Below are 107,272 nucleotides of genomic sequence, written 5' to 3'. Positions count from 1 at the left end.
AACAATGTCCCCTTTCACTGTCTGTTGAAACGCAAAACACACTGAGGTTTCTGAGGAGGCGACAGCTTTCGGTTTAACTTTTCCATCCATTTTCCATCCACGCAGTACTCGGGTTCCCCTGAAGCTAAATGCCGTTATGCACCTTGCTGTTACAAAGCCACAAGGCTGTTAACATCTGCTTACTTGGTTTTGTGCTAAAGAAAAACTAGAGTTTGACTGCTTAGATAAGGCTTTTGAGGACTGAGCCTTTACCAACTATAGCCTACTGCAAGACTTTATTATAATTTTTTCAATAAATATACCATAGATGTAGGCTACTGAAGATGAATTTATGATATTTGCTATTTTTATCATACAAAATGTATAAAGGATGAGTTATGTGGAGATCATTTCTAGATGTGTTTTCTGTTTGTTTCAAACTCGGCTCATTCACTTTAAAATGTGATGACGCCTCGTTTTGAGTCAAAGTGCGACTAGCCCTGAACATAACTTTTTTGTGCAGGATATGAACTGAAAAGTCAGGTTTTTTTAACCACAAAAAATCCCTTACATACAGCACATGAATGTCATAAGATGATATTTGCATAGCTAAAAGATTCTGATATATTTTCATGTCCTCTCTTCTGTTTGAACTAGCAGCACCCTCTGCAGGGCTTAATGGCTGCAGATGTCAAGAAAAAGACAACAATAACATTAATTCCTAATCTCTTATTTTTATTTTAGTACTTTTATCTAAAATACATGTTCTGCCCAGATAACCCATGCTTGTATGACCAACAGAATATTTTTGATGCAATCTTATTTCATTAGTGGTCTGAGAGCTGAAAGAATAAGCTGAAACTATGAATTTAGAGAACCTTGATACTATAAACAAGAAATTACAGACCCAGTCTATGACCATTTGGATATTTGGAAAGTGTTTGAAAAACTTTAAACTTTCTATCAGAATGTGAATGTAGCCGTGGATGGACATGGAAGGAACATTTCAAACTAAATTCAAGAGTCGGTCTATAGTGCAACAAATGTAATAATTTGTTTACAGGATATTTTTACAGGCTATTTTACAGGAACTGGTTAAAAATGTTTGAATTGATGCTTTTTAATTTGACTGATCTAGTGGGATAACCAAAATACATTTCATTTACGGTTTTGTTTTTAACAGTATTTTAAGTTAAATTTCTATAAATGGCTATGTGTCGCTGTAAAATGCATATGTGAAATATTCATAAAAACTAACTATCATATTAGTTTTTAATATATATATATATATATATATATATATATGTTTGTTTTATATTATTGTATGGTAAAGCTTGCAGCTTTTTGTTTACGTAAGAAAAAATAATTCAGTACATTTTTCATGGTTCAGTTGAACTGCTTGCAATATTTTTAGGGTTGAGTTGCATGTATAATAAATGAGTATGACAATATGTAACATTAACTCTGTGGTTCACCGTCGAACCACACTTGATGTGGCATACGTTGGCTCATCAATTTTAATAGCTTACATAAAACCGAGAAAGAAAGAAAAAACTGTGTGAATGTGTCATAGTTAGGAAGCTTAAGTGACGTAAACCTCATGCAGAGCATGACATTTCACATAGAGACCTCTTCAGTCAACTGCACTGAAACGGCAGCAGCTCTGCTGGGTGTATCCTTTGCACACCTTGTGCATAAGACGTCTGTTCTTGCATAAAAGACATTAAATTCAGAAGTCAGTATCACTTAAATATCATGTTGATATTTTCAGTTCAACCCTCATTCTCGTTTGCAGAGAGATCTTTTGAAGGTAACACACACACACACACAGTATTAAAATGATTCTTACACAGTGATAAACATATATACACTATATGCACATTTGCGACTCACTATTATATTATATTTAATATATTAATTATCAGTCATTTGTTTCTTAACAAATTCACAGTTTTCCACTTCACAGATCTTTAATAGATGGACCGGAGTCATGTGGATTATTCGTTGTGGATTATTGTGATGTTTTTTAGCTATTAAATGCCGTTTTGATGGCACCTATTCACTGCAGAGGACCAATTGGCAAGCAAGTGATGTAATGCTATATTCCTCAAAAACCTCTAATGAAGAAACAAACTCATCTACATCTCTGATGACCTGAAGGTGAATGCATTTTCAGCTAATTACAATTTTTGGGTGATCTGTTCCTTTGACATATATGACTCCGATAAAATGGTCCAATCAATCTGATTCGAAATGGAAGATATCTGCATACAGTGACATTATTTCACTTCTTTCAATACAAAAGTGCACTTTTTTCTCATCTTGTCCTCTCCTCTCCACTTGCAAGATTTTGTAGATCTCAGGCTCTTCCCTCTGAAAATCAAAAAAATTAAAATCACAAAAGTTCAGATGTGTATGCAACCTACAATTATGTTCGTGATTTGTAAAAGATGGATGGATTTAACACTGTCAGTACAGTGACGTGACATATGAGGAGTTGATATTTGTGGGCGCATGTTGGTCTTTAAATGAAAGGTCACAGCTGACTGCAAATATGAGCACACAAAACACAAAGAGATTTTTAAGCATTCTTCGACTTTCAGTAACTAGAGATGTTCGCAGCAATAGACTTAAATTAATAGACTTAAATTTAATTATTACTATTCTTTTAATTACAGGTCAAGCAAAAGAAAATAATATTATATCATTCCACTGACATCATAGAGCAAATGACAATGGAGCAAATCAGCAGCGGTAGTTTATGGAATCCATAAAAGGTCATGCATTAGTGTTTTCCCCCAGTATTCTGTATTGACAATGTCGTTTTTCCAAGACTTAATTTTAGCAAATTCTAATTAATGTTGTTTTCTAGCATTTTTATTGACTCTGAACATGTGGCCATTAGCTATTGGTAACATCAGAGGAAAAGGAGGAAGAGCATATATGTTTATTTACTATAGTAAAATGGGTTGTGAATGCTATTTCGCATTCATTTTAAGTCACTTTACAAATTACAATAAAAACAAAAAACAAAACAAAAACTGTTTCCGACAGGAAAATGCACAGGCTGTCACAGATGTTGTCAACAAGAGGTAAGAGATCCTTTCTTATTCTGTGGTTCTTCCTTTTAAACTACGCACTTTAGATTACCTCGATAACGCTGGTGACCGCAATGTTTTTATTACCCATAGCAGAGAATGTAGGTGGAGAGAATCAGACAGTATTTAGATACTTCTGTGCGATGCCTCTCAAAACCGGTGAAAATGTTTGTTTGCTTAGGTTTCCTAGATTCTTTAAAAAGTCAGTATTACTGTTGATGTGGTGGGCTAGTGGTTGGTGTGTGTGGTACTGAGAAACTGAAGAGTTTGATTCCAGCCCATGACATGTATAGATTCTACTCTTCTTCTCTTTATCCATCTCTTCTCATCTCTGTCACTGTCTGTGAATTTAAAAAGTGCCAGAAGTCTTCAAGCAAATAGTTGTTGCTGTGTATACTTACACATTTATGATGGACCACAGTTGTCCCATCTATCAAAGAGGCACATAAACGTTCCCAACATAATCATCTTTTAATGCATGTCTGATGGGTCCTGGTCCAACTGACCCCTGATACCACTGAAGACACTTCATCTGCCACTTACTGCTTAAACTGTAATGAGTACTTGTGTTTTTAGCTGACATTAGAAGAGAGAAGTTGTCGTTTTACCAGACTGGTACATTCCGGTTCCCTATTGGGGCCTCATGTGGTAACATGCCACATGAACAATCATTCATGATACAAACTGAAAATGTGTATGACTGTTTTTCTTCTGTGGAACACAGAACATTTTCTGGAAAATGTGTCAAGGTTTGGTTGTCCATATAAAAATGTTCCCCCAAAGAACCTTTCAGTGAACAGACCTTAAGATAAAATAAAGTATAGGTAACAAAATGCTTACCGGAAGTCTTGTCATTATGACACAATTTTAAATCGCACCGTTTGTAAAGTTTGTCAAAATGTGATTTTACCTGACATGATAGTGATTTCTATGACATGATAGTAATGTATAACTAAGAATCAAAAAACAAAACCTGTGAAAATAATTAGTGAGTCCTCTGTTACCATCTAGTAATAATATTATTAGAGGCAACTATTGTCCAAACTCCATCAATTTTGCATTTTGCATGCTGTTCTAGAATCATGGCACATGCTTTTGATGTGATTTATAGGGAATTGGGTACATTAGGTAAATACCGTATTATTAAATAGGCCTGTTACAAACTGTTCAAATGCAAAAGTCCAAGAGAATTGTACTGCACCTGTTTTATTGAGGTTGAGCAAAAAACCTATGACTAGTTTGCAAAAGTAGTTTTTTTTTTAAATATATAATCTCAAGTATTTAAATAACAATTTGATTGACAGCAGTGGTCCAAGAGTCAAAGTTTATCAGAACGAGGATATCAATATAAAGATCCAGTGTATGTGTGAATATATGAACAGTGTGAATATAAAAAATCAAAATAAATATTGGCATTTATCATAGCAATTGTGTTTTTGAATCCTTTTTAACTGTTATAGTGCCACCTAAGGTCAGATCTCCTTGAAACTTTGCATACTTTAGAATCATTGCATGTGCTCACCGAGTTTTGTGAAGTTTTGAGTTTTAATTTAGGATTTGTAGGCTTTTGGTATATTCGGCCACAACCATATTTATAAATGACCCTCTTATGGCTGTCCAAATCAACTTTTTTTGGACAGATCACTAATATTTGTCCGTGATGTGGATATTTTGAAGGGGTAAGTGAAAGAGAACTGCACAATCTGGTGGAGAAATCAAAACAAATGAACACAACTGCACACAGAAGAAATACTGTGATACAAATGTAATTTTTATATTTATAAAAGCACACAACAAAGAGAGTGCAGTTTTTCCCTGACAACCATGATTGAAAATGTGAAATTGATTTTATACAAGAGTTCAAAGGAGTAGTAATTATTAAGCGACTTACATTTTAGTACAATATTGTCAGTGTTGACACTTTCTGGTCCATTTGCGTAACGAAAATAGTTCCAAAGATCACAGCAGAACAGATGCACATCTCTGAGCAACACACAGCGGTGGATTCTTACTGAATGATTCGAGTTTTTGAATTACTAATTTGAGTCAATGATTCAGTGCTTCATTCTTGAATTAATCAGCCATCTGAACGAATCGTTTGAATGACTCACTCATTAGGACTGTTGCCACCTACTGGCGGTGTAATTTCATATTTAAAAGTAGCTAATTGAATATTTTCCCCAACATTTCATATTTGTATTTATAAAATATAAATAAATAACTGATTTTAAACACCAAGCTCATAACATTATTTATGCTGTTGTAATTTTGCAGTCTAAATGCATTCATTCTAGATTTCAGCTTCATTAAACTGTCTGTGTAACTGGATCTAAATGTCACTTCAGCTGCTTCTGTTTCTTCTGCGGGGGAAAGATTGGTTTTGTTAATACTGATTTCATTTAATTGGTAACAGGCCTATTGTCTCTTATTATATTAAATGAAATGTATAGCGAATCAGCTGAAAGGGGGGATATGAATAATTACTCATAACTAGTTATACTTAATTATAAATATTTAGAAGATCTGCTGGAAGTATTTACTTGACATCGCAGTGTCAACTAATTTCCTGGTTAAGGAAGATAACTTTGTTACTGTACAATATTACTCAGAGCATGTAGCAAAAATCTGCATGATTAGGGACTTCAGTTATGAGCAAACAATGAACAACCTCAAGTGTGATACAAATAAGACTTTATTCACTATCTAAACACTTAAACTAAAATACACATACACCAGTGGTACCTGAAAGTCAAAATCAAGTAAAAGTACAGATATCTTACCAGAAAATGACTTTGGTAGAAGTTGAAGTTACCATTTAGAATGTTACTTGAGTAAAAGTCTTAAAGTATGTGATATTTATTGTAATTAAGTATGAAAAGTATTTTTTTAATCTTAAACGTGCTTAAGTATTGAAAGTAAAAGTAAATGCAAAATGGAAAAGCAGCATATATATACTCACACATACAATATATATATATATAAATGTTCGTATACACAGCTTAAGTAGCAAGATTGTGTTCAGTTCCATTTCTTCCATTTTGAATTTTTGGGTTATGAAAGCACTTCGCTGGTACTTTGTGTCTTTCATTTCAACATAAGAAAACATTTCTGGAATCTGCATCTGAAATAGTATTTAGATTTTCAGTTTACGTATCTCATAGGGGACATGGATTCATATAAACTGCAGATACATATGCATAAAAAGGCCTAATGTTTTGTTTTTAACATTGGTTGAATACTGACATTTGAAATAGTTAAAAACATGAAAAAAGTTCAATTAAAACCGCCAGTAGGTGACAGCAAGTGAATGTTATTGATGTCAGTAATGGAGTAAGGTGATGGGGTGCTTGATGTGTGTTAAACACTAGAAAGGGGAGCACAATTCAAAAAGTTTCGGAACCACTTATCTACATTATATGAACTTTTGTGCAATGGAAAGTTTCCATGAATGTTAAAGGTTCTCCATGCAACCAGATACCCATAAAGAGCCTTTATCCACACACACACACACACACACACACACACACATGATTCAGTTGCAGGTAACAGAAAAGTTTAAGCTCTCACTGAGCACAGGGAAAAAAACAACGGGAACACAAAAGAGAGGAAGTCCAAATCAAAGTCCACATGACCAGGAAAGAGCCTTTCAGCAGGGACAAATCCGAGCGTCATATGTGACGCAGTGAATGGCGTGATTTTGTCAAGTAAGACATGTTCCCGGATCAACATTACAGTCCAAAAATACAGACTTAACCCAATCCCTACCCCTGAAACTAACCCATAATTTAGTCCTAAAATCAGTGGGAAATGATAGCTGATTAACAAGGGTGTAGAAGCACCTAATTCTGATTGTAAAACTGACATTTCCTGAAAAGTTCTTTCTTAATTCTGACTGGTTGATTGGAATGATGTTGTACTTAGTGAAATCACGCTCACCATGACATGAGAGCGTTGAGCGTGAAGAGAGGATCTAGGGTGATGTATCCGAATCTCCACAGAAATAGAAATAGCCAGGGTAGATAGCAAGACAAATATTGTCTGGAAAGGATGAGATGGAGCAGTTCAAAACAAAATAGCACTTGGAGTCTAAAAAGACACAACACAGCAAGACGAGGCAAACATGACAAGATGGCCACGAGCAAAGTGTTGCACAACATACAACTACGGTCTGACAAAAGACTGAGCACGAGAGGATCTAAAATAGAGGAGAGCTAATGAGGAATGAATGAATGGCAAAAAAATGGCACACTGACAGCGGAGCACATGGCGAGCTGTCAAAACAAAACCCATGTGCTCTGAGACAAGGCACACAGACACTGAGACAAAGACAACAAAACACGGCAGATCAGACCGAATTCATGACACAAGTGTGTACAGTGTAAGATGGACAAAAACAAGTTCAACTTCAAAACATATTCTCTTCTGTTTCAAAGAGGAAAGAAACTGCAAGTTGGGAAATACCGTAACATGAGGGTGAGTAACTGTTGACAGAATTCTCATTTCTGGATTAACTGTCACCTAAGGGGCATTTATTTCTTCCTCCCCCATAAACTGCATCAAGGTACACATTTTACTTCCCTCCTTCCCAAAAAAAATTCACAAAGCGTAGTCTTCCCAAAGCAATTCTTTAGAATATTTCCAGTGAAATTATGGTAAGAACCTAAACACAAGCACAGAGCAGTGTTTGCATGCTTTCACTTTGGGCATATGCCTCTGAGAGTGTGAGGAAACCAGTGAAGTCACAGTAGTCACATAAGAAGCTAGATATGCTCAATCACAGTGATAGAGTGGACACTTCTAAGCTGTGGTTTACACTGATCTGTGTTTGTGTTTGATGGATTTCGAGTCTGGCTATAAACTGTGACTGGACCACTGAGTATGACATGCTGTCCTTTGGGTAAGACCATATGCATTTTTATTGTCTGTTTGTGATTATTGAATGTAGAATGCTGAATTTTTGTGCTGTACATATTCTTTATCTATAATTTGAGTTACAGCTTCATTAGCACACATTTATACTCAAGTTTCTATTAAACACTGTTATACCTGAGTCGTCATTGATGGAACCCTCTGGAAAAAGTCCATTCTTTATTAGAATGTGATTAATTGTATTTTACAGGTGAGTATCCCAAAGTACCATGTCCAGAGAATAACACTGAAAGAGTGTGAGAAATGTTCAACAGCTGTTTCGGCTAAGGACAAACATTTCTGCAAAGATAATCACTTATATTTTGATGACAAATGTGTTAATTGTAAGACCAGGGAAAGATATCCATCTCCAGAGAACACTTGGCCTACAATGATGCTTAGGACAGCACTTGTAAATCCATTACAAAGTAAAGCTCTGTGATTGCTATAGATTTCATTGGAGTTTTGAAAAAGATAATTAATTGAGAATGTTTATTAGGTGATAACTGATTTTCTACAATTAGGTGTGTTGGTGGTGAAATCTTCCCTGGAAACCAGACCCACAATGCAAGATGTGTCTCTTCTGGTTGGCACATTTTACTACTGTCATATACAACACTGTCATTATGGGGTTCATATGCTTGTTGACCACGAATTTCCATTCATATCCCATGTTTGTAACTAAAGAATTTAACCCTATCATTTAAATATACCCTAACAACAATAATCATGTTTATTATACTATCTGTTCCTTATACTATCTGTATAATGTTTTTAATTTAATGGATAAAAAAATAAAAAAGATATTTCCGACCCCAGTCTTTTAAATGGTAATGTTTGTATATTGAATTTTGAAATCTGAATTTTTACCATGGCAGTGAAAACATGTATATGGGATATATACTCAGTGTAATGATAAAATCTCCATATTCATCTGGAAGAAGGAGGGGGAAACCAGCGCACAATCAAAACGAAACTTTAATAATCACAAAATAAACAAAACAGCGCATCAGCCCCTCACGGACGACTGATGCGCGCAAATAAAAAGCAAACCATAAAATAAGACCCAGGCCTGGTCCTCTCTCGTCCTTCACGGTCGTCGCTCCAGTTTTATATCCTTCCATCTCCTACTTGGGACTCGAGACCGGCGGTGGGGCGCAGGTGTTGCTGATTCTCCTTGTTCCCACATCCCTCGGCCCCGCCACACTCAGTATAACCTTTAAATGTATTGAAAAATATTTGATGATTTAGAGGAGCAATCCTAAATTAGACATGCTTTGTGTGTTATCTAACAAACAAAGCCCATGCTTTTCTTTTAGATTTTCTGTTTAAGAAATGCTGCAAATGGTTTCCTGTTTGTTAGTTTTTTTCACAGCAATTTCAGTTCAACCAGTAGAGAGAGAGAGAGAGATAGAGAGAGAGAGAGAGAAGACAAGAGTCAGACTACTCATTCTTTCATACTGGCCTGTTTAGCAGTCACAGCGTTGACCTGCATGGTTCTTATCATGCATACTGCTTTGCAAATTTTCAAATAAAAGATCCTCACAAAAAGTGACATTTTCACGTTTGTCCAATTTTTTAGTTATCTAAGTCTTTTATAGCAAAATCTTTTTTTTCTTTTGTGAATTAAATTCCTCTGTCTGATATAATTTCATCTTTCCACAGTAAGCAAACCATGCACACAGGATGGTAGCCCTCAGATACATGCGGTTGCATGCAGTTATACAAGGACTAGGAAGACCCTTGCAAGCATGATGTGCACAGCTTTCCTTGAAGTTTCTCTGTAATGTGAAGAACACTGCACAAAGGTGTAATCTCAGTTTCAAAACTGATTCATATAAGGAAGAATAAGCAGAAGGTGATGTATATGTTTGCCATGAAATTTGCACTCTGAAGCTGATTTATGCAAGAAGAGCAAAAGGAGCAAACTTCCTATTAACTTTATATGTTACCTTGTAAGTGTAAAAACTGTTAAAAGACTGGGTAACACTTTAGAATAAGGTTCCATTAGTTAATGTTAGTTAATGTATTAATTAACATGAACAAACAATGAATAATACATTTATTACTGTATTTATTCATCTTCGTTAATGTTAGTTAATGAAAATACAGTTATTCATTGTTAGTTCATGCTTATTCACAGTGCATTAACTAATGTTAACAAGCACAACTTTTGATTTAAATAATGCATTAGTAAATGTTGGAATTAACATGAACTAAGACTTATAAATGCTGTAGAAGGATTGTTCTTGCTTAGTTCATGTTAACGAAAGTAGTTAACTAACATTAACTAATGGAACCTTATTCTAAAGTGTTACCAAAGACTGACTTTTTTTCTACAAGAGCACAGTTTGCATTATGAAATTACGTAACGGGTGTAATTAAACATTATAAATGTAAGAATATAGATTAACCTGAGGACATGGTAATGAATATAGAAGAAATAAGTATTAGACCAAAGATTAACAGACATATCGACCAGCCTTATTAATATGTTATGCTTCATTTATTTATTTTTTGTTTAAAAAAAAATGTATTATGTTCTTCTGATGTCTCTTTTGTCACATGCAAACACTTTCTATAGTCCACTTTTTATAGTCTACAGGTTATTCTACATATAAAATCCATCATCTGAATTATTTTGCTAAACAAAACTATTTGTCTTGTTGCATGTTAGGTTTCGACAATGCTTTTTTAAGTGTGAAATATTTTAAATATTATCACTGGAATTTTGTGTACATCTTATTTGCAATTATTAATATTCTACTATGGTCATCATTTTATTATTGTTTATTGGACCGTTACACGTGCTGAATATATTTTAGGTTCTACATAACTTGTATAATGGGAACAACAAACTGGGACTGGGGCATCAAAATAAACACAGTTAATAAAAATTAATAATACTTTAATACTTTTAATAATACTTTTGCTAATAATTTTATTAGCATGAATTAACTAGTATAGTTATATCAGATATATAACTTAATAAAATATATTTCTAATTATTTCCAATTAAATAATTATTTTACATTTAATTTAATTCTTCTTCTTCTTTTTTCATTTTCAACATTAGCATTTTCAACATTTTCAACATGACTTTTGGCCGGTACTGCCAAGTAGGTACAGGCCTGCGCAAGAGTGGTGCAGCTGTAACGCATCTGAACAAAAACTGCGTTCGCAAACGTTTCACAGTCATATGACAGCGGCCAGTTCCTCCCAAACACTACGTTACGATTCTAGTGGTGAAAGACATTGCAAACAACCAAAACCAAACACAGACCTGTTTAATCAATCATCAAAATGTTGGCACTCATTAACCGCCTCTTGGACTGGTTTAAGTCTCTATTCTGGAAGGAAGAAATGGAGTTAACCCTCGTCGGGCTGCAGTATTCGGGGAAAACGACGTTTGTTAACGTAATCGCGGTGAGTGCTTGCGGTTAGCATGAGCTAGTTCAACAAATCCAAGGGACGGAATGTCAGTACAGTACACCAGGCACGTAACACGCTTGTTAACAGATGATAGATAATGAAGCTAAATTTACTTAATTTCACCGTTTATGACTGGGCAAGACCTACTCAGGGGCCGTAATTCTACGGTTTTGGGAAAGCTACCTTACCCGGCTAACATTAGCTGTTAGATGAGCACCAGTAATTTGATTGCGTAGTGGGTGGTTTGTTTTGACTTCAGTCAGTTGACAGTTGACTAAATACATATGGCAAAATGAGCTCCCCATATCACTGACTCAAAAAAGTATTGTTATGACGTCAACTCAGTTTAATAATTTGTTTTGCTTATCTGAGTTCTAGAGAGAAATTAAAATCCAACTGCTTGTGGCAACTAAAACCTACTGGATGTATGATTGTGTTATTTATGCATAAAGAGTGTTTTTGATTGTGAAAGAGCTGAGAAGTAAAGAATAATTCACGCAGGAATGATTAGCGTGACATATTCAAAAATCATATTCAGAAATCAACATCACTTTTGAGAAACATGATGATGTAAAGACTCCAGATGTGTCTTCAAGGTAAACATGAACAAAAATGCACCTTTAAAGAAGAATGAGATTAGTCAGTGGTTGTACAGGATTTCAAGTTCATATATCCTGTTGTTCTTGTTGTTCCTTTGATGAGCTTGTTTTTGCTGTTGGGAAACTGGATGTGTGATCTTGGAAGCACTTGAGTCATCTTGCTTTTTATCTTCTCCACAACATCGGCATTCATCAATGCAGGTATCGTCGATCAAAAGTGAGTTCTTTGCATATATACAGGCAAGGCAGTGACATGCTGCTTGACACATGCTCTGCTTAAGCCTAGATGTCACTAATAAGTTCCTAATAGTATGTACTGTTCATCTGTGTTGCATTGAGGTATGTTGGTGCAACTAGAGCCATGTGTCTGACTGGACCACATTTGGGGACAAAAAAAGTATATAACCTATACTCCCAAGAAAGTAGGACTTGTTCTGCAAGATCATTCCTTACCCTGATCCTATCTAAATGAAGAAAACAACAACAACAACAAAAAAAACACATAAGTGATTTTTGTACATAGAAAACTCAGTTCAACTGGTCAGGTAGTTTAGTTTAATTATTTATAATAGTATTGTGCAATAATGAAAAAAAAACTTCATAAATGGTGAATAAGTCATTTGATCTGTCTTTAATCATTTTTCTATTAATGTGGACATAGAATCAGTTCTTATCTCAAGTATAGTTGCAGAATTGCAATACCTTGTTTTTTGGTGCATTTTAAAGGTGTTTTTTGTTTGGGTGCCGGTCTGATTTTGGTTTTAGTGCATGGTATGGTGTGCAAGTTATTCAACCTATTTTTTAGGTCTTAATGATAGTATTTTGCATAGATATTGTACCTTGGATGATCAAGACTCCTTCTATTATTACATGTTTCCTTGAATCAATGTTGAAAACGGTTCTGCCGCCTAATTTTTTTTTTTTTTTTTTTTTTTGTGGAAATGGTGATCTTTTTTTCAGCACTCTTTGCATATAAAGTTCAAATGAACATTTGTTTAAAAAAAAATTGCAATGTGAAAGTAATGTATATATGCAGCATACAGTCATCATTTCAAAGTTTGTCATGGTTTGTCAATCACATAAAACATCTGTCTTCATTTTGGAATGCAGTGTGTGTGTGTGTGTGTGTGTGTGTGTGTGTGTGTGTGTGTGTGTGAATTTAGACAATGTTGGAGTTTCTGGCATTAGTCACAAGACTTGGATGCAGTTTAATGCGGTTCTTCCTGTTCAAGTGTCATCCCCATCATGTGATTTGGTGCATGAGTACACAATAAGATAATGTGCTGGTCACAGTGTTTCAGTTACATTTCTTCTTTGTCTGCATTAGTAGAAGTCTAGAATACTGTAAGGTTGAAATGGTGTTCAGTGTGCGCATATGCCTCATATGATGTTTTATGATGTTTTTTTTGTAGTTCTGTTTTCTGTATTCACTTCCCTCAAAATTGTTGGAAAACATGTGTGGACTTTTTTGAAAAATTTCAGAATGTTTCTCTCCCAAAAAGGTCTAATTGACCTTTTGAGGAAGAGTTATTTTAAGCTCAAGGTCTTTTGCATCTCTGGCATGATTGTGAATCACTAGTATGAAAGGGAAGTCCTAAAACCTGAAGTCCGTTCATAAGCAGTGGCATACATATCATGTGACTACATAAGTCAGACTCATCACCTAAACGTCATGAATTTTTGCATTTTGCATCATGTTATATGAATATTCATTGGATGGGAACATTTCCCTTGAATGTTTGATATTGTTCGGTTCATCTGAAGAGGATTTTGATGTGGATTAAATGTGTCCTTTTATTATTCCTTGGACAAAATGCTGCATGTTTCTTTGTGAAATTTAAATATAATACTAATAATAATATACTACTATAGCACATATTATTGCTCTTTTGTTGGTTTTGATTGCTTCTATTGTCGTCATTTGTAAGTCGCTTAAGTCGATAACTGCGTCTGCTAAATAATAATATTGTAATATAATGTAAATAACAAAACTAAATTGACATTTTAAAACAAGCCACAAATCAAATAAACTGAACATTGTATAAGTGCCACTCAGTGGACATTTCACACCAAATATGTCACGAAATGTAGATGGCGCTATGAATTTCGTGTCTTCCAAAAAAAGTTCCCACAGGTACATTTTTTGTCATGAGACTGGGCTCGTTAAAGACACATTTCAGATTATTGGATTTAATGAAATATTAAACCGCATTTTCTGATCAAATGTTGAAGTGATGTTACTAGACGTGGTGATGTCCCTCTTCAAGGCAGACCACCTCCATTCTGAATCACTGAAGGAGGTTTAAATGTTTTTTAATTTTTATTTATAGCATTAAATATGAATTCCTGATTATTTAGAAGTATAATTGTTGTTATTTTTAATAGTAAGACATTAAGGTAAAGAATAAACTGTACAGATTTACAAAAATATATTTATTTGCTTATTTTGTGTTTTCTGACCAGACATACTGCAGGTGAATTAGTTTGATGCATCATTGAATTAATTACAGCTTACAGCTTCCAGGAGAATAGTTTTTGCTGTCTTGACTCCAACATCTCTTTATAGACTCTTGCTGTGTAATCATTTCAGCACCACGGGTGGAAATTTCATCATTCTGAGGTGATCATGTGTGAACTGATATCTCATTAATTGTTCAATTGGAGCTGCAAGTGCAATAATGTTTTCAACGCAAGAGATGCGGGAGCTTCTGTCCTGCTCTTTTAGCACCTGGTGCTCAAACAAACTCTGTCAGAATATCTTGTTGAAGAATCTTTGATTTTTACCCAGTTCTGTCTGGATCTCTCGGAGTAATAATGGCTGATAGTATGAAGGAACTAGGTGTCTTTCTCCTTGTTTTCAGATAGCCTGAGTTATTGTGCTGACTCAGTATCTCTTTGTTAGAGCCATGTAGCCAGAGATTTTGACACCACAATCCTTAGCAATTTTTTGTGCAGTGTACTGCAGGGCAACATGCATATTCTCTTCAGTGATTTTCCACTTAGTAAACATGCTGTTAAGACCTTTGAATTCACTGAGAAGAAGGATTCAGTATTTTTTTATTTGCTTGATTGGTTGACAGAATTCCTGATATAAAAATGAAGAACAGTTTTCATGTGCATTCATTTACATTGTATGAAAAATATTGTATTTTTTTTAATAAGGAGACATTTTATTTAATTTCATACTGCTTTACACTTATTCACATGGGGCGTCAGCGTCAACACCTCTCGTTTACTTTGAATGGAGTGACGTCAAGCATTTCCAAAATGAATTGTGGATCCGTCGCTTGTGGCAAAATTTGACAATTTTTCAAGCACCAACACAGGCATCAGCCAATCAGATCACCTTATGCAAATACCTTGGTGCAGATGCTAGCCAATCGCGTTCATACAACACCAGAAAACTAATGTGATTGGCTGTTGTTACTATGATCGTCGCGTTAGCACCAAGCTTCAGAAACACCCTCCGACAAGCATCAACGCCGATGCCCTGTGAGAATGTACCGTAGATTTTTAACTGTTTTAGATTGTGATTGATGGTTGCCAATTTGCCTCTGCTTGAGAAACTCAAGGTGCACATCATTTGCTTTTCGCCTGTGTGGAGGGTGCAAAACAACAACAAAACAAAACCCATAAAGCTTGTTTTGTGCACCTGCCAAAAAAATCATAAAAATTTACTTAACATACTATTTGATAGCTTGTGGGAGAAATCTTATATCTCACTGTTTGTTAGTTTTTTAGCATTGTATCAGTAAGCATCATGATATATCTGTCTTTGCAAATTATGAGAGAGGTGGTCTTGTGGTTGAGAATATTCAAGGCTCATTAGTGGTTATTAATGACATGATTTATAATAAAAAGAAAGAATTGCTAAATGGATGGACGGATTTCTTTTTGAGATTGAATAAGAGGAATGTAAGAAATTCTGTTGCAAATGCAAAATGACATGTTCTCAAACAGTTAATGTTTTGTTCAAAGATGGTGTCGATTGCAAATTTTTGTGTAAGATACTGGCACAAAACCTTTTCTGGGCCTGGTTTTCGATATTAGTACAGTAGTTGGCAATATATCACGCAGAGGTTTCTTTAGGCTTGAGGTATTTGTGTTTACATTTTCATTATGAATCATAGATCGAATAAATGTTTCTGAAGGGAGGCCCTTAACTACCGAAGAGTCCAGGCATACGCTTACAGCAACAGGAAAATAAATTGGGCGTCAAAACCAACAAAACAACAACTGTAATTTAGGTGAAATAATGAAAGCAATTGACCACAAATCCAACCTCCATGAGTTAATATCTGCTTTGTCTCTTCTCCCCCTCAGTCAGGCCAGTTCAGTGAAGACATGATTCCAACGGTCGGGTTCAACATGAGGAAGGTCACAAAAGGCAACGTCACCATCAAGGTTTGGTCCTAATTATTAATCTTGGCTTATTGGGATTCAAGAGAAATATAAGGTGCAATATTAATTGTAAATAATACATTCTAAAGCTAACATGGGTCTAATTATTGTGCAGATATGGGATATAGGAGGTCAGCCGAGGTTCAGGAGCATGTGGGAGCGATACTGTCGTGGAGTGAATGCAATAGTGTAAGTATCTATCCATCCGTCTTCAATGAGGGAAAGAGGCAAGCATGCTCAATTATTAAGTAATAAAATGTGCATCCTTTCATTTCTCCATTTTCTCTCGAAGGTACATGGTGGATGCAGCAGACCGGGAGAAGGTTGAAGCTTCCAGAAACGAGCTGCACAATCTTTTAGACAAGTCACAGTTACAAGGAATCCCTGTAAGGACATTGTCTTTGTTTTTACAGTGCATCATTGCTCAAACATCTTCACTGCATCAGTTCTTATAATTGTCTTTATTTTTTAGGTGTTGGTGCTTGGGAATAAGAGAGATCTACCTAATGCGTTGGATGAGAAACAGCTAATTGAAAAAATGTAAGGAGCTGGGTGTGATACAATACACGTGTCATGCAGTAGATGTTTCCCAGTTGACTTTTTGAATTAAAGTAATAAAAATCGAACATATTTACTTAAATAGATTTATGCACACTATTTACATTAGAATGTTGAATGAAAAAACGTGGGTGGGGAAATAAATTGTTAACCAATACAGTTTTTTATACTAATCAGTAACTGGTCCATTTTCATGCATATTCTTGAATTTAAAGGTAAGGTTGGACATTCATTACTAAAGATGCACATTAAGTGCTACTGGAGTGAAGACTGCTTTTACAGTCTCTGATCACATTCTGCCAAATCATATGATACTTATAAGATTACCTTGCCATAATAGAAAACTGAATATAATTGCATTACTGTCTCTGGTCATCTCAGTTTATTTATGTTTATCTTCATTTTAAAGAAATGCTCTGATTGTAAAAATCAGTTTCAGTTCTCTATCGAGTATAATAATCGCATACATTTTATTCACACAATGTCACAACGTGTTTTCTGTGAATTGTGTGAGAATGAGATGAGTCACAATGTCTAGACTGGATTTTAACCACCGTTCTGGATGAAAAGAAAAGGTTGTGTGATTTGGAGGTCTCATGTTGTTGCAAGAATTACTGCCATCTATTGGCTAAGAGTTGTATGTGCTTCATTATTTCCTGTGTGCTCTTGTTGCAGCACTCTGTTGACATTTTATCCTTAAATAACTAGTTGACTTGAAATGAAACCATGCCATATAAATTGTTTTATTTATCCTGTCTCCCGTGCTATTTCTTTAGGAACTTGTCTGCTATTCAAGACCGGGAGATCTGCTGCTACTCTATTTCCTGCAAAGAGAAAGATAACATTGGTAAGTAATGAGGATGAGTTGTTTTGCCTGCTGTATTATGTTGCTAATCTTTACTTTAATGACACTGTTATGTCCCCTGAACCTCACAGACATTACACTTCAATGGCTAATCCAGCACTCAAAGTCAAGAAGAAGCTGAAAGTGTCTTCAGAGGGCCCAAGTTTATCCGCTGCCATGTTACTCTCACACCACATCCTGCTCACTTTGTGAAACTGTACAGTTCTCCGTACTGCCCCCCTCACACTACCCTGCTTGTCTGTTCCCATAATTCTTTACAAGCTCCTTTTCCCAACTGCATTAGTTATGTCAAAGATACATCAGCAGAAGAGTTCCTCCACCTCTTACAGCCTGCTGTCAGATGAACATTATGGATTCATGGTTTTGCAAATCCCAGTAGCTCCAGTGGTCTCCACTTGGGGTTTCCTAAACAAATCTATTTAAAGCAAAAAAAATATATAATAATAGTAATCAAACTTTAATATTGTGTTCTGCCTTTTTCCTCCAGTCTGTCAGGTTATGCTCCTGAGAGCATGTAATATCATTTGGACTGTTGCTTTTATCCACCCCCACCCCCAAACTGTCTATTGAGCAATCTGTAATATTTAAATATGAGGAGCAGTCCAGTAAATAAACAGTTCAAATGATGATTCAGAAAGATTTTTACAGAAGTGAGTGTAATTATATTTGAGAGGATGAATGTTTTGCTGGTAAAGGTTTTCATTTAGCTCGATGAAGTCTTTGTACCCTGTTGATGAGCTGAGAGAGAGTAGATAGGTGAAGTTAAAGTGCCTTGTGCAGTGTATCTGTCCCTCAAGATAAACAGTATACTGGGTGTGCATGCCTGGAACTTGATTGGATAAAGAGAGCTTACTTTGAACTGCAAGAAATGGAGGCATGCTTTTTAAGGTAGATTATTGTGCTGTTGTCATTATCAATTAAATATTTGTGAAAAGAGGCAAATTGTTGCAAACCCCACTATTATCAATGCACTTTTGTAAATATAATGAACCAATAAACAGATTGTCAACATTTAGGAGGAAACCTTCATTGTTGTGGTTGATTTTTGTCATGGTGAATCAAGTATGAAAAAGCTATACATACATATGCTATCTCAAGTTTTCACATTCCAAGTTTGAAAGGTACATCTTTTTTTCTTTTTTCAAACAGATGCTGCTAATTAAATCTAAAAACTAAAAAATCTAAAAATGTAAAAACCAACTTAAATATTTCTTAGTTTTGGTTTAAAAATTTAATTTGTTAAAAAAAAACAGTTAAACACTACTAAAAACAGTTAATGTGGTATTTGTAACTTAAGGTTTTTATGTACTTTATAGTACATATATATATATATATATATATATATATATATATATATATATATATGTGTGTGTGTGTGTACATACACTTTATAATATTGCTGCTACTACTTAAAATTAAATAAATTAATTAGACCAGTATATGAAGTATTTCACTATTTTAATATCAAATTCATAAAATACTGATTAAATTATCAAATAAGGGTTTTTACCATTACCATTTATTATTATTATTATTATTAATATTATTTTTAGGTAATTGTAGCATTAGTAGTGGAGGTGGTAGCGGTTTAAATGTAGAAGTAGTTACAACTAAAAAGATAAGACTACATTTTCACATCAGACGTGATTTTCTCTCTGCCACGACATTTCCGCTGCTTACTTGTGTGACTTGCGTCTTCATGAACCATTTGCTCTCTCCGTCATGACGTTAACGGCGACTGGCCAATCGGCGTTGAGGATCGGGGAGGGGCTGGTTTGTTGACAGGAAGTGCGTGAGAACTGAAAGCAGGAGGGGAACTGTTGACTTTTGCACTTCGATAAGTCGCGAAGTCGAAGTGAATTATGACTTTTAAGGCCGACAGCAGGCAAAGATGCAATGGAAGTCAATAGTCGTGGGTCTTCTCGTTTTGAGGGTGCTGCTGAATTTCGCGGTGTGGTTAGTTTTTGGACTGGGACCCAGCTGGGGTTTTGACTTCCCCATCAAATTCACGTTCAACTTGCGTAAGATTGAACTTCTCAAGGATGGCGACGGAGCCACCGTCAAAACTAACGCCTGGTCACAGCACATGTACGATAACAGAAAGCCCCAAACAGATACCTGCTCCAAGATTAGTGGGAATTCACCGAAGGAGTCCTACCTCAGCTTCTTTCAGGAGGGCAGAGACGAATATGACAGAAAGTACGGCTCCTTTCCTGACGCGCTGAAAGTCAAGATGAGGGGAATGGCGCGAGACATGTTTTATTTCGGATATGATAACTACATGGAATTTGCCTTCCCAGAGGATGAACTGAACCCTATAGCTTGTGAAGGTCGAGGGCCTGACGTGCTCAACCCGTAAGTTACGAACTAATCCATAGCACCCTTCAAAACAGCCACCTTGGTGCTGCGTAATGTTATTATCCTTGCTCTTAGGTCTTTTGACTGCTATAAGCTTTTGTATATACTCGGGAAGAACTAACTGAGATCTGAATGTGAAGGGGGGAAAATCGTTTAATATAGATGTGTTCATCTACACACTAACTCTCTATTTCCTTCTTCATACTTAACATTACCCTGTTCTGATAAAGAAGAGCCCTGAATGGGAGTGACATTCCTAATTCACAAAAATGTGGATCATCAAGCTTTTTTCTTTTAGTCTTTTTATAACTGAAGTGTAGCAATTGCATTATATATATATATATATTGTGAAACACTTTTAGAGTTCTTTTATCAGAAATAAATGTACATTTCTAAGATTGTACACATCATGCAGTTAATGTCACATGTATTTAAGCAGAATAAGTAACAAGTTGAAACTTTCCAAATCAGAATTGTCTGATTTCATGCAAATCGTTTTAGTTATGTGTAAATGTTATATCCAGCACCTCATATTTTCTGGATTTATTATAACCCAATGTATTTGAATAATGAACCTAAGATACATTTTCTTGTGTGTTTCTCCTAGATCAAATATCAACATCAACGATGTCCTTGGAAACTACTCTTTGACACTCATTGATGCTCTTGATACGCTGTTGGTAAGTCAGCCTATTGTACAGATGGCTTGACTTTAACTTCATATAAGAAATTGTTAGATAATTTTAATAATGGGATACACTTTTTAGTTTTAAAGTAATGATTTGTACTTTTCTACTGTCAGCAAAAGGATGCTTTAGTTTTTGTAATTTTGTCTAAGCTGCAACACAATTCAGCTGATCAGCTTAATAGCATAATCCTCTAAAAATAATAATAATAATAATAAAAAACTAAGGTGTTCAGTTTATAGTCCTAAATTTGCAGAACAGAATTGCCATTTTCAAGCCACATACTGTATTTCCTCCTTTTGGTTTTAAAATTGCTGGTTTATGATTTATGAGTAAAGGTCTGTGGTTTATTTTACTGGAAGAGACTTTCACATTTTGTTCTAAAACATAAATTACATGGTCATGTTTCGAAATTGTTGCTAAAAATCTTTCTGCTCAGGTTTCATGAATAAAGCCCATTCTGTGTCCTTCACTACAAGACAAGGGAGAAAAGGAGTAGCTATTTTCATAAGTGTGTCCCAGTAAACAACCTTGAATTTATCTGAGCTTACGATTAACTAAAAAAAAACTAAAGATATGGCCTCACCTGAACAAACTATGCATCTTGTTCCAGGACTGTTAATTACAAATAATCTCAGGAATTTTTCACTTCTGTGTCACCTCAGCAGAACTCAGTTGTCCCACATGTATATTAATGCACTATATACTTTTGCTGTCCATCTCTGCAGGTTCTTGGAAATGTGACCGAGTTCCATCGAGCTGTTAAGCTTGTGATTGACACTGTCTCTTTTGACAAGGACTCCACTGTTCAAGTCTTTGAAGCCAACATTAGGTGCAGTAATTCCCTTTAATGGATCTTTTTAAGTGAGTCTGTTTAGTGGTTTGTATCATGAGAGTGAACAAATGGTGACATAATTGTCATTATTGAGTTAAACTTTTAATAAGACGTTGTTAGATATGGTTAATAATTGAATAAGCTTTTTTGTTTTAAAGTGATTTTTTTGGAGCTTTCCTGTAGAAGAAACAACCCTTCATAATGCAACGCAATGATTATGCTGATCTGCTTCTATTGCTATACTATTGCTACTAATTTACTATTATTAAATGTTTTCAATAGAGGATCTGTGTTGTTAACTTGTTTTCCCTTTTCAGAATTCTTGGCAGTTTGATCTCGGCCCATATTCTCCTGACTGATCCACGGCACCCATTTGGGGACATAACGCTGAAAGACTATGATAATGAGCTGCTGCACCTGGCACATGACCTAGCGGTTCGACTACTACCTGCCTTTGAGAACACTAGCACAGGCATCCCCTATCCCAGGGTCAGGCCAACTTACATAGTACTATTTAAGAGAGATGGTGCCTCGTTTTTGCTGCATTTGATATTGATGTCCTACCATTTTTTCTGCAGGTTAATTTAAAGAAAGGCGTCCCTCCTGACAGCATTAATGAGACCTGTACAGCAGGGGCGGGCTCTCTGCTCGTGGAGTTTGGCATTCTGAGCCGTCTGATTGGCGACTCTACATTTGAGTGGGTTGCCCGGCGGGCTGTTAAAGCTCTTTGGAACTTGAGAAGCAATGAAACTGGGCTGTTAGGTAAGAGGTTGCATTTTTGGCCTTTTTTAGTCATATCTTAAAGGGATAGTTCTTTTATTTGTGATCACATTGCTTTTGTCTGACCAGTGATGATTCTCTTGTCCATCTTCCAGGGAATGTGGTGAACATTCAGACTGGTCAGTGGGTGGGGAGGCAGAGCGGTCTCGGTGCAGGCATGGACTCGTTTTATGAGTACCTCCTCAAGGCCTATATCTTGTTTGGAGAGAAAGAAGACTACAGGATGTTCTCTGCTGCTTACGAGAGCATTCAGAGCCACCTGAGAAGAGGGTGAATATAACGTGTGCATGTGTGACCACAGCTGCTTGTGGCTGCAGTTCGAGCTTCAAAAGGAGTTTGCATTTGGGTTTCTAACTACCTACTGATAAAGTGTGTCATTTGGGATCTGTGGTTAAGTGTGACATGGTTTACAGTCAATGAATGTACTGCTTGCAAATTAATTTATTATAATCGTAATTGGATGTGTAGTTATGAATGCTTTTTTCTGATTGTTTTAAGTCTGGATTGATATTTAAGGTTGTTATTAATTATCTGTAACTGCATGTATATGCAGAAGTTAGTTGACACTTTAATCTCACACCTCAGGGTGTGCATTCATGAATTCCTTTTAAACTGTTATAATGTTTTGTTGGCAAAACTTGGGTCTAAGTGTACACTTTTTTTTTTTTTCACTATTTACAGAAGAGAGGCATGTAATGAAGGAGAGGGCGACCCACCACTTTATGTGAATGTAAACATGTTTAATGGACAGATCATGAACACATGGATTGACTCTCTGCAGGCATTCTTCCCTGGACTGCAGGTATGACTTGTGTAATAATACAATTTGGGTTTTGTTTTCTAAATTAGAACATTTTAAAGCAACCTGACAAGGCTCTGTTTCTGTTCTGCTTATGTAGAACAGAGTATTTGAATAAAAAGTAAACATGATGAACTTGTTGTAGTGTGATTCATTTATACAAGTATACACAGTATACAGAGCTTTTTTTAACCTTGTGCATCCTGACATACTCTAGTACAAGCCTGGACTTTGGTTTGTTGAACTAAAACGAGACCTGCTGATAGCTCTTTTTCCATTCAGTTCATTTGGGCTCTAACCAGACACACACATCTCTGTTTGTTCAGGTTTTGAATGGAGATGTTGAAAATGCCATTTGCCTTCATGCCTTCTACTATGCAATTTGGAAACGTTTTGGCGCTCTTCCGGAAAGATACAACTGGCAGCTTCAGACCCCAGATGTTCTCTTCTACCCTTTAAGACCAGAACTAGTAGAATCCACATACCTACTCTATCAGGTACAACCTGTATTTTATTATTATTTTTTTATTATAACCAAATTTTTTAACTTTACAGTTACCATATAATTAACCATAAACTTGACTTTCTGCAGGCAACCAAGAATCCTTTTTATCTTCATGTTGGGATGGACATTCTTGAAAGCCTTGAACAAAATACCAAAGTCAGGTATATGGTTTAAAATGCTAGGAAGTGGTTTGATTGGGATGCTAGCATGTTCTCAGGACATTTTGTTTTGTTTATATGCTTCTCAGGTGTGGTTATGCCACTCTCCATCATGTGGTGGATAAGTCCAAAGAAGATCGCATGGAAAGTTTCTTCCTCAGCGAAACCTGCAAATACCTTTATCTGGTTCGTTGTGTCTGCTGTTCTTGCTTCTTGCATCTAGTCTTTTTTTAACCATACTTTTATTTGAAAAACTGCAAACATTTTTAGCCAAGTTTATCAGTCAAACATTTTCAAGTTTCATGCAGCTGACATGCCCATCACTGATTGCGATTGTACAACCTTTAACAGCTCTTTGATGAAGACAACCCACTGCACAAGTCTGAGAGTAAGTACATCTTCACTACAGAAGGCCACATAGTGCCAATAGATCAGCGCTTCAGGGAGAAAAGTTGGGCAGACCAATTCCCATGTGAAGAGCCTAACAAAGAGCCCCCAGCCAACATAAGCAACGTAAGAAATTGATTTAATACACCGTATCGGTCCTTCCACTTATGAATACAAATAGTGGTGTTGATCTTAATAAACAAAACCAGTTTCACTGTCTTTTACTAAAATTTGTTTAGGGTTAAGGTTTGTTTTTTTTCATGTCAGCTTGTCCCGTCAATTATATGCTCTTTCAAAACATCCCTTTTAATGGTATTTGCTTAAATGCTGCTTTCTCATGCTATAGTCAGAAAACAATAGTGCATGGACATGAATGATAATGATTCACTTACAACAGTAATTCACAACTGCTCTGATAGTGAAATTATTTATATATCACAATTAATTGATTTGACACTCTTTAATATAAATTTATTTATTTTAGTTTTTTAAAAATAATTATCAGCTATTCCCAGCTTTTTTGTTTCTTGATAATTTAAACATACAACCGCTAAAACATAATTTACAATAAACTTACAGGGTTTAAAGTAGTATTTTGTCAGGGACATGACAATATATCTTGAAAGTGGTCATAGAAATAAGAATGACTTATTTTCATTTGTCTAATAGTGTGAAAGGATTCCTGAAGAGCGACGTTACGGCCTTCCACTAAAGAGCATATACATGAGGCAAATAGACCACATGGTGGGGCTGTCCTGACATCAGTACTGTCCCTGGACATCTCAACATACATAAACCCCCTGGAGGGGTTCAGTAACTCTCCAATCAGAGAACTTTTCAGTCTCTTTTGCAAATGAAGTGGCAAGATATTCGGTCAACAAATCAACCAGTACCAGTTTTTTATTTTCATGAAAGTTGTCTTCTGTGGTCATATATTGTCTAAATTTGGACCAGGTGTCAGGGTTTGGCTACATTAAGATCCAGCCAGCAAAGTTCCACAACATAACAGAAACACATTCAGGACGGTTTGGCTCTTCAGAATCCTAAATTTATTGCAAAACTGCTTTTGATTCTTTGGGCTGATCGATTTCTGTATTGTGCAATCACAGTGTTTTCACACACTGTTACATGTCTTCTTCAGTGCCATTTGTAATGAAACTTGATCTAGTATTATAAAGGGCTCTAATGGGTTGAGATGTTTCAGATTTTCTTCTCAAGGAACAAACTCAAATATTTTTTTTTTTAATACACCTTTCAGGAACACACTCAACAGGCTTCATTTAATACAAATCAAACTGCATTCTGAAAATAATAATAATAATAACTTTGCAATATGATGCATTCTTTTTTTACATACTTTGTGCCTTGGTTTGCAAGGTGTAGCCATTCTGTTTTTCTACTGTCAGTCTATTGTGGTAATACCGGAAAGGTTTTGTTACGTAGCATACATGTTTGAGGTGTGAAATCTCCACTCACAGGTTATTTTGACAAAGCAAACCTTATAATATGGTACACTTTACACCGTAGGTCAAAGAAGTGCTGTAGATTCTCTCTCAATAAGGTCTAGACATCTAGTAATTAGTCTCCACTCCTGTATTTTGTATGTAAACAAACATGCATATTAACAGTGAAATACATTTGAAAATGTGACATTTCTTGGACCAAATATTACATTTAACAAATAAGCGTGCCTTTAACAAATCTCATTTTTATTTTTCTTCAGTCCTCAGGATCAATAGTATGCCATAATGCAGTCACTCAGAGGTGATATGCATGTGCTGTGTAAGTAATGTTGTTAACTCTTTTAATGCTTGCATGTTGGTGCAAATGTTCTTCGAACAAATGTCAGAAATAAGGGATTCTGAGAATAATCAGTATGCTTATAAGAGAAAAATTAATTTCTTTGATATTACAGATTTTGATTTCCTTGGGGCACACACAGAGGATACGCTCAGTAAATAGGGGTTGATATTTATTCAGATTTGTTTTTATCAGATGCAAGTATTCTAATTAAAGTTGATTAGATTAATGCTGATCTACTTTGATGATTTCATTGTGATTTAACCTTTAGTCCAACGAGACAAAGGTGGATGTCTACACTGTGTATTTGATCAAATCAAAATTAAAACCATGACTTTTGTCACGGGAGGAGCACAAGACAGACACAGTGGGCGTGGCGTCAGGCCTCGGAGAGGCTTTTATTAACAGAAATCATAAAACAAAGGGAATAAAAGTGGCCAAAGGGGGAAAGTGTCCAAAATAACAGGGGATCTGGTGTCCTCGTCGTGCTGCAGGGCTTGTGTAGGTTGGGCAGTGTTCATTGAGGAAGGGTCCAGGCAAGGGGCGGAGTCCGGCGGCCGCACGCGCTCCCCCTCCTAGGTCCGGGGCGCGAGGGGCGGCGGCTTCTCCTAGCGGCCGCGTCTCTCTCGTTGGCCGCGGCGCTGGTAGGGGATGGACGGCCCGGCATCCTGGCCCGTCGGCCGTGTATACGGGTGCGGCTCCCATCCGGATCGCGGGTCCGGCAGCTCACGTCTTGGTGGCGCGGGAGTCCCTCAACGCACCCTTCCTGGACCCACGAGGACACCAGTGTGCATGCACGGGGAAGAGACCGGTCTCCTGAGGAGAGGCGCGTTGGGCTTTTAAACAGCGGCGGTAATGAGGCTCCACTTCCTTCAGGTGTGCCCCATCACACGCCGCCAGCCCTGACTCGTCCAGCGCCCCTCCTCTCACACACCCACTCCAGTCGGGAGCCTGGTGAAGGGCGGCGATTTAGGACGGGGTGCCGGTGACAATCAGGGAGGAGGCAGCTGACTCGTCACATTCCCCCTCCCAAGCGACATCCCCGTCCCCAGGGCGCCACCCACACGGGAGTGCTACCATCCTCAACCAGGCTCCAAACGGTCGGAGTGGGCGGGGCTTCCTCTCCGGGCGGTCCTCCCTCTCGCAGCGCACCAGAACAGGGACAGAGAAACCGGGTTTTAGTGACAGCCTCAACCAACCACAGGGTAAAATGACAATGGAACAGTCACTTACCCCTTGTGTGGCTGGGAGGCTGTCCCCAGTTTTCCTCCGTCCCAGTCTGGGTTCTCACGAACGTTTGCAAGCGAGAGGGGGTGACGTCACCAGACGTTTCCCAACTGCGCTGTCTAGGCTCCGCCTGCCCGCATTCTCCACCAGTGTCACGGGAGGAGCACAAGACAGACACAGTGGGCGTGGCGTCAGGCCTCGGAGAGGCTTTTATTAACAGAAATCATAAAACAAAGGGAATAAAAGTGGCCAAAGGGGGAAAGTGTCCAAAATAACAGGGGATCTGGTGTCCTCGTCGTGCTGCAGGGCTTGTGTAGGTTGGGCAGTGTTCATTGAGGAAGGGTCCAGGCAAGGGGCGGAGTCCGGCGGCCGCACGCGCTCCCCCTCCTAGGTCCGGGGCGCGAGGGGCGGCGGCTTCTCCTAGCGGCCGCGTCTCTCTCGTTGGCCGCGGCGCTGGTAGGGGATGGACGGCCCGGCATCCTGGCCCGTCGGCCGTGTATACGGGTGCGGCTCCCATCCGGATCGCGGGTCCGGCAGCTCACGTCTTGGTGGCGCGGGAGTCCCTCAACGCACCCTTCCTGGACCCACGAGGACACCAGTGTGCATGCACGGGGAAGAGACCGGTCTCCTGAGGAGAGGCGCGTTGGGCTTTTAAACAGCGGCGGTAATGAGGCTCCACTTCCTTCAGGTGTGCCCCATCACACGCCGCCAGCCCTGACTCGTCCAGCGCCCCTCCTCTCACACACCCACTCCAGTCGGGAGCCTGGTGAAGGGCGGCGATTTAGGACGGGGTGCCGGTGACAATCAGGGAGGAGGCAGCTGACTCGTCACACTTTGCAAAACTGTTTAGCAATCTACCTTGATGGAGCACAAAACACAATATTTTTCACATCAGTGAGTGGTACACTCAGGTCTTGATATTCTTAAGGAAATCTTCTGGGTTAATGAGTTTGACCTGTACAAGTACTGTAGCATCTCTGGCTTACAACCAGTAATCACAGAAAATAATGTCAAAGTTATTTTCTGTGATCAATAAGCTGAAGCTAAAACTCTAAAAATTAATAAACCTAGATATACTGGTGTTAAGAAGGCTTTAATTTCGTATGTGTGTGTGTTATAATATACAAATTATACAAATATTCATAAAATGATTCATATTTTTATTCTCATATATTATGTAAGTAGGCTATATACACACTCAACCATCCCAATGTGGTTATGATACTAAAGCCTGTTTTTCTCTGGATTTAAGCAGTTCAGGACACTTAAAGGACAAACACGTCAGGTTCAATCTTTTCTACAGAAGCTTTATTCATTCAGTTTACATTTGTTTATGGTTTATATGTCATTTTAATCAATTTTGCTGTTGTATTCTTTGTCTCTCTGCTAGCTGCTCCTTAGCTAAACAACTTAGTAAATGCTATCTTTTCATCAAAGTCATCCATCTTACATAGAGATTCTGATGGGACATAACGTGATATAACTCCTCCGTGAAATATATAGAACTTTGTATCCCAGTCAAGTCGCAACTTTTCTCAATCAGCTTAAAAGCCTGAACTTTACGCAGTGTCTGCTATAAGGCGTAACTGAAATACTTCATAATGTACTCTTGCAAAACATTATGCTGAAGTGCATATGCAGGTGTTTCAGAAGGACGGTTATTTGGTTTATAGCTGTGTGAAGTGTAGTTGTAAATCTACAGGACAGATCACTGTAAAAAAAAAAAAAACTAATAGAACCGAATACACCTCATATAGGTCTTGGTATATATGACTTGCTGCTATGAATTTGTATTAGGCTCTGATATTTAATTACATGCAGTGTGTTTAATCAAGTGTAGATCCCAACAACTATATACATTCATCTACATGATTTAATCAATTCAGATCCCTTGTATTTGTAGGGAGGAAAACGGGCTACATGGGGCAAAGGGTCAGTTTTGGGTTTTGTCGATTCAGCATCTCAATAAACGAAGAAAGGCTTTTTAGTTATGCACATATAGAAATTGTAGCGAAATGTAATATGCTACAACAACATAATGCAATACTATTCCTTATATTACTACTTCATATTTTTGATATTATATTATAATCACCTCATCCCACACATTGCTTGCTTAGAAGAGACCGCAGTCTTTGAGATTTTCTTTGATGATAATGTCTGTTACGGCATCAAACACAAACTTGACGTTTTCTGTGTCTGTGGCACAGGTCATGTGGGAGTAGATTTCTTTGATGTCTCGTCGCAAGTTCAGATCTAAGAACTGCACCTTGATGTAGTTACCAGCATCCTCAAAGGTGTTGGGACCTGAGAGAAACATGGCAGCGTCATCTTTAGCATGGTTTTGCATATCAAGATGTTCCATGATAAATCCATGCTGAAAATGTGTTAATCCTCTTTAAAATAAACTCTTTAGTTTAAAGTAAAAGTCAGTTGTAAGAATCTGTATGTTAAAGAATTATTTTTTATTTTTATTTGCAGACAAAATGCTGCCTTACCATCGTAATCAGGGAAGCACATGCTCAGATGAGCTTTCTTGATCTTCTCCAAGAAGACATCCTTCTTGTTGAGGAAGAGTACAATGGATGTGGTGGCGAAGTAACGGTGATTACAGATACTGTTGAACAAGTGGAGACTCTCATGCATTCGGTTCTTTGGTTGGAAGGACATGGAAAAACAGGGTTTATTACTTAAATGCCTCATAGTAACAGTTCATGTGAAACTTCCAGTGATGCACCACAAATGACAACCTACCACTTCATCATCCTCCACCAGCACCATGTCGTATGCGCTCAGAGCAGCGATGAAGATGATACAGGTCACACCTTCGAAGCAGTGGATCCACTTCTTCCTCTCTGAGCGCTGACCGCCCACATCAAACATCCTGCAGACCAAAAAGGTCAGTCAGTTTTTTGGCATTGGTGTTATTCAAGTCTTCATGATACCTTTAAATTCTTAAACTTGCTTGGATTTTTGAGATGAATGATCATGGTTTACTTTATGCCTTAGCTAGGATTGAGGAGGCTCTTTGTATTTTAGCTGTACCTGAAGTTGAGGTCCTTGAAGGAGAACTGCGTCTCGATGATACCGGTGGTCTTCACTCTTGATCGCAGGACGTCCTGCTCAGTAGGGACATAGCCAGGTTTGACCAGCCTCTCCAGGTCATTCAGATAGCTTGGAGATAGATTAAGAATCAGTACAGTATCTCCGCATACTTAATGTTTCAAAGATGATTTGATTACTGTTTTGATCATATACATTAAAACCTTGTTAATTGTTATTTAATGCTTTAAAAGACTACTTCTGATGCCATACTATCCGGCAGAGTCGTTGAGCTGGTATTCGGAGGCTCTGTCAAAGCACGCCTGGATGCCTGTGTCCTTCCACAGCCTCAGAATGATGTCAGACAGCTCCTTTGGCATGGTGCCTTCCTCAATGGTGTCAGCCAAGTGCATCAGCTTCCTTGCATCGTCCTGAAACAAATTTATTTATTTACTTATGTTGTACATATTAGTCAGCTTGTATGGATTTGGGCTGGTGTAACTAAAGGTGTTTAAGCACTAGCTACTATACAGACTTTTGGGATGGTGTGAGTGAATGTAAATACTGTCAGATTCTTCATCATGATTTAATAGTCTCTTTTAGATGTGTAACTTTCATGACCTTTCCTAAAAGTATATTTTTACGGTTTTGTTTTGTAGTATACAAGATAATACTAATTCAGTCTTGTGCATACATTTAAAAGAAATATCATCTGTAATTCATTTCTGGAATTACAATTTTAATTAATACTTTCAAACCTATCCCTGCCCCTACCAAACAATGAATGCTTTTGACAAAATACACAGTAGTTAAACACCTACAATTAAAGTGGGATTCTATATTTTTGGACAAAGCAGGTGGCATAATCGATATCATCATTGTGCCGTGGTATCACTACAGTTCTTTTCCATCATTTAATCTGTTTATTTATGCAAATGACTAATGGATGCTTGAATGTTTGAGTAGCGCACCTGTGCAGCGGCATCTCCATAGGAAATGTTGAGTGTGGTCATGGCCCTCACAATGGCCAGCATCGACTGCATGGTGTTGCTGTAGATGATGACAATGAACTCCAAGCACTCTTCGAGGGAGTAACCATCTTTGTGAATAATTCTGTCATGAAAAAAAAAAAAAAAACCTTTTAATGGACCAAGCTATTCTTTTGAAAAAGAACTAAATATGAATGAACATTAGCCTATTTATTTTATTATCATACTTTTTTTTTTTTTACTTAGCACTTACTTCATCTGTTTGACAATTGTGCTTTTCCCTGACTCACCAGCACCTGGAGAAGATAGTAATCGATTTAGTATAGCAATTCATTTTTATGACATATGTATTTACCGCTGTTCAAAATGTCGTTGGTAAGATGTTTAAATGTTTTTCAATAAAGTATATTCAAAATGCTCACCGAGGCTGCATTTATTTGACCAAATATACAGTAGCACAGTAATATTGTGAAATTAGTACAATTTACAGTAAATGTATTTATTTTGGCATACAAATGTGAATGAATGAATACTTCCTTGTCCTCTATTGTGGTTATCTTTGGAGGATTACATTAAGAGGCTTATTATTTTTGTACTAAGCCTTGTCAAAGCTTGATGTCCCATGACCCTGACCTACATCACCTCACAGACAAAGACAAACACAGTTGTGACAGACAGAGATTAGGGGCGTCACGATATACCGGTATTGACGATAACCGTGATACGCATAGAAACAATTATTGATATCATGTTAATTTAGTGTTAGACGATAACCGCAATATTTAAAATGAACAGTTCTCTTATGATGACACCACATGTACTGTAAATACTCCAGCGTCAGTACCTGGTTTAGCGCCCAGGTGGCAGTATTGTGCCTTAACGCTGACTACTGTCACTCAAGACGCAGTGCTCGCAGCTACTCCGAGGAGAGCCGTGTTTGTCAGAGTAAGTTGCCATTATTTTACTAGTCAGTCCTATTCGCCCTGGATAAGTATTATCTAGTATTTCGTGTGGTGCATTCGCTGGGGATAAGAGAAGCTTGTGATTTTACTCAAATTTACTGAATTGTCTCCCGGATACCCGGCTTTGAGAGTCCCGTTCTGTGGTCCGTTTAGATGGATTTAAAGAAAAAAAAAACTAATAATTTTGTGCATTGTGTAATTTACATTTCACCAGGTTTAAATAATATCTAAAGCTTTATTCTTGAATTTTTTATATTATTTTTTTTGTAACAAAACAGTGAAACCTTTTTCAGCTTTCTTTTTCTGCAAATTGTATAGTAGGGGTTTAGCGAAATGACAGCACCCAAAACACTCCAGTGCAGCTCCAGTCTTCGCAAAGATGGATAAAAAGTCGCACAGGAAACAGAAACTTAAGAAAGAAAGAAAGAAAGAAAGAAAGAAAGAAAAACGACCAAATGCTGGCCACATCACAGAGATGCCGATTCGGGGACTAATATTATCACAGGTCACAGGACATCGGTTTTCGGCGAAATATGGTAGGTCATTAGCGGGGGAAATTTTACTTTATAAATTACAGTCATGGCCGATTCACAAGGGATTAAGATCACAGACAACCTTCGCAATTATTACAAAAGACTGAGGTCACCAGGTTTTAGCCCACTAAACCCTTGCTAATAAGGGCTATAGAATGGGAAACGTTATATTAACCTGTTAACAGCTGTTTTCTGTGTTCATATATTGAAGTAAAAAGTGATTATTTTAATAAGTAGGGGCGAAAGTACCATTTTTCAGAAAAACATCATTTCAAAAGATAATGTTGTAGACAGAGATATATTTTTGCTGTTGTCAGGAACTCATAAGTGTGGTCTAACAATACCAGGTGGTATTTTGTAGAAAGGCTTCAGTATAATTTCACTTTAAACATAAGTTGCACATTGTTACTTTCGTCCCAACCGATGGGACGATTTATGTTCACAGGTGGGTTAAAAGTAACACAACAATATAAGATAGATTTTTTTCTGTTACTCTTATTTTTATTTTTGCAAAAAAAAAAAAAAAAAAGATTAAATAACATTTTTATATTTATATTTTTATTTTAAATTTAAGTTTCATCAAATCTCAAAACCTGACTGTACAAACTTGATTTTTTTAGTGTATTTTTATAAAAAAAAATTTCAACCGAATGAACAATATAATAATTAAATTACATTAGCACAATATAAATTCTAAACATAATGTAACATTAGGCCTATTCGTGTTTCCATCCAGTTGTTTTTATGCATAAATTCAAAATGTGCATTAAAACATCTGGAAACACTCCAAATTCATAGGTGGAGGTGTAAAAGCTAAGGTATGGCTAAAACCTAATTATAACTAAGGTAAATGCGAGGTAGGAGCTGCCCAGATGTTCCTCTATGACCTGAAACGCTCTCTCATGAACATCTGGATAAAACCAGACCTCTATTTGTCTTTCTGACCCTCACTCATATTCTTTTGGAATAACATTTTAATAAATGATGCAAGACACAGAAATTCACAGAATAGCATGTACTGGAACAAAATAAATACTTCTTGTCACTGTTGTCACTAACAATTGTTACTTTTGTCATGACAGAAACTCCTGATTTACTTTTATACTAAAAAAACTTTGATAATGCAAACTTTAGGATGTGTTAAAGCACAAAATAACCTGTAGATTGATCATTACTGTGACACACGAAACAAGAAAAACAACACAACTAATTAAAAAAAAAATTACAGCTTCAATAATTTACTTTTTGTACTCGAAAACAGTTTAACTGTGGGAAATGATGAGGAAATCACGTGATATTTCTCAGCTCCGTCAAGGATTGAATGCTGAATATACCGTCATAGCAGGGAATGCAAATGCAGTAGGCTCTGAGAAAATGGCTTTGTTACTTTCGTCCCACGTTACTTTCAACCCCGCTCTCCCCTACCGCGTTTTCTTTACTCGTCTTATTTTTGCATTTGTAACCAATACGGCCTATGCGTAGTAACACTGTATTTCTTTGTTCAAATCTATGAACAGTTACACGATTAACACTGGTCTTGAAAAACTGAGCGACCACATTGCTACATTAACCCATAAGAACCCATGGTGACGTGGGTGTCACAAACACTGGTGATTATCTGGAAAAGTCTTTTTAAAGCATTATCCCTTACTTTCAACCCAGGAAGTCCCTAAGTGACATTCAAGGAACATCCAGGTTCAGTCATGTGACAATCTGTGCATTTTTGTTGCCATGGTAACATTTCCAAAATGGTGGCCTGCCTGGTGTGCACATGTTGCAGTGTCGGCAATTTTTAAAAACGCTTGTTTTTGTTACTAAAGGTATGTTTCAACCCATGCAACAATTCTAATGTTTTAATAACATATCCTAGATTACACTTGACCTGATTTTAAAACATGTCTTGTACAAATTGATATAAAACAAGTTATGAAAATGTTGTGGTGACATATGTGTCACATCGGGCTGTTAACCTTAAAACAGTAGGTGGAATTTTGATGTGACGTATGTGTCACATTAAGAAAAATGGTAATGAGCTGCTCAAATAATTTAGCTGATTCAATCATTTTAGTGTTATATATATTCTGCTGCTCAATTAAAAGCATATTTTAACATATGTAAACAAAATAAATGTTAAATTAATAACATTGTTAATGAAATGTATTTTAGTTTTTTTTTTTTGCATACCTTTAACTAAAACAGTTATGCAGCATATGGTATAAAACAGTATGACATATGTTGGTATCATATGTTGGTACTATTTTAAGTTTATTTTATCTTTTTTGTAGTGAGAATAACATGAATAGATTCAGGGAACATCTTGATCTTCAGAATGTACAAAAAAGATAAAATAACCTTAAAATAGTACCAACATATGATACCAACATGTGCTGCATAACTGTTTTAGTTAAAGGTATGCAAAAAAAATTCTAAAATACATTTCATTAACAATGTTATTAATTTTACATTTATTTTGTTTACATATGTTAAAATATGCTTTTATGTTATTGCACTACATGCATGTTCAACATACCTCCAGTGTGAGGTAGTTATTTATTTTTATTCAGTTTGCACATTTTCGAGTTGTGAAAAAATAATCTAAAAATGTATTTCTGGTTAAACCGTATACCTGAAAATATACATTTTGCAATGTTATTGCACTACATGCATGTTCAACATGTTGACCTCCAGTGTGAGGTAGTTATTTATTGTTATTCAGTTTGCACATTTTTCGAGTTGTGAAAAAATATTCTAAAACTTTATTTCTGGTGAAACCGTATACCTGAAAAGGTAGAATTTTGATAAGTTACAAAAAAGTTGTTGTAAAATTGAATGGTTACAGTTACGTGGTTTTGAAATATGTGTCAAAGCAAATAAAGTGAAAAAACTGTATTACTTCTGAAAAAGTTTTTTTTTTTCATTTATCTTCCCAGAAAAGTTAAAATTTTGAAAATGTTGTGGAAAGAAAATAAATAGAAAAAAAATTATTTAGCAAGAAAACTGACAAAATGTTATTTTTTTTCAAATGAGAAATAAAAGCCCAATGTGACACATATGTAACATTAAAAATGTATCATAAACGCCCAATGTCACATATATGTAACATTACAGATTTTTGACAAGGAGTGGTTGTATTTAAAAAAAACAACTGCAGAAACATGTTTTAAGTGGTCCATTTAGTCTGTTTTATATGCCCCATAATTTTCCTATAATGGGAAATTGGTCCGGGTTCTTATGGGTTAAACTGTAAATAGTTTAAGTTGGTCGCAGTGCCATGCACTTAATGCCTCATCTGCGGTCATTCTTCAGTAAGGTTCTTTAGTTAACATTAGTTAATTACATTAGTTAATATATAAATAACAAATAACAATGAAAAATATTTTCACATAATTTAGTATAATATCTTAGTTCATGTTAATTTCAGCATTTACTAATGCATATTAGGCTATTAAAATCACAAGTTGTGTTTGTAAACATTAATGCACTATGAACTAACATGAACTATGAACGACTCTATTTTTATTAACATTATCAAAGATAAGAATAAATCATGTAATAAATGCATTGTACATTGTTCTTTCATGTTAGTTAGCCTAATACATTAATGTTAATTTTTTTTATTGTAAAGTGTTTTAGGGATATGCCGGTATGAATTTTTCCTGTTGCGATTAATTTCTTATGCTTTTATCACGGTATGTAGTACTATCACGGTATTTAAATTTAGATTGAAAAAGGTCATAATGCAGTATAACAGGTTAAATATTTTTTTCTTATAACAAAAATAACTGAACATTTAAATACAATAAAGCAATACTGAAAAATATATAAAGTTCAAAGTTTTAGAACAATAAAGATCCATAGGTATCACTTTACAATAAGACCTCATTAGTTAACCTTTAACATTCACAATGAGCAATAGCTACATTTGCTACAGAAGTTATTAATCTTTGTTTTTTTAGTTAGTTCATGTTAGCTCATTTAATAATACAGCTGCAACTTTTGATTTTAATTAAATATTGGAATACCTATGATTAATGAATGTTCAGAAGAATTTTTCATTGGCTAATGAATTAACTAATGTTAACTAATGAAGCCCTAATGTAAAGTGTGAATGAACAATAAAGAATCAAAATCCTTTGAAACAATGTCTAGGGCATGTTGTAGCATGTAAGCCTATTTAATCTAAATATTTAAGTATTTGGTGCTGTGATGAATATTGAATACAAAAATCTGAGTGGCTATTTAATTATTTAAATATGTTTTAGAAAGTACCGCAGCTGCTTTATTTATGAGGTTTCCAGGGTAAGGGCTGCATTTTAACCCCCTTTAACGCTATCTGCTGTCTGAGTGAACGTGTTTTCATTCAGCGCGTCTCTTACGTGTTCCCAGATGTGCTTCTCATGCGCTTGTTTACATCAGAGCACACTCGCGTCTTTCAAGCAGCATACAGGTGTTGTGCATTTTGACCAGTTGATGGGAATAGTATGCTTAAAAAGCATTCCAAATTCTGAATAATTTTTAATATATAATTATTCACGGTATTTAGAAGTGCCCATAACAATACCGTGCATATTCATTACCGTGTTATCTCCATTACCGAATACCGGGATATGTTAGTTACCATTAATATTTGTTCATCATACTGTTGAACTTGACAGTATTTTCTGTTATTTCATAGGAGCTTCAAAGAAGACGGAGAAAGCCAGAGTCTTTTGCCCTGCATTTATCAGTATCCTTATGTTCGTTGTATGAAAAAGAAACACTCACTAAACAAATTAAAAAAATTATTTGACTGATAACCCCCCCACCTCCCGCACCACCACCAATATTTCTATAGGTATATATTGTGATATATTGATATCATGAATTTTTATGACCACAATAACCTTAAAATTAAAAATCTAATATCATGACAGCCTTAATAGAGATACAACTTTTGTTGAATATAAATGTATACTTTAAAATATTAGATATAAATAGATATTGAGAAATATCACACTATGAGTCTCCAGTTTGACTCCACTTTGGTTTGAATATCAGTAAGGCATCAATTTTCATCTTGCATGTGAGCCTTAAATAATTAATGTTCCTTTCAAATAACAAAAAAAAAACAAATTGATAAAACAAAATGTGAAGTCATTGCCTGTTTATTATGGGGTTTAAATGGAAAGGCTTTGCAACACATCTGCAATATAATCTAGCAAATGAGCTATTCTTCATGTTTTGGCTTGAACGGTCATCTGAGTCCACTTGTGTTTTTTGTTACCTAGCAACAGAAGTTTGACGGTCCTGGCATCTTTGTCAGCGTCCTCTTTCAGTTTCTTCTCTAGCTCCCTGGAGTGTTTCTCCTCGGCGCTCGCCCCGGCCCCCATACTGACTCTTGATTAGGGAACAGAAGTCCTTCGGGATGACCACTCGCTTGCCCAGAGGCCTCCAGGTGCTGGCAACTATACAGCTCACTCCTCGACTGGATCTTGGTGACCCGATGAATTGTTTGGAGTCTTAGAAGGATTTTGGAGATGTCTCAGACCACCTGGGTTGGTTGGGCCAATGAAGAACAAGGACAGAAGGCATTGAAAGAGAGGTCATCTAACCTCAGATTTAATGAGAAGATGCTGTGCTCAGCAAAGGGTGATAATCTGGCCAGGATCTTCAGAAGCACATGAGTAAGGCAATGGAGAATGTGTGAGTGGAATAATGTGATGTTGTAAATGTTACGATTGTTTGCCATCATCTGCTGATGACTATGTTATGATATTTAATGTAAAAAAAAAGTGACATACAGCCAAGTATGGGGACCCATACTCCAAATGCATGCTCTGTATTTAACCCATACAAAGTGCACACACACAGCAGTGAACACACACCCTTGCTCAAGGGCACCTCAGTCGTGGTAGTGCCAGCCTGAGACTCAAACCCACAACTTTAGAATTAGGAGTCAAACTCTCTAACCACTAGGCCACGACTAAATGGGTCTCATAAATGGTTTTGTTGACTTTGAACTTGATGCATTTTCCTATATCCATGTGTCTATAAAATTACATCTCTATGGCCTACATTTTTGGCTGTTCAATAGAACTTGGACTGAATGTGAAGGTGTTTTTGATGCTGGATTTTGAAATCTCCTTGAGTAATTCTAATCTCACTTTTCCACTGTAGTCATCAGGATCAGTTGACATTTTCCAGCGGACGCGGTGTGCAGTGCAGCGTTTAATGAGCTTTAGTCTTATACCTGACATAGCTCATTGACCCCAATCTGAAGATTGATACGTTTTAATCCACAGGCATCACAGATGAGAGAGACACTTTCTTCATTGTACTTCATCAGTAGCAGTTCATTGCAGTATTTTGAGAGTTTGTTGCAAGTTGTTTAATACATGTTTAATGATTACATGATCATGTTTATCTTGCTAAACATTTAGTAAAAAGAATATACTCAAAAAGTAGTATTACATTTCTTTGGCCACAGTCTATCACAACGTTTTTCTAAATAAATGTTAACATCCATAAAACCTTTCCACTGCAAAAAAGTGTGTACAGTAGATTAAAATATATATTTTCATGTAGCTGGGCTGAGAATTAATAAGCTATTCTATTATTAGAAAACGGTGCCACATCTGCAACATTTTTGTCCTCAAGACTTCTTTAACAGCTACCTCAAGACAAGGTATTATTAACAAGACAATACAGTAATGTTTGATAGATTTATCTCCATTTAGTTTGTAATGCAAAAATAATCTTTACATAAAACAGATTTCCAAGTGTTTTTTGTTTTTTTTTCAAATGTTACATTCAGTTCTTTTTTTCTTGGCACGTGTTACACTAACATTAATTCGAAAAACTATCATACGTCATAACACCATACCACATTATTTCTGTTACTTTTGTGAATTATGTTTTGAAAGAATTTATTTAATGAATGCCAGAGATGCATTCATAAAAATGCAGCACATCTTATAATCAGTATTAAAGAAGAGACAAATTACACTAGTTCTTCTGAATGACCTTAATGCAAATTTACCAAACAATGTACTGTTTCCTCAGTTAATTAAATAGGCAAATCAACATGGTGTGCTTTTGGTGTAAACATGCTATTTTCTTATTCAGCAAAACTTCTTTGCTGTGTGTATTTCAATCTTTACTTCAAGTCAGCAAAACAAATGAAGTATAGTGATATTTCTGCAGTAAGGCCAACCTGTATTTGTTATAAAATATATAACTTTAATTAGTCAACAACAATGATGAAAAAAAAAACCATTACTATAATATTAACTGTTGTTCATAACATCAAATTCTGGATCTTTTTCACATTAGAATATCCTAAAAAAAAAAAAGACAAAACAAGGGGACGAACCACAGTGATAAATAATGTTTTACAAATGAAAATATATATATATTTTTTACAACAACCATTTCACACAGCCTGTTTGCTATGCGTGCTGAAAAAACAACAGAGGCAAAACAGACACATCAGGTAATTGTGCTTGAGTTCAACAAAGTCCTCTGTCTTTAAAAAACAGTCTCTCTCTCACTCTCGATTCATTATTTCAAAGACAATACAGCAACACAGCATTATCCAGAATTTGACTACATATCTGTACAGTACAAATACCATTCATGCAAACGCAAACAAGCCCCCAAAAGTTTGGTTCCAAATGATTTAATGCTTTCGAATAATCACCTATTAAATGTTTAGAGGTGCTTGCTCGGACACTTATTACTGAAAATGTCTGGAGAGGTACATATACTTAAAGACAACACTTTAAACAATTCTGCTATGCAAAGAGAAGGACAGGTTTTGAACCCACCGCTTTTCGACATTCTTTGTGTGCAATATATATTTATATAAATGAAAAGAACAGAAAAGTGATGTACGTACTGTACAGGAGGCTGTAATCAATAACAAACCGAACGTATAACACACAGAAACGACTTTATATTTTACACACATTAGCATAGCAACATATGGAAGATCAAGAAGAGCAAAAGAAGAGTTTCTGATGATTTTAAAGTGTTTTTCAAAGTCTTTTGGGAGGTCACAGAATACTCAGGTGCACCAAATATATGGAGAAATTCTTTATCCGTACATTTGCAGAATGAGATGTGCTCGGCTGAAACAGTCCGATAAATGTACATCGGCTTTATTCCCATGTTTCCTCCAGTATAAAAACATCAAGTGCAGTCAAACTGTCCATCAAGAGTTTTAAATGTCCAACTATCCCGTGTTAAGTTTTATGATAACAGTCACGTGTGTTATGTATGTGAATACCGTTGTAATAAATATATTGGAAGAAAAAGTAACAATGATAAAATATTTGCACAGATCTGTACACAAAAACATTTTTTGTTATTTGCTATTTCCATACAAAGATATCCACAGAATCTATCTATGTACAGCCTACAATAAATACTATGAATTTTCAGAAACAGATTGTTTGTTTTCTCCTCGGTCATAATGGTATATGTTTGTGTGTAATGGTAGTCAAAGACCTTGAGGTCAACCTTGAGTCTCATTCATTTGGAGTGAGTGGGTTTTTCCATCTCATGTCTCAGCCATGCTGCCCTGCTCCTGGTGGTGTCTCCTGTTTCGTGGCTTCTGGAGGTCCTTCTGTACTTCCTTGATATCCTTCTTCTTGTGTGCGTGAGCTGCGGGGTCGTCCCCCATCTGCCAGTAGTCCTGGCAGTACTGGTTGATGAGGCCCATCTCTGGTTGGCTGAGGATGGTCAGCAGGTCTTTATACTGCTCTGCACTGGGCGTCCAGGCGCTGGACTGGAGAGGCGTTGTGGCGGGAGCGGTGGATTCGGTCTGAATGGTGTTGATGGTGCGGGTGGGAAGGACCACCAACTGAAGCTTGACCAGCGTGTGCTTGAAGTTCTTCTCAGTGGAGGTGCACTGGTAATCCCCTCCATCAGAAAGCTGGAGAGCGCGCAGGAGGAGACCCTGCTCCGTATGAACGACGCGCTCGTCAGAACGGATCTGAAATGCATAGGTTGTTGGGAACAAAAATTACGATTTTAGGTTTAAATGTAGATTAATGTGAAACGGGATATTTTTTTATGTACCGTGTTTTCCGGACTACAAGTCACACTTTTTTTCATAGTATGGCTGGTCCTGCGACTTATAGTCAGGTGCGACTTATTTATCAAAATTAATTTGACATGAACCAAGAGAAATGAACTAAGAGACCTGAACCAAGAGAAAACATTACCATCTCCAGCCGCGAGAGGGCGCTCTATACTGCTCAGTGCTCCTGTAGTCTACACTGAAGACATAGAGCGCCCTCTCGCGGCTGGAGACGGTAATGTTTTCTCTTGTTTTTAAATAAATGCGACTTATAGTCAAGTGCGACTTATATGCGAAAAATATGGGTGTGTCATAATTTTTTTTTTGTCATTGTTTCATTCACACATGCATCATGTCATAACAAAATTCTATGCTCATCAATACTGCATACTGCATCAGACAGTAATATTGTGAAATATTATTAAATTTAAAATACCTGTTTTCTATTTTAATATATTTTAAAATGTAATTTATTTCTGTGAATGCAAAGCTGAATTTTCAGCATATTAGAATGATTTCTGAAGGATCATGTGACACTGAAGACGTAATGGCAGCTGAAAATTCAGCTTTACCTTCACTTTAAAACATATTAAAATCTAAAGCAGTTATTTTAAATTGTAATAATATTTTACAATTTTACTGACTTTGACTTCTACTGATTTCTGACTTCTACTGATTTTTAAATGCACCCTCTCTGAACATAAGAGATGTTAATATTTTTTTTATATTTGATCAATAGTGTACAGGATTATATAAAGCAAATAATATCACTGGCAAAAAAAAAATTCATTATTAAAATGACACAAAATACAGAAAATGTTGATTTAAAATTACATCACTTATGGTATAACATTGTCACACGCACCTCTCTCCTCCTATCGCTGTTCTCCTTCTGGAAATGCCACTTGATTGACACATGAGGAGATCTGGCCTGGCACTCCAGGAAGGCTGTGCTTCCCTCTACTCCATACTGCACTGTCTCCAGCGTGTTCTTATTGGCTGGCAGGAATTAAAACAAAATACCATCTAAAACAATAACCAAAATCAAAAGGAGTTCTTTTACTTCTCCCAAAGTATGTTTTAATAAACTAAAAGAACCATAAGTGTATTTTTTAGATTCTCACCATTGGAATTATAGCCCCTGCATTGTCTTATAGGGTTGCCATACTTCACATCTTGCCTCCGACTCCGCCTACAAGATTCAGACAACCAATTTCAAAGGAGGAAATGAATTCAAACAAATCTTGTAAGTTATATTAAATTCTATTTTAAGGATAATGATGTGATAATAAAGATTACACTCATGCAGTGCTCACCTTTTTTGATTTGCTGAGTAGCGAGAGCAGGACTTTCCATCCCAGGCACAGTAAGGATCTCTGGCCAAGCAGCAGTCAGCACATGCCTCTCCGTACACATCACACCTGTGCAGCGCCAGATGAGTAACACCCACCACTGAACTCACATACAGCTGTTGCTACACAGGAAGATGGGGGGGGGAAAGAACAGTTAGAAGAGTATCATTCAAAACACATCATAGAGAACATGTGAAGAATATGTTCCATATTTGTAAGTTGCTTTGCATAAAACCATCTGCTAAATAACAATTTAAATAATCAGTTTTAAAACTATATTTAATATTATTACTATTAATATTTCAAAATGTATTTTAAAAAATGTTGTGCTTACCCGTTTTGGAGAAATTTTCATAGTAGTGATTGGAGTTGGAACCTGTAATAATAATTATAGTTATATTTTATAATAAAAAAAAAAAATAGTATTTAACAATAAAGAGTATGTTGACACAAAGTGTAATGTAAATATAAATAAAAAAAGGATCTTACTCTGAAGACCTCGACCTCCTCCAGCACCAGCTCTTCAGTCTGAAGATCATCTCTGGGCAGTATGATCACTTTCTGAATAGTTCCTTTATCTGTAATTGACCAGAATATAGGAGTCAGAGATATTTATAAAATAGAATATTCTTTTTGAGTGAATAAAGAATAAAGTTTCCTTTCTTTTTCTGAAAAGTTTTAGAAAAAGGCTTTTAGACCACTCAGTATGAATGAATGAGGCATATTTATACAGCACTTTTATTGTGTCTTTCTGTATGCAGTATGTATACTTTCTCTAAACAGTGTGTATACTGTTTATGTATCAAATAAATATATAACTTAAAACGTGTATCAAGTTCACCTGTTCCCAAGAAAAGAACTTCATAGTTGCCATCAACTGCAGCCACTTGGTCCACTGTGATGGTGGTGAACTCATAATCCACATTGGTACGGACCACTAGAGGGCGCTTGTGGACTGGATAAACAGCATTGAACATGGTCGGATGGTTGCGCATGAAGTTGATAACCTCATCAGGGTAGTCTTTAGTAGATTTCATGTTAGGGGTGAACGTCCCTCCTGGACACTGAAATCACAGGGATAACATTTGTATTCCAGCATTTAAGACTGTCCAACATTAACTATCTTGTTCATATGATGTACAAACCCGATTCCAAAAAAGTTGGGACACCGTGCAAATTATGAGTAAAAAAATCAAATAATTTACAAATCTCATAAACTTAAATTTTATTCACAGTAAAATATAGATAACATATCAAATGTTGAAAGTGAGACTTTTTTTAAATATCATGCCAAGTATTGGCTCATTTTGGATTACATTAGAGCTACATATTCCAAAAAAGTAAAAAAAGTAAAAAAAAAAAAATAAAGGTCGGAAAAGTTAAATGTACATATAAGGAACAACTGGAGGACCAATATGCAACTTACTAGGTCAATTGGCAACATGATTGGGTATAAAAAGAGCCTCTCAGAGTGGCAGTGTCTCTCAGAAGTCAAGATGGGCAGAGGATCCCCAATTCCCCCAATGATGTGGTGAAAAATAATGGAGCAATATCACAAAGGAGTTTCTCAGAGAAAAATTGCAAAGAGTTTGAAGTTATCAAACCACAGTGCATACTATCATCCAAAGATTTAGAGAATCTGGAACTGTCTCCGTGCGTAAGGGTCAAGGCCGGAAAACATACTGGATGCCAGTGATCTTCGGGCCCTTAGACGGCACTGCATCACATACAAGAATGCTGCTGTAATGGAAATCACAACATGGGAATACTTCTAGAAAACATTGTCTGTGAACACAATCCACCATGCCATTTGCCGTTGCCGCCTAAAACTCTATAGGTAAAAAAAGAAGCCATATCTAAACATGATCCAGAAGCGCAGGCGTTTTCTCTGGGCCAAGGCTAATTTAAAATGGACTGTGGCAAATTGGAAAACTGTTCTGTGGTCAGACGAATCTAAATTTGAAGTTCTTTTTGGAAAACTGGGATGCCATGTCATCCGGACTAAAGAGGATAAGGAAAACCCAAGTTGTCATCGGTGCTCAGTTCAGAAGCCTGCATCTCTGATGGTATGGGGTTGCATGAGTGCATGTGGCATGGGTAGATTACACATCTGGAAAGGCACCATCAGTGTTGAAAGGTATATCAAAGTTCTAGAACAACATATGCTCCCATCCAGAGGTTGTCTCTTTCAGGGAAGACCTTGCATTTTCCAACATGACAATGCGAGACCACATACTGCATCAATTACAACGTCATGGCTGTGCAGGAGGAGGATCCGGGTACTGAAATGACCAGCCTGCAGTCCAGATCTTTCACCCATAGAAAACATTTGGCGCATCATAAAGAGGAAGATGTGACAAAGATGACCTAAGACAGTTGAGCAACTAGAAGCCTGTATTAGGCAAGAATGGGAAAATATACATTTTCCTAAACTTGAGCAACTTGTCTCCTCAGTCCCCAGATGTTTGCAGACTTTTATAAAAAGAAGAGGGGATGCCACACAGTGGTACACTTGGCCCTGTCCCAACTTTTTTGAGATGTGTTGATGCCATGAAATTTAAAATCAACTTATTTTTCCCTTAAAATGATACATTTTCTGCGTTTAAACAATTGATATGTCATCTATATTATGTTGTATTCTGAATAAAATATTGAAATTTGAAACTTCCACATCATCGCATCTGTTGAAACCATCACTCATTTTCTCAAAACCTTAAACACAAATCCGAACCATTTCAACTGTACTCTAGATCAAACAAAGCTTTTGAATCATACACACATTAGTTAATAATACACACACTACAGATCATTCATTAGACACTAAATAATAAAATGGAGAACACAAGTGTCCAGTGCATGTAATTACAAAACAAAACCTTTTCTTGTATTTAGTAAATATTTTGCAATAAAACACACACATGCACACACACACACACACACACACACGCACACACACACACACACACACACACAAGAAATCACACCCAAGTTTGGTGAACATATATACTGTATCTGCTCAAATTAGGTTAAACTCTTTGCCCTGTCTCTGTCATGCCATGCACACAAACATGGTCTATCACAGTAGCCCTGATTTCATCAGAAATGACTGTTCTTGTACTTGCCCTTCCTCATCCTCATCTTCCTCCACCTCGTATATGCCCTCTTCTGTGACTCTATTGGTGGATGCACCAATATTTTTTGTACATTCACATATTTTGAAAAAAGTGTGAACCGTTTTGAATTAGTGTGTGTAAATGACGACAATCATGTTGCAGTTGTGCTAAGCTTTTATTTTATTGTGCTTAGGGTTTTGCATCACAAGTTTATCGCAGTGCAAATTGTGTTTTAGTGAGTGAGAATGTGTTAAGAGTTTTGCAAAAAGAGTGCATGAGATCTCCAAACAGTGTCTAAACTGCCTGAACTTGTTTAAGGTTTTGCAGAAAGAGTGATTTATTGGACAAATTGGTTGAGGCTATTGAGAATTTGGTTCCGAGAATGGGGTTTAGTGGGGTTTACTCACTGTTCCTGGTCGGGGATAAGGAAGTTTACCCTGGTAGGCAACCCACTGGTAGTTTGGCCCTTCCTTATGAGCGAAAGGACCATTGAAGACCATGCGGACATCAGCCATTGAATACACACATACTGCTGAACCTTTAAACACAGACCTAGAGATGCAGAAAGAGAAGAATTCATGCACTGAAGCACAAAGAGAGATGGTAGACACAGTATTAAAGCAAATCACTCTGGCCTTGTCACACAGATGTTGCAACATTGATGTAAAATGTAAAATATATCTATCTAATTTATATTACTATCTTTATACACATTTCCTGAAATAAAATATGGTTGTCTTTATGTAAATCTGCTGACCACTATAACCAATTGGCTTAATTTTGTATGTAATATAATATGTAATATGTAAAATAAATTCACCCAGAAACAAAGTGGGATCCAAATGTCAGAACACATTGAAAATATGCAACTCAAAATCTAATTTAAACTTGGAAATAAACAAGGTTTCAGAAATATTTAAAACAAAAAAGTTATGTCCTAAAATGAATTAAACAACATTCTGCACTATTACTAGGTAACTAATCAAATGAAGATAACAGATATAATATGATTAGAGAATACAGTTTTACAAACAACATGAATACAAATACAGAGAGAGAGAAGGAGAGAGAGAGAAGAGACAGAGGGACAGCTAGAGTTGTGAAATCACTTGCAGTTGATGGAGAGTTTTCACTATTATCACCAAGGATGGTGCTTTTGGGTTTAAAGAGCTCAGACAGAGCCCAAGGGCTTCACCGATTTTATCTGAAATCTACAGCGAGACTGTGAATTGCTCTAACACACTAACAGCCGTGTGTATTTACACTGGATGATTAGCATGTGAACCTGATCTAAAAAGTTGACAGATCCCTCTGAGGTCAGTTGTGTAATATTTTAGCATGTACAAATATCCTCTCCTAACCACATCTAATAGCTGTGGTATTATATAGGTAAGTCCTAAAGCGAATATCACATATCAGATTCACAGAAAGGCTCCTTCCTTTGTGCTGTTGGAGGACTTGTACTACTGTCTGTGAAGCCTGCCAAACACTTGTTATTCAGTATGTTAGAAACAGTCTTCAGCGGTGGGGAAATGGGGGTGTTGCCCTGTGGGCGACTGGAGTGTGAATGTGAAAGCAAATATATTCAAGCTCCCTTGCCAATCTGATAAGTGGTTTGATTTGTAAGAGGCGTCAAGGAGAAGTGAGGACTGGATCTCTTACTAGGGGAGAGACCGTCATGAACTTACGCACCCAGACACTGAGAAGACGCCGTAGATGACGGGATTCTTGGTGTCTTGGGTTTTCTGGATGTACACGTCCCCTGAAAGGAAGATTAAATTACTTTAGTTCCTGGATTTGAAGATAAATGAACTAATTCACATACTTAAGTGTGTACATTGATGGTGAGAATAAAGCACATACGTCTAAATAGTAAGACAATGAGTATGTAATGAGACATTATAACATTATATGATTGTGTCCTGATACCAAATCATTTCATATTTAACACTGTCAAGGCAGCTAGGTTTTGCATTCTGCTTACTACTTTTGCACTGAAAAAGTAAAAAAGAGAACAGTCACAAACTCCTCCCTTGTTACACAAGGGGTTTTGGGAAACATTAGCACACTTTGAAAGTTCACTGGAAATCGTATGCCATGCAGACACCTCTCTGGCATGCTGTTTTCTACGGAGCTCATGAAGGGACATGGTGGAAAAAAAAAAAATAGAGGGTAGGCAAAATTATATCACATTACATTTTCCCCCAAGAAACTGTGTTTTTCAAAAAACTTTTTGTGATGGATATAATATAAAGTGAGAAGCAAAACCATATTAAAAGCTTTAGCAACAAATTCTAACTTTCTTGGTTAGATGCATTACTTTTGTGAGATACTGCAAATGCAAACGAATGCAATGTTTTTTAAGGAAACTCTTGTGTGAGAGATTTTTGAGAACAAGCGCAAAAGCATTGGAATATACTTTTTCCTCCCACCTCCCATTTATCTAGCACCAGAGGGGGCTCCATAGTTTTCTATGTACTATGGGACACAATAATTCCAATTCCAAAAGCTCTGTTTATTTAAGCAGCCTTGTACAGCAACAATGGCTAAACCAAAGTTTGGGAATGAATTTATTTTTATTTATTTTTTTTTTAAGAATGGAAGGCAGGTGGATTATTTGAGAAAACCTGTTTGAAAACGTTCAAAACATTTTCTCCATTTCAGCTCAGTTTAGCACCACTGGTGACACCAACATTTCAGCAGCTTCATATCAGCAAGGTGCACAAAAAGCCAAAAGTCTGCGAGTGTATGTGGGAAATCAAATCTATCTCAGTTCAGGTAAATCATACAAAACCCATCACACTGAGAGGACAATCTTTCTTTCTCACTATTCCTCTCTGTTTTTGTCTCAGCCTCCAAAATCCTCCAGTTTAACCACAAAGTACAAGTGATAGTCTGCTAGCTAAAATGAAAAAATATAATATAAAGTATAAGGGGCAAAGCAGGACCGGTAATTATTATTTTTTTTTTTGCAATTGTGTGTTAGGGGGATGAGAGACAGAGGAACATAGAAGAAGGTTAAAAAATGGGCAGAAGGAAAGAAAACAAAAGGAGACCCAGATAGTTCAGGGGAATAAGGAGGGCAAGTGGTAAAATCATAGACAGATGTCCCATCAAAAACAGAAAACAGATGATCTCGGGCGGATAGTCACGGCTAAACAGACTAAGTAGTCTAGTGCTGAGGGAAAATCCCACAGTGCAGTGAATGAATCTCACTCTTACCAAGCCACAAAAAACAATCCATAAAACCTCACTGCCCACCTGAGTAAAAGGGAAAACATCTAGTCAAAAACTCCACTGACAAGTTCATTTCTCAAACACAGTGGCAGAGGGAGGGTGAATGACCAACCAAGTGAGAAAGAGAGGGCAGAGAGATGAGAGAAGGGAGTCCTGAGGGTACCTTATGCGCTATGTTACAAGAGCTGTGATATGAAGCAAACACAGAACGACCGCTTACTCAATTTATGCACATTGCAAAAGCAATAAAATTGCAGCATTCATGCGCTTGCGTTTATTTGCCTCTGAAGAGTGGCAGAGGCTGTTACAGCTGGTTTGTCAGCCAATCCTTTTCAGTTCTGTCAATCAAACTCTCCCACACCGGGAAAGAGTCCATTTTGTGTAAGCCTGTTAAGATGCAGCTTACTGTACATGCATGAGTTACCTCACACATGTGCACCTAAATGCACAATCATGTATGGAGCAAAATGTAAAACCACAAAAAGAGATATTTTTATTTTCGGGCAGTTGTAGTACAACTTTGTCATTTTCGGCTCTACTGGAACTTCAATTTCATGCTCAGAACTGCTTGCCTCTATAGATTCCTCATAGGCCCTTGTGGCACTTTACGCTACAGCACAAATGCTACACACTGCACATACAGGAAAGAGAGGAAATTGCTTTTTCCAAGTTATACCCTCTGGAGAGACATATCCATTGAACCATCAGACATGAGCAGTTTCCACAAATGAGCTATATCAGAAGAGGCCTCTTATTTCAGCGAGTTTATTGTGAAAATGATCAGAAAATAATCCTAAAAATACATCTCACTGTATATATGGAGTCAATTAAATGGTAAAGCTGTTTTATGTCATGTTTTGTAATCTCCACAGAATCATAGAATATAAAATGCCCCCGAGATATCTGAATTAGATGGAAGTGACATTTCAATACCAAGATATATGCAAAGTACTATAGTAGTACCATCTGATCACCCATGGCAGCACCAACATACAGTACATTTTTATTTTAAAACTTTTTTTATGTAATCTGACAAAAAAAGTATTTTGGACATTTTTTTTTTCAATTATAGTACCATGATATATTTTAAAGTACCATGCTTTTATCTGATGATGCTAACACTTTATGGTACTGCCACAGTACTAAGGATAAGTGTCATGGTATTTTCAGCTGAGGTAAAAGAGATACTTACGGAGCTCATCGAAATGTGTCTCAATTCCATCAGAGCCAGTCACAGAGCAGATGAGTCGAGCCTTCAGGAAGGTACTCCACTTATTCACCAGACAGCAGTGTCCTCCGTCATCATTCTGTAGATGAAGTGAGGTCATGTTAGCCATGAAGATTCACTGTTAGACACCACACACATTCTAGCAGAAGTTTGATTTGATGGACTCTCTCTATATGTGAAATTAAGGCATTGCTTTACATCAGGATCTGTACTGCTCTCGGGCTATTTCTGTGGGTTTGCATTAACTGGCTGTGACTGGGTTGTAAACATTGGCTTTGAGCACTGCTCAGCCCCATCTGCTGTGGACAGCAGCCAACTTCAATAATGAGACGCAGCGATGCCCAGTGACCAGCCGCCAGCAGCTACCCACACATTACAAACATGCTGCTTTGATTCACATTAGAACAGCAAAAAATAACCAAGGAACAAGCGGTTGCTCATGTAGGAGGCATTGGACAATGATGGATCCCGAGGAACTGTCAATCAACAGTTCAGTCCTAAATGGACATCATTTATTTAGAATCAAGTTCAGCATTGGAACACCAAATATGTGCATATTCCATTATATATAATTTTGTATATAATGGAAAAAGAAAGTAATGTGGGTTTAAAACAACATGAAGTTGAATAAGCGAACTATGCCTTTTAACATGTTTTACTGGAATACAAGACAAAGCTTAAGAAAATGTCTCACCAAACAAATCCTTCCGATCCTAGACTGAGCCATGGGAGTCTGACCCATCTCAGAGGCCTTCTCACGGAAGAAGAAATACAGCTTGTCGTCATTCTTTTCTGCACTATCAGGGATGAGCTGAGCGTGGACGAACGTTGGATCTAAAAGAAAAAGAAAAGAGAGAGGAAGGGAAACGACAAAAGAGATGAATTATAGTTGGAGCAGAAAGCAAAGAGATAATAAAAAGGAGAGAAAAGGGATAATATTAAATAACACTAGTGTCTGATGACCTCTCTCACGGTTAATATATCTTCTCATTCACTACACTGAACGGTCCACATGTAAGACATCTGTATGAAATTTGTGATGGTTATCACATGGTTATCACAATGAATACTGTTAGATAAAGTGGGCAGAAAAAAATATTGTTGTTAATTGAAATAGTTGAACAGTAATTGGGATATTAGGGATATTTTTTTCCAAAGGTCTGTGAAATATGAGGTTAGTTTGCAGGAGGTAGGATGAAGGGTCAGTGTTAAATATTCATATTTGGGACTTTCCCCAGTAAACAAAGAACTTTGTCTTGATGGTACGCCATGGTTCAGAAATGTTGTGCGTACCGTGGAGCCAGCGGGAGTTATACTGGTCGGTCCTCATGGCCGTGTGTTTTCCCAATGTGCGAAAGATGGCCGAGTCTGTTCCCATAAAATCGATGTAGACGCCGGCGTACAACTGGCCATCTGCCAAAACAGAGCGAGCATAAAGGAGATAAGGAGAGATAGATAGATTAACTTGAGAAAAATGAGTATGAAACAAAAGAAATCATGTTGTTTATTTTCTAAAAGTATTGAAAAGTAGTATGATGGCAATGAGTGGTACGTACTTATCAAAGCTGAGACACTGTTTAGTTTGGGGTCAAAGGGGCATTTCCCCTTCCCAGAATCTACTTTACCAGGCTCCAGGCGGAAAATGTATTCCTGGAACAGGGAGAGCATGAAGGATTCAATAATGACAGTGCAACAGATCACATTAGATGAGCAGTATTGATTCTCAGCTTACTTGGACACTTTAAGTTTCCTGTGTTTAAGAGGTATAATCAGGAAGTGAAATGCGCATAGGTTCACTGGGATAAAACTAGCTGAGGTTGTAATATAATTGAAATATCTTAAGGTAACCAATTGTTTGTGCTTTTTAAATGCTGGAGTCTAACAAATTGTCTAATGCCAACACCAATATCTTGCCATTTGACAAAAGAAAGCTTGTGTAAAACTGCAGAGAAAAAAAGAAATGAATGCCAAAATCCAAGGTTTCCAAGGTTCTTGGTAGTTGCCAAAGAAAATTAACAGTTTCTCACAATCAACTTCTTAACATATGAATCTAAAATTGTCTATATGGTTTTGTTGGGTTAGTGACAACTATTGCATTCTGGTATTTAGAAAAACTAAATCTTTTTAAGCTAATAGTCCACTTCACTTCATGCAGTCTGCATTCCATCTACAGTCAAACAGACGCAAAACAGTATTATTAAAAAGCTTGGTGACTGCTGGATTTGCACCAAATATGCACAACAACATCTAACATGAATTAACATGTTAAGTAAAATCTAAGTGGAGATGTAGAAGGATATCTAAAGAGTCTACAACATGTTGCGAAAAAATTATCAGCAATTCAGCAAATTCATGTCTCAACAATGACTTGCTTTGGATAAAATACAAAAAGTTTATGGAACATTTCTACTTTCTAAGCTTTACACGCACACCACAAATGTAATATAATCCACCGATTCTGCTGACTATCCACATTCAAAGATGATGGAGTTTGGGTGTGGGAGTAATTTTTGCATGTTCTGCTAGATTTCTGCGCCAAAGGCAAGCTCTGGACAAGTGTAGGCAAACTAGAGAAAGACAAGCTCTCAAGACAACAGTTCCTCTGCTGTTTCTCTCAAAGCCTTTAGTGGCTGAGGAAACCAGCGGTTGAAAATTTCCTTTCCTTAAAATTCTAAGTAAAAAACATCTTGTAAGTGCATCTTAAGAAAAAAAAGCGGCCACAATTAAGTACAAAAAGGACCTCATCCCACTGAAGAGTTAATTTCCCACCTTGGGTTCGTGTGGTTCTGGTGAGGTACTAGGATCTGCAGCCCGACTGGTTCGGCCTCCCGCACGAGGCATCTGATCTTGGAGCATGCCCTATAAAACAAGGTGTGTGCCTCAATAAAGACCTATTTCTAGAACTCAAGACAATGTTCAAGTATGTGTCCAAACAAGATGTTGAGATGATAAAAAGATGGCTGCAGTTTGGTATATCCATAGTGGACAAAGAAGAGTTGATATTAAGTTGTCTAAAACATGCACATACTGAAAAGCCTTGTTAGCACATGAAATTCCCATTACATATAAAAACAAAAACAAAAAAAACACATATGCATATTGCAGAACCCCACAAAAGAAAAAATGCAGTAGGATCCAAAAGCCTGAGACCAGTGGAAACGTCCATTTTATAATAATAATTTCATACATTTTAGTTTTTTATTAACTGCTAATTATTTAATCAATATGTGAGTGGGAAAAAATAGGTTCACATGATCAATGTCACAAATTTGCTTATATTTGAAAATGTACCTAAAAATAGCTCAGAATTTTAAATTTTTTCATTCATTTTTTTTTCTTTATTTCCAGTTTAAAACTGAAAGTATAAAAATAAAAATAAAAACTTTGGAGATTTCCAATGTGATCTCAGACTTTTTTGAATGATGTTCTTATGGACAGTGGTTAATGATGGGACATGGGAAAGAAGGTAGGTGAAATTAAGACCATGTTTAAATGCAATTACCTTCCTAAACACTAGGAAGAGTTTTTGAAGTAACAGCAGGTGGTAAAGATTATCCTGTTTGTTCCAAAGTGGAGAAACATTCCTCTCTAATGACATAATACCTTTTGACTACGGTAGTCAACCGTTTGAACCCTTGACCTGCAATTGGTAGCAGATCACCTGCGAATGACAGTTTACCTGTGCCCTTTGACATCTGTCCACATAGGTACAGATGGGGTTGTAAGCTCCCGTTCCACACACATACAGGTGAGTCCTGTTCCATGGCTCGATTAGACGGATGAAATTACCACACTCGCCCTGTTGACACAGAACAGAATGATATCAGCGATGTTTGCATGGTGAAATTATACTTTCAGATGGATACTGACTACTGACATGCTAACGTTAAAATAACTAGGATTAACAAAGATTGTGGTAATTAGTAGTGATCCACCGATATTAAAATTCTGAGAAAAAATGGCCCCTATAAAAATAAAAACAGAGAATATAAAAAAAAATAATATAAATAATGACATACTACAATTCAAAATATTGGTGCTGGTAACTTAAAAAATATATTTTTGAAAGGGTTCTCTTATTTTTAATTTAAAACAGTAATATTGTACATTTAAATAACTGTTAAATATTTGAATATATTTTAAAATGTGATGAATAGAAAGATCAAAAGAACAGCATTTGTTAAATAAACCTTTTGTATCTTTGTCAATTTGGATCGATTTAATGCATTCTTTCTGAATTCAAGTATTAATTTCCTTTAAAAAAATCTTACTGGCGCCAAACTCTGATAAAAAAAAAAAAAAAAGTACAGCAGAAAAGAATATCCACATTTTGTCTCGGCAGATTCTTACATTGATGTCTTTTCCTGAGAGAACACACTCAGTCCTCCTCTGAGGAGCCACAGGCCAGTGAATCTGAGGAAAAAGACAGTGATAAAACAAATGTCAGTCATCATAATCTACTGACCAGATTCAAGCTTACCACTGCCAAGCCTTGCTTGTAGTTTGGTTTGTTGCAATCTGTATTGTGTAACTGAGAAATCTTACTATGAGGGGGTCTTTGTTGATATCGTTCAGGTCTAGTGACAGGATGTAGTCCTTGCTGCCCACGTACATGCGATCATGGTCCTCATCCATACGAAGGATCCTGTAGTCCGTCGAGTTGAGCAGAAAAGCGAAGTGATGGGCAGTTTCAGTAGACTTCAGCTCTAAAAAAGGACAGGTAAAAAGAGTCCATTTATTTATCTAGCAGATGCTTCTTTTTAAAGCGACACACAAACAAGGTAAAAAATATGGTTATGGAAACGCTGTAGTCAGCGTCAGTTCAGACTTGAACCCACAGTGCTCAGTTTAGGAGGCCAGAGCTTCTGTGGACTGTTGGTCACATTGTTTTATTGACCATTTGTTTTACTCACAGTAGTTTCTGCAATGTATATGGACACAAGGACTTGTCAGTGCAATAAGGATTATGAACATTAAAGATAATGAAACAAAATAACAGAAGCAAATTGAACCTCAAATGCTAGATTCTCCAAATCTGCAAAAGTCCTCTACAAGGACTCACATGCAACTAATCCAAACAACACAAGTGTTGCCAAGTCACAGTAGTTGTTCAATAAAACGGCATCTGTACTTCTGCATGAATATGACCAGTCTGGAGTTCTTCCCTGAAGTTTAATGTCCTGGCTACATTCCTACTGTATGTCCTTTGTTATTATTATTGTTACAGTCCGTTTTTACATTATAGGATATGGTTCATGGAGTTCACAATACAGTCCCTTTGGATGACCACAGAGGACTGTGTCAGATGTTGAAGGAAACCTCTGAAGAATGTAATGACACAATGTTACTGTAACACAACATATTTGCTTCCATCTCTGATAAGGTCTACTTGAGAATCAACTGCAGGATTGCAGATGTTTGAGAAAGAAATAATTCACCGCAGGTAGTTGGCAAAGCATATTCAACAAAGATCGGCCAAGCAAAACTGCAATTCCAAATCTACTGTAACAATTCCCCATTCTATTGTGAAACAGATCTATGCTAAAACTCTGAAGCACATGCTTGCACTTAGCAGCCCAGGGTCAAATTTGCAACTTCATAATGAAAAGAGACACCAGACCACGTAACCACATTTTAGAAAGACATAATTTCTGATTGCTCAAGGCCCAATGGATGGAAAAGTGCCATCAAAGTCTTTTAAAAAAAAAAATAACGAAATAGTTTGTAATACAACCACAAGAACATGATGTCTACATAGATGTAACAAAAAACTTTTAAAATAGGATAAATGCAGCCTCTGTTTACTTTTTTGACTTGGTTATTTTTTGTGGTTTGTATAGCAATAATGATAATTTGTGAAGATTTGCTTTGGAAAGAATCACAAAGTTGAACAATTATATATAATTGTATATATAATGTATAATATATATATATTAGGGGTGTAACGATACGCGTATTCGTATTGAACCGTTCGGTACGACGCTTTCGGTTCGGTACGCGGTACGCATTATGTATACCGAACGGTTCGTTGGAGTAATTAATTATATTTGAAAAAAAAAAAAAAAAGAGAGAGATAGAAATATAATGATATGCGTTCAACAAGGTAGCCCAATAACCCAAACAACGTAACAGGCAACGCCCCTGACACTCCCGAAGAAGAAAAAAACACCATCTTATATGTTTATGTTAGGCTACTCAGCAGGCGCTCGCTCACTCAGTACGCGCTGAAGGCTCGTTGCAAAATAGCCAATGCATTTAACAGACTAGAAATTAGAAGATCCTCCAATAACCAACAGGTCTGGTGTTTGGGTGCACTTTGGATTCCCTTTAAGCTATAATGGTGATGGCAAGAGAGCGCTCGGGCAGAAGCGCTCGGGCTCGTTCATGAGGCGTCTGTCTTTGCTAAGCAACAATGACGTGCTCTCTCCATGAGACGCGGAAATTTCAGCGAAGGATAAATGGATTTCCTGCTCTAAAAATCGCTTGCAGCAGCTCTGCTACTAAATTTATTTCAAAATTGCAATCCATATACAACTATGATCAGCTGTTCCTTCATCTTGGCTGAGCTCTCAACCTTGTTACGGGAAAGGATGAAGCTGATTGGTTGGTTCTTGTCACATGACCCGCGGTGCGCTTGCGGCATTCTGAAAAGTTGAGATGTTTTTACATTTTGCTGTATCTAAAACGTATCGAACCGAACCGAACCGAACCGTGACATCAGTGTATCGTATCGAACCGAACCGTGAATTTTGTGAACCGTTACACCCCTAATATATATATATATATATATATATATATATATATATATATATATATATATATATATATATATATATATATATATAAAATAAAACATAATATATTATTTTCTCACCAGACTCCCTAACTCTCCTTTTGACAAAAATGACATAAAAAAAACCTTATTCATGACAGGAAAGGCATTTTAAGCATGTAAAAAAAAAAAAAAAAAAAACTTTTATAACAAGATGCAACAGTCAAGCTCGGCAGACTGTTTCACTGGGAAGTTTGGTAATCTAATGGAATGTGCAAGCCATAGAGAAGCAACCGTCTCTGCAAAGTACCAGTATATGAACATTCTATCAGAAGACACAATCTAAACCACTCTCACACAAAGAGATATAGCATGGGGCCGCAGACAACATAAAATCTCATTTACCTGTGTGGGCACTCCTGGCACATAGCTAGAATTCCTTATCTCTATCATTTCAGGTTTCTAATTAAGTGCAGGTCCACCATGTTCCAACAAGTTGTCAACCATGTCTGGCGTGTCTTTGCAAGCACTAATAATGACCTCTAGTAACAATCTCTATAAAGAAAATAGCAGGGTTTTTTATATCAATTTATGTACTGGCACAATATAACACGTTGTCTTTAACATTTTAGATCTGAAAGTGGGGTATGTGATCACATTGTGTTGCAAACTAAATTTGAAATGGCTTGTTACTGGCAAAGACACTTGAAGGACATCTGCAGCAACTAGTTTCGAGAACTACTTTAGTATCTACCGTCTGCAGTGACAACCTAATTTCATCTTGCACAAAAATACAAACATTTCATTTTATCTTTGGAAATTGAACTTTATCTTCAACTGTGCAGCCTAAAGGATCACTTAAAGATTAGGTCTTATCTCATAGCTTTAAAGGGATGTCACTTGACAGATCGCATGGATTAGAGTGACCAGTTGATGGATGGTGGACCAAATATGATGGAGGGAGAGACCTTACCTGTGTGTGACTTTAACTGAATGAAAACTTTCCTCTCACGTTGAGCATGTGAGGCATTGACTTTAACAGCCCTCATCCCTGACAGAGGATTATTCCATCATCCTTATCTTCTGGGAAGACAGGACGGGGTAATTAAAGCAAACGATTTAATCAAATCACACAGATAAAATGTCTTTTTTTCTCTCTCATCTGTCCATCAAAGTCTTATGAGAAATAAGGGCAAACGTACAACCTGCCGAGTGTGCGGTACATCAAAAACCATGAGGGACACATTTAATCTGCAACACCATATGTATATATACTTGGCCCCAAGTAGTATTTGAACAGTTAAGCCACACTTTAAATACTGTACATGTATTTCATATGGCATATGTATATGGCAAGTAACTTCATTTTTCGTTTTTAAGTGGGCCTGTAAATAAATGTAAAGGTTTAGTAAAGTGGCTTACAAAGCATTTAAAGAGCTGTGAACTATATGTGAGGAATCCACACAACCACATCAAGTACCACTGATTTAAAAATATATATATATATATAATACTACTTTTACAATAAGCTCTTAATGTAAATCATTTCACTATGTTTAAACTTTCACAGTTGGAATGACTTTGCACACGAAAGTAAAAATGCACTGCCTGATTTTTATAAGAAAATATGTAATATGGACATTTAAGTCACATATCAAACCAAGAATCCAGTTAATAATAAAGGTGTCCCAGCAGAATAACCACTGATGTTCATTGTATAAATGTTCCACAAAATATGACAAATACTGTTGAGTATCAAAGGACTTTTTTGTCTGTATTCATTTTGAACATTACATTTATTGTTTCATATTTTGATTTTTTTATTGAATAGTGTTTATTGAATAAAATAAAATACAATTAATGCAAAGTGATAAAAACGTTTGAGTCTTCAGTAATCAAATTCTGTTTGGGGCCACTGTATATTCAGAACCAGGCCTGTCACTGGCAGACTGTTTAGTATCATGGACCCACAGGGAAATGCTCCTCATGTGAGGAGAACCTATGAAGCAAATGAGACATAAGTCAAAGAAAGAGTGAATTGTGGAGAACAGTGATGAACATAGGAGGAAAAAGAGAAACAAAATAGCACAGATGAAGCAAGAGAGGAAGAGATGGGAGTGTGTGAATCTCCACGGTTGGGAGTCTCCCCTCAGGGATCGGCGGGAGCCACTGTTTGCTGTGGGCCACAATTTCAGTGAGAGTGAGGGTCGTAGATCACGCTCACAAACACAAGCACACACTAAACGAAAAAATAAAAAAATTGAGCACCACGTGTTACCCTGACCCATGTGATCCTACAGTGAATTGTTTCTGCAAACTTTTCATTTCTCCCTTTTCACAAACAGCAGCCCAACAGCAGAAACATGGTAATAATAATTAACAGGCCACAACTTCATTTAATGTGCTTGAAGAATCAGGCTTAGCCTTGGCGAAAAATTAAACAAACTGTAGCACTCCTTTTTAGGTGTTAAACATTAAGTGTGGGAAACGATGTGTGAAAAATTATATGTTAGATTGTCAGCTACCCTGGTAATTTAGCTAAATTTGTAGACAGTTCGTTAGCAGCTAAGCTGTTTTCATAATAGTGTAGCTTTTAGTAACTTTCACAGTAATTCCAATTTGCTCAAGCAGCAATAAAGCACACAAAAATGCTACAATGCTGATGTTTTTTTTTAGTCTTGCTATTAAGTAGCATTAATTCAATTTATTTGTATTTTATTTTATTTCCCTGTTATCTCAATTTCTAAAAACACATTTTAATAGCTTTGGTTAACAATAGCACCGGTTTAAGATATGAGTAGCTTGGCAATACATTAGCTTCCACCACACTGTTGCTATTAATGTTTGCGATAAACTTGGCATGCTGTGAAATTAATCTATTCATGACAAACTTTTCTGAGTTTTCATGACCAAAAAAACTTTTCCCCAAGCATGCATCCAACATAGTCTTGTCTGATAACGCTGATTTGCTTCCCCTCTACACTCAAACATGCAAACGTGTTAGAAGTCCTTGAGGTGTTTATCTCACTCTCTTCTGATATCACTGGGATGGTTCTTCTTAAATGAGGTTGTCAACAAACAGTCCGAGATAAATGCAGCCCCACTTCCTGTTCCATGTTATCATATTGGTAAATCTGATGGTTGCAGCAGATCTTTCAATAAGCATTCCAATGAGCAACGCACTCAGAGAGATCTGCTTGTTTCCTTTCCTCCTTTAATCTTTTCCCTTTTAAAGGCATTTCAACACTAAATCGGTCCTGCCTCCTGTGTTTCACACCATCATAGTGACACTTCAAAAAATAACAAAAACATCAAAGCAATTAAAAGAACACATCTTGAATTTGAAGTTGGCAAATTGTTTTCTACTTGTTTGAAGCATAAATCAAAACAATTGTGAGGTTTGTTCTTAAAGCAAGAAAAAAAATATTTAATCAAAAATTTAATTCAAGATCATATCTCTGAGTCAAGATATATTGTCTTGCATAATCTTGCATTTTATTTCATTTTAAAGATGGATTTTGCTGGGGGAAAAAACTGATTAAGAAAATTATTTTTTGCAGGGCATTAAACACTTCATCAGCCTGTTCTTTCATTTTGCTTCTAGCTTTCCTCTCTCTGATTCTTTTTTCAGTGAGTTTATTTCTACATACCAGGAAAAAGATGATAGATAATTCTGATCCTTCCCACTCAATCGCTCTCACTTTGACATGCTTATCTCTACATCGTAACATCTTCTGCTACTGTTTCTGGGTCAGGTGAGAGTGTTAAATAAAGAAGATCATAAATGCAGGTGCAGAACATAATTCTTCTTCACTTACTTGTGTTTTTTTTCTTTTATAGTATTTAGCTTAAGGACGCTAAAAGCCTTTTATTCACAATGCATGAAACAGCACATACTGCTCCTACAGAGCTATTCATACAGGGATTGCGGTAACACTTTAGATTAAGGTTCCATTAGTTAATGTTAGTTAACTACTTTCGTTAACATGAACTAAGCAAGAACAATCCTTCTACAGCATGTATAAGTCTTAGTTCATGTTAATTTCAACATTTACTAATGCATTATTTAAATCAAAAGTTGTGCTTGTTAACATTAGTTAATGCATTGTGAATTACCATGAACTAACAATGAATAACTGTATTTTCATTAACTAACATTAACGAAGATGAATAAATACAGTAATAAACGTATTATTCATTGTTTGTTCATGTTAATTAATACATTAACTAACATTAACTAATGGAACCTTATTCTAAAGTGTTACCGGGATTGCAAATTTGCTATTGTTATGAACAGGTCTTATAAGACATTTTTGTAGAAAGCATGATACATTTTATTTATAAAAAAAAAAATGGTATATGCAGAAATATTTTGCATGGACAAATTTTAAATATGTCTCAAAAATGTCTATTGTTACAACATCGCTCTCTGGAGGGAATGACCAATTCAGAAAACATTATTTTTCACACAGCTGTATAGAAGACCTTACTTTTTTCTCATGACCTGTTTTCGAATTAGCAACACTTGAGTTGAATTAACATGTAAAAGACTTTGACATTAAATCTTGAATCCTTATTTCAACGCTCTCATTTGTGTATGTCTTTTACAAGAGATGCATGAAACCCAAAGAAAGGCGATTCTGATCTGGACAAGTAAAACACTTTTTAATGAATCAAAAATTCATAGAGGCTTTGTTGATTATACCAGGGTGTATCTCAGGAATCTTGAGAAGAATTTTCAATAAAACTAAGTAAGAAAGAAAACACTTTTTGTTTGTTCAGTATCCTTTCATTTTAAATTAACCTTCTGGAGTATTTTCACAACTTTATTGAGCTCTAGTTTCGTGTCAGTCTCTCTGACACCACAAAACCACTCAACACACTGTGTCTATGCTGGTTAGCTAGATCAGGGTCAAGTGATCACAAAGGTTATCATACACACTAGCACTAACTAAAACTCCAGTCGAGGTCATTAAAAGTGGGGTCAGTGGGTTGCCTACTGGATACTCTGCACACATCCACTTGACCTCTGTTGCTTGGAAACAAGAGAGAGGTCATACCGGTATGAATAGTCATAGTGACCCATAACCAAGCGAAAGACCTTAATGGCATGTGACAGGCGAGAAACAAGCATCTGAAAGCGGCAGCCGCTGCTCGTCTGCTGATTAGGAGGAGTGTGTGAGAGCTTTGATTTAGCTGTTGTGTTCCACTCATTCATTGAGTGCCTTTCACCTCTGTCTTTGGCTTGATTGTGAATACTGTAAAAGCATGGTTTTAAAGGGATAGTTCATGCTAGGGTGTGCGAAATGGGGAAAATATCTAATTGAGATTTTTTTGAAAGATATTGCGATTTGATTTGCGATTTTAAAATTTGCAAAGTAATGCTTCAGCTTAATATTGTCAATAATGGGCAGCACAGTATGAGTATCATTACCCTGCTGAAAAAAAAATTACTTTCCATGAGACCATTACAAAATTCCTTTTTGTTTTTATTCCAATAGGAATTACTGTTGTTCTATCCAATACAATATATTATTGCACTCCCTGCTCAAAAGTTTTGGTGTGGTAAGATTTTCATTGCTTTTAAAAAAAAGTATCATCAAGCCTGCATTTAATGATCAAAAACACATTAAAACTATAATACTGTGAAATATTACTATAATTTAAAAAAGGTATTAGATTTCAATATATTAAATATAATACATTTAATATAATACATTTGGTGCTCAAAAATCATTAGTTATTATTATTTAGCTTGAAAACAGATGCGATGCCTGATATTTTTGTTAACTATACAAGTTATACAACTATAACTTTTTTAAAGAATCTTTGATGAATTGAAAGATCAGCATTTATTTGAAACTGAAACATTTTGTAAAATGATAAATGCCTTTTTTTATCAATTTAATGCACCCTTTCTGAATAGAAGTATTAATTTCTTTCAAGAAAAAACAAAATCTTCCTTACCCCAAACTTTGAACGGTAGTGTAGGTTTGTGTTAATGGGGGGTGGGATTTTTATTATAACACCCTCAATAACTGTCTATGCAGTCCATCATAATGTTAGTTCTCAAAACTAATTTCTAATATAATGACACTGATGCTCCGGTGCAGGCTCCCATGCTTTATTCAAAAGCAGAGTTTCTCAAAGACACAACATGATATGCATCAAAATGTCACCATACAGTGCCAAAACAACAAAGCTGCATCAGTGTCTCTCATCTTCTCACTGTTTCTCAAACTCTTGCATGCACAAACACATACACGTGTGCAAACTGAAACACATCAACATATGTAGCTGTCTCATGGGAGAGAGACCACAAGAATTGGAATGTGTTTCCCAACCCCCATAGGAGATGTCAATCAAAATGCATATTAACCACTTAAGGCACTCAAATGCCTGTGAGAAAAAGCCTGCATGAATTGACTATTTGATAAGGAGTGATGCCAGCAGCAAGCTATCTTAAAGATAATAAATTAGATGTTATGGCAGAAATATTTAAATTTGCATGTGGAAAGGAAGAAAATATAAAGGTTTACACACAGAAAAATTTTATTGTGTTTCTGTATTTTCTAGACGTACATGTTTGTATGACTCTAAAATTGAACTGCATCTAAACATTTCATTTATTTTCTATTTCCTTGAGTTATTAAAGACCACACATTGATTAAACATGTTGATGCCAACTTCATAGAAATGGTTCCTAAAATGAACTGCATTGCATTTACATTCAAACATGTAAGCATCATTTTTTTTAAACTTATTTATATAAAAACTGATTTGTTATTGCAAAACTCTTAAATTGTTTTTGTGGCAGTGATTATATTTCTTTTTCCTCATTTGTAAATCATGTTGGTTAAAAGCTAAAATAAAAATGTAAAGTCAAAGTTGTTTACATTTAAAGTACTACATAAATGCATTTAAAATACTATATATTTAAACTGTGGTTAAAATCCCATTTGTTCACATACAGTATGTCTTAGGGAAGCTATATGTCAAATGAAAATAGTAGGGTTAGAGCCCAGAGAATACCTCATATTTATGATGGGCAAAGTGGCCTTTGGAAGAGTGAGCATTTAAAACTTAATAACAATTCAAATGGCCATCCCCTCTAGACACTGACATGAGCATATGGAGAAAAACAAACTCACAACAGCTCAATTTCAATAAAAAAAAATAATAATAATAATTGCAGAGTCACTGAAAACCATTCTGATTAAAAGGGCAGTCTCTAGATTTTATCTTCTGCATAAATACATAATACCCCATGCTTTGATAAGCTGACTGATAGCTTGACAAGCCAATTACTGCCCCTTTGCGGTTCCTGGTGACAGACAAGATAACCCCGCCCACTAAAGGCAAGCATGAGCTTTAGAGCTCAAGCCCCTTTCTCATTTGACAGACAAGTGGGCAGTCCTTTCAAGCGCCCCATGACCTCTGAGCCCTGACAACAAAGATCATGTGATTTTCACAGAGAGATGGCATTGAACTTTCATTAGTTATGCTCTTCCTTTGTTACATTAAGCTCACTGTGTCCAACACCAGTTCTTCTAGAGGCACTTCAGCTGACAATATCCAGCAGAAACAGATGGAGCAGATAAAAGAAACAGAACAGTGAGTGTCTCAAAATGGCAAAATTCCTATTATTAGCATGAGGGAGATTAACATGAAAAGAGTGCAAAATCCCAGCAAGTGAATAGAAAAAGTTAACAAGCTTCAATGAAAAAAAAGAAAAAAAAGAAAAACATTTTATTTTCTCTTTCATTTGCTGGTTTGACATCAGCAATAGATAGTCCCTGAGGTTAGATGTGCCCCCATAAATATGGATCACCTTACATGTTTTAATAAGACCAATTATTTAAATCCATGTTACAGGCAATTAAATCCAAACCAGCCATGAAATTATCTAATGGGATTGTCTCTTGTTCGGTTAACTAATTGAATTCACGAGCCAAATGAAACAAGCTAGTGATAAATGGCCTGTGAAGGAAAACAAGAAAAAAAAAGAAAAAAAAAAAGAAATGATAAGGATTAATAAGGTATGCTTTCATTGGCAAAGTCAGCATGATCAGTCTTCAGGAGTTATGATGTGGGAAATTGCAGAGCAGAGTCTCAACATGAGGCCTTAATTGGGACATTTTGATAAGGAAGTTCAAATACACTGTTTGCTTTTTCCGGTGTTTAAACTGTTGATTTCTGGTTTAATCAATTGTTTGAACGTAAAGATGCCAAATATCATTACTAGCACTTGAAATGCATGTTAGTCCATATATTGTCCAGCACACAAATGTTTTTTTTTGGGGGGGGGGTTATTTTGGAGGGGGAAATCTGTAGAAATTGGTTTAAATGTGGTCAAATGTCTTAATACTACTACAATACACAACAAGTGTATCTAATATCTTTAATAAACAAACATGATAGGAGTAGGGAATTTGTATAACTAATAATGGATGTTCAAAATCTGAAGAAATCTACAGTGTTTCCACGTCTGTGCAGATTTTGTGTCGCCTTAAACAATGTTTCGACTAAATAGTAACAAACAAACAAAAGTAAATATACAGGTGCATCTCAATAAATTAGTGAACCCAACAAAAAACTCTCAACAAACTAGAATACTGTACTTCATAAGACCAGTGGCCTTCTGGAAAGTATGTTAATTTACTGTACATGTACTCAATACTTGGTAGGGGCTCCTTTTGCTTTAATTACTGCCTCAATTCTGCGTGGCATGGAAGTGATCAGTTTGTGGCACTGCTGAGGTGGTATAGAAGCCCAGGTTTCTTTGACAGTGGCCTTAGCTCATCTGATTTTCTGGTCTCTTGTTTCTCATTTTCCTCTTGACAAGATTCTCTCTGGGGTTCAGGTCTGGTGAGTTTGCTGGCCAGTCAAGCACAACAACACCATGGTCATTTAACCAACTTTTGATGCTTTTGGCAGTGTGGGCAGGTGCCAAATCCTGCTGGAAAATTAAATCAGCATCTTCAAAAGCTGATCAGCAGAAGGAAGCACGAAGTGCTCCAAAATGTCTCGGTAAACGGGTGCAGTGACTTTGGTTTTCAAAAACACAATGGACCAACATCAGCAGATGACACTGCACCCCAAATCATCACAGACTGTGGAAACTTAACAGTGGACTTCAAACAACTTGGGCTATGAGCTTCTCCACCCTTCCTCCAGACTCTAGGAACTTGGTTTCGAAATGAAATACAAGAGGACTTTGGATCACTGGGCAACAATCCAGTTCTTCTTCTCCTTAGCCCAGGTAAGACGCCTCTGACTTTGTCTGTGGTTCATCAAATTCATTGACACATCTGTGTGTGGTGGCTCTTGATGCCTTGACCACAGCCTCAGTCCATTCCACTCAACTTTCTGTTAACATGCTTGGATACAGCACTCTGTGAACAGCCAGCTTCTTTGTCAATGAATGTTTGTGGCTTACCCTCCTTGTGAAGGGTGTCAGTGATTGTCTTCTGGACAACTGTCGGATCAGCGGTCTTTTCCATGATTATGTAGCCTAGTGAACCAAACTGAGAGAACATTTTGAAAGCTCAGGAAAACATTGCAGGTGTTTTGAGCAGGTGAGATTTATTGAGATTTAATTAATTTATTGGTGGGTTTTTGTTAAATGTGAGCCAAAATCATTACAATTAAAAGAACCTAAGACTTAAACTACTTCAGTCTGTGTGCACTGAATTTATATAATACACAAGTTTCACAAATTGTTCACAATTTCACAATTTTGAATTATTGAAATAAGCGAACTTTTCCATGACATTCTAATTTATTGAGATGCACCTGTTTTGAATGCATGTGTGCAATATATGAAAACGGTTATTATTAAATCATCCTCTTGTCATTCTAAACTTGTATGACTTTATTCTGTATAACACAAAATAAGTTATTTACAATGAAGATCAATGGGGTCTAATGATGCTTTGAAACCCATTGACTTTCATTGAATGGACACCAACAGCTGAAAAATTCTTCAAAATTCCAAAAAGTAGGTACTACATTTGAATTTGAACTTACTAAAGTAGTACTTAGTAAAGTGTCCATTGAATGCACACTTCAGAATCTGGGTGGAAGTAATATGTCATCCAGGTATTTTTCGCCTACTGCTTTTCAAATACTATGAATTTAGACCTACTACACTTTCGGCATACTGTATACCAGTGCTTCCCAAACCTGTCCTGTAGAACCCCCTGCCCTGAACATTTTGTATTTCTCCCTTATCAGACACACCCAATTTAGTTTCCTTGCAGTTTCTACTAATGAGCTGATGAGAGGAATCAAGTGTGTTAGATAAGGGAGACATACATAAAGTTCAAGTTTGGGAAGCACTGCTGTACACTATATAGTATGGAAGTACTCGATTTAAGATGAAGCGTTTATTTATGGGCGAACTACCCCATTAAAGCACAGACAACAATGGCATTTGTTGTTAATTGTTTTCATAATCAATTTTATTAAATACAGTAGATGGTGCAGCCCTAGGTTTCACTTTTTCATAAAGTTTGTACTAATAATAATCAGTAAAGATCATTGGTTGGTTGATAATTGAGAGAAACAGCTTCAGTAATTATATACTTCATGCAAACAGAGTGTATGACCAGATACATTTAAGTTATAATTTTATACATTTTATACGCTCTTGGGTAGCCACCCAACACACAAACACACATTTATGTCAAAGTGGCAGCTTAGAAAGCAGTAAATATCTTCTCATATGATTCTCTCTGTAACAAAATCACTAGGCAGTACAGACATCACGATTAAAAATTGCAGAAACAGATGTTAGCTGACTCTAAACAGACACCTAACACATTCTTCCTCGCATCTCTCCAGCATGTATCTCTACTATCAGATTACGTTCTTTTTCCCAATACATCTTATCTACATTTCCATCTTGTTATTGAATCAATGTGTTCTCTGCTTACAGGAGACTCACAAATAGACTATGATTTGTGGGACATTTAACGTTGGGCCATATGCACAGAATCTTTCTCACTCTCCTATTTCACATCTGTTTGTGTCTCTTTTCCAGCAAAAGGTATAGTTTAGCATATCTATTTTGCCTCCAATGGGACCATTTTGACAGACTCGTGATTCAAGCTTTAAATCTCAACTGTAAAAAAAAAAAAAATCATCTGGCCCCTGTGCTATTTTTCGAACTGTCGAGGGATGAGAATACTTAATCTTGTGGTTTTAACCTATATGTGTCTGTAAGAGTGAAGATTTTGACTTTATAGCTTTACCGTTTCTATAACACGGGGCTCTAAAAGTCTTCAGAGGTAAAAATATGATCCAATATCCTGTCCCAAGTACTGAACTGAATCAGACCGCAATTAATGAAATCTCTTTTCAGGCCCCATTCCAAAAGACTCGCTACTTCTTCTGGCAGATATATTTGACATGCTTCTCAAAACTATGTAATTCTCTCTAACATTTAAGTGGTGTTAAACTAATCCAATATTTTTTTTTTTTTAAATCAGGGGTCTCAAACTAAATGAGTCAGGTTTGTACAGTATGACCCCTTAAGTATTAATAGTTTATCATTAAAAACAGCCTGCAAATCAATTATCAGTGTCTGCATTGACCTTTAATGTTATTTTAGAGTTTTATCAAAAGATTGTTAAACAGTAGCATGATGTATATATTTTTTTCCATATACATAAAGTTTAATGCACTTATTCATCAAGTTGTACACTGTACTGTATATCTGCAAAATAACTGTATTTAGATTGAATAATTGTAAAACAATGTTATTTGCTGCTGGCCCTTGAGTTTTTAAAATTAGTTTTTTAAATAGTTAATTGACAAGGATCAGAATAGAATTATTTGGCTGTTCACTTTTCACATTTTTTGTTGTTTTAAACTCTAATATCTCCTTCTCAGTCTTTTATTCTCTTCTGTTTAAAAAAAAAAATAACCCACTTGTCAGCATCAATTTATATACAATTGTGATAAAGGCCTAAGTCTTTGATTGATAGAGAGTCTGTAGTAGTCCCATTTTATGTAAGAAGCAGAGGGACCATCTTTTTTTCATTAAATGTGAATTTCCTAAGTAATCGTAGCCAGCAATATTTCACTATAGCAATGTCAGCATGTCAGTAAAAGTTTCATCTGGATTTTTTTTTAAGCGTACCCCCATGTGTTTGGACAGAAACTGACCTCATTCCAAGACCTCACTGGTGACTGATTGGTGAGGTTTGTGTAAAGTTCAAAGCGACACAAATTGTGGGGGAAAATATAATTATATGAAATCATTAAGATTTTAATTGTGTCATGATAGCATTTTTTACAAAAGTTGACTGTGGTTGCGGTGCTGCGTGATAATGCTTAAATGGTTAATCACATAAATTATTTTGATCAAAAAAAAAAAAAAAGAAAGAAAGAAAGAAAGACAGCAAGAAAGAAAATGGCCAGGTTGGGAAGCTTAAGTAAACCACTGAACATAAAATGTATTGATTTAAAGTGCTCCTATTATGCCATTTTAAGGTTCCTAATATTGTTTCGAGAATCTCCTACATACAATAAGTTTACAATACTATAGGTTTACATGCATACAAGGTCTTTTGTAAGAGAATAGAAAACAAATGTACTTTCACAGCGTAGGACACAGCGTCTTCTCGACATGGACAAGCTACAGTATTTGAGGGTAGGTAAAATTGTTTGTGGCCAGGCAGCCAATAGTGTTTTTACGGTTCCGATACCAGTGAAAATCCACAGTTCTCTGTACAAATTTTGGTACCTAAGCAAAACATAAAAATATATTCGAAATGGCATAATAGGGGAACTTTAATAGGAAAGCTATGATTAGAGGGTTTAAACTCTTGACATCTGGCAACCACAATCATGAATGCTTGAGGAAGCTTGTAACCAATGCAGGATAATGGAAAATTAAAATGTTGAATACAATTCTATTTATAGAGTGTTAATAGAAAAATACTAAATGCATTAAACATATTTAATATGATTTATATTTTTATTAAAACACACTTTTATTTATAAAGTTACATAAATATATAATATGTAAAAAAAAAAAAAAAAAAAGCATAAACGTGGTCTTCAAGTAATTATCAATAAGTGAAAACTGTTTCAGATTTTTATATTTAAGCAAACACCCAGGAATAAAATAAAAAGGGAAAAAATTCAAACAATAAAATTGTTTGTTTTGTAAGGCAAATACTAAGAGAGATATAGGAGTCATAAAAATAGGAATGAGACAGCAGGGGACAAGAAGAATAGAAGAGACACAGAAAAAAAGCAGCCAAGTCTACATAAACCCATGCAGCCTTAGGGGTGTCTACATTCACAGCCCTTTACTTCAAAGTACAAAAATAGAGACACGTCTGAGGGGGAACGGAAATCGGCATCATCTCACTGACCTCCTGAACAAACTTTGCCTTTAATGAGCATGAGATCACTTCATCACACTACAACATGAGCAGACAGCTCGCTGCCACCACAGACAACAACAACGATTCCAGTCTCATCTCACACACTCACAAACATGTACACAATCTACACACCATGTAAAAGTCACTTGAGACTCCAGCTCAGAACCACAAGCCCATCTTTCCCACTTGTTTAACTCTCCAGCCCACATGCACCATTCCTCTGAAATGATGAGGAACATCTGGAGGAACAACTTACCTGAGAGATACACAGAAACACACTGATGCATACTCTCACTGAATTAAGAGAGAGAGAGAGAGAGAGATTCCTTTTTGTAACATTATTAATGACTTTACTGTCAGTTTTAATCAATTTAATGCACTCTAACTGAAAAATTCTAATTTCCTTAAATTCTTTTGTAATCTTACCTCAAAAATGTTAATTGTAGTACATCATGTTTTCCACAAAAACATCACTGAAAATAAAAATTTGTTTCACGTAATATTTCAATGTTTTTGTTTTACTGTATTTTTTATCAAATAAATGGAACCTTGCTAAGCATTAGAAACTTATTTCAAAACAGTTAAAAAAAACGTATTAAACTATCTATCCAACCAACCATCTATATAAACTGAAGTTCATCAAAATATTATTTATAAATGTATTTCTATTTTAAGGATAAACAAATGCTGTACATTTTTGTTGTCTCATTTTCTTTTCTGTCCTTCTCTGTCCTCTAACATGATGGACAAATTCCAGCCAGTCAATGATGGAAACATTTTTTCATTTTACCACCCAGTAAACCATGTTGTGAATTCACATTCTGTTCTCTCTATCCAGTGGCGTCCCTGCGCTCTGATTGGCTAGCTTCCCCTCGGTTTCCTCTGTCATGATGCTTTGGTGTGTCAGCACAGGTCATTGTCTGAGTTTAAGTACAGCCGTGGAATTAAAGTCCATGCCTGACTGACAGATGGTAATAAATGGTGGCAGTCTAAAACAACATGAAGGGAGAGGCGCCCTTGACCCCTCGCCCACCCTAAGGTCAAGCATGTCTGGTAACCTCCAGGCTGTTACTCCCACACCCAAACCACATCTGGAGGAAGAATCTCTTTCTTTCTCTTTTATTTTGTGTGTGTGTGTGTGTGTGTGTGTGTGCATGTCTCCCATGGCTATACTATAAAAAATAGTGTATGAACACAGACACATATATAGACATGCATCGTCATAGGCACATACACAGCTTACAAACAGAACATATTTGTCTTCGTCAGTGCAGAATACTAACCCTGCCTGTTTCTCAAAGTGACAAGAAGATTTGCCTCTTTTCACTAAACTGCTCTCCAACAGCAATAGAAAAATATTTTGAAACTCTGCATGAGTTTCTGCATTAGGTAACAGAAACCCTTGTGTTACACTCTAGAAAGAAACACATCAAATTGGCTGACAGTGCAACCATTTAGCCAGACCGGATAACCTTTGGTTCTGAGACAGTTTTATAACAAGGCAGCTATCTACACTCCTGACGCTTTTCAATGCCTTTGAAGTGAAAGGAGTATCAGAGATGAGGAGCTGCAGACAGACAGACAATAGAACATGAGAGGAGCGATACTGTCAGAAACGAGTGAATGTGAATGCTGATTAGCAATGAGAAAGGTAATGATAAAACACACAGACTGCAGATGAGTGTTACAAGACAAGACGAGGAGCCTATGTGAGTGCTGTGAATATGGTTGTTTTACAAGAAGAGATAAAAAAAAACTGATGACAGACAAAAGATCTCTGTGTCTGCAGAGAAAGAAGATAGTTTGAATAGAGATTAAACAGAATAAAAAAATAAGAATTACTGGCATACAACAAGAACACAGAGATCTAAAAAAATTAGTACAATTTCACTCATACGTTTTCCTAATGTTCCAGTGGTGGTTATGTTAAGGAGTGAACCATCATGCTTGCTTTTCTTTTCTAAAAATCGTACTTACAAAATCGCCACCTCAAAAATAGTTACATTTTCCCATGAAATCACATGTATGCAGATGAAGATGATCAGGTAACTAACCCATGTAAGTGATTTGTTTTTAAACTGCAAAAAGACCAATCAGGGCATCTGTGATGGTTATCTTTCTCATGGTCTCAACATCCAACAAACAGTGACATATTATAAAAATGAAAAGTATGATCCTAAGTCTTTAAGTCATCTACAGTACAGAACAAAAGTTTGGACACTACTTCTGATTCAAAGAGTTTTCTTTATTTTCATGACTATGAAAATTGTAGAGTCACACTGAAGGCATCAAGGGCTATTTGACCAAGAAGGAGAGTGATGGGGTGCTGCGCCAGATGACCTGGCCTCCACAGTCACCGGACCTGAACCCAATCGAGATGATTTAGGGGTGAGCTGGACCGCAGACAGAAGGCAAAAGGGTCAACAAGTGTTAACATCTCTCGGGGAACTCCTTCAAGACTATTGAAGACCATTTCAGGTGACTACCTCTTGAAGCTCATCAAGAGAATGCCAAGAGTGTGCAAAGCAGTAATCAAAGCAAAAGGTGGCTACTTTGAAGAACCTACAATATGACATATTTTCAGTTGTTTCACACTTTTTTGTTATGTATATAATTCCATATATAATTCCACATGTGTTAATTCATAGTTTTGATGCCTTCAGTGTGAATCTAAAATTTTCATAGTCATGAAAATAAAGAAAACTCTTTGAATGAGAAGGTGTCCAAACTTTTGGTCTGTACTGTATGTCTTTCCTTAGATGATGGTTTTCTCACAATTAAGGTTTCTTGGCCACATACAAACCTCAACTAACCCAATGCGTGACTCATGTGAGGAGCTGTGACCCAGACCTCACTCAGAATGAATGTCTGCACTCTTTCTCATCTCATGGGAGCACTTCCATACTCTTTCAGAGACCGACATGTTAGACGCCTCCCCTGGGGGAAGAGAGGAGGATGAAAATATAGGACTGAAAAAAGAAGCTAAGGAAGACAAGCAAGAGAGTAATGAAATAGGGAATTGGGAATTGATGGAAAACAGCAATACAAGAAGAAAGAAAGGGGGGGGGGGGGTAGCCAAAAGGATGGACAGAGAGTGATTTAAAGTAGCAGTATGGTAGATTGAGGGTAGAACTCAAATACCATGGTTCTTTAATATAGGGGCTGTCAATATGTGCATATACATAGATATATTAGATTAGATGTTATAGACAGAAGTGGGTAGATTGCCGTTAATGATTCCAAATTACATAATAAAATTTTATTTACTAATGTAGACCATTACATGACACATTTTAGGTAATATAATCAGACTACTTTTTGATTATGTTTAGATTTCGTTTAACCAAATTTGTTTATAACACTGATTTGAATGGTGATTGTGAGTTAAATAAAAGCAAATAATTAATTATATCATGAAAATGTAAAATTTAAATAAATTATTTTAAAATAATACATTCCAAATAAAACACTTACTAAAAAAGTTAAATGCTATATTTATTTACTGGCATGTCATGTGACCATTAACTAATGTCAGAGAACCGTGAACAAATGTGATACTTAATTATTAAAATATTCATTTCAAAATCTCAGGGGTACTTCAAATATTAAGTGAAAATAAATAAAATAAAATAAAGTTTGGGAATGCCTGCATTGCATGTAAATAAGACAATCGTCTTCTAGAGACGTACATGGTTAAATTGATTCCAAAAATGAATGTGTTCATCAGTAGTTGATGCAATGTTTAAACGCTTCTTAAAATTGAAATGACTTCTGTAAATCCAGTGGTCAAATGCTGTGTGGCTTCCCAGTTTTCTGTGTAATTAAATTCATCTGACTAATGACTGCATGATCTTTGTGTGAATGTCAGTGAATGTCAACAGTGTTGCAAATTTAGCAATTTTGTTGCTAGATTTAGCAACATTTTGTCAGACTACCCTAGCAATTTTTTTTTTCAAAAATCACCTAGCAAAAAATTTAGCTATTTTTAAAAAGTTTTTTTTGCAACTTTTTTTAAAGTGACTCAAATTAAGAAAAGGCACAAATTTTATTAGATGTTTGTCAGGGGTACTCAGGATGTGTAAATCATTCTTTTTAAATTATATCATTTTATAATCTAAAATTATAAAATAAAAGCTCATTCAAAATATTAATAAATACTATAATAGCATAAAAATAATTAGGCAAAGAATGGTACGTGGTAGCATGTCCAAAAATCCAAAGTATTGCTATAGAACATAAAAAAAAAGAAACTGCTAAGGACAATATGACAGTACCATGGTACTTTGATACATAACATGTTTCTGAATGATTACCACATGCCATGGTACTTAAAATAATAGCTATCTAAAGAGCCATGACACCAGGCTATTTTTGTAGTTTTTTTTTTGTTGGTGACAAAAAGAGGAAGATGGAGAAGAGAAATGAAGAGTGGAGGTGTAGGAGTGCAGGGTCTTATATTTAGCCCTGCTGCTGTCACCTCCAATCTCCTCTAGCTGTGACAGTTTAGATCCAGCGCCGCAGCACAGGATGCTGTGATGCACCACCACCTTGACACAAACAGCACTGAGACAGCATCTGCTGCACCCTGGCATATCAAGTGTTAGGTCTAAATAAGACAACAATACCTAGCACAGGATATTCAGGAGAAAATGTATTATCAGCAAGACGAAGATGCCATAATTCAGTTAATAAAACACATGACCATACCACCCTTGACAGAAACAAACACAATAAAGAAGAAAGAAGAAAGAACAGGCCTTCCTTTCTGAGCCCAAGCTGTGTGCCATGCTGCCTTTTCTAAGTGATTCTTATGAAGCTGAAACTCAATGTAGGGTCAAGAGGTTAAGTTTATTACTCTGCCAAGAGCTCCATTAGTGAAAGACTCATGGGAACAGCTCAGAATAATGCATTTTTGATGATTCCCATCGCTTTTGGTTTTTAATAACGTTCTGATACGTCGCTGCGGTTTCGCTTATAAAGCGAGAGCTTGCCTGAGCCTGCATTTTTCAGCTAAAATTGGAAAACCTCAGTGCTACTTGAAGACAAACACTTTTTTTTTTTGGTTGATCAGGAGAAAACTGATTCAAGACGCCGATGAGAAACACTGAGGGTTGGGCCAAAAGTTAAAATGAATGAACACAGCACACAATCTTTCCAAAAACTTTCCCATCAATGTGCCACAGGTGAGCTTGATGCTAAAGTAATGATCGTAACTGAATGGCACTATACAGTCTCTATATAGCTGTAATTTAGTGCCTCTTGTGTGTGCGACTGAAAGAGACAGTGTCTCACCTTCTGTCTGAGCAGATCTCCTAGGCATATCTTGGCAGGTTGAAAGAGGTTCATCTTTCAGAGACACTGATTGCTCCGGGGCTCTCCCTCTCTCTCTCTCTCTCTCTCTCTCTCTCTCTCTCTCACACACACACACACACACACACATGCACACACGCACACACGCACACAAACCCATACACACACACACACACACACACACACACACACACACACACACACACACACACACAGATATTCTTTCCCATTTTCTCTGTATCTGTGTGCATTGTCAGAGGGGAGCACTTAGTGCAGTCTCTAGTGTCGCAATTGACCCAGTTAGAACCCAGGTAAAGACAACATGAAGGATAAACCTAATCATGTCATGAGTGGAAAGTATTGAGTGTAGAATGTTATAGTATAAGGTTATAATTACTTGATTTCACCTTTGCCATCATATAAAGCTCAGTTAAATTTCACCTTATAAAATAAACATTTAAATGTAATCCCAGAATGAATATTCAGTTTTATACTGTACATTATAATGTTGTGATGCCAGAATTCACCAATATACTCTAGCATTTAAAATGCTATTAAAATAAAGCATTTACACAAGATAGATTTATCCATTATCTAATCAGTCATGACATGAAAATGCATAGCAATTTTCTTTTTTCTTGTTCCGGTGCTACAATTAAAAAAAGCTCATTCCTTTTCACTAAATGTCTTCATTCCCATTTTTTCCTTTATCTTCATTTACATACATACTAAATGAGAATTGTTATTGAGAAATTGAGAAAATGTTTTTATAGCGTTAAAGGGGTCAGATGATGCAATTTCAATTTTTCCTTTCTCTTTGGAGAGTTACAAGCTCTTGCCGTATAAGGAAGATCTGTGAAGCCACTATGCAAAATGATTGTGGAAGCTGTAATGGACAAAGTTTTCATTGCATTGCAGCAGTGTAATGCTCTAACTGGATGTTTGGATACATTTGTTTAGCAGTTTTTTTTCTGCTTTTTTTCAGGCACCAACTACGCATCCAGGTGTTACTCAGAAATAATGAAATGAACAGCCAGAACAGAGTTAAATGCATTTAAATGGGGCTGCAGATTATCATTACAAGCATTTATAGCAGGAATTTGTTCACTCTTTCCCACACAGCAAGGATCACCCTGACAACGACCTGCTTCTGTTTTTTGTGGGGGGTCATAACCCTCAAATAGGCTGTTATTAGGGCTTGCTTGAAGTAAAAAAAAAAAAAAAAAAAAGTCTCCAGCACAGACAAATGCACACAGACACACAAATTCAGTGTTCAGGTCAAAATATATTTTTAAACCTTCTAGTTAAGTTTCATTATGCTCAACAAAATGCTGCTGGAAGCAGGTACAGTACTTTTAGTATTTACATTTACCTTATGGGTTATTAGCTATTTGCTGTACTGCTAAGCATATAAAATCTAAAAAGAAATGCAGATGGGCTAGGTTTGCTTTACCACCATTCATCACCTACAGAACCATGACATTTTATGACTTTCAACTTTTCAATTTTCTTTATTAATAATTTACTTAGTAATCAGACTAGCAGCTGTTATAATGGTGTTTATAATTTTTTATTTATGTATTATTATTATTATTATTATTTAATATTTCTGATTTATTATTTATTATTAGACCAGAAGCTCTAGAGTGTGGCATCATATCCACATCATCAAAAAAAGGGGGGGGGGGGCTTTTACTCTCATCCAGACTATCACCGATCAGTGTTTTTAAAGAATGCTACCCAGGCATTAGCATGAACAGCAAAGGAAAATGTAGCAAGCTGCTTTAAATGCTTTAATTGTGACAATTTATGCATTGCCATCAGAACCACCTTGTAGTTGTGATGCACCTTGAGAGACTTACTTTAAAGTGTTCTTTGTCTGAAAACATTTGTTTAAATTGAGCAATAAGTGCTCTGCCCCTAAGAGAATCTACAGATTGAATTTAAATTAAAACAGTGTGCAAAAACAATACCCGTAGCACCATTTTCACACAAACACACAAACAATACCAATTCACACATAGCATTCCTCCTTGAATCTTCCCTTAACCACTTAAAGTGATATAATACACATAAACATGCCCATAAATTCACTGTCATGTCCAAAAATAAGGAGTTATGTGAGGGCTCATATGCAAAGAAATGAACTTAGGCTGTCATGGGACTCTTCGTAAGTCCTCTTGGCTACCTTTTAGCATGTAAATCCCAGGCTTACAGAGATACATGAGAAAGAGGTGAATTAAAAATAAGTGTGTGCATGTGAAAGAGAAGGGCAAATGTAATATATCATAATTAGTCCCATAAAAAGTGTAAAGACAAGAGAAGAGCCATAGAAAAGAGTCTGAACTTGTAATTAGTCATGAGACCTAGACCTCGAACTTCAACAATGATTGGGCTTTCAGGGATGTTCTTGTGATTTGGACTGTCTGTAATGCGTAAGGGCACAACAAAACCAGAGTATCTGCTCTCTTAACTCACCGACATTGCTAACAGCAGCCAAGTCCTCCCTCAGAGCCCAAAACTGACTGTCTGGCTGAGTTCCCTAACCTCCCTCCTTACATGCTCATACTGGAGAATAAGAATCTATCAGAAAAATACTAATCTTGGTGAACCATAGTGAATGTGTGTGGGTGCATTTATGTTTGTGTTTGAGGGACAGTACTAATACCTGAATCCCCCCAGGAAGGATCACTTAAAAGGTATTCATTTCTTTCTTTACGCTGTTTTTCTTAAACTGGACCTCAAACTAAACTGAATCAGTACACTCCATGCATGAAACACATACAGTAAGCATTTGAACAACATATCACAACACTTTATTTTAAAATTCAGAACTAAAGAATTGATTGCCTTTCAATTCATGATTTAAATTGAATTGACCACAAACTACAGGATGTAGAATTGGAACAGTGGAACGGTACATAACCGTTAAAACAGTGAACAAATGATGACCTCATGGCTCAAACAGTCACATTTAAGTAACTGAGAGGGATATAAAACAGGATGTCCTGTGTGTCTCAAAGCGTAAAGGCACAGAGGCAAGCAATTACAGCATAAGCCTGGATTTTGGTCAGCCATCATAATGATTTTCTAATGGCACATCTAAGTACAACACCAAAACAAGATCCCACTAAGCTTGAAGCTGTTTGTGGGAGAGAGCTGAATGTTTAGTGAGTTAAAGCCCTAAACAAATGTAGACAAGACATTCACTCTCAGGGGAGGAACATGATTCAAGTGTTTAATCAAGGCTGTTAGACAGAGGAGCATAAGTAACCAGAACTAAAAACTTTAATCCAACCAAAGGGCTTTGACCATAAAGTAAACTAGATCTTTTATTTCATCCTTACTTGCACTGCAGTGTTTCGATAATCTCCAGAAACTCACAGATCAGATTTTGTTTTATTGTAAACTGGAATAACCCATCCAGCGCATGCATGAAGTATGTCTCCAGTGTATATCTTGGCAGCAAAGAGTGGTCAGTGTCAGTGTTGACTGACAGAAGTACACTACGACTGGACATAAAGGTCCTGGGAAACAAACCAGCCCAATATCGTATACCGTATCAGTATTCCACTTTGGAAGAAATACTGTTAACATAAAGTTTAAGCTTAAAAGCAAATATTGCCTTCCAATTGCAATTCCTGAGAATAAAATTACAATGAAACTGTTAAAATCATGGATGCGTAGTCCTAGAAAATGGGCTACTACCAAGAACATAGATATTCAGAAAAAAACAGTTCAGAGAATCCCAAGGGAAATACTGTTTCAGAACTAAAACCTAATTGCATTGCTTAGCCAACCAAGAGCCATGCATGAACCCCAACCGACCCAACATGAAATCCAATTCCCCCAGCAAGGGTTAAATTCACAGTCACAGAGTGTCGCTCAAATTCTGAATTTAGGTCTTTGCTGGTAGACATGCTCAATCCCAAAGAGTGTTTGAAAAACCAATTAAAGAAACACAATAACATTCAACAGAAAGGAAAATTAGTTCAGGCAGCAGACTGTGAAAACTCCTTGAATTACAAAGGTGAAACAGACAGGTAACCTAAGAAGGGATGCAGCTTGCTCAGCATAAAACTGAAGAGATTCCCACAAAACAAAACAAAAACAAAAAAACACCCTATTGCCTAATACTACAACAGAATCATATGCACTGAAAGTTAATATTATGAGGCTCCTGGAAACACGGACGACAAAAGTAATAATGCATGTTTCGCATGCAATCTATATCAGCTGCAGTTGTTTATATTTCTGTATTAATTTTAACAGGAAACCGGTGCATGTCATCCACAGAGCAACAATGTGAGACACAGCATGCACAGCAGCAATGCCACGTACCTCTGAAGGACAGGAAGACTCGTGGAGCAGAAGCGGGTGGCAGGGAAGACAAAGTGCAGCTGTGGACCGAGACAGCTGAAAACACAGAGACCAGAAGGGTCCCCAGCACCAAAGTCCTGACTCCCTGCATGGTCACTATATCCAAAGACCCACAAGAGATTTATCCGGTCCTGCATGGAAAGGGAGGAAGGAAAGGGGTGAGGATCCAATTATATATTCATGATTAAGATTTCACATAACCATTCACTTATCTTTTTATTGAATGGAAGAAAATGGAAATTGATAATAGAGAGAGAACGATAAGTCACCTATTCACAAATGTATTCACAAATATCTATCTTCACAAATATTTACACACTTGTACTTAATTGGTTGTCGGTTCCTGAATACGGAGTCTACCAATGGTAAAACACTGTTCTAAATTCTACGTGGAAACCTTCCACTTTGTCACATTGACTTATTATGATTAAAACTTTCATAATGCAGGTTATGTTTTTATTGTTGTGGTATAATGGCCATTTAGTCAACTGTATAAAAAATTAATAATAATAATAAAAATAAAATAATAATTCTTTTTTACATTACTTAAAATAACCAGCAAAGTATGTCATAAAACTAAACTGGTTCATCTCTGTCACAACTTATGTTTTTTTAATTATTATTATTCCAATAAAATCAAATTCATAAGCATATGACTTGCAAATTAAATTCAGTTATCAACAGCGGTGTCATTTACATTTTCAACAAAAACAAATCTCAATAAATCTATCAAAATATCAATTGTAATCGGATTTCAGTGCCGTGTAATGGACTGATCCTCTTAAAAATATTATATAAAAACATTTGGATAATAACAGTGCTGCTGATCTTCTGTAAAAACAAGAATTTATTATTCTGAAGCATGAAAACATGTTACTCATAAATGAACACAGAACACACCTACAAAACGTCGGTCACAAACGATCCTGTGTGTCCGAGTGTAAAAATAATTTGCGATCCAGCGCAAAGAAAACGCACAGAAACCAAAACAATGCGTCAGGTCAAAAGTAACTTGCATACACGTGTCCACAAAGTAGTCGCTCCTTTAAACTAATTTATGTGACTGTGATTCCGTGGCAGTTCAAATGAAGTGCACGTATCCCTTCTCGCCCGGAGTTTTTAAACGCGTCTCGTGTATTTTCGTCCACGCAGCAGCAGCGCACGCTTCAGGTCCACTGACTGTCTGCTGCTGAAGTAGTCTGGCAGGTGGATGGAGCGCTGTTACTCCCCCTGGGCGGAGACTTACCTTAAAAGTAACACCCATTTATGTTTTCAACGCAATTAGGCATTGCAATGCATGCGGCAAAATCAAAACAAAAACACGAGACATGCTGGTAATGGGGGTGCAGCGCTTATCTTCACTAAATCACACGCAAACACGCGAACGACTCTCGCGTGCGCTCGCCTCGCGCTCTCACTCTCTATCACTCTAGGCGACGCCCACGCGCTACACCCGTTCACAACAGAAGCACACAGTTATTTGAAGATAAAAGACTACATTTTCAGTGCATTGCTCTGATAATATAGGAAACAATGTGTCTATAATTATAAGCTAATGGTATCTATATGTATTAAACATTAAGATAGAACACACTTCTTAATGGAAAACGTGTCTTTTTCTGATACTAAATGGCCCCCCGAAATTTTTTTGTATTAAATAATGATGGAGAAACACAGTTTGTATAAAAATGAATTACAAAGCTTGTTTCACATCCAGCATGGAGCAGTATACTTCTATACTAGCCTATACACTGTAGTATGCATAAACCATTTGAAATAACTAGGATATCAAAAGGATGTATTCTTTACTATCCCATGAGGCTGCATGAGCTGAGGATGTGTCAGCCATTCATAAAACTGAAGCTAAAAAGAAATGTCTGAACACTTTGAGGCAGGCAACTCTGGCTGTTAAGTTGTTCCTTGTGGTTAAATTGCACTAGTTAAATTGAACAACAGCTAAATAATTTTTGGTCCAAATAGCCTACTCAAGTGTGCATCCGGTTTCTTTGCACTTTAACCTTTACTGAATTAAATGTTGATTTTATTACTGTTCACAAAACTAAAATTCATAGGTCTTCTGCTGCAAAATATATGATAAGCTCAGGGATTCTCATTAGCAACAAAATCTGCAGTATTATAAACATGATTTGATCAACTTAGCTCCAAATCAAACTTTCGTTGACAACCTCATGGATCAAGACATTTTCACAGTGCATGATGACAAACAGATGTGTTTGTTGTTATTCAGCACAGTGAAAGAGACAAGGGCTCAATCCACGAGTGATTTCTCTGGTGAGAACCAGTACCAGTTTTTTGTTATTGTTGTTGTTTTTTGATTTTATGACAATATAGAATAAATTATGAAATTATGAAATCCACCCCCTGAGGAGAAAGGGTCGAGAATGGCAAATAAGTGCAGAACACATGAGGTTACGAGAGATTTGTTGGGACTTTCCTTTAAAAACAGCATAGAGCGCAGCATGATGATTTGTAGATTTGTTTATTTTAATGTGTTGCACTCTCAGTCAAGCCCCTCTTTGCATTGTCATATGAACACACACAGAACCTGGAGTCTGAATGCATTATGGATTTTGAATGCATTCTTGTGTGTCCGAGTATTTGTGCAAAACAGCACAACCTGAGGTTAGACCAAGTTTGGCCAAAAAATCCATTGCCTAACCACATGCCAGTTCATCAAATAAATGGATGAATTGCAACACACATCCAAACCACAATATACAAACCTTTAATTAAGAATGCTCAGCTCACTGACAGATTTGTGAATTACATTTTATCTATGTTACAGTTTAAGTGCTTGTGCTGTGTGTGTGTGTGCGTGTGTGTGCGTGTGTGTGTGTGTGTGTGTGTGTGTGTGATAAAGAAAAAATGAGAATGAGAGTAATTTAGAGTGGGAAGTCAATGTTGCAATGTTCTGACCTAATATAACTATCAACGTACATGCATTAATTAATCTGTCTTTAATGCTGTTTTGATTAGTGTTTTTTTTAAATGCAAAATATTTTCTAAATATGCCATTTGTACAGCACTTCTTCTTGCTATTCTCTATCCGGTCTCCAAAATAAAGGAATAGTTTACACAAAAAATGGACCTTAGCCCAAAATAAATAAAAAAATATATCAAAATATAGTTTTTTTCTTCATCAGAAGAGTTGCAGTTGAATGGGTGCTGTCAGAATGAGAGTCAAAACTGATAAACACATCACAATAATCCACAAGTAATCCACACTAGCCCATCAATTCATGTCAATTGAAGTGAATAGATATATTCATAACAAACAAATCTATAATTAAGCCATTTTTATCTGTAAAAAAATCACTTCGGTCCAAAATATAATAATCTATAATACATAATAATGCTTCCTCTAATGAAAAAGGTCCATCCCTTGTTGTGCTCTCACATCAAAATCCACGGACATATTTGTTTAGAACTGTTTTGAACTATCTTTGCTTGTAAATGTTTCTTCATCTGTGCATATTTCTCTCCTGATTCAGACGGGAAAATTTTAGTTTAGCTGATATTGTGGATAGAGGACTATTTCAGCCAGAAACAAGAGTTTGCAATTAAGTGTCTTAATGGTGGATTTATTTCTTACAAACACAGAGCATTTGACTTCACAAGATGTTAATTAATAGACTGTTTGATGTGTATTATTGTGATGCTTTTATCAGCTTGGACTCTCATTCTGACGGCACCCATTCACTGCAGAGGATTCAATGGGCAAGTGAAGAAGTGCACAATAATTTTAAATCTGTTCCGATGAAGAAAAAAAACTCAACTACATCTTTGGTGACTAAGCTTAAGTAAATTAAAATTTTTGGCCAAACTCTTTCTTTAAGACAAAAAGCATGAATGTTTCATTACTTAAATTAGATTACATGCTTAAACATGTAACATTCCATGCAAAGTTTTCTGGGGAAAAAAAAGGTTATTAAAACAAAACGATAATAACTCTATTATGATGTTAAAAAATAAACTGTTTCTATAAACACAAAAGAAATATATGGGCTGGAGTTAAAATGAATCATTATTCTGTGATAGCTGATGAATGTCTGCCAGATTTCTCTTTGAAGTTGGAATGTGTGTGCAAACACTCTCTCCCTCTGTCTGTTGAGGCTAGTGAAGAAGCGCAGATGAAGATAGGCAGATCAAGAAGAGATTTCTTCCTTTCAACACCTGACTGTCTGCTAGCGAAGCATGTCATTCTGTGTGAGTGTGTGTTTGTGCACTAGAGGAAACAGCAAGTCTGAAGTCTTGATAGCCAAAATGACTCACTGTGTCTGGATTTCAAAAGCCTCATCAATGACAACCAAATGTAGCACACAACAATAACTTTGAATATGAGAGAATTAAAAATAAATGATTAAACCGAGTACTGTAAGCGAGAGTTCTGAACTGTAAGTGTCTGGTTGCATTTGGCTCAAGCAGACAGATAACAGGTCCAGACCCAGGATGACATTGACACAGAGACACAAAGTGGCCTTGATTTTCACATACCGAGCCAAGGCAATTACCACTCGCAGCAAAGTAAAGCATCTCATTATCTTTGCCTCAGTAGTCAGTCCAAGCACAGGCTTGTGTGTTGTGTGTGTGAGTATATTACAATCTATTTAATAAGATAGAAAGTAGATAAAGTAAGCGTGATTTGTATGATATATATTCAGTAAAGGTTTGATTCAGAGTGATCAAACCAAACCCAAAATATTTGCTCAGTATTTAAAACTGCCCACTCAGATAATTTTCCATTGTCTATATGCAAATATTACCATGAAATGTATAACTGCAGGCCTGTTAGGTTAACATACTGTAGAGTTACTCTACTTTTACATTTTCTGAATGATTTTCAGCGGTTCTTTGTGACGCTTCATAATCTAATTTATGATTATCATCAAATATCATGATTGTACAACCAGATGTTGGGTAGTAAAATCAAAATGACATCCAGAATGAGGCAGATGTCTTGGGATTTTAGAGATGACCGTATGGAATATTGTTCATGGGATCCATGGCATCTTCAGACATTATCTTTGATAATAATTAAAATCATCTGGGGAAATGAATAGATCCAGGCAATAGCATTAAAGTAGAATGGAAAGATACTTAGCACTTGAAAATCAGGGAGAAAAGGAACTGGAGGAAATGACATAATTCCTTTGTAGTTAATTTATAGATGAAGGTCTAGGGAAAGTTGTCTAGATCAGATTTTTCTGTATAGTTAGGATGTATTTCCACTAAGACAAAAACAATGCTTGATGGTAAAATAAGTTAAAATAAAATATTTATCTTATTTTTGGTTATTAAATCTACATAAAAATATAAGTAAAATATATTTAATGTTTTAAATTAAACTAATTAATTAATAATGAGGATATATTTCCCCTGTTCCCCCTAACCTAACATTATTTTGTTCTTGGGTGTACACTTCAAGCTAACAGTTATGATTCATGCATAGTCATGAAAAGAATACACATGCACACATGCAAGTCCATAAATATCTGTGTTTAGTTTTGCTTAATTTCTCTTATGACAGGCCTGCAGGAATATTCATTTTCTCACACACATAAACACACGCAGGTCAGGTCTCCTCTGGTGCTTGTAATGAATGATCATGTACTCACCCCTCAATCATGGCACAGGAGCTGCTACCTTTTACCTTTGAGATAAGACATTCAAAATGCACAGCCTCCGCCACCACTCTCAGCACCCCATCCTACTGTTCATTAGCATTTAAATGGGAAAGAGATAGCCGTGTTTGCCTGCAAGTCATATGCCTACAGCAAAGAGCAAAGAGACTTCAGTGGACTAGGCTTCTTCTGAATTTATCCCCGCAAATAACTGAGAACAACTACAGGAGCTTCTGCTTTTATCTCCAGCTGCTGACAAAAGACTGCTGGATTGTTGTCAAATTAGCTGTTGTGTTTATAGGAGGGTTTAGATTCAGCAATGCTGTTTCAAAAGCAGTTCACCAAACATCAGGAATGGCTATTTAATTCACATCTGCATATTCATGAGAACAGATATGGTTTGTTCCCTTTCAGTGTATTTGTACTAGAAATTTTCAATCTAACCAGTAAGTTTGGAATGTGTATTCAATTGCTCATGCACTTGCTAACTGATTGTTTAATAACTCTAAACATGTTTTGTTGCATTTACAAATGGTCAAAATTACTCCAAATTATTTTAAAACTCAACATTATTTTATTGGCAATAAACAGCATTTCCACATAAAATTGTTTTGACTTTAAAATAATTTTGAATATATATATATATATATATATATATATATATATATATATATATATATATGTAAACAATTTTATGTGGAAATGCTGTTTATTGCAGTTTATTGGTATTCTATTTGTCATATTGTCTTATTCATGTTTGTACAGCACTTTGGTAAACACATGCTGTTTCTAAAAAAGTGCTTTATAAATAAACTTTGACTTTGAGCTAAGATTTGGAGATATTTAGCATTAATTGACATGGTTTGAATTTAAAACTTCAAATTTCTGGAATTATTTCTTCCAAAAATGCAGATTTTGACTTTACAAGATTAACTGATGGGCTAGAGTCATGTAGATTACTTGTGGAGTATTGTGATGTTTTTATCGTCTGTTTGGATTCTCATTCTGACGGCACCCATTCACCCATTCAAGAGGATTCATTGGGAAGCAAGTGATGTAATGGTACATTTTTCCAAATTGGTTGTGATGAAAAAGCAAACTCATCTCTACATCTTGAATGGCCTGAGGGTTGGTAAAATGTTTTTGAAAATGTTCATTTTTGGGTGAATTATTATTTTAATGGCAATAACCATTATGTCCCTGGTCTTCTTAGAAGGTTAGCATTATCGGATGTGTTTAGAGTTACGGAAAGACATACTGCTGTGCCTGAAAGATCAATCTGTCAATCTTTGGAACAAGTAGCTTAAAAGATGATAGTCTGCTTGTTCTTGATTTTTTCCACATCCTTAACTGAAGCAACCAACACTACATTTTAAAGGAAAGGGAGCGCAAGTTTGACTAAAGACTTATGCGTGTTTACGATTTGTGGCCTCAGACGAGCAGTCATGTTTTAATAATGTTTTGTCTATGGTAGGTTTTTGATTTTGTGAGTGACCTACTATCCTTTTTGTAGATTTACAGTAAGAGTGTCACTGGATTTTCCTTTTTCCCAGAGCTGAAGGTATATAAGCTTCCCTGCATGGTCACATATGGATGTAATCATGGCTGTTACAAAGTGAGGTGTCCCACGAATAACAACAATGGTTTCATTTTCAAATGGGCCCCTGTCTGAAAGAGCCTCTCTCCTCACATCCCGCGGCCAGCAGGGTTGTGTAACCATCGTCCTGTCAGAGCTGGCTGAATAAAACCCACCTCAAACTCCAACTCGCCGCCCCAGAAAACCACAGACGGCCCCTAGTTGGAGGACTTGTCCGGTGAACGCTGAGGAAACATGCTCTAAATCTGAACTATGTACTAAATATACAAAATCCAAAGCTCTAGTGACTAAGAAAATGGGCTGAAGACATGAAGGATTCTACTGGAGTGGAAGTGATAGTTTCAGAACAAGAAAATTATGGTCGTGTGGGACTTTTTAGGGGATGGAAAGGAATGATCCAAGAACTGGACTTACAAGATCCAGTTCACTTGGGCTTAGATGAATACAATGAGAAATGAAGAACTGATGTGGGTCATCGCAGATTTGAGATACAGCATTACAGTCTACTGGGTACAAAAGTCTTTTTGAATGTTTTGTAAATGTTTATTTAGGCTACAAACTCCAGTTAACTCCCATTCCAAGTAACTTTTTTTGTTTTAGTTGTTTTCGTTTTTTTCTTTTTATTTACTTTCATGTCTTACCAAACTCATATGACTTTCTCTCGTGGAACACAAAAGGAGAAACATTGTCTAAGCCTCAGCTGATCATACAACTGATCAACAACAGGTGCATCTCAATAAATTAGAATGTTGTGGAAAAGTTAATTTATTTCAGTTATTCAACTCAAATTGTGAAACTCATGTATTAAATCAATTAAATGCACACAGACTGAAGTAGTTTATGTCTTTGGTTCTTTTAATTATGATGATTTTGGCTCACATTTAACAAAATCCCAACAATTCACAATCTCAACAAATTAGAATACTTCATAAGACCAATAAAATGAGTTGCTGGCCTTCTGGAAAGTATGTTCATTTACTGTACATGTACTCAATACTTGGTAGGGGCTCCTTTTGCTTTAATTACTGCCTCAATTCGGTGTGGCATGGAGGTGATCAGTTTGTAGCACTACTGAGGTGGTATGGAAGCCCAGGTTTCTTTGACAGTGGCCTTCTGCATTTTTTGGTCTCTTGTTTCTCATTTTCCTCTTGACAAGATTCTCTCTGGGGTTCAGGTCTGGTGAGTTTGCTGGTCAAGCACAACAACATCATGGTCATTTAACCAACTTTTGGTGCTTTTGGCAGTGTGGGCAGGTGCCAAATCCTGCTGGAAAATGAAATCAGCATCTTCAAAAAGCTTACCTCAGCAGAAGTAAGCACAAAGTGCTCCATAATTTCTTGGTAAACGGGTGCAGTGACTTTGGCTTCCAAAAAACACAACGGACCAACACTAGCAGATGACACTGCGCCCCAAATCACCACAGACTGTGGAAACTTAAAACTGGACTTCAAGCAACTTAGGCTATGAGCTTCTCCACCCTTCCTCCAGACTCTAGGACGTTGGTTTCCAAATGAAATACAAAACTTGCTCTCATCTGAAAAGATGCCTTTGGACCACTGGTCAACAGTCCAGTTCTTCTTCTCCTTAGCCCAGGTAAGACACCTCTGACATGGTCTGTGGTTCAGGAGTGGCTTAACAAGAGGAATACGACAGCTGTAGCCAAATTCCTTGACACGTCTGTATGCCTTGACCCCAGCCTGATTCCATTCCTTGTGAAGTTCACTCAAATTCTTGAATCGATTTTGCTTGACAATCCTCATAAGGCTGCGATTCTCTTGGTTGGTTGTGCATCTTTCTTGGTTCTTTGGCAATAAATGTTTGTGGCTTACCCTTCCCCATAGTTGTGTAGTGAGCCAAAGAGAGAGACCATTTTGAAGGCTCAGGAAACCTTTGCAGGTGTTTTGAGTTGATTAGCTGATTGGCATGTCACCATATTCTAATAGTGAATTGGTGGGTTTTTGTTAAATGTTAGCCAAAATCATCACAATTAAAGGAAACAAAGATTTAAACTACTTCTATCTGTGTTTATTTAATTTATTTAATACACAAGTTTCACAATTTCAGTTGAATTACTGTAATAAATGAACTTTTCCATTACTTTCTAATATATTGAGATGCACCTGTATTTAAGAGAGTGTATAGATACATTTAGATACATAGATACAAGTCATGTTAGTAAAGGCTGTATTTATTTAATCTAAAACACAGTGAAATTGTGAAATATTTTCTCTATTTTATTTAAATTCATTTTAAAATATAATTTATTTCTGTGATGGCAAAGCTGAATTTTCAGCAGCCATTACTTCAGTTGTCAGTGTCACATGATCTTTCAGAAATCATTGTAGAAAACACTTGTGGAAGTTGTGATATTGTGTATCTTCCGAATTTGTGATGAATATGCTGATTAACGAATCGGTGCAGTAGTCTATGTTCAGAGATGCTGACATTTTCACATTGGCACAGCTGCCCTCTGATTTAGGCCAAGAGCGACTGGCACATACAGCACTAAATCACTGAGCCATGTCTGAACATGTTTAAATCCCCCTGAATTAATAACTGTTAATCCTTTTTCCTCTGGTGGACATGAGAATGAGGATGACATAAATGTCAAATAAGCTCAGAATAAAATAGAAGTTTCCTCTGCATTTTTTGACCAACTGATCATATTTGTGCATTTACATTTTTTATATATCAAAGTTTAACCAAAGCAGACCCGTTTAGAGGTTTTCTGGGGAGCAAAACATATTTTTTTCCTCTCTTTTCTCCTCTTCTGCAGTGTTACCTCTTTCTATGTGCTATTACTATGGTATTATTGTTGGCTCACCTGTGATAAACTAGTGCTTCCTTATTTGCATGACTGTACTTTGGATAAAAGCATACATTATAATATCAAAGAAGTAGGAAAATCTTGAATGACATAGATGCTTCATCTGTAACATCAGCATATCAATTTAAGCTCTAGGGCAACATCCAGAACCAACAGTCATACAACATTTAAAGTGACGTAAATAAGCAGGGTCACCACAGTAAGATTCTATAACTCTATGATATGAGATGATGTAAAAACAACAAATGTTAGGAGAGAAGAATGACTACGTTCACACATCTGCTCCAGTAATTTCCGTGTTTTCAAGAGACCTGCTATCTCTTACCCAGATGTCAGCATGCAGTATGAGGTATCTGGTGCATGTGTATATGTGCACGCTCACCATGGTTCGGATTAAACATCAAATATAACATGTAGTTCTGATCTTAGTGATGTCACAGCTGCCCTTTTATTAATCCTTGAGGAATGTTTGTGATTGGCTGCAGCGTCTTCCACATCTTTAACCTCCTGATGTAACAAAACCCAAGTGATTTCCACAGCTATGGGTCTATATAAACCTCACTGCATGGTCTGTCAAAGAAACATTGATTATAGCAGCAATTATTCACGTTTAATAGCCAAATAACACCAGGTGTTACCCCAAATGTTAAAAGTACAATTAAACCTTTTTAATAACAATAATACGATTATTACTATTTACTAGTATATACTCATTTGTAAATTATTTTAGTACAATCAACAAAAGTAGCCATGAGAAAGTTAGTTGCTGACATATATGAAACAGCTTTTGCGTTTTAGATGCCTATACAGCAACATTATATGATAGGAAACAATATAAAATATATTTTCCCATACTGTAACCTCCAATTAAATGTGTAACCTCCACACTAGCATGCATATTGTATGTGTGTCCTTTTGACAAGACGTAATATAATATGATCTTCAAAAAAGCCAGTTCATCAGGAACAAAATTATCTGAATGGTTAACCTGGAGACCTCTTCCTAAAAATGAGTCAATTAAAAACTCCATAACTGAGCAGCATTTCTGCAGCATGAGCTGAAAAGTTCAAGCACTGTAACCTCATGTGACCTCTTGCTCATTATGCTCACCGGTATGTAGGGAGATGGTTGGCAGCAATGCCACTCTGTATCATGAATATTTAGTTATAATGATCAGTTCTAATTTTAACTGCATGTTAAATGAAATACATTGACTAGCACAGAGTCACAATTTTTTTCATTTTGCACAGATGAGCGTTTGACTGATGAGGTGGCATGTTATAAACATTGACACAACTACTCATTGTTCATTAACCATGTCCACTAATATAACAGTTCAGTCAATGTTTAATGTACTGTATATACATACACTCACTGATAAATTTGGGGTCAGTAATATTTTTAATCAGCAGAATGGCATTAAAATTGATCAAAAGTGACAGTACAATGTTACTAAATTTATTTCAAATTAAAAATGCTCTTTTGAACTTTCTATTCATCAAAGTACCCTGAAAAAAATACATTTAGCAGGATTTCCAAGGGGACAGTTGTGGCCTAATGGTTAGAGAGTCAGAATTGTAACCCAAAGGTCACAGGGTTTAAGTCTCGGTACCAGCAGGGATTGTAGGTGGGGGGAGTGAATAACCAGCGCTCTCTTCCACCCTCATGACTGAGGTGTCCTCGAGCAAAGCATCAAATCCCCAACTGCTCCCTGGGTGCTGCAGAAAAATGGCTGTTCACTGCTCTGGATGTGTGTTCACTGTTTGTGTGTGTGTGTGTGTGCACTCGGAAGGTTAAATGCAGTGCACAAATTCAGAGTATGGGACACCATATTTGGCCACAAGTCTTATACGTTTCGCTTTCATAAAAATGTTAAGCAGCACAACTGTTTTTAACACTTACAGTAGCAAATGTTTCTTGAGCACCAAATCAGCATATTAGAATGATTTCTGAAGAATCATGACTGGAGTAATGGCTGCTGAAAATTCAGCTTTGCAGTCATAGCAATCTGTGATAATATATTTTACAATATATGAAATAATATAAACTTCTTTTTTTAAAAATATATAAATAAATAAAAACACCAAGGTGTATATGTTTATGTATATGGACGGTATTTCACCTGTCATGATAAAAAGAGAAAACAAATCTTTCAGGAATCTGTCAAAAACTTGTTTAAAACTAAAAATTGTAATGTGATTTGTTAGGCAAATAACAAACCGAAACTCAGTGGAAGAAAATCTGTTTTAAAGTTTTAAAATTACATTGGTGTAGTATCTCTTTTAAAGTATCTCTGACTACTATAACTGACTACACATATAGTCTTTATTTGTGATAATGTTGGAAAACCATCATGGTATGGATCTCATTAACATAGGTGTGCGGGTCAGGCTTTGATAGACAGCGAGATGTCAATCAAAAGTTAACATCTTGAAGAATTGGATATTCTGTCCACCTCCACAGGTCAAAACCTATAAGATGGCATTTGTCTTCCTCCGAAAAAATGGTTCTCTTATATCTGAACAACAAATTCTAGACCAAGACTTCACTTTGAGACACTGTGCTGTAAAAGTGAAAAGGTTCCATCAGAGCTCCTCAGTTTTTAATGACTAGAAATGTAATTTACACCTTTAATTTTACATTAGCTGATGCATGAGGTGCATTTGTCAGTGTTCATGCTTGTCTTACCTTCCTACTCACCTTCAAACACTCACACCTCTCTCTTTCTCTTGCTTTCTCAATCTGAATTGGATAATGTAAGAAAAGTTTACAGCTGTTAAAATGATAGTTTATAAACATTTTCTGTGAAACATAAAATAAAATTTAGAAAAATGTCTGCTTTTTTTCTATACATTGAAGAACAACTGGGCACTCAACGATCTTAAAAACATATTTTTCTTTTCTGCAGATAAAACAGGCATACAGATTTGTGACATGAGGATGAGTATACAGTATTATGACAGCACTTTCAGTTTCGGATGAACTATACTTAAGATTGTTATGAAAAAATAAAACACAAATATTGTTCCTCTAGGTGTCTTAAATCAAAGTCTATTTAATTTAAGTGTTGTCCATTGTGTTTGGTAAAACAAAACAAAAAAAGTACAAACAAAATTAAAATATGTACAAAAATATTACACATAAATAGTCTTTATAGGTGCATAAGGTTTTAAAATCCAAGGTAAACAATAAATACCTCAGGTTTCCAAATGAGTCTTGAAGATGTGCCAGCTATGATCACATGGCCAAAACAACAACATTAAAATAGGTAATATTATATAATAATAGTCCTTGGGTGCATACCAGCAAATAAGGGTTTTAAAATTACAAAAATGCATAAATTAACTCAAGTTTTACAATTAATCTTGAGGATGTGCCACCTAGTATCTCATGATCATACAGTAAATAACAAAATTACTTTAGACCAATTCCCACCCTATCGACAGACGCAGACCAACGCCAACAGCCGACATTGTACAGTACATCACTTCTCAGACATGCCAAGAGTCACCAAACGCTGATTCAACATTCAGTCATTGAAAACAAGCGCCAACCACTGCCAACAGACGATGACAAGGCTGACACAACTGATCAGACAAAACCTGACAAATGTGCCTGTTGTGGTCTTCGTATGTATCCTGTGCTAACAGACTTTTGAAAGAGGCTATAGACAAATGCTGTAACATAGACATTTGAAAGTTAAGCATCTCATCAGTATTCAGATTTTTAGTAAACTAATGTGTGTTTTTCAATAGGACAAATTAATAAAGTATTTCCTGAAAATGTGTTTTCAGACAGTCTAAACTCATATAGCTCATATATACATATATACATATATACAGCTTACATAAGAATGTACTGTGACAAAACATGCAAGATCTTAAATATTCATGGCGCATTCCTCAGTTTTCAGTCTTTGTAGTTGTTCTGTATGGTTGTAAGTCTGAGCTAAATTTCTCTTGTTTGTGCAGTGTAGAGCCTTCATATGCCTCTTTAACTATGCCTTTGTGCATTTGCGTGTGTGTCTCTGTGTGTGCATGTCTGATACCTCTGCTCATTATTCTGTCAGGTCTCAAACAACACTATGGGAAATGTGACACGCTGATAGGACTTGCTTATGAACCGAAGCTGATAACAGGCGTTCAGAAGTATTTGTGTGGGTGTGATATATAGAGAGTTTTAAGTAAATTAAGGTTTGTTTTATCCACATCAAACAAGCTTTTATCTGCAAAAGGCACCATAATTACAATTCAGTGTGGAGCAAAATGTCCTAATTTGGACTAATTCATTTACAGCTTGAAATAATAAAGTGTAAATACTGAGTTTGAGCTTAAAAAGCAGGATAAAAAAAGTAATGCATATAAAATATTTGTGGTTATTCTACATGCACTAGCTCGTGGTTATTTTTGACCGACATCAATCTGCAAAGAGGAACATGTGTTGATTAAAACTGATGCTTCAACAAGAAAATGAGTCACTCATGAAGAAATCAAAGAACTATCTATATCTCCCTCCCTCTTTCTCTGTCAGTCAGAGGTTGGTGCTCCTCTAATCAGCTGTCATCAGTGTAAATGTGAGCCGACTGCTCTTGGCCGCTGATGACATCAGGCAGCTCACTGCTGTCAACTCCCATTAGCCCTCACTAGCGTCATAGCAGACTTCTGCCCCATTAGCAGCATGGCAATATACATTATACACACCATAGCCTAAAAAAAGGTGTTATGAAACATTTTTTTGGCCAAAAATACAGCCAGCTGACCATCTGCGGCATAGACGTTTGAGAAACAAAGCACAGATGCTGCAGGAACATCCTCCCAACATGTGTGTTAATGATTATGCAAAATAACCTGACAAAATGTAAGGTCCTGTAAACATGTTAAGGCCACAAAGTTTAAATCCACTGCCCACTACACCAATTTTGCGCTCCTATCTATTATTAATTATCAATAACTACTGTCGTGATGAAGTCACGGCCACCTCATCAGCCTTGGCATCCTAATCTGCACTATAGGGGAAAGAGCAGGGGGATTGGATGGGGGTGGGTCATCTCACCCTTTGGCTTCATATCTGAGGAGCTTCACATGTGACCAACTGCAAAGGAGGGTCCTTTCAATAATAATGCAGCACCAGAAGGTTTCACCCTCAGCCTGAGACAGAGAGTGAGTTGACAGGTCTGTGCCGATGGCTGGTATTGAACATATGTGCACCTGGATGTGTTAATGCCTGTTACCCAACTGGGACCAGTTAACACGATTTTATCCACAGAGGCAAAGCTCATTCTAATCATAAAGCGTTACAACAGCATGTGGAAAATTACTTTGGATAGTTTGACGATTTGTAAAATGGGAAATCCTTGTAATTTTCCTTCCCCGGGGGAAAAACAATCCAATCTATACTGAGTTCACTAACTATGCAAATTAAAATAATTTTTTTTTTTTTTCTGATCCTCATGCTATATTAGGCCAACATTTAAAGTAGGCTAACTAACCATATGGAACCATCCCTATACCCCCCCTCCCCCCTTTCAAAAAAAGGTATCATTACAAATAAGGAATATTATGAAAAGCCTAAATTACATAAAATTTAATTAAAACTATTATTATTACCATTGTAAATATTATTATTATAAAATATATTACATTTAATGCTGATATTGATGTATTTGTATCATTCAATTTTTTTATAATATGAAATTATACTCTACTATACTATAATATAAATAAAAATATTATATTTTATTTATATATAACATGTTTACAGTATGTGACCATACAGCAAATTATGCACAATTAAAAAATATAAATATAAATTAAAAAAATACATTTATAAATAAATAAAAATTTTGTCCATTATATATCCCCGTCAATTATCAGGGACAAGATCTGCATTAAAAAAAAAACTGACTCATGACAGGTGTGAAACACAATCCTGTAGTCTAGCCATATATAATAAAAGGTGTTTATAGTGTTTTATCTGACTTGGCTGTAGATATTAAAATATAGTTCTGCACAAGCGAGAGCACATGTTTGAAGATGATATGGTTTGAGGCAAGAAATGGCAGGAGAAAGCCTTTTTACAGAGATGGTTTAAGTGTGTATTATCCAAAACACTAATCTTATACACTCCCTCATTTAGATTAATCTGGACAAATCATGAACAAATCTTTACACATAAGCATCTGTTGTGAATTCAACATAAACCAAATAACTCTTGATAAACAACGTGAAGCAATATAATGTCAGAAATGTGGCTATTTTTGTTTGTTTGTGTTCAACAGACACTCCTGATCCTTTCAAATATGTGAATTCCTTTGAGTTTTGACCTCTGCTGGACCACATTTATGAGATCGTAGTGTCCATCGGGTCTGCCATGCTTATTAGACTGGTCACGCTGAACAAAATGAGCTTTGCCAAACACTGCAGACCACACACACACACAGACACACACAACCTGTTATTTCTTAGCACAGCTTGCTGACTTTCAATTACTCCCATTACTAAGTGCTTTTATTGCTTTAATGTGCTTACTACCCACTAATGTGGCCTGTGAACATTAAGGATAAACATTATTTTATTCATAGCTGAATGTTTAAATATGGACATAATTGTTTCTGTCTTGTTGGCAAGGTACATTCCATGTTACATTGTATAGATACCATCAATCATCTTTTCTTATAGACTGAATATTCATCACTAAATATAAGAACATGATGTTTCACTGAATACATGAAACCACAGTAAGAACTGATCCAGTCTTGTACTCACAGCTCATAAAAAGAAAGGCTGAAGAGATGAAGAGTCTCACCTGTCTGTGATGAATTATTCAGTGAAACTTCAGTGCTATGGTAAAGGAAATGCTTCAGGCTTGCTTAAGGTGATGTCCAACATGTTCCATCTGTGATAATCTGTCACAGACATCCAGAAAATGAGTGCAAGTACAATTAACACACACAAAGAAATACACATCTACAAACACACTCCATCTCACACTCTCTAAGCAGCATCTCAGAGAATTGTGTTACCATAGAGACAGAGGGATGAGCATTTTAATGAATAGTGGATGATGAGTGAAGAGTAAATACTGATAATGGGACCCTTTCAAGACCTCAGTTCCAAAAGACTCCTGCTCTCAAAATGTATTAGGAATTACTATTGTCTTATATTTTTCATTAACAGTTCTAGTACACTTTTAGTAATTGGCTAAAATACTGTAGTAATAGGGTATAGTATTTCTTTTTTATTTTATTCAATAACTTTAAAATTTAAAACCTTTTACATTTTATCGACTCCTCACACAATCACCATATAGCTTAAGAAGACTTAAAATATATTTAATAAATCAATATGGAAAACCTTTAATATGCTTTTTTTACTATTATGCTATTTTTACTTTTCATTGTGTAGAAAAAAGCATTGTGATCTCTTTTCTGTGGAACAAAAAATTATTTGTTTTCAAAAAAGAATGTGTAACCTTTAATATCTGAGGTGAACTGTCCCATTAAAAGATGTGCTTGGCAAAATTGCATCATAATTTAAAAAAAGAAGTTTAAAATCTCTTTATTCAAAGAGTCTTTCCCAGAAGTCATATATATATATATATATTTATATACACATTGAATGTCCTCTAAAATGGGACCTATGTAGCCCTGAAATGTCTCCAACCGTAAGTGCAGAAGCCTTGGCCAGATATGATGCCAGAACACTCCTAAAAATAAAGATAATCACAGTACTGACTCACAGAAAACATTCACACTCAGGCTGTGGTCCAATCACTGTCAGCCAGCAGTGGTCTTGCAGATCATATTGCAAAAATTGCTTGGAGAGTTGATGATTATTCTGTATCTACTACTAATACATAAGTTATTTATTTTTAAAAATCTCACGTGTGCAAACTTCGACCATCTTGTTAGGCAGAAATATCCCCCCTCTAAATAACCATCAGTCACAATCGTAGGACAGCAAGGGAAAAAGGGTTGGTGGGTTGGAATACAACTCAAGCAAAATAAATATATATTTATATCTATTTCACACCACAGCTGAAACAACATGAATAACAATATTTGGAATAATATCCTCTGAGGCCAGTCTACACAATACATCTCCATGACATGATTTTGAGCCTGATCTTACTCAATCTGAACAAAAATATGTGAGCTAGCAAAACTTGGTCCAATCTTGCTGAACAAACTTCCGAATGTTTGGCACAAGAGGATTCATGGTCCATCAACTCTCACATGTCCAGATGACCCTAAGAACATCCATCTGGTCAGGAGCTATTCAAAACATCTCCTCACCTTCCTATAGGCCACATGTTTTTCTACTGACACATAGAAACGCACAAATAGTTCTGTGCATTTTTGCTCGATTATCTTTTACTTTTTAAGCTTCAAGCGATTCAGAACTTCGCAAAAGAAAAGGTGTTTTTAACAAAATAGGCCTGCTTTTGTGCAGGCAATGAGTTCATGCTAACTTTAAGGTCTTCAAGTTATTGTCAACCCTTCAGTCATCTAAGTTCCTGTGTTCATCATTGCTCCAGCGTAAATAATTGTTGAAGGTGACAGTATTTACAGCCAGGGAAACAATGGAGATGCAGTCAGTCTCAAATAATGCTGAAATTGGAGAATTTGAGAGCAACAGGGATGTGTCATCACAAAATTCTCACCTGCCATCTTCATAGTCTTGTTATTTTGATGGGTTTTCTATTGCACTAAAGTCCTTTATTACATTCTCTTCCTCGCTTGGCTTGATTTCCTTTGGATTTTGGCCTCTAAATCTAATAGTCAATGACTAGGTCTGGAAAAACTGAAATGAGAGAATGAAAAGATGCTAACTACAGCTGTAAAGAATAGTTCACCCCCAAATTTTTCAGGATTTAATGACCTTCTTGTTCAAAAATGTAAGCTTTAAAATTCATCATTTCTACGGTAGTTTTCATATCTAATTTAGCCTTATTAACAAATATTCAAATGTCCCATGTCAGGATTAGTCACATATCACAAAACTGACTACATTTTTAACCTAAGGTTATGTATCTAAAGCCATCATATCTGAACAAATGCCACAAAAAATTACTATAATGACAAAGATTCTTGATTAAGTGTCTGTTAATCACACATAATTATTTGTATGATACTTTTTGTTTAAATTATAAGGGTGTCAGCCAGTATTACTATTTACTTTCATCCTAGGGTGAACTGTTTCTTTAAATTGAGGAATACCCAAATAGAAGTGGCACTGTAATAGGAATTTAAAATAATTAAGAGTTTAAAAGGTTTTAGAGCACTTCTAACACGTTTTTTCTTTTCTTTTTTTTCTATGTAATCTATACAAAACTTAAAGGGGGGGGTGAAATGCTCATTTTCACTCAATATCCTGTTAATCTTGAGTACCTATAGAGTAGTACTGCATCCCCTTCATATCTCCAAAAAGTCTTTAGTTTTATAATATTTATAAGAGAAAAATTCGATTTTTTTCGGAAAAACACGAGTGCCTAGAGGCGTGACGTGTGGGCGGAGCTAAAGAATCACGAGCACCAGTAGGCTTTTGCGTTGAGAGCGTTTGGAAGTTGTGACATTACCGTGAGGAAAAAAAACATCTTCCAAAACAAACCATGGCTAACAGTCAGATTCAGCCGTTTATTTACGAGCCAGAATCAGAAACTGAACGAGAGCAGCAGCAGCAACGACTTGCTCCGAGCGGGGCTCGAACCCGGGTCTCCGACATGGGAGGCGGACGCACTAACAAGGAGGCAGAGATATTTTACGCAGTTTTACTCACCGCCTGCGGATCCAACACACGATCGTGACCCTTTTTCGTTGGGATTGCATCATCCTTAAGAAAAAAACTATACGCAAATCCGGCGTCAAACTGGGACTTGTTTGTAAAACAAGCATCTTCGAAATGCAGGGAACAAACAAAAACACTTGCACAACTCCGTCGATGCTCTTTAAAAATAAACTCCGTCCACTGGTCCCTTAATGTTTTTTTTTTTTTGGTAATCTGTGCAGGGTTGTCTTGCCCTGGCAACCAAAAACACACTCCTTTTGTGACATTTCGCGACGCTCTCGCTCTGATCAGTGAGTCTGTTGTGCTCTCAGTGCTGTGCTATACGGGAGCGCGCGCTCTTCCGGCAGAAGAAAAACTTTCCGAAACTTGTGACAAACCGGAAGGAGTATTTTTGGAACTAAAATACTCCTTCAAACGGACAACTTAATTTTTGAAACTTTGTCCATGTTTAGCATGGGAATCCAACTCTTTAACAGTGTAAAAAACTCAGTATGTATGAAATAGCATTTCACCCCCCCCCCCCCCCCTCAACATTAAACCACACCTGCAAAAATATTTGAGGCTGATGCTTATGCTTCTAAATACTGTATGTTATTTTATACAGACTGAACACACCATATGATTTGAAAGCAAGCAGCAAACGAGCTTCCTTTTCATAGTCACTTGGTTGTCCACTCATTTCCTCCACCATATGGAGAACTTCCTTTCACCAAACTACACTGGCTGGCAAATATTAGTGGAGCGAAGGTTTGTCAATGGCCACAAAGGATGTGCCCCCTGATCTTTGCCCCTGTACTGTAACTCATAGCGTCTGATTTGTGTTTCCATGTGGCTCAAGTTGATGCGTGACCCCGGAAGGATTAATGAGAAAACAGGGTTTCGTTTCAAGCTTCAGGGAACCAGTTTCTGTTTAAAAGTACATCTTTTGTTGGTGGAGTTTGTTCTCTGTTGGCAAAGTAAGGATGACGTGTACAAAGTGAGACTGATTAGATGAGACGGGAGAGATGAGACAGAAATATGATCATTGCCTTACACTTGGAGGGAAACATGGGTTTGAGTGCTTTTAAATCCCAAGCACATGTGTGGTAGAAGACATCATGTCGCATGGGACCTTGGTCAGAATTAATCACATTCACTGACTTTTCTCTTGACATGCACGCACACACACCCAGAGACATAGATCATATATCTGTGATTCCCAAAGAACCTTGTCTTGACTCTAGTTATGTTGTCTCTTTGTAAGATAGACCATTTAACTTAATTTAAGATGATACAAAAAACTTAATCAAGTGTTATTTATTTGTTATCTTTATTTGCATGTTAACACATGGAAATCACTTCATTCCAATAAAAAAAAAAAAAAAAGCATATTTCATGCTGGACAGCTTGATATGCTGTACCGTTTCAATAGCCTTTGATGTCCCTTTGGTGTCTCTTGCTCATGAAGATTTGGTTTCACTGACCTCTGCAGTCTTACAGTTTGTGTCCACCAGTCTTCAAAAGAGCGACAACTTCACAGCACTTGACCGCAACCTCTATCTTGTTATGCTGTTTGAGGCACATCCAGAGCAGAGGAGTCAAAAGCCAAGTACAGCCAAAAATAATCTGTTTATGGGAATCTCAAAGATGTGTTCAATGTTTATGCCCATAGCTAAACTCTGTGAAATTCCTGAGAGCTAACGACATAACACAGTACAACTTTATACAGGAAGGCAGCAGATTTGGCAATACTGAATGCTGTTTTTCATTTTCATTTTCATCATCTCATCTATTTGAACTATTCAGTTTGCACAAATTCTATTTTATATATCTGCCAATAAATAAATAAAATGTGTCAGCATTTTTTACATTGTGACATTTTACATTATTGTTTTATTAAAATCAACAGAGGCTACCATGAATCTTTATCATATAAATAATAAAATATATTTATTTATTAATACTTATTTTTATTTCTGCACTATATTATAAAAAAAAAAAAAATAAATATTCATATAAAATATGTATAATGCAATAAAATCTATATAATGTTAAAAAAAAATTCAGCTCAGATTTTCTTCACACTATTTTTTTTTTTTTTATGTCAGGTTGAAATGTAACAGGACATACATGCATGACATGCATTTAAAAGAAAAGTAAAATAATAGCAGAGTCCACACCACAACTTTAACAACAAAGAGGAACAATATCTTAGGAATAATGTTCAGAGTGTTTTTTTTTCAGCTAATGACATAAAAAATATATATATGACAGCCAATCAGAATCCACATTGTTTTGAGCTCAGCATTTAAAGTGGCAAACGACATAACTGCAGCACATGCTTATAAAAACAGGGTTATTGTGTGTTGGTGTGAGTTATCGTTATATTTACTGCTCCAGGTATGAACTGGCTTTTAGTCTTACATTTTATTTAAATGTTTCAAATGATGTGTATTCAAACATTCACTCCACCATGTACCTCACACCAACCTCAAAGTCAGTTCCGTAGTCTCTTTGCGATGATAATCAGTGCAATCTTCAAGCCCCCCCCCCCCCCCCCCATCTAAAATTGTATTTTCTACCAAATGGATCTCACATGTTTCTGCTGATCTTTGACACTGCACTACCTTCGGTTGTGATTGCATTGGCCTCCGTCACTTCTTTTGGGTAAGGTTCTCAGGTTTGGATTTTAACTGTATGTAACAAGATGGAAGAGAGAGAAACAATGAGAGAAGTTTGCAAATAGAATGGATTTGTTGCTCTTTGGGGAGGACAGGGTAGACATCCACTGATCACAACTGACATCACCTTTCACAGAGGAACAAGATTGTTTGCTGCGAGGTTAAATGGAAGTCTTAAACAAACATCCAGACCAATTTTAAACCCCAGAAGGCAATGTGAGGGTCTAGAGTTAGACACATTCACAGTATGGATCGTGTAAACAAACTATATACATGTTGAATGAATTTGATGAACTTTGGTTGTCGTGCCAGGTTTCCCTATCCAGAGCCTAGCAGCTGTTTTCAACAACACCACTTTCATAAAAAACGAAGAGTTATAAAAGTACATTCTACATTTAGACTTTTACATTTAAGTTTTTGGTTAATTGTTTGGGCCAAAACCACCTTCTGGTGCCACTTTCTTAGTACATTTTTACTAGCCACATAAACCTAAAGGGCCAAAGGCAACAGCTCAGAGTTTGTCCTTCCTCCCCAGTGGGCTTTAAACTGGCTCCTCACACTGATTTTTAGGGCCAGAGGAAATAGGTTTCAGCAAAACAGCACACTGAAAGGGAAGTGATTAATCGCAAGCGTCTCTTCCACAGCACATCCTGCTGAGCTGATATCCTTTGAGAGGCTTCGTCACTCCTGAGAGGTAAGCAGCACACCATTAAAATCAAGATAGGAATCTCACTTGTATCTAATGACCTGGGTTTCAAAGTTAAAAGCTCTTCATTCCAAATACATGATTGAGACAGAATGTTTTTGCCCCATTATTGATGTTTTTGCCCCCATACATTTTTTCATATGTATGGGGTGCAGCAATATGCAGCATATATATAAAAAATTAAATAAAATAAAACTATTTAAGGGTTACCATAAGGATCATTTAAATTGTTACATTATTTTAATTTATTATTTTCAACCAAAATTGCCATTACTCATGTGGGAAAAAAACCTTCACATTTCTTTAACAAGAAAAATAAAGTTCTTATACATCATGTTATTATTTTTTGTACTGACTTAAAATTTATGCTGACTTAAATAAAACATCTTATATTAGTACAGTATTTCTTCATCAAAGTTTGCAGTACAAAAAACTATAATATGACAAGAATCATTATTAAGAATTAGAATGATACAAAATTAAAATTAAAATGTCCATTACAGAGAATAGTTTATTTTTTTTATTTCTTTTTGATTTTGAGGCAAAATCTGGCCTAGTTTTTTTTTTTTTTTTTTTTTTATAGTGCATGCTAAAATTGTAGTATGCTAAAAATGTATCACTCAGTTCATCAAAACATAAGAAATCAGAACAGCCAATGATATAGCAAGTGGAACACAAATGTTATTATAACAAATACACAAGTTATTTGTAACCCCAATCATCTTCCCCCACACAGAGAAACACAAGCAGAGGGATACTGCAGATGATACATCTGCCCGTTATTGCATATACAGCCATTCTCCATCAAAACTAATCCTGCCATTGACAAGATAATACTCTTGCTTTCAGCCCCATGAGTTAAGATTCGGATATTACTTTTTAATCAAATCACGGCCTTATACACGGCAGGCAAAAAAAAAAAAAAAGACTTCAACAATAATGTCCTGTTTCAGGAAAGATGTATTGAAAATCAGCTGTATGTTTTTTTGCCGACTGGATAGTATAAGTGAATGAAGTTTTAAATGAAGAAACAGAAATTGGCTGCTGTCCACCAACCAAACCTCCTCCAATTTCCCCAAAGCAAATATGACTGTGTGCATGGTTTGTTTTGAAATACATTAAGATTATAACATTTTGAAATTAAAATGGAGAATTATAGGTTAATAACCTAGAAGTTATATATATAATTGATGATTGTAGGTTAATAATCCAAAAACATGACGATGTGTTGTAGAGAAACAAAACATTGCACTGCATTTCTCCACACAGAATGTAGCCACACCGTCTGAATTTGATTGTGGAATGTTTGCCTAAACTGTCAGCATGTCAGTTTCTAAAAAATTCTGATGGAGCAGCACAAAATGTTTTGACACGTTCAAAATACCTACACAGAAAAATAAATATGTGTATCGCCTCAGTATCTCATTCTCTTCTGTGTTTAAACAGCGTTGGTGTATGCAGTGTCTTCTTTGGATCACTGAAGCCATGTCTGTATTGACCTTGGCTGTCAGAATGTCTCTCACCTTGTGTTGATAAGGGAATAAAAGTGTGCACTGAGGGATTGCACAGGGGAAATTCAGTGACAATTACTGTTTGGGGGTAATACGGCCTGGCTTTAATTCCATTTCACATCAAATAACAAGTAAGTGAAGCGTAGGTGGTGGATAGGAGCAGACAGCGTTTTCGGCACGGAGAAGGTCTCCCTGCGGTCCCTGCTGCCAGGAAGGATGTGTGCAGTGTGATTAGAGGAGTCTGATTGGGTATCACTGAAAGTAGAAACCAATCAGCAGCTCATCAGTTTCATCTCAGTCTGTCAGTTTCTCTCTCTGTCCATCTCCTTTTTCCATTCCTGCAGATTTAACTACTACTCAGGGATGAGGCCCTAACACTTACTAAATATTGGTGTGCAGCTCATCCATCCCATACCTTTATCAGTTGTGCTACGGACATAAAAGATACACCAAATAGTTTTTTTTTTTTTTTTTTTTTTTTTTTTTTTGATGAAATGGATGGTTCTACTTATCTTAGAATGCTGCTTTAAAATTTTCCACTTGGCAAATGGGTGAAAAAATCTTGAAGGGACCCAAGACATAGCAAGAGATCAGGATGTTATGGAGATCATAGGGTGGGCTCTTTTGACTTTGGTCAGTAAGTAAGCATGCTGGCATCCAACCAGAAGACCCTAGCAACCACCTAGAACACCTTAGGGATCACCTAGCAACTGCCCATCAAATGGACAGGCGAACACATGAATTAACAAGTAGCATTGAAGTTTTTTCATGGGCAAGCACCCCTAACGTTGTCTTCAGAAATTGTTTAATCAAATCAATTGTTGCATTTGTACACGTGAAATAAATATACAATATTTTGTAACTTGTATTATCTTCACTGTGAGAATTTAGGGTATAGTAAATATAAACAGACAAGACGACTAAAACAAAATCTCAAAATCGTAGTTTTTCATTACGATTTTTTTCAGGATGAACTCCAGAACTCAACCTTCCATAATAACATCATACCAATATCCACTACATGGCCAAAAGTATGTGGACATCCCTTTCAAAATGAATAGGTTTGGCTTGGCTCCTTAATTCCAGAGAACACAAATTTTAATGCACCCGCAAAAATAACATTTTAGACAACTGAGTTCTTCCAACTTTGTGGCAAAAGTTTTGTTCCAGAATAACAATGTACACAAAGCAAGTTCCATAAACTGTGCAGAATTTAACACAAATGAGATGAAATGAAATGCAGACTCTGAGCCAGGGAATATCACCGTTATTGTTTCTGAATGGAAGCAAATCACTGCAGCTACTGTATGTTCAAACATCTTGTGTAAATTCATCCTAGTAGTGTGGAAGACATTAATCAAAGTGGATTTCATAATAAATCAACAAGCTCATATGAGTGTGATGTTTGTGTGTCCATATAGAGGAAATGTGCTGACAAATGTCCTACGAGCTATTATAGTGCCATTGATTCAATACTACTTCTTAATAATGAGATCATAATTCTATGAAGAAAAAAATATTTCATTTAATTTAGTATTTTAGGAAGCACTGTGTAATAATTTTCATTTTATCCACTATATGTAATAAAATCATCACAATTAATAAAATGGTTATCTTTGGACAGTACAAAACTTTCTTTACGTAGTCAGTCTATTTGCTAAATTTGTAGAAAAAAAAAACATTGTAAAAAATAAACTTTTGTTCATTGAATTGCAATTATTACCCGCATAAAAGCTCACTGTGCTAAACAAGCACAGCATTTATAGTTTTATTTTTGCGCTTACTCATAC

At 36.3% G+C, this 107,272-nt stretch overlaps 4 protein-coding genes and 2 long non-coding RNA genes across 7 annotated transcripts; 4 read left to right on the top strand and 2 right to left on the bottom strand.

Annotated features, from left to right (window-relative positions):
* The first annotated feature begins 7,885 nt into the window (after positions 1-7,885).
* Positions 7,886-8,790, top strand: LOC113051102 (uncharacterized). The gene is made up of 3 exons (XR_003276851.1): positions 7,886-7,974; positions 8,197-8,413; positions 8,510-8,790. It is a non-coding gene; the product is annotated as an uncharacterized LOC113051102 (long non-coding RNA).
* Positions 8,791-11,178: 2,388 nt separating this feature from the next.
* Positions 11,179-18,867, top strand: LOC113050470 (ADP-ribosylation factor-like protein 8B-A). 2 transcript variants are annotated; one of them, XM_026213440.1, is made up of 8 exons: positions 11,986-12,013; positions 12,120-12,217; positions 16,340-16,420; positions 16,533-16,606; positions 16,710-16,803; positions 16,890-16,957; positions 17,752-17,822; positions 17,912-18,867. In XM_026213440.1, the coding sequence occupies exons 1-8, from the start codon at positions 12,001-12,003 to the stop codon at positions 17,959-17,961; spliced, it is 549 nt and encodes a 182-aa protein (XP_026069225.1). In that variant the 5' UTR covers positions 11,986-12,000; the 3' UTR covers positions 17,962-18,867. The 2 variants fall into 2 exon arrangements, with proteins under 2 accessions (XP_026069224.1, XP_026069225.1); XM_026213439.1 differs by lacking the exons at positions 11,986-12,013; positions 12,120-12,217 and adding an exon at positions 11,179-11,411.
* Positions 18,868-19,616: 749 nt separating this feature from the next.
* Positions 19,617-26,486, top strand: LOC113050467 (ER degradation-enhancing alpha-mannosidase-like protein 1). Its single transcript, XM_026213437.1, has 12 exons — positions 19,617-20,195; positions 20,806-20,878; positions 21,613-21,716; positions 22,037-22,208; positions 22,298-22,481; positions 22,595-22,769; positions 23,181-23,301; positions 23,625-23,795; positions 23,891-23,964; positions 24,051-24,147; positions 24,313-24,474; positions 25,018-26,486. Exons 1-12 carry the CDS (start codon positions 19,732-19,734, stop codon positions 25,105-25,107), a joined length of 1,887 nt encoding a protein of 628 aa, XP_026069222.1. The 5' UTR covers positions 19,617-19,731; the 3' UTR covers positions 25,108-26,486.
* A 1,726-nt stretch (positions 26,487-28,212) lies between these two features.
* On the bottom strand, positions 28,213-38,747 carry LOC113050468 (guanine nucleotide-binding protein G(t) subunit alpha-1). The gene is made up of 8 exons (XM_026213438.1): positions 38,165-38,747; positions 31,660-31,702; positions 31,389-31,530; positions 30,691-30,848; positions 30,421-30,549; positions 30,130-30,259; positions 29,874-30,027; positions 28,213-29,682 (listed from the first exon to the last, which is right to left on the bottom strand). The coding sequence occupies exons 1-8, from the start codon at positions 38,268-38,270 to the stop codon at positions 29,492-29,494; spliced, it is 1,053 nt and encodes a 350-aa protein (XP_026069223.1). The 5' UTR covers positions 38,271-38,747; the 3' UTR covers positions 28,213-29,491.
* Positions 38,748-39,590: 843 nt separating this feature from the next.
* On the bottom strand, positions 39,591-82,382 carry LOC113050466 (semaphorin-3F-like). Its single transcript, XM_026213436.1, has 19 exons — positions 81,655-82,382; positions 80,716-80,885; positions 55,438-55,598; positions 55,243-55,305; positions 54,572-54,691; positions 53,662-53,751; positions 52,449-52,542; positions 52,186-52,305; positions 51,587-51,726; positions 50,857-50,971; positions 48,120-48,189; positions 46,835-46,979; positions 44,156-44,378; positions 43,804-43,892; positions 43,649-43,690; positions 43,279-43,436; positions 43,087-43,154; positions 42,828-42,961; positions 39,591-41,875 (listed from the first exon to the last, which is right to left on the bottom strand). Exons 2-19 carry the CDS (start codon positions 80,843-80,845, stop codon positions 41,441-41,443), a joined length of 2,397 nt encoding a protein of 798 aa, XP_026069221.1. The 5' UTR covers positions 80,846-80,885; positions 81,655-82,382; the 3' UTR covers positions 39,591-41,440.
* On the top strand, positions 42,945-43,424 carry LOC113050469 (uncharacterized). The gene is made up of 3 exons (XR_003276768.1): positions 42,945-43,035; positions 43,120-43,208; positions 43,300-43,424. It is a non-coding gene; the product is annotated as an uncharacterized LOC113050469 (long non-coding RNA).
* Positions 82,383-107,272: the final 24,890 nt, after the last annotated feature.

The sequence above is a fragment of the Carassius auratus genome, chromosome 31 (assembly GCF_003368295.1).
Source record: "Carassius auratus strain Wakin chromosome 31, ASM336829v1, whole genome shotgun sequence".
Classification (NCBI taxonomy): Eukaryota; Metazoa; Chordata; class Actinopteri; order Cypriniformes; family Cyprinidae; genus Carassius; species Carassius auratus.
The sequence above is the reverse complement of the archived record's forward strand: the minus strand, read 5'-3'. Positions and strand labels throughout refer to the sequence as shown.

What these genes read in the sequence shown, in the direction of transcription:
- LOC113050470 (XM_026213439.1), top strand. Translation starts at nt 11,289, where the DNA reads ATGTTGGCACTCATTAACCGCCTCTTGGACTGGTTTAAGTCTCTATTC. An exon ending in AAGGCAACGTCACCATCAAG is followed by an intron (nt 16,421 to 16,532) that starts GTTTGGTCCTAA and finishes ATTATTGTGCAG; the next exon opens with ATATGGGATATAGGAGGTCA. An exon ending in AAACAGCTAATTGAAAAAAT is followed by an intron (nt 16,958 to 17,751) that starts GTAAGGAGCTGG and finishes CTATTTCTTTAG; the next exon opens with GAACTTGTCTGCTATTCAAG.
- LOC113050467 (XM_026213437.1), top strand. Translation starts at nt 19,732, where the DNA reads ATGCAATGGAAGTCAATAGTCGTGGGTCTTCTCGTTTTGAGGGTGCTG. An exon ending in CAATGAAACTGGGCTGTTAG is followed by an intron (nt 22,482 to 22,594) that starts GTAAGAGGTTGC and finishes TCCATCTTCCAG; the next exon opens with GGAATGTGGTGAACATTCAG. An exon ending in CAGAGCCACCTGAGAAGAGG is followed by an intron (nt 22,770 to 23,180) that starts GTGAATATAACG and finishes CACTATTTACAG; the next exon opens with AAGAGAGGCATGTAATGAAG.
- LOC113050468 (XM_026213438.1), bottom strand. Translation starts at nt 38,270, where the DNA reads ATGGGGGCCGGGGCGAGCGCCGAGGAGAAACACTCCAGGGAGCTAGAG. An exon ending in ACAATTGTCAAACAGATGAA is followed by an intron (nt 31,531 to 31,659) that starts GTAAGTGCTAAG and finishes TTTTCATGACAG; the next exon opens with AATTATTCACAAAGATGGTT. An exon ending in ATGGAGATGCCGCTGCACAG is followed by an intron (nt 30,849 to 31,388) that starts GTGCGCTACTCA and finishes AATTTGTTTCAG; the next exon opens with GACGATGCAAGGAAGCTGAT.
- LOC113050466 (XM_026213436.1), bottom strand. Translation starts at nt 80,845, where the DNA reads ATGCAGGGAGTCAGGACTTTGGTGCTGGGGACCCTTCTGGTCTCTGTG. An exon ending in GGATCGGAAGGATTTGTTTG is followed by an intron (nt 50,972 to 51,586) that starts GTGAGACATTTT and finishes CTTCATCTACAG; the next exon opens with AATGATGACGGAGGACACTG. An exon ending in TGAAAATTTCTCCAAAACGG is followed by an intron (nt 43,437 to 43,648) that starts GTAAGCACAACA and finishes CTTCCTGTGTAG; the next exon opens with CAACAGCTGTATGTGAGTTC.